Source organism: Tiliqua scincoides, chromosome 2 (genome assembly GCF_035046505.1).
Source record: "Tiliqua scincoides isolate rTilSci1 chromosome 2, rTilSci1.hap2, whole genome shotgun sequence".
NCBI lineage: Eukaryota > Metazoa > Chordata > Lepidosauria > Squamata > Scincidae > Tiliqua > Tiliqua scincoides.
Window position 1 is genome coordinate 253,362,959 of NC_089822.1, and position 142,746 is coordinate 253,505,704.

The 142,746-nt window shown below is 47.1% G+C and overlaps 4 protein-coding genes and 1 pseudogene across 5 annotated transcripts; 4 read left to right on the top strand and 1 right to left on the bottom strand.

The window, feature by feature from the left end:
• Positions 1 to 14,326: 14,326 nt before the first annotated feature.
• Positions 14,327 to 46,424, top strand: LOC136640248 (zinc finger protein 850-like). The gene is made up of 6 exons (XM_066615224.1): positions 14,327 to 14,371; positions 18,014 to 18,153; positions 18,673 to 18,899; positions 19,299 to 20,610; positions 31,940 to 32,778; positions 45,086 to 46,424. Exons 4-6 carry the CDS (start codon positions 19,786 to 19,788, stop codon positions 45,843 to 45,845), a joined length of 2,424 nt encoding a protein of 807 aa, XP_066471321.1. The 5' UTR covers positions 14,327 to 14,371; positions 18,014 to 18,153; positions 18,673 to 18,899; positions 19,299 to 19,785; the 3' UTR covers positions 45,846 to 46,424.
• On the top strand, positions 17,734 to 17,853 carry LOC136642435 (5S ribosomal RNA; annotated as a pseudogene).
• Positions 46,425 to 51,583: 5,159 nt separating the features above from the next.
• LOC136640247 (zinc finger and SCAN domain-containing protein 2-like) lies at positions 51,584 to 57,411 on the top strand. The gene is made up of 3 exons (XM_066615223.1): positions 51,584 to 51,611; positions 52,425 to 52,559; positions 55,992 to 57,411. Exon 3 carries the CDS (start codon positions 56,524 to 56,526, stop codon positions 57,409 to 57,411), a length of 888 nt encoding a protein of 295 aa, XP_066471320.1. The 5' UTR covers positions 51,584 to 51,611; positions 52,425 to 52,559; positions 55,992 to 56,523.
• Positions 57,412 to 57,747: 336 nt separating this feature from the next.
• LOC136639058 (zinc finger protein 850-like) lies at positions 57,748 to 105,547 on the top strand. Its single transcript, XM_066613085.1, has 6 exons — positions 57,748 to 57,818; positions 66,223 to 66,358; positions 69,775 to 71,211; positions 72,480 to 72,486; positions 89,471 to 90,028; positions 102,503 to 105,547. Exons 3-6 carry the CDS (start codon positions 70,308 to 70,310, stop codon positions 103,485 to 103,487), a joined length of 2,454 nt encoding a protein of 817 aa, XP_066469182.1. The 5' UTR covers positions 57,748 to 57,818; positions 66,223 to 66,358; positions 69,775 to 70,307; the 3' UTR covers positions 103,488 to 105,547.
• A 3,333-nt stretch (positions 105,548 to 108,880) lies between these two features.
• Positions 108,881 to 128,863, bottom strand: MDC1 (mediator of DNA damage checkpoint 1). 2 transcript variants are annotated; one of them, XM_066618248.1, is made up of 14 exons: positions 128,813 to 128,863; positions 128,467 to 128,606; positions 124,355 to 124,831; positions 124,012 to 124,105; positions 120,922 to 122,699; positions 120,250 to 120,345; positions 117,930 to 118,439; positions 115,759 to 115,826; positions 115,069 to 115,635; positions 113,656 to 113,790; positions 112,423 to 112,605; positions 110,801 to 110,929; positions 109,657 to 109,767; positions 108,881 to 109,205 (listed from the first exon to the last, which is right to left on the bottom strand). In XM_066618248.1, exons 2-14 carry the CDS (start codon positions 128,603 to 128,605, stop codon positions 108,954 to 108,956), a joined length of 4,539 nt encoding a protein of 1,512 aa, XP_066474345.1. In that variant the 5' UTR covers position 128,606; positions 128,813 to 128,863; the 3' UTR covers positions 108,881 to 108,953. The 2 variants fall into 2 exon arrangements, with proteins under 2 accessions (XP_066474345.1, XP_066474346.1); XM_066618249.1 differs by lacking the exons at positions 108,881 to 109,205; positions 109,657 to 109,767 and having other exon boundaries at positions 110,806 to 110,924.
• Positions 128,864 to 142,746: the final 13,883 nt, after the last annotated feature.

Sequence of the window (142,746 nt, forward strand, 5' to 3'; positions counted from 1 at the left end):
AGGAAGCACTGCATCCAAAGAAGGCCACTGGCATTGCTTGTTTCTTTATAGGGAGAGGAAATTCCCCAGTATCTTTCTTGCAACTAACCTCTCCTTTTTCAGTCCTGAGGATCCAAATTCTACTCACCACCATGCCACACTCAGGCGCTCCCCACTTCTTCTCCCAACCATCTTTTGAAAAATGACAAGCAGGACTCACCAGAGCTCCCAGAGAGCAGGATGACAAACAGAAGGAGCAAAACCTTATTCATCCTGCTGGATGTGACAGGCAAACCGAGATCACAGCTGAGGCAGACAGGAAGAGAATCACCTTCAGACCAGAAAGCTCTTCTCTGGATACCTCAGGACAGCTCTGTGCTGGTCATTTATCCTCTCCGAGTCCCTAGGAAGAGCCAAGGTGTGAAGCAAGAGGGTGCAGCCAGGCCTTCTTACTGGAAAGGGGTGCAAAGCTCATCATCATGTACCTCTACTGGAACAGGAAGACTTGGCAATAGGTTTCAGACACTGTTGATCACTCTTGTCACCCCTGGGAGGGGCTTGGCCAGAAATGCTTGGCATTCAGCTCATTTTTTAGAATCAGGTACATTGACTTGCATGGGAGTCCATATACAGGGGGCTGGTGGTGCATCATTATCCTTGGGGTACTCCTTAATTATGTGGCAAGACTGAAGAGGAAGAGAGAGATAAACATGAACAGCTTACAGACAGATCCCAATGAAATCTCCCGCCCCCCATGCAGTTGTGCCAATTGAGCTGTATCCTGCATCAGGGGGCAGCTGTTGTATGCCCAAATGGGTGTCCTCTGACCTGCACCAGCTGCTGTGCTGAGGAAGAGACTGGTGTGTGATTGTGATTGATCCTGAATGGCGGGTTTTCCAAATATCTGAGAATTTTAAAAATGCAGGAGCAGAGCTATCTGCAAAAGCTGTGATTCCTCCTGCAGATAATGGTGTTAGAGGGGGGAAGCAGGGCTCCCATTCAAGTGCAGTGGGAAGGCGCTGCAGGGGAACTGTGTTGCCTTCCCAACTGCCAGTGTTCCTGCACTGCTAGGCTGTCACCCACTCCGCCTCCCCCAATCCACAGAACTGTGAACCAATGAGAAAGACTCAGGTTCATCCCAAAGGCATGAAAGGGATGTTAACTCAACTTGTTACACAATATAAGGGACCAAGTATATGAACAGATGACCTTGAATCATTAATCCACCACTTAGATCCTTTTCAAACATGCTGCTGCCAAGTCAAGATTTTGCCACCCTGTCCTTATTCTCCTGATTTGCTGAATATGCAGAATATTATAGCTGTCTCCATGGAGCTGCATCTGATGGGTCTGAGTCCAGTGATCAAGCCTGTCTAGATCTTTCTGAATCCTCATTCAGTCTTCCAGGTCGTAAGCTGTCCCTCTCCTTCAGTTCAGTGTCACGGGCCAATTTCACAATGAATTATAATAAATAATTGTAAATAATAAAATAAAATAAATAGTTCCATCATGTGAATCTTCTCTGTAACCTGCCTGCAATAACATAAAAAAATCAATGAGATTTTCAGTCCTACCCAGGACTCCACATCTAGTGGTATATAGCATGATGGTATTATTCCTAAAAACCGCAGTTTTAGCTATTTTGTTCACTTGTGGTGTCACCTCCCTAGGCTGGTCCCTAGGGTGGACTGCCCCCCTGCCTCTTGCTAGATACGCCACTGCCCTGTGGGACTTGATTCCTCCCTCCCGGCTGACACAGAGTCATTTCATAGCGCTCATTGATATGCTTGTTCAACCAGAGTTGAGCCTGGCTGAGAGCAGTACCGTCTTGCCCACCCTGGACTCTTGGATCCACAAGGATATCACAGCAGATAGTTGCCAATGCCTTTCTGAAATCTAGCTGCAGTCTGTCAGTGGTGTTTCCACAGCCAATCAGACAAGTCACTCTGTCCATGGAGATGAGACTGGTCTGGCATGACTTGTTCCTTGCACAACCCCTGCTGGCGCCTAGAAATCCTGTCAGGACAAATGTTTCTCATTTCTGATGCAACTGAACAGGGCCCAGAACAACAACAAAGCTCTCCATTGCAAGGAAGAAATCAACAAGTCTTGCGACTGGGAGGTGTACTTGGCTTCAAGCTCTTCTCCTGACATCCTCCCTTTCCCACACACGTAGCCAGTGTGTGTTCCTGTCAACCTTTGTCCTCTGTGTCTTTTCTTTTGGGCTCCATCTATTTCTTTTTCTACTGGGCCTCTGCACTACCAGAACACGTGTTCGGGTGCAGCACTGTCACTGACGGTGGTCTCAACGCAGGACCTGCCGTACTGTGCAGCCAGGGCACTGCTGCAAGCGGTGAGCGGCTGCAGCCAAGCACCAGCTGCCTCCAGAGAAGCCCAGTGCTGGGACATTGGCACAGAGGGTGGTGGTAGGAATAAGAGCTGTGGCTCTACCAATGTCCTATTCCCCTTTCCCAGCCATCATCCATCCACCCAGGTCCACTTAGACTTCTGCTTGCAAATTAGCTGGTGAAGATCTGACTAGACCTATTGGGATAGCAGAGGCTTCCTCCAGGCCAAGGGGTCAAATGTTCCCTCAGCTCAGGAGGCCTCTGGGATGCCAAATTCCCCACAGAATGCAGCATGTGTCCCATTTGTGAGGCTTAATTGTGGGGAGAGGGAGAGACTCAAGTGGGACCAGAATGCCCGAGGTTTGAAGGGCTCCTCCTGGACCATTGACTGAGTCACACCTACTTTCTTACTGGGAATTCAGGGCACAGACAGACATGCCACAAAATGACAACCCCCTATGGCTCAGTCCCCCCACCCCATTTGGTTCTTTACAACGGATACATCAATGTTCCATGGCTGCTTCGGGCCTCTGAGCTTACTAAGCCTCTGTGGGGCTATTCTTAGGGGTTTTTTGCTTTGAGGGGGAGGGTCCTCTGCTTTTTCTTTTGCTTTGTACATGTATTCACTTCTAGTATGCACTGAGTATATGAGCATCCATAGAAGTCTATACAGTGCTGTACTCTGAGTATATGACCCTATTGAGTATACCACCCTGAGTGTATGTATGTTGAAACTGCTACATTTGCTGTAAATGGTCATTTCAGGGGACCCCAGAAGCTGCTGATGCTGACAGTCTCAATGGGACTTCAGGGAGGGAAAGCTTCACTTCCAGTCACCATTTGTACAGCACACCAAAGATCTGAAGGAGAATTTGGATAGAACCAGTCAGCTGTGTGAGAAAATCCCATGACTTTCCTACCCATGCACTGCAGGGATGTTGTCGTCCTGCACGGACAGCCCAGCTTCAGCCACTGAAGTGCATCGGGATGAGAAGATGGGGAGAAGGATGGGCCAGGGCAGCAGGAGCAGGAGGGGGAGGCACTGGAGCCAGAGGGCCTCTCGGAGGGAGACTCGTTGCCTTCAGGCCAGGAACAATCCATGAGGAGAAGCAGCCAAAAAAAATCCAGGCCTTTCCCTGCCATGTTTCCTGCCATCTTTCCTGCAAAAATTCCTTGTGAAAAAAAAACAAGGAAGATTAAAATGAGCAGCTTCATGTGGGAGTGCAGCTGAAATATCTGATGGGAATTCATTCCATGCCAAAGAGTCTGATCTGCTCCTCACTAGGGCTGCAGTACTAAAGCTGTTTACCAGGAAGTTGGTCCAATCGGATGCAGTGAAACTGACTTCTGAGCAAACTCACACAGTATAGGATTTTGCTGTCAGATATGTGTTTACTCTTTTTTTGGTGTTGTTGTTTGCTTTGTTTTCAATTGTTTTTTAAGCTACCCTATAAAGCAGGGCCCATGAGAGGGGGTAAAGGGGGTAATTTGTACCCAGGCCCAGGGTCCAAAAGGGGGCCTGTGGCTCTGCTGATGTCCTATTCCCCTTTCCCAGCCATCATCCATCCACCCAGGTCCGCTTAGACTTCTGCTTGCAAATTAGCTGGTGCAGATCTGACTAGACCTATTGGGATAGCGGAGGCTTCCTCCAGGCCAAGGGGTCAAATGTTCCCTTAGTTCAGGAGGCCTCTGGGATGCCAAATTCCCCACAGAATGCAGCATGTGACCCATTACATTTTCTGATCTCACCTGAGCAAGATTCCTGTGCAGGATGCTTTAGGCACTACTGTGGGCACACGGCAGTGACTTCTGCCACAAGCCATAGACCCAGGCCCAGGAATGCATACATTCCTTAACAGTGTCAGATCTGGGAAGAAACTGGCCTGCTAGAGTATCTCTTTGGCTTATGGCTCCACTTACTATGAGTATATAGGAACTGAAGGACACAGCTGCAGGGCTATAGCTGCTGCAGAAGTCAGTTTTGGTACACACAGGTCACTTTCCATTCTGAACACGATGGTGCGAATTTTCTGCTGTGATTTTCTGTATTTAAAAGATTTTAGAGAGACTTATGAGTGTGTTTGATTTTCCTTATTCCAGCATCTAGATGCCGATGCTGGTAGACAGGTAGACATGAGCTCCAAAGACCATTTCGGATGTTGCCATCCTTCCCCAGCCCTGTTTCACTCCCAGTCTGCCCACCCCATTGCCACCTCCCCCACTCTGTTTAGCCCCCTCCCCATTTGAGAAAAGGAACTTGGTACCCCTGATAAAATTCCTCTCAGAGGCCCTGCTATAAAGAGTTTGGTCTTTAGGTGACTTTGTCCAACACACACACACACCACCATCTCACTTGTGGTGCTTTTGGGAAGACAGTCTCCTGGAGGAATCTCAGGAAGAAGGAAGAACCTCACAGTCAAAGAACTAGTTCAGGAGAGGAGGACCAGGATCCTGCATCCAGCTTCTGTTTGTACACCTGCCAACCAAGCAGGTGCCTGGAAGCTCACACAGAAGGCAGCTTCCCCACCACCTTCAGAGTGCCCTCCAAGGAACAGTCCTCCCTTTCAGCATATTCCTTTCACCCTTCCGCACTTTGCTGGCATCCCCACTAGATGGCACTGGCAATCCCACGTTCAGGCTTCCACACACCTGTCCTAGGCCCTCCAGGAGGCCTTCCTCCAGCACTTCTCTCCCTGTCCTGGCTCATTCCTCCACTCCCTGCCTGCTCTGCCTCTCAGAGGTAGGGGAATGCAATGGGGTTGGGGCAGAGCCAGCGCTACACATGGGAGCAGCGGGGACCTGTGCTTTATGGGGCTCAGAGCAACTTTCTCCAGGGGACAACCCCTCCATCTCCCTCATCAGCTCTGTCCAGGTGGCAGCATTTGCACCAGCTGAAGTTTCCAAAACATCTTAGAAGGCAACCCCACACAGAGAGTTCTAATCCAGTTTGGGCTAATTATTTCATATAAGTACTGAAAAGGTTTTTATACCTGTTTTTACAAATGCTCACAGTGTTTGATGTACAAATGATTGCTTTTGTGTTGTACACCAAACATTTGGAGCATAAAGGTACTTATACTTATAAGTACTTATACTTATAAAGGTACAATAAAACCAATTAACTGCAACACCAGGAGCTGTTGCCATCAATACATTTATCTTGACGTCAGTGCAGGCATAACCACAGCCAGAATGTCCTTTTCCTGGTAGGGCCGGAGCTGAAGAACAGTGAAGCTGTTAAGGTAGTTCTGGGGGGCTGAGACTAGAGCTAGGAGACATTTCACATTTCCTTGTGAGCCCCTGGGATCGGCGTGAGGCTTGCAAAAAGTTTCCAACTCAAATACAAAAACAAAGACCATCTTCCCAGAATCATCATGAGCAGTGAATGGGTACAGTGAATGTGTGTTCTATACTCTTTGCTTTCCAAGCCTTTCAATGTTTCAGAAAAATCACTATCAATTGCATTTTTTACAATGTGCAAATTACTGTGTTCACCTACAATGTGTCTGTGAATTCATTAAAAGTGAATTTATTAATCTGCAAACATTATTGCATTTGGTTTCCTAATTGCAAATAATGTTTATTTTAGGACTGGGGGGGAATCCAAATCCTTGAAAATTCCTTCCCTTTGTGAGTCTGTCCTGCTTAAGCACTTTGTTCTACATGCTCATCTGGTCTTTTCAGGGCCTCTCCTCAACCCTGCTCTGTTTTGGTGCCTTCTACCGTCTCCACCCAAGACTGCCTGTTCTCAGCGATGCTTCAACCTCTCCACTGCCAGCTTCCACAGCAGTCTTGGTGCTCTGGGCAAAGTGTTCTGTCTGCTTACCAGCTGCCCCCGCATTAATTCACATGATCAGATTGGTACACAGTTCAGGTTGTTCCTGGGATGGAAGCTTTTCCCATAAGTGGCTGGGGCTTGTCAGAGGCTGCCAGACTTCTGGAGACATGTACCCTGAAGTGAGTAGTCTTCTTGTCAGGCCTTTGGCATCTCTCAGGCCTTGAATTGTTGTCAGCCAGGATGTGGCAGAGGGGCCTTGATGTCCAGGCCTGGTGAATGTAAACAAATGTAACTACAGCACTGATCAGTAATTAGATGCATCTGTGTAAGGTGGGAGCCATGTGACTCAGGGTATGTGTGAAGACTACGCAGCCCATGGAGGTGCAATGCACTGCTGGGCAGCCAATCAGAGAGGGTGACAAGACAGTCACAAGAGTATGAGGTCACCCTACTGTGATTTGCTGGCCCCAGTATATTACATTACATGTTGGCAACCTTCAGTCTCGAAAGACTATGGTATCGCGCTCTGAATGGTGGTTCTTGTTGATCAAAGAGTCAAGGGTGGGCTAGATGGTACTGCTCTCAGCTGGGTTCCAAGCTGGTTGAACAAGCATGTCAATGTGTGCTGTTAAACCCCTCTGTGTCATCCAGGAGGGAGGAATCCAATGCCACAGGACTCTGTACTGTTCAGAACTTTTCTAAACTACAGGTTGAGTCTCATTATTCATGAGGGATATGAATCAGAGATCATGTGGATGGCAAAAATAGCACCAAAACAAATCCATTTAAAAAACAATATCTTTTTGCTAGATGATAAAAAAACAGCCTTGCTGGACTTTGTGATGTAAGTAAGATAGAGTCATTGAGAAGACACTCCATCAATCAGGCTCTCTCCAGGTGCCTAGAAAGGCCCCCTCCCAGAGCAAAGTGATTACCTTTCTTTTATGTGTTCAGGGAGAAGGGAGGGGTTGCTTGCCTAAGTGCCTGGAGAGAGAATGTCTGATGGATTGTCAGCTGGCTGCCCTCTCTCTTATTAACTATTGTTAAAAGACTGTTTTCCTTTAATTTAAAGGCCCTTCTCATCACATTGAGATAGAAAAATCTGTGGAATCTGTGAATAATTAGGTTATCCCTGTAATCACTTTCATGATTGTCTCTACAATAGTAAGAAAAGCAGTTTTTTAAACTGTGATTTTAAAGGGATGCATTTTTCCCCTTCTCGAAGGATCAGCACTTTCTTCTCATTTGCAGTGGCCATTTGTGTTGAGTCAAATTAAGGAGCCAGGAGGGAAGAATCCACAGCTTTGTGGGCAAAACATCAGGTTTTGGTTTTTAATCTTTGGATTTTAGTTTTTAGCATTTTGTTTCTAGTCTTTTGAGTTTTTAGCCTTCATTTTATGTTGTTCTTAGTTTTAACCCTTAGATATTTTAGCTTCAAGTGTGGTTTTAGTTTTTAGATTTTTTTTTAAAGAGTTTTTAACTTGCTTTTAGTTTTTAGTTTTAGCTTTCTATGTAGTGTTTTAATTAATTTTTAGTTTTTAATTTTTAACTTTGTGTTTAGTGTGGTGATAGTTAGCACTCACCCCCTTCAGGATTGGTTTAGATTCATTAGGTTAAAAAATTAGACCACAGCACCCAGCCCAAAAAACTGTTTATAGTTTAATATTTCCCATTATTGGTTCTTTTGCATTTCTTCTCAAGTAGGAAAACAAAAACCATCTTCCCAAAATTTTAAGCAGTGGTACATCCATATCGAAATGTGCAGGTCATAAAGCTACTGTCTTGGCCGCTTATCTGGCAGAGATTATGAAGGACAAGATGCACCTGACCTTTGCCAAACAGTAATGCAAGACTTGAGGAGGCATCCACCAGCAGATGGCCTCCCTGACCAAGGCATGTGATGATAAACAGAATTCCAGATGGAGTTCAGGGCTTGACATGTTCACAAGGTTGTGTCCATGATTCATGTTACAGTTCAATGGCGAATGCAGAGACTCTAGGAAAAGCATCCAGAATCCAGGGCTGGTTCCTTAGGATGTTGGCAAGCAGAGATGGTTGAGCTGCTCTGCCTGACATGCGCTAATAGGCACTTGAAAATTTATCCATAGTCTATAGATGGCAAGAGTATAACAAAAATATTATAAAAGAGGTCATCATTTGTAATATGGTAGTGAAACTGAAGCAGGAGAAAGTAACCCCCTCCCATCCCTCCAGTGTGGCAGAGGGATTGGGCAGGTGGGCATGGAATGTAGCACACTCCCATCAGTTCACCACCATTTCCAGCCTACCACCTGAGGGTGAGGGACTCAAGCAGTCTTATGGAAGGGTCAGGCCAGCTTCTTGCAAACAAGCACATCCACAGCCCAAGAGCACCAACAAGCCAACTAAACTAAAAGCCGCTTCACATCACTCAAATTTGCAAGGCTGGTACATTGGCACAAGGGGTGATGGGTGGTGGGAGGAATGGAGAGGGGAGGTATAGGGCAGAGATGAATGGGAGAGAGAGGTGTCTTGAGGCTGGGAAGGGGACAGTATCAGCAGCAGCAGCTCTACTGATATCATTCCCCTTTCCCAGCCACCACCCACCTACCTGGGTCCACTCAAACTTCTGTCAGCAATTTAGCTAGTGCAGATCTGACTAGTCCCATTGGGACAGCTTTGTACCCCCTGATACAATTCCTCTCTGAGGTCCTGCTATAATGAGTTTGGTCTTTAGGCTACTCTGTACAACACATACACATCCTTACTTATCACAATCCCACTGGTGGTGCTTCTGGGACAACAGTCTCTTGGAGGAATATCAGGAAGAAGAATGAACATTATATTCAAGGAACTAGTTCAAAGAGAGCAGGGCCAAAATCCTGCATCCAGGTTCTGTTTGTACATCTGCTAACCAAGTAGATGCATAGAAGCTCACACAGAAGGCAGTTTCCCCACTACCACCTGAGCGGCCCTTAAAAGAACAGTTCTCCCTTTCAGCGTATTCCTTGTTCCTTTCACTGTTTGTGAACTTCCCCACTAGATGGCACTCAGTCCCACCTTCAGACTTCAGCGCACCTGTCAGTCTGCCCTTGGGTTGATGAAGGTGTGGGGGATGACATTTCAATAAAGGTGCAATCAGAAAGTCAGAGTCTGATTTCTATCCCATGCTTCTATCTCCCTTTTGCCAGACACTTTTGCCTAACACTCTCTTTTGCCCATGGCCTGATCCAGTGGGACTGTTCTTATGTCACATTTGAAAGGCATTGACTTTTGGATGGTATCAGAGTTGGGAGAGGAGGGCAGTAGACCAAACTGGTGATTATTTAAATAACCAAATGCAGGATACCACTGGCCCCAGGGAAGGGGGCTGAGTCTGAATCAGTATTACTGAGTCTGCTCAGTATTATTCTTTTGCGTGTTCTCTCAAGGAGGAAAACAAAAACCTCAAAATCTTGAGCAGTAGAACAAGAGCATGCTTACTTTATGAGCATGCAGGTCATAAAGCTACTTTTATGAATGAATCTCCATACCTATCCATGGATCACTAGCCAATGATTATATCCAAAGTTCACCATCAATTGCATTTTTGACAATATGCAAATTACTGTATTCCCCTATTCTCCTGAATTCATTAAAAGCAAATGTATTAATCAGCAAACATTATAATATAATAATAATAATATAATATACAGTATTTATATACCGCCTTTCTTGGTCTTTATTCAAGACTTTATTCGAGGCGGTTTACACAGGCAGGCTTATTAAATCCACGCAGGGATTTTTACAAATTGAAAGAAGGTTCTCTCTTTCAAGAACCACCACATTCAAGCTGTTACACTCCGATCTGGTTTAACATTCTGGCCTCCATCCTCCCACGCTCCGAGCAGATGGAACAGCTCAGCTGCAGCTTGCCAGCTGCTTCAAGGTCGCACGGTGCCGGTGGCCTCGAACTGACCACCTTGTGGATGTTAATCTTCAGGCAAATGGAGGCTCTACCCTCTAGACCAGACCTCCTGCCCATTGCATTGGGTTTCTCTCCTAAACCTCGCGGTTTGTTGTTGTGAATGTGTTTTTACCTTGTTTTTAATTGTGTTCTTTTTAAAATTCTTTTTAATTATTGTTGTAAGCTGCCTTGGGTCCCTTTGGGAAGAAAGGCAGGATATAAATAAATAAATATATAAACAATTGTAAATAATGTTTATTTTAGGGCAGGGGGGAATCCAAATAGGTGAAAACCCTTCCCTTTGTCTCTCCTGCTTAAGCACTTTGTTCTACATGCTCATCTGCTTCCAGTCTAAAGACTGGTCTTTTCCAGGCCTCTCCTTATCCCTGCTTCATTTTGGTGCCTTCTGCCACCTCCACCTACAACTGCCTGTTCTCAGCGATGCTTCAGCCTTTCCACTGCCAGCTTCCACAGCTGTCTTGGGGCTCTGGGCAAATCTGCTTACCGGCTGGCCCCGCATTAATTCACATGAGCACATTGGTACACTGTTCAGATTGTTCCTGGGATGGAAGCTTGCCTTTGCTTGTCTACTCAGGAGTAAGTGCCACTGTCTACAATGGGGCTTACTCTCAGGAAAGTGTGGACAGGATTGCAGCCAGGCAGTCCAATTCTATGCCTGTCTACTCAGAAGTAAGCCTATTATAGTCAATGGAGCTTACTCCCAGGAAAGTGTGGATAGGATTGCAGCCAGACAGTCCAATTCTATGCCTGTCTACTCAGAAGTAAGCCTATTATAGTCAATGGAGCTTACTCCCAGGAAAGTGTGGACAGGATTGCAGCCAGACAGTCCAATCCTATGTCTGTCTACTCAGGAGTAAGCTCTACTATAGTCAATGCAGCTTACTTCCAGGAAAGTGTGGATAGGATTGCAGCCTAAGGCTCTTAATGCAAAGAAGAGACAATCAGTCTCCAGTAGCCTGTGCTGCCACCTAGCGTCTGGCAGGGAGAAGCAGCGATGACTTGGTTGTTGGCATCCTTCAGTCTCGGAAGACTATGGTGTCACGCTCTGAATGGTGGTTCTGGAACAGAGTGTCCTCTCCAGTGCGCGAAGCCTGGGTAAAGTAGGTATGGAGGATAGGCTGTTACCCATGCAGCAAATCCCCCCTCTCCATGTCGCTGAAATGGTCCAGTGGAAAGGCAGAAGCCAATACGGTTGGTTCCAGCGGCTTCGCAGGAGTTGCCAGAACCTGACTGTGTTCAGCCACGAACTGCCTCAGGGACTCCGGCTCCGGATTTTGCCTGGAGGTTGACTCCTGAAGCCTTTTCCATAACTGGATGTAGCCACAAGGCAGTGGAGGTTTGGGATCAGAGTTTCCTTCTCTCAGATGAGCTGCCTTCCCAGGCTGACGAGTCCCATCTACCCGGTGGCTGTTTAGTCGCTTCTTACGACAAGTACAGCCAAACTGAGGCCTATTCTTATCCCCAGCCCCAGCGATGACTACAAGACCCAGAATTGCACGCGAAGCGGCATCCCGCCATCTTGCATAGAAGTTAAGCGGAGGGGGGTGACCTGCTTACAGCTACCTGTACGCAGCGGGGTTATTTGCATATGCGGAGGCAGCCAGCCAATGAATGAATACGGGGAGGACTGAGGCCTCGCCTCCCTGTGACGTCACCGCCTGAAGCCCAGTTAAGTAGCAGCCTGGAGGAGGGGGGGCGGCGGCGGTAGTGAGGGATTGTCTACGGCTGGGACTCCAGCGGACCGGGGCTTTCCGGACGGGTGGACCTGGTAGCGCGAGGGTTTCGCTGCCTGGTCGACACTGCCTATCAAAGCTGTTTCTGGGGGTTTCCCAATGACAGCCCTGGCAGCTCGAGGGCGTGGCTGTGGAGTGGAGAGCGGGATCCCACCAAGGCACGGCTGCCCTCCTATCTTTTTCCCTCCCTCCTCTGCAGGGCTGGCGGTGTCCCTGTGCATGTTAAGAGTGCAAGTTTGTGTCTCTGTGCATGTTAAGAGTACCGGTGCTGGAATGCTCTGCTGCATCGGGTGACAACCAGTTTCAAGAAAGATATGCACACAAATCACGTCCGATTCAGCTTGCAGTTCTAGCCACACTTTCCCGGGAATAAGCTCAATTGACTGTAATAAGGCTTACTACTGAGTAGACAGGCATAGAATTGGACTGTCTGGCTGCAATTCTAGCCACACTTTCCTGGGAGTAGGCTCCATTGACTATCATGGAACTTACTTCTGAGCAGACATGCAAAGGATTGGGCTCTTAGGCTGCAATCCTGTCTGCACTTTCCTGCAGAGTAAGCTCCATTTGTGGACAGTGGCACTTACTCCTGAGTAGACAAGCATAGGATTATGCTCCCAAGGAGCTGCAAAACGTCCCTCTCCTTCTGACACCCCCTCCCCAAACTTCTCCCTGCCTTCTCCTCCTCCCTTCCAGCTCCTCTTTCAGGGTTGGCCTCCTGGCTTCTCTTCCTTCCTCTGAATTAGATGCAGATTCATCCAGCCAAGGTGCCATTGATGGGGGCGGGGGTGTCCCTGTTTCTCCAGAGCAGGTCTTGACAGTCTGTCAGTCTCCAGCCAGGTTTCAGAGTGCCCACAAAGCTATGCCCCCAGCAGAAGGCTGTGGAGGGAGGAGCAACCTGGCATGCAAATGAAGGGGGGGTCACCAAGGGCAGGGAAAGAGCTAGGCTGCTGGCCCCCTCATGGTGCCCTCCCTTCCAAGCATCCCTTTCCTGCCAGGTACAGGAGTGAGTGGCTGCCAATGATTTCCACAGAGGGGTTTCAAGCCCTGCTGCTCTTGGGTTGGGAAGAGGGAGGAAGAACGAGGGGGGGGGGGTGCTGGAAAGGAAAGGCAGGTGGGGAAGTGGAAAGAGAGAAAGTGAAGCAGGTGAAGAGTGCCACTGAATTGGGGGGGTTGCCAGGAGGGGCCTTGTTGCCCCCAGTTGCTCCTCCTTCCTGCAGGGTTTCTATCCAATCGCAGCCCCACCACGTCAGATGCGTTTCAATGTAAGTAAGTGTAAAGTCATGCACATTGGGGCAAAAAATCAAAACTTTAGATATAGGCTGATGGGTTCTGAGCTGTCTGTGACAGATCAGGAGAGAGACCTTGGGGTGGTGGTAAGGCTACACCTGGAGTATTGTGTCCAGTTCTGGTTGCCGCATCTCAAAAAAGACATAGTGGAAATGGAAATGGTGCAAAAGAGAGCGACTAAGATGATTACAGGGCTGGGGCACCTTCCTTATGAGGAAAGGCGTTTGGGCCTCTTCAGCCTAGAAAAAAAGACGCCTGAGGGGGGACATGATTGAGACATACAGAATTATGCAGGGGATGGACAGAGTGGATAGGGAGATGCTCTTTACACTCTCACATAATACCAGAACCAGGGGACATCCACTAAAATTGAGTGTTGGGAGAGTTAGGACAGACAAGAGAAAATATTTCTTTACTCAGCATGTGGTTGGTCTGTGGAACTCCTTGCCACAGGATGTGGTGACGGCGACTGGCCTGGATGCCTTTAAAAGGGGATTGGACAAGTTTCTGGAGGAAAAATCCATTACGGGGTACAAGCCATGATGTGCATGTGCAACCTCCTGATTTTAGAAATGGGCTCTGTCAGAATGCCAGATGCAAGGGAGGGCACCAGGATGAGGTCTCTTGTTATCTGGTGTGCTCCCTGGGGCATTTGGTGGGCCGCTGTGAGATACAGGAAGCTGGACTAGATGGGCCTATGGCCTGATCCAGTGGGGCTGTTCTTATGTTCATCTCCCCGGACCGGAAGCTCCACTTCACTGCTTCCTCTTCCTGCCACCTCTGCCTGAACAGGCAGGTCTACTCAGGAGTAAGTCTAATGGCATTCAACGGGACCTCCTCCCAGGACAGCATGCACAGGGTGGCAGCAGCCAGAGTCTCCCACTGGTGCCAGCCCCAGCCTGGGTCCTCCTCTCGCCCTCACCCTGTTCTGATCCTGCAATTTGGTGAAGGTTCAGGTCTCCTTTTTGAGAAAGGGGCGGCCCGATCCCGTCTCTCCCGAGTCAATGATCGAGGCTGGTCCGGGGTCTCCTCTGGGAACGAGCGCTGATCCATCCCCAGGAAGGCAGGAGACTTGCCTGCATCTTGGAGGCTTCCAGGGACCTCCTGGACCCAGCCGCACAATATCATGTCCCGCCTGGGAGTTCAGCCCTTTGCAAAGAGTTCTGACTGGCGCTCTGAGGGTTAAACGGAGTGACTCCGGATTCCCAGAAGGGCGGAGGGGGGAACGAGGGGTGAAGTCACTTCCTGCTGCATCCCTGTCCTCTGCTTGTTGGACCCACTTGTGTGGGATCAGCAGGTAAGTCCAAGCTCTTTGGGGTTAAAGGGGAGTCCCAAGGCTGCCTGGGTGGAAAAGGATAGAGAGGGGTGGGTGAGAGGCCCCCAGGTGGGGCTCAAAGGCCAGCCAGGGAAGGGAAAGGGCAGGGGCGTTGAGAAGATGAACTGCGACAATCCCCCCCTTCTTAATTAGTACTTTGGCTCGCCTATTGGGCAACTGGTCTTTGATGGCTCTGTTGGGGGGGGGGGTGCGGTGATGAGGTCAGTGATAAAGCTGAAACAGAAAGGACCAAAAAGAGCCTGTTCTCAAACACCATCTTGTTCTGACATCCTGCTGTCCAAAAACTTTGGACCTTTGTTTTCTCTGTTTTCCCACATCATTGAAATCAAATGGAGAGAAAGCCAGCGGAAGGCAGTTCTTCAGGGAGTCAATCTTTAGAAGGGGGAGAGAGAAGACAGATGTTGACGGCAGTGGTGAGCAGATTCCTGTGGCAAACATTGGTCCTTGACTTTTCTGGCCCCCCAAACTGTTAACATGATAACCAGCATCTTGAATTGAGCCTGGAGACATCCTGGCAATCAGTGGAGTTGGAAGAAGTTTGGCATCCCAGGTGCTGCCCCCAGCAATGATCTGTGCGATTCCATTGTATCCCAATGTGTGAAATCTGTGCAATTCCATTGTATCCCAGCTGCAGTTTCCAGGTGCTTTGCAAGAGTCACCCCTATGCAGAGCACATTACAAAAATGCACTCTGGATATGCCTAATGACCTGACCCTCTCATGCAGGATGCAGCATCTTCTGTATCCTGTGCAGCCAAAGGGGACCAGTCGGCCTCCAGAACTAAATGAAGAAGCATTTACTCTCTGGCCAGTGCCTGGTCCCCTACAGGACGTATTAAATCTATGCCAGCTAATTTGCTGGGGTAGATCTGAAGAGTGGCAGGGGTGTGTCCCAGCCAGGGTGGGGGTATAGGGTACTGCTGCTTCTGAAATCTGATCCCATCCTGGCGCAATCCCCATCCCAGTCCCCAGCCCCACCCCCCATGCCACTGCCAGAGAAACCACACTGGCATGTGATTTGTCAGAGCTGTAGGTGGGGCCTGACCACCTGGGCTTTGCATTGGCAGAAGCACTCTGCAGACTAGCAGAGGGGCTACCCCAACAGCATCATACAGAAAGGATTGGGTCAAGAAGCAAATTGCTCTCTTGCCTCCTCCCTTTAGCTGGGCTCAGCACAGTACAGGGCTGCATGCAGACATGCCACAAGTTGGTCTCCACTGCATGGAGCATTGTTGGCACACCAGCCAAAGATTTGATCTCTTGCCATGGTTTCGAACTGAGGCCTCTGGCCTTCGATCTATCACCCAATGCTTTTGCTTCCACTCTGCCCTGCTAATTCTGCTACATGCCTACGTATGGGAGTTACAAGAGCCTGGCTTTGGGGGAGTGTGCAGTGGAACAGATGGATCTGAAATCCCCAGATGCCTTGTGGTCAAGACTTACTTTTCTCTTTTATTCCTCCCAAGAGTTTCCCAAACCTGAAGTTGGCTCCTGGCTAGACAGTCCCTTTGCTCTGGCTCCAAGGAATGGGCTGGAATAGCAGGTGGCTGCTTGGGTGTGTTGTGGATCCTGTCCTTTTGGGAACAGAATCTTTTTAAGTAAATAAATTCAGTGGAGAGTTCTCCTCTTGACATTTCTTGTGCTGTCCATTCATAATACTTCACAACATTTCTCTCCTTTAGGTCCCTCTTTTTCCCATCAGAACTGGGATGGGATGCTTCCCTCTCCCAGACTAAGCCCCTCTCCTTCTATAAATTAAGCACACACCCCACCTTTGTCAACCTTATGTGCACTCTTCTTACCAATGGAGCTGCTTTTAATGTTTGTGTAATGGGGATGTATGGGACTAGGGTTGCATCATAGATCAAGCAGGTACAATACAGTGTGACATTTAGGGCACAGTCCTAACCAGGTCTACTCAGAAGTAAGTTCCATTTTGTTCAATGGGGCTTACTCTCAGGAAAGTGGTTAGGATTGCAGCCTTAAACAAATAAAATGAAGATGTTTTACAGCTGGCAAAATGGGGAGATGTCATTCATTGGGGGGGTGGGAATGCAAACACAAGCAGGAGTTGTGAAAGCAGGTATGTGAAAGGAGGTCTCATACAATGGAGACAATACAGACAGGAGATCACACAAATTGGAATATCTTCTTCCATCCAGGGTGTGACTGGAAGGAACAGTCCAGACAGAGGAGATCAGACAAAGTTCTCCAGAAACTTAGCCTGTGGCTCAGAAAGGCTGTGTCCTGGTGTTCATTTTGTGTGTATGTGTTCTGGGTGAAGTAGTTCATCATGCTAAGCTGGCACCCATATATGTTGGCTTTTAAATGGGTGCTTGTGTTACCTGGCAGCAATCATTTATACAGGGGGGCCCTGATATCCATGAGGGTACATTTCCAGAATCCCCCCAGATATCTGAAACGTGGGACCCCTACCCCTGCACCTTTGGCCTCATCCGCCCACAGCCTCTGTAGGCCTAAGAATGGCCGCCTAGGCTGAAAAATCACTATTTCTGGTTTTACAAAAAAAGGAAGCAATATTTTTATGCCTTTAAAAGGCAATATGAGGGCCAAGGAAGACGATGGAGGCTTCCCGGCCCTCATAATGCATATTAAAGGCATAAAATTGTCACTTTTTGTAAAACCAGAAGTAGCTTTTTCTGGCCTAGACGGCCACTGTGAGGCCCTCAGAGGCCATGGGCAGATTTGTGCAGCCTCTGCAGGGCTCAGAAGAGCATCCAGAGGCAAGGGTAGCCTGGCTCCCCTCACCTCTGGAGAGTGCACAGGAGGACTGCATTAATGGGACCACAGATAAGTGAAACCACAGCGATGGGATCCACGAATATGGCCCCCCATTGGCTTTTATGAAGGCATGGCATAGGCATGAATTAAAGATGATGTTGGCAACCTTCAGTCTCGCAAGACTATGGTATCGCGCTCTGGATGGTGGTACTGGCACAGCGTCTAGTGTGGCTGAAAAGGCCGATTCGGGAATGACAATCCCTTCCACATCGGGAGCAAGTGCAGTCTGTCCCTGGTCTGTCTCCCTGGCTATTGGCCTTCCTTCTTTGCCTCTTAGCCTCAGACTGTTGGCCAAGTGTCTCTTCAAACTGGGAAAGGCCATGCTGCTCTGCCTGCCTCCAAGCAGGCCGCTCAGAGGCCAGGGTTTCCCACTTGTTGAGGTCCACTCCTAAGGCCTTCAGATCCCTCTTGCAGATGTCCTTGTATCGCAGCTGTGCTCTACCTGTAGGGCGCTTTCCTTGCACGAGTTCTCCATAGAGGAGATCCTTTGGGATCCGGCCATCATCCATTCTCACAACATGACCGAGCAGCAACTGTTACCCTGCACATGCCCAATCTCGTCTGATCTTGGAAGCTAAGCAGGGTCAGGCCTGGTTAGTACTTGGATGGGAGACCGCCTGGGAATACTGGGTGCTGTAGGCTTATACCATAGTCTTTCGAGACTGAAGGTTGCCAACCATGAATTAAAGAGCAATAATGATAAAGAGTTGATCTGTTATAACCAGTTCTCCACAAACATCACTTTTGGTTTTCTTTTTTACATTGCCAAGTGTGTTTTTCATTCCTTGCTTTTTCTGTTTAGCTGGGCTCAGTGCAGGTCAGGGCTGCATGCAGTCATGCCACCAAATAAGTCTGCTGATCTGCCCTCGGTCACTTAGGATGGAGAGATGATTAGCAAGTGATCTTCATTAGTGGCCATGAATTTTGAGGAACACCATTGAGGTGAGTGGGTTTGTGGGAGAGCAATGAGTCAACCTCTAAAGGAGATTGCATATCTGGTCTGGGAACTTGCACTTGCACACACACACTATCGCCCCTTCTATGCTTCCCATTCAAGTGACTGCAGAAAGATGGTGCCATTGACCTCTTTTCCCCCCCAGTGTTTGCCTGGTTCATGTTTGGCTGGTGATAAGACTTCAGTGCCTCAAGGGCAATTCAGTATGAGATTAAACAAAATGGGTAGTAAAATGGAGCCTGTGGAAATCCACTCCTGACCTTTCAAATGCAGCAGAGCCCAGTGCCATCTGCACTTAATTTAGGAAAAAGAAACCCCTCACAGAAAAGCCCTACAGAGTCTTATCATTTACATGAGGGTAACGTGACACTAAATCTTCTGTGTAGCCTGAGAGGATCCAGCGGGAGGCCACTCTTTTTTGACTTCTCCAAAGAAACACTGTCTCCCAGGGCGAGGGGTTGCATTGCACTGTTGCACTGCTCATGAAGATTCTCTCTCTGTTCCAGGAGGAAACAAAGACCTTGAGGATCTAAAGGAGCGATGTGCCATGTCACCAGCCTTGGTTGACGTAGAAGAAGTTATTTTTAGAGACCAGAGAAGCCTAGCACCTGCCTGGAAGACTACTAGCACAAACACTACATCCTTTCTGCCAGAAAGCACAGCAAGGCCACAAGCACATTTTTCTGTGGCTGGGCTCACTGACTGACAGAGACAACACTATCCTCTGGCTTCGGTGAGTTGACAATGAGGATGAAGAATGGCAGGAACAGGGCGGTTTTGAACAGGGATGGGGCAGGAAGGGAGGCTGAACAGGGGAGGGGTGGGTTGGGAATGGAGGCACGAGCGTGAGGCCATATTCTAGCCCCCTTCCCTATCCCTTTCCGTTGCCATTGTGCATCTTGAGCTTGCTGGCACAGGCCTGAGGAGACTTATGGTGGAAAAGGCACGTTTTTCCAGAGCAAAAGTTCCCTTACCCAGAGGAGACCTTTACAACTGCCCTTCCATCCTAGGATGCAGCATGTGCTCCATAGATGCACCTGTGTCGGCGGGAGGAGGTTGGGATTAGGTAGGATCAGATTGTTCATCTTTTGCTTTTGAGGGTTATGACCTCCATGAAATCCCAATCCAACAGGAATATTGCAAAAGGAAAAGGAGGAATACACAAGGAAACAATCTGTTGTAAATGAAACATTAATAAACGCAGGAAAATCCACATAGAGAAGAAATCATTTAAAAACTTTCCAGAAAGAGCTTCAGTACAAGCTCACAATTTACTTCTCATACAAAAATCCACAGAAAAGAGCGAATTGCACAGATCAAAGAAGCAGGAGGGAAACTAGAGAGATAAATGGAGAAATAAAACTGATGCTTGTCAGGATTTCAGTGTCATCCCAGTAAGTCCAGAAAATGAAATTCGAAAGAGGAAGCAAAAATGTCCCCACTGTGCAAAAACCTTCAACTGTAAATCAAATCTTAAAATACATCAGAGAATCCACACAGGGGAGAAATCATATGAACGTTTGGAGTGTGGAAAGCGCTTCACTGTGAGCTCATACCTAAGTGTGCATCAAATAGCTCACAAAGCGTAGAAACTGTGTAGGTTCTTGGGATGTGGAAAAATGTTCACTCAGAACTCACAGCTGACTGTGCGTCAAAGAACCTACACTGGGGAAAAACCACAGAAACCGCATAAATGCCTGGAGTGTGGAAAAACATTCAGTCGGAACGAACATTTGATTGTGCATCAAAGAAGCCACACAGGGGAGAAACCATATTCATGCTTGGAGTGTGGAAAGAACTTCAGTACAAACTCACGCTTGAGTATGCATCAAAGAACCCACACAGGGGAGAAGCCGTATAGATGCATGGACTGTGGAAAAATGTTTGCTCAGAGCTCACAGCTAACTGTGCATCAAAGAACCCACAAAGGAGAGAAACCATATAAATGCTTGGAGTGTGGAAGGTGCTTCACTGTGAGCTCACAGCTGACTCTTCATCAAAGAAACCACACAGGGGAGAAACCATATAAGTGCTTGGAGTGTGGAAAAAGCTTCAATGGGAGCTCAGAACTGACTGTGCATCAAAGAACCCACACAGGGGAGAAACCATATAAATGCTTGGAGTGTGGAAAGTGCTTCAGTGTGAACTCAAACCTTATTGTGCATCTAAGAACGCACAAAGGCGAGAAACCATATAAATGCTTGGAATGTGGAAAAACGTTCACTCAGAGCTCACAGTTGACTGTGCATCAAAGAAGCCACACAGGGGAGAAACCGCATAAATGCTTGGAGTGTGGAAAAGCATTCAGTCAGAACAAACACTTGATTGTACATCTAAGAACCCACACAGGGGAGAAACCATACAAGTGCTTGGAGTGTGGAAAAATGTTCGCTCAGAGCTCACATCTGACTGTGCATCAAAGAAGCCACACAGGAGAGAAATGCTTGGAGAGAGAAATGCTTGCCATATAAATGCATTGAGTATGGAACAACTTCAACAGGAGCTCAGAACTGACTGCATCAAAAGACCCACAGAGGGCAGAAACCGTATAAATACTTGGAACATGGAATGCATTTCAGTCAGAGTGGGAACCTGACTGAGCATCAAAGAATTCACACTGGGAAGAAGGTGAAGACATTTGGATGATCAAAGCTTAGGTTTGAAGCCTAAGGCCCAAATCCTAACCCACTTTCCAGCAATGGCATAACGGTGCCAATGGGGCATGTGCTGCATCCTGCCGTTGGGTGGCACTTATGGAGGCCTCTTCAAAGTAAAGGAATATTTGTTCCCTTACCTCAGTGCTGCACTGCCCTTATGTCGGTGCTGGAAAGTGGGTTAGGATTGCGCCCTAAGGCTGGAATCCTATATACACTTTCCTGAGAGTAAACTGCATTGAACACAATGGGACTAGACATGCATAGGATTGTACCCTAAATTAATGGTGTCACTTCTTAACATGGCATCACTTCCAGGTTAATGACATCAGTTATGGTGGGCCCTGACAGATTGTCCTTCTAAAAAGTGGGTCCCAGTGATTAAAAGTTTGAAAATCACTGGCTTGGAGTATGTCAGAAAAGCCACAGAAATAAGAAACCATACAAAGGCAGTGTTTCTCAGGTTCAGCCTTAAGTCAAATTGAAGGGTTCATTGTGGAGAGAAACCTTATCAATTCTTGCAGTGCGATAAGAGTGTCAGAGCATACAGAGCATTCACAATGTAAACAGGATTCGAGCTGAAGATCAGATCTCTCTGTAGTGCATAGAAGCTGTTTGGAAATACTTCTTTACCAAGGGCATGAATCATTAATGGAATTCTTTGCCACAAGATGTTTTGATGGCACCTGGCCTAGACTGGGCAGGTTTATGGAGAAAATATCTATCACAGGTTCCAACTCATGATGACTGTATGCAAGCCTCTGGGTTTTATAGGTTGCTCTGAATGCCAGATGGAAGGAAATAGCAACAGGATATGGGTAACTTGTTGTGTGTTTGCACCAGAGGCATCCTGTGTGCAACTGTAAGATACAGGAAGCTGGATTAGATGGGCCTTTGGCCTGATCCAGCAGGGTGCTCCTTATTTTCCTATGTGGTTTTCATACTCTCCAGGTGATAGTCAAGTAAGTAGTTAGCTTTATTGTTTTAGCTGATGTAACTTTTGACTAAAGCTGATGTTTAGCTTTTGACTGTAACTTGTAAATCCGTTCAAGTATGTCTGTGTTCTGTATAACCTAAACATTTATTCCCTCTGAATAAACTTATAAATCTATAGCTGTGTTGCCTGTAAGAAGAATTTGATTCACCTAAATCCAGTTTTGGCCAGCTAAGAGTGCAACCCCAACCAACTTTCTAGCACTGGCATTGCTGTGACAGTGGGGCATGTCTTGCATCTTGTAGTTGGGGGTGGTCAAGGAGGGCTCCTTAAGGTAAGGCAATGTTAGTTCCCTAACCTTGGAGTTGCATTGCCTTTATGTCAGTGCTGGATTGTGCCCTAAGCCATATTACTATCGTCTTATTTTACCAGGGCCTTGGGAGCAAGTACAATATAGCATGTGCTGGTCTGAACTCTAAAAGACTGGTAGAGCCTCTGGGACTTCAGCTGAACCTGGCTGGAGGGCTGGGAAGGAAAAGGTGGCTGCATCAAGGTGGCCACCCCCCCCCCCCAATTTATTGCCTTAGGTCACTGTTTCATTTAAAAACTGCATACCCTGCCATTCTCCTTTTGGATCCAAGGCCATTTACAGTAGGTATACAAAAATTGAAACATTACGAGTACATCATTGGGAACAAAGATTTGATCAGCCTATTCCCATTTTCCTCTGTGAAGTGTGGGAAGGAACATGGCACTGTGTAGGTGCTTTGAGAGGGAGACAAAGCTGGCGTAGGTAGCAGTAGCCCCATAAGCAACAGTGAGTGAGGGGAATAAGCAGAAAATTGCACTTCCTACAGCCTCCCTTTCCTGCCCACACTATATAAAGTTTCTATAAAAGATATATAATTTTATTAATATCATTAAAGGCGCAATCCTATCTGTGCCCTGGGCCGGTGCAAGCCCCTTGCCCGGGAGGGTCACAAACATGCCATAAAGCATGTTTACCACTCCTTTAGAGTAAGCTGCACTGGTGCACAAAGGTGTGCCAGCCCGCTGAGGTCAGATCCATGGTGGTGGGAGCAGGTAAGTTCACGTCGGCCGAGCTTGGCCAGCTCGGGGTTCGGGGGGGAGCATGGGGATGGTGGGGAAGAGATGGGGAGGAGGTGTTCTGGGGTGGGGAGAGGGTGGGTGATGGGCGGGCCCATGGGAGGGCGGGTGGCAGGCGGGAGGCAGGGCCAAGATCCAGCAGTTATGCCAGATCCTAGCCCCATTCCCAGGCAGCACTGAGCAGCTCCAGGCTGCTCCATTCTACTCATCAGGTGGCGCAGATCTGAACAGACCCATTGGGGCCATTGCAGCTCTCCCTGGAGTAAGGGGGAAAGTTTCCCTTTGCCTCAGTCCGAGCCTCAGCCAGCCCCAAACTTGTGCTGGATACAGTGTGGGCCTGCTGTATATGTCAGTTACCCCCCCCCCCCACACACACACACATAGGTTTTCTGCCTTGTGTTTCTGAGGACAAAGAGACTTTTTGTAACATTGTAATCTTAACAGTTGTTCAGACAACTGGATCATGCTTTATGCTACTTTATTAGGTCACAGAGGTCCCTTCTTCCCACCCTGGTGGTTTCTTACCTCAGCTGGCCTGGGGGGGGGGGGACTCTACAGGGGAGAAGGGTTGCTCTTCCCCAAGAGTCTGCAACAGTGTGATTTCTTTGCTCCAAAGAGGGGATGTTCCTTAGTGACCATGAGCCCCGTCTTCTCTCCTGCCACAATAGATGTTGGGCAGTTGCAGGCGGACAGCATGTTGACAGCCACACCAGCAGGTGCCAGTGATGTAGCAAAGGGTCTGGGGTGTGTGAGGGTGTAGCTAGCTGGGTGAGCTGCTGCAGAAGGTGCCCTGTGACATATGCCAGCCCAATTAATGGCACATGCAGCATTCTTTTGACAGGTCCTTGTGCCACAGCCTCCTAGCCAGGTATGCCTGTTTGTGGTGATGTAAGGGGTTAAATGTCAGATGACGTACTCTTTGCTTCTCTCCTCCTGTGGCTGGGTGGTTAGAGTGCAGCTCTGTGAAGTCACTGGTGCGATCCTACCATAGGTGTTCCTGGCCAGTTGTGCAAAAAGTGAGGGAAAGTCTCTTGAGTGGGCTCAAATCCATCTTGCTTGGCTCCCAGCCTGCATGTTTGTGTACGGAACTACCAACACCCTGTGTTGCCTCAGAGTTGTTGAGGCTCTGACTTGCTCCAGTGTCTTCCACCGTAAGGGCTTCTTCCAGCTGGTGGATGCCCTCACATGGATTCGAACCCTTGCTTTTGAGAGACGTGTTTCTTCCAAGGGAGCTCATTTTCTACCCTTGCTATGATGTGCTCCAGAAAAGCTATTCTTCAGATGTGTGGATAGTATGAGGAGATCCACACGCTGGACATACAGGCCTCTAACGTTCTTTCTTTGGTCTCTCCGCTGCTAATGCCACTGTAACTGCTGTAGAAGATACTGTGGTATCCTTATGTTGTATTATGTGCGTGTGTGGGAGGGGGTATCTTGGAGTAACTCCCCATGGTTGGGGTGGTGCTTGGTGCTGAGTTGCTCATTCCTACTGACTTGGGAGGGGTGGTGTCCCACCCAGCATTGGCCATTCATTGGTCCTGTTGAGTTTATCCTTGCACCACTTCTCTGGTCTGCAGTGTTGGGGATGTTGGCCAGTGTTGGCCTGCAGTGTTGGGGATGATTAGATATGGCGATTGGCTCCTTGGGCTTCTGATCAATGAGATGGGGATGTCACACGGGTGGCAGAACATAAGAAGAGCCCTGCTGGATTAGGTCAAAGGTCTATCTAGTCCAGCTTCCTGTATCTCACAGTATCTCACACTTGTTATTTTTAAAAATAAAACATCATGCTTTTATGTTTTTATCATGCTTAAAAACATCATGCTTTTAATTTTTAATTTTTTTTAAATTTTCAATTTTGTGAGGAAAAAGTACATTTAAAAACACAATGTAAATACAAGCAAAACAACTGCAAACAGAAACTAAGATATATCTGTTTTCAAGAAAATTACAAGGAGAAACTTCCCTCTTCTTAAAGGAAAAGAAACACATTATAAGGGTATTTAAACAATCAATAAGCAATTAAGTAATCAATCAATAGTATTGTGTATTTCACACACTGTATGTACATGTCTAGGAAAGGCTTCCAAATATCCACAAATATACTAGTTTGCAGTTGTCAACTGTAAGCCATTGACTCAAAAGTGGGCTTCAATCCATTCACTAGGGTGGCACTTATCCATCCAATTTTTCAATACCAATCTTTTAGCCACCCTAAGGGCACAGAGGGCCCATTTCTGCTGTTCCTCTGTTAGCTTCCATGATCCAGTAGTAGATAGTTCAACAACATCATGCTGATGATGTTGCACTAGCATCAGGATGCCACTGCGGTTGTGTCAGTGCTGCTGCCATAGAGGCTGCGGGTGTTGTTATATAATTACTGGAACAGGCTGAGTTGGTGTGGTTTGCCAGGACAGGCTGGGCATTCCTGTCTCAATTGGAGGGAATTGGAGGGTCCAGACTTCCGCCTAGTTAGCTCTCAGCCGATGGGAACACTAAGGGTTAAAAAAGTGACTTCAGATTCCTAGTGGGGCAAACTGGGAGGGGGAAATGAGTGGGGAAGTCACTTCCTGCTCTGATTGCTTCCACTGTCTCCCCTGCCATGTGTCAGCAACTGTCCCAGGTGAGTCCTAGCGCATCGGGGTGAATGGGAGTCCTAGGACTGCGGTAGGTAAAAAGAACAGTCTCAAAAGAACTGGCTCAGAGTTCAGTTCTGGAAAGCAAAAGGGGCTGAGAAAGAAAAACTGTGGCATCTCCCCCATTAGGACATCCAAGCTGGTAAACTTTGAATCTGCTTCAGGGCAGCTGCTCTTGGATTGGCTCTATTTCAGTGTTTCTCAACCAGTGGTACTTGTACCACCCAGTGGCTTAGCTAGCGAGGGGCAGGGGGGGTGGTCTTCCCCAGGTACCAGCCTTTGGGGGGGGGGTGACACCACAAATGACCCTGCATCACAGAGGTTAGGAATAACCCCATCATACTATATGCCGTTGGATGCAGAATTTCTGGCAGAATGCAATGAAAAATAACGGAGTGAAATATCTCCTTTCCATCAAAAGTTATGGCCAAAAAACTGGAAACGAAAAAAATGCATGGAGCCCTATGGAAAGCGAAACTGAGCCATATCACGCATTTCTTCTGAATAGGCTAATTTGCCTTAGTCCTTCGGAAAGGGCAGGCTGAGAGGAATCCAAGGACACAAGAATGGTTTCTATCCAATGAAAGCAGCCCCCCAAAAACACCCAAGAAGTAGGTCCCTCCCTCCAAGCTGAGGAATGTATTGAGCCCTATGGAAAGCGAAACTAAGCCACAAGGTCGCATTTACTCATGAGTAAGCAAACATGCCTTGCTTCCTGATCAAGTCATGCAAAGGGGAATGCAAGACTAGCTGCATGGTCCCCATCTGACGAAAGTGGAGCTCAACAAATGCTCCAGAAGGCAGCACCCCCCAAAGAATAAAACAGAGGCTTCAGCCGGTAAGGTGGGCACTGGGGAGGGCTGAAAATCTAAATGATTTATTTGTGTGTGTGGGGGGGGGGGGTGTTATTGCAGGCAGGCCACAGAGAAAATTCACTTGGTGAAGCAGTGCTGACTTCCCCTTATTTAATTATTTGTTTTTCTTTAATCCTAGGGAATGAGATATCCTGGGGGGGGGGGTGACACCCTAGTGACCAAAATTCTGGAAATTGTGGCTTTTAGGAATAATACCATCATGTCATATACCATTTGATGCAGAATTTCATCCTTCAGGGTTTGTGGCTGCCACCATCTTGGACTTGGTCTGTCTTAGCATCAGAAAAGGCCTTTGGAAACTGCTGGTTTGCAAGCTCTATTTAGTGGTGTTATAATATATTATTGTTGCAGATGAAATTATTCAGGATTAAAGGCCGTGGTCTAGTAAAAAGTCACATTTTGCCCACATCTTTGGAGGGAATTCTTAAAGGTTAGTGAGCACAGCAACACTCAAAAGCATCCTTGGACACTGGGGGGGCGGGAATAAAACTAGGCTGAGATTAAGTCCCTAATGGGCATGAGGTGAGTGGAGGGCTGCGGAGACAGGCATCCCTCATACCCACAGATTCTGTATCTGCAGGGCTTCAGCGAACAGATCCATTGTGGGTATGGGGGCACACCTGTATCCCAGCTACAGTTTCCAGGTGCTTTGCAAGGGTAGCCCCTTTGTAAAGCACATTGCAAAAACCCACTGTTTGTATGACAAATGGTCTGATCCTGTCTCACACTGGTGTGCAGGATGCAGCATTCACTGTATCCTGAGCATCAGCAGTGAACCAGGTCAGCCTGGAAAAATAAACATTTACTTACCTGTTCCCCTACAGGACTCTTCTGATCCACACTAGCTTCTTTGCTGGAGTAGATCTGAAGAGTGACAGGGGGCATGACTGCACCAGGATGGTATACGTTTGGCAGACACAGCTGCCACTGAGACCTGCCCCCATCCTGGTGTGATCCACGCAATCCTAACCAACTTTCCAACAGTGGCATAGCTGTGCCAGTGGGACATGTGCTGCATCCTGCAGTTGGGGGGCAGTCATGGAGGCCACCTCAAGGTAAGGCAATGTTTGTTCCCTTACCTTGGAGTTGCATTGCCCTTACCTCGGTGCTGGAAAATTGGTTAGAACAGTGCCCTTAGGGCCCAATCCTATCCAATTTTCCAGGAGAATGCCCACTAGGCAGAGCGCTGGCAAGATTGACTGGAATGGGAGCCCAGGTCTACTCAGCCAGACTTGGACCCCAGATCTACTGGCTGGGTAGACCTGGGCTCCTGATTTAACTTATGTCTCCATGGCCAAGTTTCATTGTGCGAGTAGACCTGGGCTCCCACCTGGACTTGGAGCTCAGATTTGCCAGCTGAGTAGACCTGGGCTCCCATTCCAGCCAATGACTACAAGTCCAGGTGGGAGCCCAGGTCTACCTGCCCCAGTGGCAGACCTTCCATTCACTTGATGGGGCAAATGCCCTGGGCATGGAGCCTCATGCACCCTTAGGGCCCTGGGGAAGCTTCTCTGAAGCTCCTAATGAGGTAGGAAACTGTGCTTCCGGCAAACTGGAAGCACCGTTTAAATCAGGGGTGCCCAAACCCCGACCTCCGGGGGCCATTTGCGGCCCTCGGGAACTCCCAATCCGGCCCGCGGGGAGCCCCCAGTCTCCAATGAGCCTCTGGCCCTCGGAGACTTACTGGAGCCTATGCTGGCCCCACGCAACTGCTCTCAGTGTGAGGGTGGCTGTTTGACCTCTTGTATGAGCTGCGGGCCAAAGGCTCCCTCCACTGCTTGCTGTTATATGCCTGTGATGCAGCAGCAGTAGTGAAGGAAAGAACGCCTTGCTTTGTGAAAGGCCTTTTATAGGCCTTGAGCTATTGCAAGACCTTCATTCATTCATATAAGTTCCATCTCTAATATTCTAATATTCATGTAAATGTATTCAAATTTGAAATGTAAATTAATTCTTTTTTTTTCCTGGTCCCCGACATAGTGTCAGAGAGATGATGTGGCCCTCCTGCCAAAAAGTTTGGACACCCCTGGTTTCAAGCATCGGGGAACCTTCAGGAGGCTTCCCCAACGCGTCCTTGAGTCACATGAGGCACTGTGCACTCCAGGGAAGTGGGAGGGGCGGATTTGCATGTGGGGGGGTGCCATCGCGAACCTTTGCCCCAGGACGCAGGGCTGGGGAGGTTCACTACTGATCCACCCAGCAAACCTTGGCCACGGGGGGGGGGGGGCATTAAGTTCAACCCAGAGCCTAGGTCTACCCTCCTTGTTTACCTGGGCTCTGAAGTTGATAGTGATCATGGCTCCCCTCCAAAACACAAACACTGAATCTGCCCTGCTCCAGGTTAAGTACCTCTGCCTCTAAACAATAAGCACTATCCCCACCTCCTTTGCCAGCCTAATGTGGCCCCAGGCCTTCTCCACCAATGCCACTTTGGCTCCCCTTCCCGCCTCTCTTCCAGCAACTTCTCACAAAAGCACTGCTTTTTCCACTGACAGGCTTGTCCCTCATTCCTTCTTCATTCCCTACCTCTTCCCTGTAGCTGGGCTCAGTGCAGTACAGGGCTGTGCCCAGACTTGCCGCAGAATAAGTTTGCTGTTCTTCCCAAAGTAGGGAGGGAGGCTGGGGCAGCTGGCAAGCAAACCTCATTAGTGGCCATGAATGGGGAGCAACTCTGCAGTGAGATGGGAGAGCAGCAGGTCAACCTCAAACGAAATGGCAAATCTGGTCTGTGGATTTGTGCTTGCCTACACGCACTATCGCCCCAGCTATGCTTCCCATTCAAGGGGCTGCAGAAAGATGGTGGCACAGATCTCTGCTGTTTTTGCAGGGCTCAGATGTGGTTGGTGATAAGTAGAGGTTTCCTTGGGGTCTGAACCCAGGAAATCACTCAGGTCCTGTGCACAGGAGGGAATGTGACAAACGCTGTGGTGAATAGTCTGTAGCAAGTAACAAGTAGCAGCTGTTCCTGATTGCTGACTCTGTGCAGCTGATTGTGGGTGTGCCTTGTGCATAAAACAAGGCTGCAGACAAATGCCCAACGGTGAGTGTGTAGGGTGTTAGGATGCATAGGAATCAGGATGCCGTATATGTGTGTTGCTGTATGCTGGACCATGTTATGGTAAATATCCTTGTAAATAATATATCTTGGTGATGGAACCTAACTTTTTTGTCAAGTGCTTCTTTGCCTTCTGACAGATTGCCTTGGACATCAGCCTCGAGTTTCTGTTGCGCTGCTGTTTGTTTTTCGCTCTGCTGGAGACTCCTACACACACCCTACCACAACAGTTTTTATTTTGGGGCAAGTTTTCTTTTAACCAAAAGAAACGTGCAGAAAGTGGTGTTATCACTCCAAAATGTCATTTGTATACATTGTAATCACTTTAAAAGTGTACTAGAGAGGTTTTATAGTGGTTATATAAAAGTGTCAGCAGATGTAGCCACATGCATTTTCCACCCTCATCCCCAGAATAATGACATGACACAGAAGCTTGCTTTTACTGGGCCACTATTTAAATGTAAAGGTTCAGGCAGCGGGCTCAGCAGTACTACCTCAGGCCAAGCCATGAAGTTGCAATGCTTGCTGAAGAAATAATAGTGCTTGCTGTCAGAGGCAATACTCTGCAGCTCTGCCTGCACAAGTAAGGTGATGCTTTGGTGTTTTGGAACACTGGGCAGTGCAGTTACCTGGAGTGTAAAACGAAGATCAGGGATCAGCTTGAACGCTGTTCTAAATCAAGCAGGAAAGTGGATTAAAGAGGCACCTTTAAAATAGGGGTAGCTGCTTTATCTTGTGAGTCTAGGGAAGCAGATGGAGGTCTCCTCGAGTTAAGGGAACAATTATTCCCTTACCATATTTCGAGCCCCAAAAGCTTCAATGGGTCTACTCAGATCTGGACCAGCTCAGTGGCTGGCACAGAACCAAGTACACCCGTGTAGGGCTTGCAGGCGCAGGAGGGGAAATAGGATCTAGCAGCAGCCTCCTTTGCTGTCCCCTCTCCCCTTCTGGGCCTGAACTGCCCTCCCCCCCATGCCCAGTTGCGACCCTGTGCAATCTTCCATTCTCATTCCCCCCACCCTAGAATGCCTCTCTGTCACTTGGCGAGGAACTTACAGCTGATTGCTCCTGACAGTCCTCTGACCGGTGCAGAGGCCCAGTGCCCACCTAGTGGTCCCAGCAAGTAGCCGGTCATAAAACTGCTCTTTAAACAAACAGGCTCTGTATTACAGACAGGCATTGCAGCCTGGACATACAACTGCAAAGTGCTTGTTGGCATCCTTCAGTCTTGGAAGACTATGGTATCGTGCTCTGAATGGTGGTTCTGGAACAGTGTCCTCTCCAGTGCACGAAGCCTGGGTAAAGTAGATATGGAGGATAGACTGTTTCCCATGCAGCAAATCCCCCCTCTCCACGTCGCTGAAATGGTCCAATGGAAAGGCAGAAGCCAATACGGTTGGTTCCAGTGGCGTCGCAGGAGTTGCCAGAACGTGACTATGTTCAGCCACGAACTGCCTCAGGGACTCCGGCTCCGGATTTTGCCTGGAGGTTGACTCCTGAAGCCTTTTCCATAACTGGATGTAGCCACAAGGCAGTGGAGGTTTGGGATCAGAGTTTTCCTTCAACTGCAAAGTAGGTTCTGTGAAAAAGCTTTGAAGCAGATTGCATGCTATATGCAGCATAGACTCAACTCAGCATAGAAGAAGACACAAAAAACTGCGTACAACGGAACACTGTGCGATGATTAGAACCTTCTGGGTTGTGTCTCCACCGGAAGTTCTCCCCAGAAAGCCCACAACACTGCAGGTTACTGCGCATTGCAGGGTCTGCCCTTAGGGGAGTAACAAACCACTTTGTAACAAACACAGAGGAACATCAAGGAGGCAGTGTAGTTAATGGTAAAAATTGGAGTTCTTTCATGATTAGCAGGAAAATTGCTATATTTCATGGAATGTGACTGATATCTCATTAAATCTCAATATTTTGCATTTGCCCAAAAAACAAACAGATGAGGCTTCAACCCCACAAGGACAATTCAATATGAGATCAAGCACAATGAATGGTAAAATGGAACGTAGGGAAATTCATTCCAGCAGCTTCTGCAGCTGAGTCCAGTGCCATCTGCATGCTGTTTAAAAAAGAATGAAACCACTCGCAAAAAAGCCCCACAGACATTTTAGCATTTTAAGATTGTAATGTGACATTAAGGTTTCTGTGCAGCCTGAGAGGATCCAGAGGGAGACCCCCTCTTTTGACTTCTCCAAAGGAAGATTGTCCATCCGGGCTGGAGGTTCCATTTCATGATTGCACTGCTAATAAAGATTCTCTTTTTGTTCTAGGAAGAAGCTGAGAAGACCATGAGGACTGCATGGAGCCACCTGCATTGTCACTAGAAGCAACTGCAGTTGACCAAGAGGAAGTGACATTTGGAGACCAGGACTTATCAGGGAGGCAGGAGTGAAGCCTGCCTACCTGTTGGGCTACCAGCAGACAAAGTGTGACTTTTCTGCCAGTAACTGCAGTGAGGCTGCCAGAGAACGATATGGCTTGTCCTGACACAGAGGATAAGCCATATCAATGCTTGGAGTGTGGAAAAACATTCCATTTCAGCTCAAGGCTGACCTCACATCAAAGAATCCACACAGGTGTGAAACCATATGAATGCTTGGAGTGTGCAAAGAGCTTCAGGGCAAGGTCAGAACTGACTGTGCATCAAAGAACCCACACAGGGGAGAAACCCTATAAATGCTTGGAGTGTGGAAAGAGCTTCAGTCAGAGCTCACAATTGCCTGTGCATCAAAGAACCCACACAGGGGAGAAACCATATAAATGCTTGGAGTGTGGTAGGAACTTCAGAGATAGGTCAAGCCTGATTAAACATGAAAGAACCCACACAGGGGAGAAACCATATAAATGCTTGGAGTGTGGAAAGAGCTTCAGTCAGAGCACAAACCTGACTTGGCACCATAGAACCCACACAGGGGAGAAACCCTATAAATGCTTGGAGTGTGGAAAGAGCTTCAGCCAGAGCTCACAACTGTCTGTGCATGAAAGAACCCACACAGGGGAGAAACCATATAAATGCTTGGAGTGTGGAAAGAGCTTCAATCACAGAGGAAACCTGACTGCCCATCAAAGAACGCACACAGGAGAGAAACCACATAAATGTGTGGTGTGTGGAAAGAGCTTCATTCAAATGACAAAGCTGACTTTGCATCAAAGAACTCACACAGGAGAGAAACCATATGAATGCTTGGAGTGTGCAAAGAGCTTCAGGGGAAGGTCAGAACTGACTTTGCATCAAAGAACCCACACAGGGGAGAAACCATATGAATGTTTTGAGTGTGGAATGAGTTTCACGCAGGGTGGACAGCTGACTGTACATCACAGAACCCACACAAGGGAGAAATTCTTGCAGAAAGAAATGCTTCCCTTATAAATGATTGGAGTGAGGAATGAGCTTCAGTGTTATCTCATACTTCAAAGTGCATTAAAGAACGTGCACAGGGGATAAAGCATATAAATGCTTGGAACGTGGAATGCATTTCAGTCAGAGCCTGAATTTGACTGAGCATGAAAGAACCCACACAGGGGAGACACCCTACAGAGGCTTGCAGTTTCAACTGTAGTCAGACCTGAAGACCCATCAAAAAATTCCATTTGGGGGAGAAATCACATCAGTGCTTGAAAAGTGGAAAAATTTTCAAGGTACAATAATTGCTTAGAGCGGTTGTTTCCCAACTCCTTCTAGCGAGTTGGGGACCATCTAAGTGCTTGCAGGGGCGGGACTATGGCAGTGACTTGATCCTGAGTCATTTGAAATCACTTTGTTTCTTTTAATTTCAGTGTTAGGGGACATATCCTATGATGGTGATGCCTCTAGAACAGTGATTTTCAACCTTTTTCATCTCATGGCACACTGACAAAAAATTGTCAAGGCACACCATCAGTTTTTTGACAATTGACAAGACACACCACACTGATAGCAGGGGCTCACATCCCCCAGTGGCCCTACTAACAAATGATCCTCCCCCAAATTCCCGTGGCACCTGCAGACCATCCACAGCACAGTGGTTGAAAATGGCTGCTTTAGGACAGTGCTTCTCAAACTATTTGACACTGGGACCCACTTTTAAAAATGACAATCACATGTGATCTATGGCACCCCAATTACTAAAAAATAAAAACATTTGACATGTTAATTGGGGGTATGAAGATTACCGTATACTACAGGTAACATTCCAGCTAAAGATTTTCTACTGCAAGCTGGACAAGGGTGCTTGCCAAGTTTTTGTTTTGTTTTTAATCTTTCAAGAACTTTTCATGACCCACCAAAAATCAGATAAGGACCCACTGGTGGGTACCAACCCACAGTTTGGGAAACACTGCTTAGAAACATTGCAAGTGCCACCACAAATCTGGAACCTGAAGTGGGTTATAGGACAAAAGGAAATATTTCCATGTGCTGTGCTTAACTAGTCTGTGGAACTCCTTGCCACAGAATGTTGTGGTGGCATCTGGTCTGGATGCCTTGAAAACAGGATTAGATAGATTTATGGAGGAAAACTCCATTGCAGGTTACAAGTCATGCTGACAGTATGTGTCACGGGGTGGGGCAAGTGCCTTTCCCTTTAAGATGGATTAAGTCGGGTGTTTGTTACCCAGGTGTAGTGCATCAGTAATTTAGAGAATAAAACCTGGGTGTGGGTGCCTGAAAAGACAGACAGCAGGAGGAAGGGAGCTGGGGGTTAATAGCTTTTATACTGGAAGAAATGCTGAGAGACCTGTAAGATGGTAATTTTAGCCTCTTTTTAGATAAGATCTTTTCTTGTTTTTAAGCTACTGTAATTCATGTAGATATGTTCTTGGAGCAATTGAAGCTCCCTTAAAGCTATAATAAAAATCTTTTACATGAAAACTGAGTGCAATAATTAACCAAGGACATGTATGTTAATAGGACCTGGGACTTGGAGTAAGCTAAATAAAAAAACATTGCTCTTGGGGGCTTGTGGAAGATGGTGTAGGTTGAGGAGGGTTAAATCCTGGCTGACTTGGGAATCTCCCTTGGTCCTTCCCTACCCCAAGGGTGATGTTTGTGACAGTATGCAACCTCTGGGTTTTAGAGGCAGCCTATCTCTGAATGCCGATCACAGGCATTTTGTTGTCTGTTTGCTCCCTGAGGCATCTGCTGGGCCACTGTGAGATACAGGAAGCTGGACTAGATGGGCCCTTGGCCTGATCCAGCGGGACTCTTATATCTTATAATCTGCAGGTGATAGTAAAGTGAGACTTAATAGCTTTTGTAGTTTTAGTAGCTGCACTGCTTTTGACTGTAATGTGTATGGGATGTACAGCTCCAATATGGTTTCTAGGATCTTTCCCACTCAGGTTTGGCTCAGTGCACAAAGGAAAAAGAAAACTGTACAGTTTTTCAAAAATATTATTGTTTTGCTTCTGTGAACAAAAGGATATCAAGCACATACAAAAATCAAGACTTGTGCACTGTATGCCACTTGTTTACTGGTTGTAGGCTCTTCTAAGCACCCTTGAAGTTACAACGGGTAGTTGAATAATTTCACACTTACAGTAACAATTTTTTAGCTCTTCAACTGCTTATCAGTTTCATTTTTCTTTAGTCCCTCTTGTTCTATGAATTACTCCTATGGTTACTTCAGTCAGTCCTGTGTGAGCCAGGTTGCCTCTTTCTAAGGTCCCCATTCAGCACTTTCACTTGTCTTCAAGCTTCTAAAACCATTAAAACCATAAAACAATTTAAACAAAACAATAATAAAATAGCAGGAAATAAATAATATATAGCAGCATAAAATTTTTAAAATGTTTTAAAAGTTAAGGGGTCCCTAAGGTGTACCTCCCTCCCCAAAGGCCAGGAGAAACAGATAGGTCTTTAAACCCCTCCGGAAACCATGTACTGAAGAAGCTGCTCTCAGATCTTCTGGTAGCTGGTTTCAGAGGCATGGGGCCACAACTGAAAAGGCTATACACCTTGCTGCCATCCCCCTGGCTTCAGATGGCGGCAGGCAGTATCCTGAGAAGGGCCCTCTCTGATGACTGCAGGGGATGCGCAGGAATGTACTGGGGAAGGCTGTCCCTGAGGTATCCTGATCATATGCCGAATAGGGCTTTAAAGGTCATCACCTTGAATTGGGCTCAGAAAGGATTGGGCAGCCAGTGTAGCCGCTGGAGCAACAGCATAGTAGATTCTGCATGCCCAGTGACCAACCAAGCTGCCACATTCTGCATTAACTACAACTTCCAAACTGTTTTCAGGGGTTGATGGAAAGATTCTGGGATTCTTTCTCTGATGCAATGCTAAACAGGCACAGACCCTTTTAAAAGCGTTTAAGAGGCTTTATTTACAGCTATTTACAGATTAATTGGGTTCAGTTTGGATACAGAAGTTTAACCCCCTGCTTCTTTCTGGGTTTCTCAGAGAACCACACCCAGACCTTCTTACTTATACCTTGAAACAAACAAATCATTCATGTGATACCCATGTGATACTGTATGTCACTTCCACTTCCTTATAGGGCATACTGACAGTTTGGTGCATGGCTCCAGCACTAATTAGGAAGTCACTTTGCCCTGCATCACTAAGATTCCTGGCCCACAACTCTGGTTACACAAGAGTCTGGAATTTTCCTTTTGGGAAAGCTATGACGTTCATGTTCTCTTTGTGCAGGTCACTTTAACATAAAGACATAAACACTAGTCTTTTCTTGGCTCCTATTTTCAGTTATTTTCCTCATCTGAAGAGAAGTTAGGTTAACCCTCTAAAATTTCTATCAGGGTAGCCCCACATAGAGTGCATTACAGTAGTCTAACTGAAATGTCACTAGGGCATGGGCCACTGTTGCCAGATCCGACTCGCACAGGTACAGCTGCAGCCAGCGCAGCAGCCAAAGCTGAGCAGAAGCCCCCTTGGTCAAAAATTCCACCTGAGCATCCAGGGACAGCTGTGGATTCCAGGCTGCAAACCTGCTCCTTCAGAGGAGCTTCCAAGCCCCAATCTAGTCAGCCAGTCCAGAAGGATACCATGGTCAATGGTGTCGAAGGCCGCTGAGAGGTCCAGCATGACCAATAGGGACACACTCCCCTGTCCAGTCCCCGGCGCAGGTCATCAGCCAGACCATACTAGTAGGTCCTTACAAAGGTTAGGTGCCACACTAAGTCTACAGTTTACTAGGTAATGATCTGGTAGACCACAGCTGTGATACAAGGACATCTGCAAGAGGGATCTGAAGGCCTTAGGAGTGGACCTCAACAGGTGAGAAACCCTGGCCTCTGAACGTCCTGCTTGGAGGCAGGCTGTGCAGCATGGCCTCTCCCAGTTTGAAGAGACACTTGGCCAACAGACTGAGGCAGAGAGGCAAAGAAGAAAGGCCCGTAGGCAGGGAGACAGACCAGGACAGACTGCACTTACTCCCAGTGTGGAAGGGATTGTCACTCCCCAATTGGCCTCTTCAGCCACACTAGACGCTGTTCCAGAACCACTTTTCAGAGTGCGATACCATAGACTTTCGAGACTGAAGGATTCCAATGAATGATCTGTCCAAGACAGGGGCGAAACCCTAATCTCCTCCACCACTGGGTCATCTTCCCTCTGCCCAGGAATGAAAATGAGGTCCGATGTATACCCCACCATGTGTGTTGGGGTCTCTGCTAATTGGAACATGCCCATTGCTGAGATAGTGGCCAGGAAGTCCTGAGCGGGACCTGCCCTTGGGATCTCAGCATGGATGCTGAATTCCCACAGTCATCTGGGGGAATTCCAGCACCAAAGCTGAGACAACCCCGGCCAGCTCAGACAAAGAATCAGTTACACAGCTAGGAGATTGATATACTAGCAGGATCTCCGTCCTCTCCAGCCCCCTTAGCACCACACTCAGGCACTCAACAGCCACACACTGTGCCATCCATCCATCCGTCCCCCCACAGGGGTATAGATTGTTCTGCTAATGAATTTGGGTCTCTTCTTGTTTTCTTTGACTCCACATCACATATCTGTTTAACCTAAACAGTTTTTGTTTAATAAACTTATGAAATCTACAGCTGTGTTGTCTGTGAGAAGAAATTGTTTCACCTCAATCAAGGTTCGGCCATTGAAGGTCCCAATCCTATCCCCACCACCAGCACCAGTGGTACAGCCTCGCCCACCCAATGACACACAGTGCATCTGATAGTGGTGGAGGGGTGAAGACAGTGTGCAGGAGGTTAATAAAATTATTTTGTACTTGCCTCCTTGGAAACATGCTGCCTGTTTTGGTGGTGTCTGTCTGAGGAAACTGATGGGGAGGTTTAAAAGGGGAGGGGGAATAAAGATCAGCATGTGCCTTTACAGCAGGGTCCATCCATTCTCTCCTCCTTGCCCAGTTTCTCCCTCCTCCATGCCCAAAACTGCTCCCAGTCCTCCAATTTCCTCCCCCTCCGTGTCCATGGCTTGCTTCTGCCAGTGATTTACCCATGCCAGGGACTTCAAATACCAGCACAGCCCAATCATGTGCTATATAGAGTCATGTTTTGCAATGCTGTAAATTGGGCTGCACTGCTGGAACATGAATTTGGGCAGTGCAGCCCAATGAGAGGATTGAGGGGTAAGCCACATTACTATCTTTTGAGTGTTTTCCCAGGGCCTTTGGGGCAAGGAGCATTAAAACTTGTGTTGCCTCTGAACTCTTAAGGACTGGAAGGGCCTCTGGGACTTCTGCTTCCTCTGGGTGGAGAGCTGGAAAGGGAAAAGGGGTGGTGGCAGTCTGCCATTGCAGGTAGGCATTCGTCCAAGCAAGTGCAAGACCAGGACTGGCTGTACCCCTGAGCCCAGGGTCAGTGGGTGTCAGCCCTGTGTTTGTGTGACAGTTGGGCGGCTTTAAAAGGGGTTTCGCAAGCAGGGCCCTGACAGGCTATGGGATTGTAGATGGCAAACAGCAGGACTGACAGCACTGGACAATGATGTCATTTCTGGGCCTCGCCAACTCTGCTGGGTTGGACATTGCCATGACTGTGCTAGGCGGTCAGCTGAGATGAGGGTGGGGGCACTGGTATGAAACCAGACTATTGGTGGAGATAGGAGGAGGAGGAAAGGGAGGCAGAAGAGCAGAGAGAGACTGAACAGAGAGTGAGCATTGAAAGGAAGTGTGAGAGAGAAGCAGGAAGAGGAAGCCTAGCCATGATGTGCATGCGCAACCTCCTGATTTTAGAAATGGGCTATGTCAGAAGGCCAGATGTAAGGGAGGGCACCAGGATGAGGTCTCTTGTTATCTGGTGTGCTCCCTGGGGCATTTGGTGGGCCGCTGTGAGATACAGGAAGCTGGACTAGATGGGCCTATGGCCTGATCCAGTGGAGCTGTTCTTATGTTCAGAGCCTACTTCTAAAACCTGGAGGCTGCGCTTACCCATCACAGCTTGTAACCTGTGATGGACTTTTCTTGTAGAAATCTGTCCAGTTCCCTTTTAAAGGCAGATAGGCCAGGTGCCATCACCACATCCTGTGGCATGGAGTTCCACAGGCCAAACACATGGTGTGTAAACAAATGCAGCAGCCCTGTGTGTGTGTCCCCTTTGGGCTGCTTGCAAGATCTCCTACAAAGAGTCTTTTATCTTGGCTGACTGGCAATCTGAGGGTTAAAAGAAGCTACTCTGGATTCCTAGACAGGCAAAGAGGGAGGGGGATGAGGTGTGAAGTCATTTCCTGCAGCATCCCCTTTCTCCGCCTGTTGGAGCCATGTGTGTGGGGTGGGCAGGTGAGTCCAAGATCTTGGGAGGAGGTTCCAGGGTTGCCTGGGTGAAAGTGGGGAAGGGAAGCCCCAGGCAAGCAGGGACTCCCAGGCTCAGAGGCCAGCCAGGGAGGGGTGGAGAAGAGGAACTGCCACAATATCCCCACCCCACCCTGCTTAGCAAACTCTGGATGTGCTTTGGGGCAGCCGCTCTTGGGGGGGCTCTGATTGGGGGGGGAATTGATGGGGACCCTGAAACAGCTGGAGGGGCCAGAAGGAGCCTGAGCATCCCTGAGACCCCAGGTACAGCAGAGACCCTGGAGGAGAGTGTCTTGGACTTGGACCTGGCACAGCTGCTGAGACCAAAGGGCTGCTGGGTGGGTGTGGCATTCACAGGTCATGTTATGCTTTCAGCACTTCCTGTTATTGCTTTAGCCCTTGCAACCCTCTCTGTTCTTGCCTTCAACAAGGGTAGCTGGGATATAAGCCCCAAGAAGGAGAGCTGGGCTTGCAGTTGAAAAGGATCCTGCCAGCATCTGTGCCAAAAAAAGAGCTTGGCAGAGACTCACTCTCTTTAAAAGGAGGAACCTGGGAGGCAAAGCAAGGTGAGCTTCTCAGCAAGGCAGCTGGGAAGATGCAGCCCCCAAACATGTGTCCTGCAGGAGCAGCCTCCTTACATCACCTGTGTCAAAGTAGCTGCATCTTTCAAGGTGTCTGTCACAGCAGGGGTCTTTTTCCACCACCTTCCGCCTAGGACTGAATGATCTATTCTGGGCAACCACACTGTCAGGTGGCCTCCAGTAATTATGACCCTCCTTCGCTCACTGCATCTCCAAATCTGGCTTTTGCCCACCATCACCTTTCAGGGTCCTACTGACAGGACAAATCTGGAATTGAGACAGCACCTACTAAACTTCAGTTTTAGGGAACGGGCTTTGTAATAGAATAGCAGTGGGGGGGCACTGAACTGAAGCAGAAGATACAGCAGGAAAGATGGGTTGTGATGGGCCTGGAAAGAAGCAAGCTTTGTAAGGAAATTTCATGGAGGGGAGGGAGGTGGCTAGTTAGAGAGACGGGAAGAAACAGGGACAAGTGACAGAAGAAAGAAGTGGAGGAAAGTGAACTAAGATGTGTGGGGCTCTCCTGACTCGGGTATTTCTGGATCAGATGGCTATGGGACAAATAGGAAGATGATGTCGGGTGGCACAAGGAGATTAAGTTCAAGAAGGGTCTGAAGGGTACAAGCTTTCCCATCACCTTTGTCTCCCTTGCAGAAAGTGGGACTGCATCAGTGCCGCGTTCCAGACCATCGTCTCTTTGGAGTGAAGCAGAATGAGCAGCTTACTGAGGTAAGGGCCAGGTCACCATGTCAGCATGCAAGCAACTGCTTGGGTGGGTGGGAGAAATGAATAGTAGTTCACTAAAGACAACACTGAGATGAGTAAGAGTGACAAGGTCTCTTGGTAGTGCACGATCTGAGCTTCTGAATTGCTCTGGAGGGTCTGAACTGGAATTTGGAAACCTCTTAACATTTTAAGTGTTTCCCTAAAAGCAAGATAGACAGGTGAAGCTCATTGCAACAAGCCCAGAATAACTTGTCGTATCAAGCACAAAAAGCTCCAGCAATGTCAACGCTTCTAAATCAGGGTTACAATTGCAGGACAGTTCAGAAGTGAAAGGAGCAGGCAACTCTGAGTACACTTGGGTGATGCAAAGCCCAGGAGGAGGTGACTTCTCCAGATAGTGCTTGTGGGGTTTTGTGAATCATAAATTCCAACGTTAGTTATAACTGTCTTGTCTGCAAGCTGAGCCTGCTGTTCACCAAGAAGGACAAAGATTATGCTGCATCATATTTAAAAAACACATTGATTAATACTGATATAACACTGAAGGTCTCCTTGTCTATGAGCCTTGAACTCTCTGTTAGGTGCCTCTGTCTTTCTTACAGGCCTTCAAAGAGCATCTTTGCTCTTTGAAGGCCCATCACTCCCGAATTGGCCTTTTCAGCCACACTAGACGCTGTCCCAGAACCACCTTTCAGAGCGTGATACCATAGTCTTTTGAGACTGAAGGTTGCCAACAACAGTCAAAGAGCATTGTTGTTTTTCCACTGGTGCTGCAAGATAGCCAAAGCTTACCCCTCACAACAATGTGTGTGAACTCCACAGAACACCAAGGGTTGGGATCAGTTGACCAAACTGTTTTAATTTGTCCCTTGTTGTTTAAATGTCTTCACAAATTGAAGTTTGTTTATTACAGAATTTATATGCCACCTTTCCAGTCTTGCAACTCAGGTTGGTTTTCATAGGCTGACCATAAAATTGTTTTCAAATGAGGATTTACAAGTGTTATTCTAGGTTGAGATATAATTTTTCTCTCCGAGAGGCACTTTCTCATGACATGAAGGGACCCACTGATTGCACTGTGTAGAGTGAGGATAGGCAGAAGGCCTTTTCTCCACAGCCTTCCAAGAGTTAGTGTTAAACTCAACACTGATCTTAGCTTGCTTTGACACAGTCATTTTTTTGGCTTTTATTTTTGAACAGATACTAGAAGGATGTAGAGGGTGTGTGTGTGTGTGTGTGTGTGTGTGTGTGTGTGTGTTTCTGTGAGTGAGCTGAGATGCCTTTAAGAGGGGAGAGGTCTAATTTGGGAGGAAAACTCCATTGCAGGTTATAAGTCATGCTGACTGTATGCAACCTTCAGGTCTTGCCTATTTTTGAGCACCTGATGCAAGAGACTGGCAACAGGATACAGGTATCTTGTTACCTGTGTGCTCCCTGAGGCAACTGGTGGGCCACTGTGATGTACAGGAAGCTAGACTAGATCCAATAGGGCTCTTCATATGTACTCTAAGCCAAACAGAGGAATCGGCAACTTTAGTCACCCTTCTCTTGGTTTTCTGTGGTAATTAGACCTTGATAGTCTCCCTTGTGAAAAACCCCTTTGTTCACTAAGAGATTGTCAACTCAGTTTCGCCAAAGGGAAGACAGAAGGTGTCTTTGCTTTTAAAGCTAGTCAAAAAAGCAGGTACAAAAAGGTGATGGGATCATTAATTCCCCAGAGAATTCACATTCTCCATCATAACTTCTGCCCATTTCCCCTTGTTGAATGCTCAGCCGTCTCCTGAAAGGACACGTGACCCTGAATGAAGAAAAAGTCACAAACCATCCTCACCTCTCTGTCACACTCAGGTTTCTGCCCAGAGTCAGTGGAGTAGAGAAGTGAAGCACAAGTTGGGAATCCATTTGTGGAGGTGAAACTAACCATATTTCTTCACCCTCCTCTCAGCACCGGGAAGGGAAGCTTCAACCAGTAGGCCGGTTGTCCCTTTCCTCCTTCTAAGGGTCTTCTCTCCCAGCAAAGAGACTAGGAATTTAGGTAAGAAGTGGAAGGATGTGGCCTTCTCCTGTCTTTTCATCCCCTGAGCAGGATTCTCAGGAGCACCACACCAGAGAGGAGCAGCAATAGCTCAGTGGGAAAGTTCCTGCTTTGCATGCAAGAGTTCCAGTGATCCACCTGTTACCCCAAGCCCAGGTAGTGCTGGGAAATGTCCCTGCAGTAGTGTGCTATATGGGCCAGGTGTCTGATTCAGGAGAAGGGAGCTTCATCTATCTCTGAGCTCTGCTTCCCCAAACGAGTTCCATTTGGAAGGCAGAGCTGCTTCAAGAGCTAAGACAACCACAAGGTTGACATTCACATCCACATACATGCGTGTGCCCTCCGTGCGCCTAGTCTCTGATAGATGCTAGCTTGCTACTGACACAGTGAAGCAGGAGCCTTGTCTGTTGTGCTTCAAGACCTTGTGGTGGGAGTTTCCACTTGACTTTGGTTCCCATCGGTTTCCTCTTCTCTGAGATTTCTCCTCCCTCTGTCAACATTAACACAGATGCAATAAGTGCTTAGTCAAAATCGAGACTTGGCTGAGTGCATCCTGATGCCAGCACGAGCACCATCCAGACTGGGTTTCTGCAGACATGCTGTGACTGACAGTCAGCCTGTAATGCAGTGTTCCTCAGCGCTTATTTGTGTTTCAATACTGGTGCTCATTTAGTATTTATTGCTCTTGCACGTGTGATCAGTTAGACTTCACGCATGCTCTCTTTCCCATGGTTTGATACAGCAAAGCAAGGGACACACATCAGTAAGAGTTCCTCAGGGTGTTGCTTCGGATCTTGTACAGAAAGGAGAAGGCAGATTGGGTGATGGAATACAGTCAAGAAAACAGGATTACCAAACAGTGGTACCAAACAGTTTGCAATACAAAAAGGTGCAGAAGGGAGCAACCAGTATGATTTGTGAGCTTGTCACCTCCCTTACAAGCACAGGCTACAGAGTTTGGCACTACTCAGTCTACAAGGAAAGCACCTGAGGTGGGACATGATTTTGAGACCTAAAAAATTATGCTTAGACTATCCAGAGTGGATAAAAGGAAGTTCTTTTCCCTCTCACACAATACCAGAACCAGAGGGGTATCCACTAAAATGGACTGGCGGGAGAGTTAGGTCAGGCACAAGGAAATATTCCTAAATGGCAGTGAGTAAATACAGTATGTGGAACTTCTTTCCACCAGACGTGGTGATGGCACCTTGCCTAGATACCATTCAAAGTGAATTGGACAGATTTAGGAAGGAAATCACGATGACTGTGTGCAATCTATCGGTTTTAGAAGTTGCCTCTGTCTAAATACCATGTTGAAGGGAGTGGCAACAGGATACAGGTATCTTGTTGTCCGTCTTGTCCCAGAGGTGGGACACTGTGAAATATAGGAGTTGGACTAGATGGGCACTTGGCCTGATCTAGCAAGGCTCTGCATATGCCCTGGAGTGAGCTGATGTGAGATAAAGAAGCTGCTGTTTCCTCAGTTGTACTCCTGCATGTAGTTGTACTGTTTTGGTTTTCAAAGACCTTGTACATATTTCTTGGGTTTAAGGAAGTTTGTCTATACTCGATTTTGACTTTACTCCCTGACCTTGGACCATAACCCTATTATAAGAAGCAGGCTGGCTGTAGTTGTGTTTCCCTGGTGGAGATAGGTTTACCTACCTCAATGGCTGATGTCACTGGATCCTGATTGGTGTATAGCCTCGTGGCTGTGGAGTTCTGGCTTGGCTAGCATGTGGGGGGAAGCTTATGTTTAAAAATTGGCAGGGCCAGACTTGGAGGAACAGTTTTGCCTTTGCCGGCCTAGCACCCACTTGGATATATTGCAGCTGTGGTAGGCCATGTTTCTAATGCCTTCTTCAACTTGTTCTAGCATGGTTTGTGTTTGGTTGATGACAAGACTCCACTGTCCCAAGGGCTGTACAGACACAAGATATTACACAAGATGGTGATAAAATAGAGCCTGTGGAACGCCATTCCTGATCTTTCCAGTGTGGCGGAGCTCGGTACCATCTACACGCCATTTAAGAAAGAATGAATCCACTGACAGAAAAGCATATCGCATATATAAGGAAATAAGGTGACATTAAAGCTTCTGTGCAGCCTGGGAGAATCCAGAGGGAAGCCCACCTCTTGTGACTTCTCCAGAGAAACCTTGTGGACCAGGGCAAACAAAGCTGCCCCTGTGCCCTGACCAGGACAGGTTGCAACAGGGCCCAGCAGCCACAATTATCCACTTCCCCACAACCGCTAATTGAGATTCAGTCACTGAGCATGGTGCAATCTTATGCATACTTTCCTGGAAGTCAGTGCCACTGATTCCGTCACAGCTTCTGAGCCTGCATACCTAGGATTGCGCTCTAAAGGTTTGATTTCTCTGTGGCAATGCTAATCAATATTCTCTCTCTGTTCCAGGAAGCAGTGGACAAGACAGTGAAGATCCCAGGGAGCTGTGTGGGGTGCTCATCAAAGTGGGGATTCATATCATGTCAGTCAATCCAGGAAGAGAAACTGGAAGGATGAAGGAAAAAAGCAAAGTGTATAGACTTTAAGCTGTGAATCATCACTTGGAATACACCAAAGATGCAAGGTAGGGAGAAGCCATATAAATGTTTGGAGTGTGGAAAGAGCTTCTCATCTCGATCAAGCCTGACTGTGCATCAAAGAACTCACACAGGGGAGAAACCATATGAATGTGAGGAGTGTGGGAAGTGCTTCACAACCACCTCAAACCTAGCGGTACATCAAAGAACCCACACAGGGGAGAAACCGCATAAATGCTTGGTGTGTGGAAAGAGCTTTATTTGCAGGGGAAACCTGATACGGCATCAAAGTATCCACCCAGGGGAGAAACCATATAAATGCTTGCACTGTGAAAAGAGCTTCAGTGCTAGGTCAAGCCTGACTTTGCATGAAAGAACCCATACAGGGGAGAAACCGTATGAATGCTTAGAGTGTGGAAAGAGCTTCAGTCAGAGCTCACTTCTGTCTGTGCATGAAAGAACCCACACAGGGGAGAAACCATATAAATGCTTGGAGTGTGGAATGAGCTTCAGTGCTCGGGCAAACCTGTCTTTGCATGAAAGAACCCACACAGGGGAGAAACCATTTAAATGCTTGGAGTGTGGAAAGAGCTTCAGCCAGAGCTCACAACTGTCTGTGCATGAAAGAACCCACACAGGGGAGAAACCATACAAATGCCTGGAGTGTGGAAAGAGCTTCAGCCAGAGCTCACAACTGTCTGTGCATGAAAGAATCCACACAGGGGAAAAGCCGTATAAATGCTTGGACTGTGAAAAGAGTTTCAGTCGATGGCAACAACTGACAGTGCATCTAAGGGCTCACAATGAGGAAGCCATATAAATACTTGAAGTGTGGAAAGAGCTTCAGTCAGAGTTCACAACTGTGCATGAAAGAACCCACACAGTGAGAAACCATATAAATGCTTGGAGTGTGGAAAGGGCTTTAGTACAACCTGAAACCTGAGTTTGCATGATCCCAGGGGTCATGCCACTGCCAGTTACAAAGGGAGGGTTTTTCTCCTTACCTGGCAGCACTGGAATCATGTCACTGCCTTCCCTGCAGAGCATGCCCTGTATGGGGGGGGGGATGCCCTGCTTCCAGTTCCCCTTGTGGGTTGCGAGCCACCAATTTGGGAACCCCTGGCTTAGTGTATGTCAATGAATCCACAGAGACAACCAACCATATAAATGTTCTATAAGTATAGTAAATATACAGTAAATGCTCACCAAAGGGTAAGCCTGAGCCATCTTGCAGTTTCAATTTTAGTCAGAGCTGAAGAGCCAGCCAAAAAATCCATATGGGGTAGAAATCACATAAGTGCTTGAAATTTTCAAAGTACAGTAATTGCATAGACTCACTGGAGTATGTCAGCGAATCCACAGAGATGACAAACCTTATGAATGTTTCTATAGTGTGGAAAAGTCTCAATTTAAGCCTTAAGAAATATTGAAGAGTTCATAGTAGAAAGAAACCCTGTCAGTGCTTGCAGTGTGGAAAGACCTTCTATCACGGCACGCACCATTCAGAACATAAAAGTACGCACTCAACAAATGAATGTTTGGTGTGTTGTGAAAGTCTCCACCAAAGGGTAAGCATTAGCCATTTCTAACCAAGAGGAGAGATCATTTGAAATCTCTTAAGAAATATCTAAGTATATTTGTGTTCTGTATAATCTAAACAATTTATGTTAATAAACTTATAAAATCTACAGATATGTTGTCTGAGAGAAGAAATTGATTCACTTAAATCCAGGTTTGGCCATCTTATTCCCACCACCACCACCGCCAGTGATGCGGCCTCATGTAATGACATAAAGTACATTCTATAATGGGGGTGGGGGAGACGGAACAGTGTGCAGGAGGTAAGTAAACTTATTTTCTACTTACCTCCTCAGACACATGCTGCCTATTTTGGTGGTGTCTGTCTGAGGAGAGGAAACTGGTGGGGAAATTTAAAACGGGAGGAGATAAGAGACCAGCATGTGCCGTTACATTCCCTCCCCCTTCCTGCCCATGGCTGTCTTTCTTTACAGAGGCTGCCGCTGCATGACTAGCGCCACTTGCTATACAGTGGCCCAATCATGAGTTACATTTTGCAATGCCATAAGTCAGGCTGCACAGAACATGAATTTGGACAGTGCAGCCCAAAGATAGGATTGAGGTGCAAGCCTCATTACATTCTTTTGAGTATTTTCCCAGGGCCTTGGGGGCAAGGAGCATTCTAGCCTGTGCTGGTCTGAACTCTTAAGGACTGGGGGGGGGGCCCTCTGGGACTTCCACGTCCCTTGGCTGGAGGGCTGGAAAGGAAAAAGGGGTGGTGCCATTGCAGGTAGGTGTTTCTCTGGGAGCAAAACAAGCATGTGCAGGCCCAAGACTGGCTGAGTCCCAGAGCCTGTGGTCAGTGGCTGAGTCCCAGTGGCCCTGTGGTAGCATGACAGTTGGATGGCTTTAGGTGTCTCCTGCAGATCCCCAGCAGGCTGTGGCATTGTATAGTGGAGGCGATGGCAAACAGCAGGGCTGACAGCACTTGGCAATGATGTCATTCTTGGGCTTTGCCGACTGCTGGCTTGGACGTTGCTATGACTGTGCGAGGCAGTACAGCCGACAGCTGGGATGAGGGTGGGAGCACTGAATGAAACCGTGGGAAGGACAGGTGGAGATAGAAAGGGAGGAGGAAGAGCAGAGAGAGACAACAGAGAGAAGAGTACAGAAAGGAGATGAGAGAGAAGCAGGAGGAGGAAGCCTGGTGGAGAAGTGGGTGACTGCAGATGTGAGCAAAGAAGCAGGTGTATATTCTTGAGGGGAGAAGGGGGGTGGAATGGGAGGGAGACCTGGTTGGAGTAAGAGTGAGTGAAAGGAGAGAATCATGCAAAATAAAGAGAAACAGTCCAGCCAAGGATGGATTGGGTGGTAAGGAAGAACCTGGGCAAAGTCCCAAGGGGTAGTTGAGGGGCACTCAAGGCCAAGTCACTAGTTCCCAGGAAGATACAGACCCTCCAGGCTCCAGCCAGCACTCAGGCGAGTCCCCATGATGACTCTTCCCTGCAACTGGGAGGATCCTGCAGGCCAGGGTCCCAGTCTGGTCCTGCAGTGACAGGTGGTCTGGGCCCTGAGACGCCCTGGCTGTCCATTAGCAGAGACTGGAACACGAATCCCCACATAAAGGACCAGAGTACATACTACCACAGCCATTAAGGATGATGTATCCTGGAGGGGTGACTTTGCCAGAACCTTCCCATGATTTTGCTTAGACTGTTGTAATACCCATGATGAGGTTCTCTTCTCCCCCCCCCCCACCCACTGCTCTTCTTGCTTTGCCTCTGCTAGACTTGGGCGAAATGCACCCTGCACTGAAGAGCATCTCTCTCCCATCTCTCATTTGTGATCATGGCCTACGCAGATCCTTTTGAAGCTGAGCTTGGTTGGAGGAAGAGGTGAACAGAAGAGGGCAGGCAATGCTGGAGGAGATGAGGATGCCAGGGTGCTGGCAGACCCACGGCAGGATGACCAGAAGTCATAACTGCAAAAGAGGAGAAGGCACCCCAAAATGTAGGACATCCCAGAAAAATGTAGGACAAGACAAAATAAAAGCTTAAAAAATCCTTGTATGTTGATTTCATGTGTTTAAGTGCTATTTTACTTATTATTAAATTGAAAACGATATTACATGTAATTTATTACATATAATTCATTAATCACAAGAAGGCTGTGTGCTGCTTGAAGGGCCAGGCTCACAGGGAAAAGAAGGACATTTCAATCCTTTTCCAAGACATGAGGCTAAAAGAGTGGATGTGTCATGGAGAAAGGCTCTCTGGTCACCCTGACCCACGAGGAAGAACCTCCTCCTGCCATGCCATGAAGGATTCCAGGTGGGGTCACCCCCCTCCTTCTTCCAATGGACACAGTGCTTTTCTGGGGATAGGAAAGGCACAGAATCAGAACCCAGGGTAACCAGGCTCATATCCAGGGATGGTCACTATGGAATCCATCTGGGCCAGCTGTAGAGGACTAATATGTAAGTAGTGCTAACCCCTGCTAACTGGGTAAGAGGCACTTTTTAAGTGAGTTCTTTTATTTAGCAGGGGGAGAGTAACTGGCCCTCCTCACCTCATCAGTGTCTTTTCTAGTGGCTATCTGCTGGTATTCTTTTGCATCTTTTTAGATTGTGAGCTCTTTCGGGACAGGGAGCCATTAGTTGTTTGTTAAGCTCGTTTTCAATATACAATCAATCCTCACACCTCGTGGGTTTGTGACTTGCAGATTGCAACTTATCTTGCTATATTTATGGGGTGTTCTCAGCCACCTGCAGCACTATGAAGGTCTCGGCTGGATTCAGAATGCCTGCAGAGACCTGCGGAAGCTTTTTACAGCCATTTTAAAGCTGCCTGCGCTATTCACAGGCACCATTTTGAAGGTCTCTGCTGCGTTCTGAGGATCTCCTCTGCCATCCTGAGGGTTTCCTGCTGGTAAGATAGTTGGCAGCAGGTCACATGCTGGCACCTCTCCCTAACCCCATTGATCCCATAGGTGTGCACCTATGGTATCCACTGGGGATTACAGGAACCAAATCCTGCACCAGAATGTAGGAATCTTGCTGTCTTGCAGGGTTCCTGAGGAATCTGGTGGGCTACTGTGAGATACAGGAAGCAGGACTTGTTGTGCCTTTGGCTGATCCAACTGGGCTTATTTTATGCATAAGAACACACAAAGCATGGGTCTGTGGAACTCCTTGCCTAGGGAGATCAGATTCAGGGTTGACTGGCACTGTCAAATTGGGACCCCTCAATTGCTCCTTCAGACCCTTACGGTGAAATTTGGACTAGAGATTTTCACTAGACAAAAAGGGACTTTCACTTCAGTCCAATGTTAGGCCTGGTGTCAGAAGTTTGGCTTGTTAGGCTCCAAAGCGTTGCTAGACCTCAATAGGTCCAAAAAGTTTGTAAGTCTCAATAGAGGGAATAAAATTAAATTCCTCTTGTGGGTAAGCGACTCAAAGTCCCACACGGCTGAGAAAAGTGAGATAAGGAGTAAAACAACAGGAGCTATCTTGCAATGCGTGGACATCCTGAGAAAAAGTTACAAAACAGCTGATAAGATGGCTGGGAGGAAGGTTCACGCGTCTCCTATGTGACCAGCTCATGCTGAGAGCATGATAGAAAATTGCTAAGCGAAGTGTTGCTTTTGGGTAGTAGTAGTAATAATAATAATAATAATAACTAGGTATTTATATACCGCCTTTCTGGACTTTATTCAAGGCGGTTTACATAGGCAGGTGTTTCTAAATCCTTCAAGAGGATTTTTACAATCTTAGAGGTTCTTTCTTTCAAGAACCAACAACATTTCAGAATGGTTCTTCCTGGTTTGGTCTCACTTGTTGCTAATGGGGTGTTATTGTGATTTTGCATATTATGTAGTGCTACTTTGTGCAAACAGTATAAAACAGTGGTTCCCACACATTTAGCACCAGGACCCACTTTTTAGAATGAGAATTTCTCAGGACCCACCGGTAGTGATGTAATGACCAGAAGTGACATCATCAAGCAGGAAAATTTTTCACAATCCTAGGCTGCAATCCTACCCACACTTACCCAGGAGTAAGTCTCATTGACTGTCATTGTTAAAAGAATATACGTAGTAGCTTTTTAAAACTACAGGTCTGTAACATTTCCTCAATGCAATCACGTATCATGGTAGTATCAAGCCTAATATATTAAAAATAAAACATTGAAACGAATGGGGACCCACCCAAAATTGGCTTGCAACCCACCTAGTGGGTCCCAACCCACAGTTTGAGAAACACTGGTATAAAATGTCTACTACCCCAGGTGTCGGGGCTCCTGTCTGATTGGAGACTTTTGTCTCTGGGGAGTCATACATTTTCCACTTCCGTGTCTGTTCTGCACCGGGTAGCCAAACCACTGTGAGGCCTCTGCAGGCAACACTAGAAAACAGCTGGGGGGCCATGATTGAGACATACAAAATTGTGCAGGGGATGGATGGAAAGGTGTTCTTTTCCCTCTCATGCAACGCCAGAACCAGGGAACATCCACTAAAACTGAGTGTTGGGAGAGTTTTGTCTGTGAACAGACAAAAGAAAATATTTCTTAACTCAGTGTGTAATTAGTTTGTGGGACTCATTTCCACATGATGCAGTGATGGTACCTAGCCTAATTGCCTTTAAGGGAGCACACAAGACAACAAGAGACCTGCATCCTGGTGCCACTCTCTTGCACCTGGTCTTCTGAGAGCCTGTTGCTAAAAGGCTGCACATACCCATCTTGGCTTGCAACCTGTGATAGGCTTGTCTTCTAGAAATCCACCTTTAAAATCCCTTTTTAAAGGCATCTAGGCCAGACGCCATCACCTCATTCTGTGGCAAGGAATACCACAGGCTAACCACACACTGCGTAATGAAATATTCCAGCTGGTGTGCATTCCCCCTTTAGGCTGCTTGCAAGATCTTCTGCAGAGTCTTTATCATGACACACTGAGGGTTAAAATAAGTGACTCTGGATTCTCAGAGGGGTGAACAGGAAGGGGAGGTGAGGTCACTTCCTCCAGCATTCCCTTTCTCTGCTTGTTGGAGCCATGTATGTGGGGTGAGCAGGTGAGTCCAAGTCCTTTAGGAGGTCCAGGGGCTGCCTGGGTGAAAGTGGAGGGTAGCCCCCAGGAGACCCTGAAACATCTGCCCGGGCAGAAGGAGCCTGAGCATCCCTGAGACCCCTGCAGAAAACAGCTGGGTATGGCAGAGACCCTGGAGGACAAGATCTTGGACAGGGCACAGCTCCTGAGACCAAAGGGCTGCTGGGAGCTTTGAAACTGTAATTAGTTCCTGTATATTTCTGGTGTCACATATTGTTGTTTAAGCCCATTGTGTTCAGTAAGACACTCAACACAATCCTAACCTGCACTGGAATAGGCTGGCCAACAGGCAGGTTAGGAGGTGGAAGGAGCACTACTCAGAGTAAGGGGACATTTCTCCCTGCCCCAAGTAATGCCCCAGGCACCACAATGGGGAGACTCAAATACAGTATGTGCCAGCGAAATACTGCATAATGCCAGGCTGCTCAGGAGGGGAATTAGAATCCAGACTAAGTGCTGGAAGCTGGTCCCATCCCTCTCCCATCAGCCCGCCTGCTACTCTCCCTCCCCTGCCCTCCCAAACCCCTGTACCAGCCGACCTCTGCCTGCACAACCTTACCAGGTCCAGGTGGTGCAGAGGCTGGATGTGCCCTCTGTGGGCCGGCAGGCATCCTTGCACCAGCCCAGCCAGCTCTCCCAAAGGGCCAGCGCAAGGGGCTTTTGTCGGAGATTCAGATTGCACTCTTAGGCTGTAATGCTGTCTTACTAACCAGGAAAAGAATGCGCCTCACGTTCTGGTTTCAGCTCTTGTAGTCTTCTGTGTTCTTGTTTTTAACAGAGGCAGATGGGGTATAAAACATATGAATGAGAGCTGGGTTTGCAGCAGAAAAGGATCCCTCCAGCACCTGTGCCTGTTAAAGAGAGAGGCAGAGACTCATCTCTTCAGAAGGAGGAGCCAGGCAGGCAAAGCAAGGTGAGCTCCTCAGCAACATGGCTGGGAAGGTGCATCTCCCAATGAGTGTCCTGCAGAGAGCAGCTTCTGTAATCTGTGAAAAATATGTCTGCATCTTTCAAGTTGTGTGTCTCAGTGGGGTGTGTGTGTGTGTGGGTCCTTCCAGCTCCAAAGATAACTGGGCTTCCACCTAGGACCGAAGTGTTTATTTTGGGCAACTATGCGGCCAGGTGACCCCTGATAAATATGAACTTCCTCCATCCTCTTCGTCCCCAAATCTGTTTTTCCCCACCATTTTTTCCCCAACCAGGTCCTAGTTACCAGACCTGGAATCAATACAGAATCGCTTTGTATGCCACTAGATTTCAGTCTTAGAAAAGCAGTGGGAGGACTGAACTGAGGCAGAAAATACAGCAGGAAAGGTGGGTCGTGGTGTGCTTAGAAAGAAGCAAGTTGTGCAAGGAGCTTTCAAGGAGGGATGTGACTAGTTAGGGAGACAGGGGAAGAATTGGGGACCAAGTGGCACAAGGAAGAAGTCAAGGCAAATGTACCAGGATGTGTGCAGGTCACCCAACTCGGGCATTTCTGGATCAGAACTGGAGCCTATGGAACTAATAGGAAGGTGGTGTCAGACAGCATAAGGAAGGATGGAAAGGGTCTGACGAGTAAAAGCTTTCCCATCACCTTTGTGTCCTTTGCAGGTAGTGGAATGGCATCAGTGCCACATTCTAATGTAGACTGTGTCCTCGTTGGCATGAATGAGCAACTGGACAGCCTGGTTAGGTCGGGGCAAGATCACTGGGAATGCCAGAAATTCCTTGGGTGCTGCCTCCTTGGTTACATGTCTTGAAAGACCTTTTTTTCTGGTGTTGAAAGTCAATCAAATTTTACTGCTTACAGCAGGTTGTGGGAATGGCACACCAAGAGTTAGAAGCTGATCATTTGACCGGTTATTATTTAAGGTCACAATCCTATTCTGCGCTGCAACAGGCAAGTGAAGAGGCTTGCGCTGTACACAGCACAGGATAGTGGCCAGAAGTGGCTTAGCCAGAGGCAAGGGGAAACTTTTCCCCTTACCCCTGCATAAGGGCCGCTGGCCCCTATGGGTCTTCTCGAACTTGCATTACCTCTGGAGGTGGCACAAGTCTGAGGAGAGCGAAGTGGCTTGAAGCCGCTCTGTTTTCCCTGGGAATGGGGATTAGGATCCCAGCTCCGCCCCCCCCGCCCTTGGTGTCACCCACTGCCCGCCCTCCCCTGCCCAGAAACACCTCCCACCTCCTCCCCACCTCCCCCCTGCCTACCTTTGCCTTTTGCGTTGGCCCAGGCCGGCACTTCTTGGAGGGCCAGCCTGGCTTCCTCTCAGGGAGGTGCAAATGGGGCCCTATGGCACGTTTCCGACCCTCCTGGGCCGGTGCAAGGGACTTATGCCAAATCAATTCTAGGATTGCACCCTTAAGTATCCCTATTATTTTAGTCTTGGCTGTTTATGTTGGCTGTTTGCTTTGACACAATCAGTTTTGGGTTTTGATTTTTGAATAGATCAAAAGAAGGAACAATCAATTTGTGCTTTTGAGTCTTAAATAGATGCTGAATAGGCCCTAGAGGGTGCATGGCCATGTGTGTGAGTGAGCAGGAGAAGATATCTGAAGACAGGCTAATGCTCTGAGTTGATATTTTTATCCTCACTTTTAGATTAGTTATTTTAATAAAATATGTATCGTTGTCAATTGGTATTCTACATATTTTGAATAGGCACTGCAATATTTTCCTAGTAAGCTGCTATGCGTTACCCACCAGGTTAAGAAATGCAGGGTATAAATACTCCATGTAAATAAATCACTGAACTTGGAGCAATATCAGGCTTTAAAGTATGTAGACTGCCCTGCAGTTCCAGGTAGGCCCTCACTTTGTGAGCACCTGAGCAGGAGCAAGTAGATGGATGCAAAACGCAAGCTGCAATCCTATACGCACTTAGCTGGGAGTTGGCAGTGGCTGAGGGGAGGTGATCCTAGAGAGGGAAAGGGCCAAAGAAACAGGATGAGAAAGGTCTGTAGCACAGCATCCTGTTGGAGATTCTGGTCCAAGATAGAGCAAATGTATGCATTCCAGAACTCTGGCCCCAAAGGCCATTCCAGCTATTTTCCTTCAGGATTAAATGCTTCATAGAAGGCTGGCATCTGTCATGACAAAAAAGAAAAAATGCAGGCAACCCATTGATTTCAAATATACTCCAAGAAAATACCCAGTTGCTCCTGCCTTGATTTCTCTGCTGGATCCAGACCAAAAGGCTCTGTACAGGGAAGCCAAGCTGGAGAATTATGGAACTGCGGCTTCCCTGGGTGAGGATACACTTTTTTCCTGGTGGTTTAGAACAGCAGTTTTCAACCGCTGTGACGCAGAACACTGGTGTGCCGTGAGGCTGCCTCAGGTGTGCCGCGGGTCCAAGGAGTTAGGCGGCGGAGGCGGCAGCTGCGCGCGGGGGAGGACTGGCGGCTTGGAGCCTCACACGGCAGCAGGAGAGAAAGGGGCAGCCTTGCAGGGGCTTGAACGCTCCTGCTGTTGCTGGTGATTGGGCAGCCAGCCAGGCAGCTAGAGAAGCCTGGAAGAGCTCCCAGCGGGCGGAACATGGAAGGCATGAGGGCAAGCAGTGAGAGGAAGGAGGGAGTGAAGTGAGAGCGAGCCTGAAGGTGGAAGCAGGTAGGAGCCAGAAGCAGCTGGCTGGCAAGGATCCTGGAGAGACCCTTTTCCTTGTCTGCAGTGCCCCAAAGTGACCCTGCCTGCATTGCCTCCCCTGGCAAGGCTTTGGCAGGAAGGGCACTGGGCCACAAACCTATCCACACTTACCTAGGAGTAAGCCTCATTGACTATAATGGGGCTTACTTCTGAGTAGACATACAGAGGCTTGGTTGCATTCTTTCTTGAATAAATGAGTAGGCAAGTGATGCTTTTCTTCCCCCGAACCCCACCTCCTCCCCTCCTGCACACACATCCCCCATCATACTTGCAGTTAACCCCTCTCTTTCTGCCCCTCCCCTCCCTCTTTACCACCTTCCAAAGTTCAGAAGGTGCCTCCCATTCCCTTTCTCTCTCTCTCCCTCTCTCCCCCCACATGCCATTTAAGAATGGATGAATCTATGCTTTTAAGAAAAGCATATAGCATATATAAGAAAATAAGGTGACATTACAGCTTCCGTGCAGCCTGGCAGAATCCAGAGTGACTTCTCCAAAGAAACTTTGCGCACCAGGGTGAACAAAGCTGCCCTGTGCCATGACCAGAACAGGTTGCAACAGGGCCCAGCGGCCTCAATTGTGCTACTTCCCCACAACAGCTCACTGAGAGTCGGTCACTGAGCTTGGCTGCAGTCCTACACATACTTTCTTGGGAGTTTGTTTCTCTGAGGCGCTTATAATTTCTCTGCGGCACTGCTAATCAATATTCTCTCTCTGTTCTAGGAAGCACTGGACGAATCAGTGAAGATCCCCGGGAGCTGCATGGGGTGGTGTCACTGGAAACTACCATGCTTGATGTAGAGTCCAGAACTGATCGTGGAAACAGGAAGGGAGCATCTGCACAGAGGACTCAGTCTTTTGTTTCTGAGGGTTGTCTCCTCCATGAAATCCAGCCATCAGCAACATCACAAAGGGAACAGAAGGAACAAGCACCTTTGTCCACAGAAACAATCTGCAGTAAATCCAACATTAATAAAGACAGAGAAAACCCACCCAGGAAGAAATATTTTACTTGCTCTGAGTAAAGAAAAGGCTTCAGCTCATCATACTTCTTGTCTGCATAAAAGCATCCACAGAGGGGATCAAGCTGTGCATGAAAACAGGTCAAAGGAGCAGGGAATTGGGAAATAAACCTGATGCTCATCAAGGTGGACATTTCAAGTCAGTCAGTTTAGGAAGAGAAACTGGAAGGCTGAAGGAGAAAAGCAAAGGGCATAGGCTTAAGCTGTGAATCAACACTTGGAATATACCAAAGATGGAAGACAAGGAGAAACCATATAAATGCTTAGAGTGTGGAAGAAGCTTCTCTGTGAGATCAAACCTGACTGCGCATCAAAGAACTCACACAGGAGAGAAACGATATAAATGCGTGGAGTGTGGAAGGAGCTTCTCATCAGGAGCAAGCCTGACTGTGCATCAAAGAACTCACACAGGGGAGAAACCATATGAATGCTTGGAGTGTGGGAAGAGCTTTATACACCCCTCAAACCTGATTGTACATCAAAGAACCCACACAGGGGAGAAACCATATAAATGCTTGGACTGTGGAAAGAGCTTCAGTAGTAGCTCACAACTGGCTGTGCATCAAAGAATCCACACAGGGGAGAAACCATATAAATGCCTGGTGTGTGGAATGAGCTTTAATTTCAGAGGAAACCTGACAAGGCATCAAAGTAGCCACCCAGAGGAGAAGCCATATAAATGTGTGCAGTGTGGAAAGAGCTTCAGTATCAGCTCACAACTGCTTGTGCATCAAAGAACACACACAGGGGAGAAACCATATAAATGCTTGGTGTGTGGAAAGAGCTTTATTGGTGGGGGAAACATGGCAAGGCATCAAACAACCCACACAGGCGAGAAACCACATAAATGCTTGGAGTGTGGAAAGAGCTTCAGTACTAGGTCAAGCCTGGCCTTGCATGAAAGAACCCACACAGGCGAGAAACCATATAAGTGCTTGGAGTGTGGAAAGGGCTTTAGAACAACCTCAAGCCTGTCTTTGCATGAAAGGACCCACACAGGCGAGAAACCTCATAAATGTTTTGAGTGCGGAATGAGTTTCAGGCAGATTGGGCACCTGACTGCACATCAAAGAACCCACACAAGTGAGAAATGCTTGGAGAAAGAAGTGCTTCCCTTATAAATGATTGGAGTGAGGAATGAGCTTCAGTGGGATCTCATGCCTGAATGTGCATCAAAGAACGTACATGGGGATAAAGCATATAAATGCTTGGATCGTGAAATGCATTTCAGTTACGCCTGAGAGCTGAAGCTCCAGCCAAAAAATCCATATGGGGAAAAAATCACATAAGTGCTGAAATTTTCAAAGTACAATAATTGCATAGACTAGAGTAAGCACATCAACAAACCTTATGAATGTTTTTATAGTGTGGAAGCCTTAAGACATATTGAAGAGTTCATAGTAGAAAGAAACGCTGTCAGTGCTTGCAGTGTGGAAAGACCTTCTATCAGGGCACACACCATTCAGAACATAAAAGTACACACTCAACAAATGAATGTTTGGTGTGTTGTGAAAGTTTCCACCAAAGGGTAAGCCTTAGCCATCTCTAACCAGGGGGAGAGATCATTTGAAATTTCTTTGTTTCTTTTAATTTCAGTGCTAGGGGACATATCGTGCGATAGTGATTGCTCTGGAACAGTGCTTCCCAAATGTTTTAGCACTGGGACCCACTCTTAAAACTGACAGTGTGACCCAATAAACAAAAACAGAACTTAATACTTTTAAAATATTAATTATTAATTGACTTCCTGCATTCCCGAGGCTGCTAGAGACCTTACATATAGTATGTGTGTGTAGACATTTGCTAGACTCTCCCTAGAAAGGGACTGTTCCCCTTCCCAAACCGTTACAGTCATTGCAGATACCCAGAAGGCTGAACTGGAGAGTAAGGTGTGCAGTTAGGAACTTCCTCAAAGTGGGTTCATGTGTTAACTATGGCACACCAATAACTAAAAAAATAAAGAAAACTTGACATGTTAATTTGGGGGTATGACGATTACCACATACCACAGGGTAGTATTCCAGCTCACGATTTTCATCTGCAAACCAGACAAGAATGTTTACAAAGTTTTTTGTTTTAAATGTTTCAAGAACTTTTCATGAGCCACCAAAAATCCAATCCAACCCACTGGTGGGTCCTAATCCTGCTCTAGAAACATCCTAAGTGCCCTCTGGAACCTAATGTTGCATTGACACACCTTTGAGAGATAAGATAGAAGCCTGACATTAGGGGTGCCTAAAGCTGTGTGGCTGCAGCATTATCATAAGCTGGAAGGGGCCTAATAGGTCACTAGTCCAACCCCTTGCCTTAGGCAGGAAAGAGCATCTCCAACAGGTGCTTGTCAAGCCTCCACTTGAAGGTCTCCAATGAGGGAGAGTCCAGCACCTCTCACTTGACAAGCACCTGTTGGAGATGCTCTTTCCTGCCTAAGGCAATCTGTTCCACTGCTGAGCCGCCCAGAAGGTCAGGAATTTCTTCCTGATGTCTAATCAAAATCTCCTCTCTTGCTGTTTGTATCCATTGGTTTTAGTTCTACTTTCAGAGACAGCTGAGAATAAATTATTCCCTTCTTCCATATGACAGGCCTTTAGGTATTTGAAGAGAGCTGACATATCTGCTCTCAGCCTTCTCAATTCCCTCAACCTTTCCTCATAGGACTTGTCCTCCAGTCCCCTGATCATTCTCATTGCTCTCCTCTGAACTTGCTCTACTTTGGCTGCATCTTTCTTAAAGTGCGGTACCCAGAATTGGACACAATACTCCAGGTGAGATCTAACCAGTGCAGAGTAAAGTGGAACCTCAACTTCTCCTGATTTGGAAGCTATGGTTTTGTTACTGCAGGCTCAAATTGCATTCACCATTATCTTCAACAGGTGATTAGAGATCTTTACCTGGCTCTGAAAAGCTTCAAAGAGCCTGATTCACAAAGCCTAGTCCCTTACCTTAAACAAAGGTGAGGGAACCACAACTTCTCCTGACTTGGAAGCTATGATTCTGTTAGTGCAGGCTCAAATTGCATTCACCATTATCTTCAACAGGTAATTAGAGATCTTTACCTGGCTCTGAAAAGCATCAAAGAGCCTGACTCAAGCCTAGTACCTTGCCTTAAACAGAGGTGGCAGTTCCAGGTGATATTTCCTGGGGCTGCAAGTTATGAATGTTCCAGAGCCTCAGTAAAACACTGCAGGTGGAGCCTTTTTATGCACGTGAGATTCACTCCTTGACTCTCTAAAATTAGGATAAAACACATTGTGCTAAATCAGTCCCAGAAATGACATTTTACACAAATTGCATAGAGTTACAAAAATACGCTACAGCCTGACACTTGGGGATGGAAGGAAACTAAGGTGGTTCTCAATCACCTGCCGCTCCTTACTCAGGCCTCCCTGTTGCCAGAAGTCCCCACTTCTTTCACAGGTGGGGTGCTGAGCTTTTCAGAGTCCAGTCCTATGCCTGCCTACTCAGAAGTAAGTCCCTTTCTAGTCAATGGGGCTTACTCCCAAGAAAGTGTGGAGAAGATTGTAGCTTCAGCCCAGTCCTATGCCTGCTTACTCAGAAGTAAGTCCCATTCTAGTCAATGGGGCTTACTCCCAGGAAAGTGTGGATCAGATTGTAGCCTAAATCTCCTGCTTTGGCTTGCTGGGAAGACTTGCTTGCTGGGCTGTTTTATTTCCATATGGCTGCATCTTTCTTAAAGTGTGGTGCCCAGAATTGGACACAATACTCTGCACTGGTTAGATCTCACCTGGTGTAAAGTGGAACCACAACTTCTCCTGACTTGGAAGCTATAGTTCTGTTACTATAGGCTCAAATTGCTTTCACCATTATCTTCAACAGGTGATTAGAGATCTTTACCTGGCTCTGAAAAGCTTCAAAGAGCCTGACTCACAACGCCTAGTCCCTTGCCTTAAACAGAGGTGGCAGTTCCAGGTGATATTTCCTGGGGCTGGGGGGTTATGAATGTGCCAGAGCCTCAGTAAAACACTAATTTCTGCTTTTTTTATATGATTGCCTGGCAATACAATTATAACAATATACCTAATTGGTAACATTGTTTAATTCAGTGTTGTGCAATTGCAACTACACTGAAAAGTGGGTTACTCCATTTTCTCCTCCCTCTCTCAGAACAATATAACTAGGGTCCTTCAATGAAACTGATTTGCTGGAGGTTTGGAATGGACTCAGAGGTACTTCTTCTTAGCATGTGGAATTCATTGCCACATTACTTGGGGATGGCCACTAGGTTGGTTTACAGAAATCCACCTTTGTTCTGAACTCCATGCTGGTTTTCCTCTTAAGGGCTGAAGAAGCTGTGCTCATTAGGAATTGCCCACAGCTGAATTTTTTGGGTTGGCAGGGGAATTGTGAGGTTGTATAAGCCAGTGACATCAGACTGGGTAACTTAGGGCACAATCTTTTTCCACCCAAATAACACTGGAACCAGGGGACATGGACTAAAATTGACTGGAGAGAGTTATAACAGACAAAAGGAAGTATTTCTTTACCCAGTGCATAACTAGTCTGTGGAACTCCTTGCCACAGAATGTTGTGGTGACACCTGGTCTAGATGTCATGAGAATGGGATGAAATAGATTTATGGAGGAAAACTCCATTGCAGGTTACAAGTTATGCTGACTGTATGCAACCTCTGGGTTTTAGAGGCAGCCTATCTGAATGCTGGTCTCAAGGGAGTGGCAACTGGATACAGGCATCTTGTCTGTTTGCTCCCCAAGGCCTCTCTGGTGGGCAACTATAACATACAGGAAGCTGAACTAGATGGGCCTTTGCCTGATCCAGCAGGGCTCTTCTTTTGTTCTTCTAATCTGCAGGTGGTAGTAAAGTAAGACTTAATAGTTTCATTGTTTTAGCAGCTGCAGTGCTGTTGACTGCAACTTGTATATCTGTTTAAGAATTGTTGTGTTCTGTATAACATAAACCTAAATTTATGTGAATAAAGTTATAAAGCCTACTGCTGAACTGTCTGTGAGAAGAAATAGATTCACCTAAATCCAGGTTTGGCTGTCTTATCTCCCACCACCATCAGTGTTGCAGCTGCACCTGAAGACTTACAGTGCATCCTATGATAGGAGTTAGGGGAGATGAAACAGTGTGCTGGAAGTGAGTAAAATTATTTTGTACTTACCACCTCGGACACCTGCTGCCTGTTTTAGTGGTGTCTGTCTGAGGACAGGAAACTGGCAGGGAGGTTTATAATGGAGGGGATAAAGACCAGCATGTGCTGTCACATCAGGGTCCACCATTCCTTCCCCCTCCCTACCCATGGCCTGCTTTTACCATTGCCTAGTGCTGTGGGCTTCACAGAGCCCAGCCAAATAATATGATTGAGATGTAAGCCTCATTGCTATCTTTTGAGTATTTTCCCAGGGCCTTTGGGGCAAGGAGCATTATAGCTTGTGCTGGTCTGAACTCTTAAGGACTGGGGAGTCTCTGGAACTTCTCCTTTCCCTAGCCAGAGGGCTGGAAAGGAAAAAGGAGTGGTGGCGGTCTGTCATTGCAGGTAGATGTTTGTCCCGGAACCAGGCCCTCTGAGAGGAATTTTATCATAAGAACAGCCCCACTGGATCAGTCATAGGCCCATCTAGTCCAACTTCCTGTATCTCATAATGGCCCACCAAATGCCCCAAGGAGCACACCAGATAACAAGAGATCTGCATCCTGGTGCCCTCCCTTGCATCTGACATAGCCCATTTCTAAAATCAGGAGGTTGCACATACACATCATGGCTTGTAATCTGTAATGAATTTTTCCTCCAGAAACTTGTCCAATCCCCTTTTAATGGCATCCAGGCCAGATGCTGTCACCACATCCTGTGGCAAAGAGTTCCACAGACCACCACACGCTGAGTAAAGAAATATTTTCTTTTGTCTGTCCTAACTCTCCCAACACTCAATTTTAGCAGATGTCCCCTGGTTCTGGTGTTGTGTGAGAGGGAAAAGAGCATCTCTCTATCCTCACTGTCCACCCCCTGCCTAATTTTGTATGTCTCAATCATGTCCCCCCTCAGGCATCTTTTTTCTAGGCTGAAGAGGCCCAAAGTTTGGGCCCAAAGAGGCCCAAAGCAAGGGGTACAAAGTTTCTTTTGGACCCTTTTGTGAAGGATATGGGGTGAAACGGTGGGGAGGAGGGTGGTGATGGGTAAGCAGAATGGGGGCAGGGAGGGGCGAAACAGGGTGGGGAGGAGGGTGGAGACAGCTAGAAAGTCTTTGAAGCCCAGCTCTACCCACCCATGTGGCATTGGCAGCTAGATTCAGTAATATGAAAAAAATCAAAAGTACTCCTCTCTTTAAAATCTTTTAAACCAAAGCTTGCTTCTGCAGCAGCTGTAGTCTGGATAATCTTGTAGTCTGGCAGCTGCATCCCTGAGCTCCTTTACACTCCTTCATGGTAAGCAGATCCACAAACCAAGAAGTTATTATAGCAGTCCAGTTTCCACCCAGATTTGATACTGTGCTAAGGAGTGTCAGGTATGCATTCCTCAGCCCAGTTTATATGGCTTGCCAGTGGCTGTGGTACCTGCAGCCACATACTTGTGGTCGTGTCCCTAGCATTCCAGGTGGGCAACTGAGTAGATAGAAAAATGTCAGATCCCAGGAAATTTCTGGGGCCCCTCCTTTGGCTCCTGGGCCCCCTTTCTGATCCTGGGCCCAGGTACAAATTACCCCCTTTACCACCCTCTCCTAGGCCCTGCCCAGAACACACGAAGCCTGTGCAGGACCAGGACCAGGACAGGCTGAGCCCTAGAGCCTGTACTCAGTGGGTGTTATTCCTGTGGTAACTGGACAGTTGGATGGCTTTAGAACAAGTGCCTCCTGCAGATCCCCAGCAGACTGTGGCATTATATAGGTGAGGTGATGGCAAACAGCAGGGCTGAAGGCACTTGGCAATGATGTCATTCCTGGGCCTTGCCTACTCTGCTGGCTTGGACATTGCCATGAGTGTGCGAGGCGGTACTGCCAACAGTGGTCAGCTGGGTTGAGGGAGATGGCACTGGTATGAAGCAGTGGGAAGGACTGGCGGAGATGTGAGAGAGGAAGGAGAGGAGGAAGAGCAGAGAGAGACCACAGAGGAGAGAAATGTAAAGAAAGCAAGTGAGAGAGAAGCAGGAGGGATCCTAGCGGAGAAGGGTTGACTGCAGATGTGAGGGAAGAAGCAAGGGTGCATTCTTGGGCGGTGAAGGGGGTAGAATGGGAGGGGGACCTGGTAGGGGCAAAACTGGGGGCCTTCACTTGCTCCTTCAGAACCTTAGGATGAAATTTTCACTAGAGAAAAAGTGACGTACATGTCAGTGGTGTTTGAGGGGGACACAACTAAGACATTCAAAATTATGCAGGAAATAGATAGAGCGGATCGGGCAATGATCTTTTCCCTCTCACAGAACACCAGAACCAGGGGATATCCACTAAAATTGGATGTTGGGAGAGTTAGGAGAGCAAAAAAAATATTTCTTTACCCAATGTGTAATTAGCCTGTGGAACTCCTTGCCACAGGATGCGGTGATGGCATATGGCTTAAAAGCCTTTAAAGGGAGTGCACAAGTCAACAGACCTGCATGCTAGTGCCCTCCCTTGCATCTGACATCCTGATGCTGGAGTTTTCTTCTAGAAATCTGCCCAATCCCCTTTTAAAGGCATCTAGAACAGATGCCGTCACCATATCCTGTGGCAAGGAGTTCCACATGCTCATTATACTCTGGGTAAAGAAATACACCAGCCTGTGTGTGTGTGTCCCCTTTGGGCTGCTTGCAAGACCTCCTGCAAGGAGTGTTTTATCTCGCTTCAATGGCACTGTAAAGGTTAAAAGAAGCGACTGTGGATTCCTAGAGTGGTGAAGAGGAAGAAGTGTGAGGTTTCTTCCTCCAGCATCCCCCTTCTCTGCCTCTTGCAGCTGTGTGTGGGGGGTGGGCAGGTGAGTCCAAGCCTGTTGTGGAGGGAGAGGGGGGTCAAGTCCCAGGGCTGCCTGGGTGAAAGTGGGAGGGGGGAGAAAGGAAGCCCCCAGGTGGGCTGGAACTCCCAGGCTCAGAGGCCAGCCAGGGAGAGGATGAGAAGAGGAACTCTTCTCTGGCAGACTTGGGGTCTGCTTTGGGGCAGCTGCTCTTGGGGGGCTCTGATGGGGGGGGCATTGATGGGGACTCTGAAACAGCTGGAGGGACCAGAAGGAGCCTGAGCATCCCTGAGACCCCAAGTACAGCAGAGACCCTGGAGGGACAGCGTCTTGGGTCTGGCACAGCTGCTGAGACCAAAGGGCTGCTGGGTGGGTGTTGCTTTCATGGGTAGTGTTATGCTCTTTAGTGCTTTAGTTCTTGCAAGCTCCTCTGTTCTTGGCTTCAACAGAGGCAGGTGGTATATAACCCCTAAGAAGGAGAGCTGGATTTTGCAGCAGAAAAACATCCCTCCAGCATCTGGGAAGATGCTGCCCCCAAACGTGTGCCTGCAGGAGCAGCCTCCTTATACAGCATGTGTCAAAATATCACAACAGCAGAACATCAAAACATCACAACACAAGGCCAGAACCAGGAAACATCCACTAAAATTGAGTGTTGGGACAGAAAAAAGAAAATATATCTTTATTCAGTGTGCAATTAGTCTGTGGGACTCCTTTCCACAAGATGTGGTGATGTCACCTGGCCTAGTTGCCTTTAAAGGAGCACATAAGACAAGAAGACACCTCCATCCTGGTGCCACAGGCTAACCACACACTGGGTAATGAAATATTCCAGCTGGTGTGTGTTCCCCCTTTGGGCTGCTTGCAAGATCTTCTGCAAAGAGTCTTTATCATGGCTGAACAGCACTCTGAGGGTTAAAAGTAGTGACTCTGGATTCTCAGAGGGGTGAACAGGAAAGGGGGTGTGTGAGGTCACTTCCTCCAGCATTCCTTTTCTCTGCCTGTTGCAGCCATGCCTCTGGGATGGGCAGGTGAGTCCAAGCCCAGGGGTGGTTCCAGGGCTACCTGGGTGAAAGTGGGGGAAGGAAGGGGAGCCCCAGGCCCGCAGGGACTCCCAGGCTCAGAGGCCAGCTGAGAAGGCACTTTGCCATAGCCTCCTGCCCTGCTTGGCAGACTCTGGGTCTGCTTTGGCATAGCTGCTCCTGGCAGTGGGCTCCATTTCTGGGGGTGGACGGACAGCTTTGATGGAGACCCTGAAAAAGCTGGAGGGGCAGAAGGAGCCTGAGCATCCCTGAGACCCCTGCAGAAAACAGCAGAGACCCTGGAGGACAATATCTTGGACCTGGCACAGCTCCTGAGACCAAAGGGCTGCTGGGAGCTTTGAAACTGTAATTAGTTCCTGTATATTTCTGCTGTCACATGTTGTTGTTAGAGGTATTTGCAAACAGTGTTTGTTTTTCACAGAATTAAGCCCATTGTGTTCAGCAAGACACACAGCACAATCCTAACCTGCACTGGAATAGGCAGGCCAACAGGCAGGTTGGGAGGTGGAAGGAGCCCAACTCAGAGTAAGGGGACATTTCTCCCTGCCCCTAGTAATGCCCCAGTCACCACAATGGGGCGACTCATGTATGTGCCAGCGAAATACTGTATAATGCCAGGCTGCTCAGGAGGGGAATAAGAATCCAGACTAAGAGCTGGAAGCTGGTCCCATCTCCTCACCCATCAGCCCACCTGCTACCCTCCCTCCCCTGCCCTCCCAAACCCCTGTACCGGCTGACCTCTGCCTGCGCAACCTTACCAGGTCCAGGTGGTGCAGAGGCTGGATGTGCCCTCCGTGGGCCGGCAGGCATTCTTGCACCAGCCCAGCCAACTCTCCCAAAGGCACAAGTGTGCCTTAAGGGCCAGCGCAAGGGGCTTGCATCAGAGATTGCACTTTGGCTGTAATCCTGTCTTACTAACCAGGAAAAGAATGCGCCTCACGTTCTGGTTTCAGCTCTTGTAGTCTTCTGTGTTCTTGTTTTTAACAGAGGCAGATGGGGTATAAAACATATGAATGAGAGCTGGGTTTGCAGCAGAAAAGGATCCCTCCAGCGCCTGTGCCTGTTAAAAGAGAGAGGCAGAGACTCATCTCTTCAGAAGGAGGAGCCAGGCAGGCAAAGCAAGGTGAGCTCCTCAGCAACATGGCTGGGAAGGTGCATCTCCCAATGAGTGTCCTGCAGAGAGCAGCTTCTGTAATCTGTGAAAAATATGTCTGCATCTTTCAAGTTGTGTGTCTCAGCGGATGTGTGTGTTGTGTGTGTCCTTCCAGCTCCAGAGATAACTGGGCTTTCACCTAGGACCGAAGTGTTTATTTTGGGCTACTATGCGGCCAGGTGGCCCCTGATAAATATGAATTTCCTCCACCCTCTGCATCCCCAAATCTGTTTTTCCCCACCATCAGCTTTTATTGTCCTAGTTACAAGAACTGGAATCGATACAGAACCTGCCTTGCATGCTACTAAATTTCATTCTTAGACACTGTGCTTTGTGATAGAATGGCAGTGCGAGGACTGAACTGAGGCAGAAAATACATCAGGAAAGGTGGGTTATGGTGTGCTTAGAAAGAAGCAAGTTGTGCAAGGAGATTTCAAGGAGGGATGTGGCTAGTTGGGGAGACAGGGGAAGAAATGGGGACCAAGTGGCAGAAGGAAGAAGTGAAGCAAAGTGTGCCAAGATGTGTGCAGATCACCCAACTCAGGCATTTCTGGATCAGAACTGGAGCTATAGAACTAATAGTAAGGTGGTGTCACACAGCATAAGGAAGGACGGAAAGGGTCTGAAGGGTAAAAGCTTTCCCATCACCTTTGTGTCCTTTGCAGGTAGTGGAATGGCATCAGTGCCACATTCTAATGTAGACTGTGTCCTCTTTGGCATGAAGGAGCAACTGGACAACCAGGTTAGGTGGGGGCAGGATCACTGGGAATGCCAGAAATTCCTTGGGTGCTGCCTCCTTGGCTACATGTCTTTAAAAACCTTTTTTTTTTTTCTGGTGCTGGAGGTCAAACAAATCTTACTATTTACGGCAGGTTGTTGGGAAACCACACCAAGAGTTATAAACAGATCATTTGACCAGTTATTATTTAAGTGTCCCTATTATTTTAGGGCCCAATCCTATCCAATTTTCCAGTGCTGGTGCAGCCGTGTCAGTGGGGCATGTACTGCATCTTGTGGTGGGGCAGCAGTCAGAGAGGGCTCCTTAAAGTATGCGAACATTTGTTCCTTTACCTTGGGCTGCATTGCGACTGCACCGGTGCTGGAAAATTGGATAGTCTCCTCACATGTAGTTGAAAGTTCCTTGAGAAATTCTCTCTCTGCATCGCACTCTCCCATTTTCATGGCATGAGGGGATCCTCTGATAACCCTGGCTGGAGAGGCAGGAAGCCTTTTCTCAGCAGCCTTCCAGGAGTCCAAGGTACACACAGTGCTGCCCTTAGGAAAAGTATTATTTGTCCTGCATCTCTCTTCAGGAAGTTCCTCCCTCTCCTCTAACAACTGAGCAGTGGCCTAGCCGCTCCTGTTGGCTGTTTGCTTTGACACAATCAGGTTTGGGTTTTGATTTTTGGATAGATCAAAAGAGGGCTCTTCTATTTGACACAATCAATTTTTGCTTTTGATTCTTAAATAGATGCTGAATAGGCCCTAGACTGAGGGTGCATGGCCATGTGTGTGAATGAGCAGGAGAAGATATCTGAAGACAGGCTAATGCTCTGATATTTTTATCCTCACTTTTAGATTAATTATTTTAATAAAATATGTAGTCAAATTGGTATTCTACATATTTTTAATAGGCTCTGCAATATTTTCCTAGTAAGCTGCTATGCGTTACCCACTAGGTTAAGAAATGCAGGGTATAAATACTCCATATAAATAAATCACTGGACTTGCAGGAAGATTAGACCTTAAAATATGTAGACTGCCCTGCAGTTCCAGGTAGGCCCTCACTTTGCTGCCCGAGGCGATTGTCTCAGGTGACCTCATGGATGGGCCAAGGCCTTTGACTCTGCTGCCTGCAATGCAGCTCTCTAAAGCACAGGATCCCCATCTGCACTACAACCACATCCTGAGATTCCTGTAGGGTTAAACATAGGAGGCTGCCTGATTCACACGCTTCATTCATCTAGCAGAGAACTGATTGCATTTGTTCGCATGGGTTTCTGAGGGGCCTTTCCCAGCCCCACCTGGCACTATTGCCAGAGATAGAACCTGGGACCTTCTTCTTGGAAAGCACCTGTTCTGCCACTGGACCATGACCTGTTCCTTTGAGCTTCCTCACTTAGAAAATTGGCTACCTCTCAAAAGGGATTGTACAGGTTAAAAATGACATTACTTTGGCCCGTCTTGGGTCTGTAAGAGGGAGGGAAAGCAGACATTTGCTACCTGTTCCCCTGTGGAATCATTACAGTGATAAATGCTAACAGCAATTCATACCTTTTAGCATTCATGGAAAAAATGCAAAGCGACCCTTCCCCTGAGGAATCTCAACTTCCTTATTTTTCATCATAGCTTCCGCTTACAGTGCCTTTTGGCTTGGAACCGGCCAAGCCCAGCCTTCAACAGTGGGGAGCAACTCTGCTGCAATGAGCAGGCTTGTGGGAGAGCAGTGAGTCAGTCTCAAAAGGAGATTGAAGCTCTCATTTGCAAACATACATTAGCCAACTGACACTCTCATCCCTGCTTGCCCACCAACCAAAAGGCTACAGAAAGAGGGCAGCATTGATCTCTTTTTTCCCCCCTGGTTTGGGTTTGGTTGAAGACAAGGCTCCACTGCCCCAAGGGCTGTACAGTTTAATATTATACAGGTTGGTGATAAAGTGGAGCCTGTGGAAATCCGTTCCTGATCTTTCCAGTGTGCCTGAGCTCAGTGCCATTTAAGAAAGAATGAATCCACTGATAGAAAAGCCCCACAACAACATAACAGATTTTTACATATATAAGAAAACTAGGTGACATTAAAGCTTCTGTGCAACCTGGGAGAATCCAGAAGGAGGCCCACCTCTTTGGACTTCTCCCAAGAAACCTTGTCCATCAGGGCAAACAAAGCTGCCTCCATGCCATGACCAGGACAGGGTGGAACAGGGCCCAGGAGCCACAATTGTGCTACTTCTAGTTGTGAACTTCTAGTTGAAAAGCGGTATATAAATACTGTTAATAATAATAATAATACTTCTCTACAACAGCTCATTGAGGTCATTGTGAATGGCTGAAATCCTATGCATACTTTCCTGGGAGTCAGTGCCACTGACTCCATTATGGCTTACTTCTGAGCAAGCATAACTAGGAGCATAGGCGTTGCTGGGGGGGGCGGTGCACTAAGTTTTGCAGAGAGCCTCCCTGCAGCATGAAAGCTGGTCCTTCCCCTCCCCTCTGGAGCCATTCCTCTCTGTTTCCCCCACCCCTGCCCACATGGCTCCAGAGGGAAGGGGACGAGCTGCTTGCACGCTGCAGGGAAGCTCTCTGCAAAACTTAGTGCACTGTCTAGCTCTAGCTACAGGTTTAATTTCTCTGCGGCACTGCTAATCAATATTCTCTCTCTGTTCTAGGAAGCAATGGACAAGACAGTGAAGTTCACAGGGAATTGCATGGGGTGGTGTCACTGGAAACTACCATGCTTGATGTAGAGTCCAGCACTGATCATAGAGACAGGAAGGGAGCATTGCACTGAGGACTCAGTCTTTTGTTTCTGAGGGTTGTCTCCTCCATGAAATCCCAGTCAACAGCAACATCACAAAGGGAACAGAAGGAACAAGCATCTTTGTCCACAGAAACAATCTTTATTAATCCAACATTAATAAAGACAGGGAAAACCCACCCGGGGAAGAAATCTTTTATTTGCTCCAAGTAAAGAAAAGGCATCAGCTCATCATACTTCTTGTTTGCATAAAAGCATCCACAGAGGGGATCAAGCTGTGCATGAAAACAGGTGAAAGGAACAGGAAATTGGGAAATAAACCTGTTGCGCATCAAGGTGGAGATTTCAGGATAGACAATCTAGGAAGGGAAACTGGAAGGCTGAAGGAGAAAAGCAAAGGGCGTAGGCTTTCAAATGTGAATCAACACTAGGAATACACCAAAGATGGAAGGCAAGGAGAAACCATATGAATGCTTGGAGTGTGGAAAGAGCTTCTGCCTGAGATCAAGCTTGACTGTGCATCAAAGAAGTCACACAGGGGAGAAACCATATAAATGCTTGGAGTGTGGAAAGAGCTTCTCAGCAGGAGCAAGCCTGACTGTGCATCGAAGAACTCACACAGGGGAGAAACCATATGAATGTGAGGAGTGTGGGAAGTGCTTCATGAACTCCTCAAACCTGATTGTACATCAAAGAACCCACACAGGGGAGAAACCTTACAAATGCTTGGACTGTGGAAAGAGCTTCAGTACTAGTTCACAACTGGCCGTGCATGAAAGGACCCACACAGGGGAGAAACCATATAAATGCCTGGTGTGTGGAATGAGCTTTAAGTTCAGGGGAAACTTGACAAGGCATCAAGATACCCACCCAGGGGATAAACCATATAAATGCTTGAACTGTGGAAAGAGCTTCAGTATCAGCTCACAACTATCTTTGCATCAAAGAACACACACCCACACAAGGGAGAAGCCATATAAATGCTTGGAATGTGGAAAGAGCTTCAGTAACAGCTCACAACTGCTTGTGCATCAAAGAACACACACAGGGGAGAAACCTTATAAATGCTTGGTGTGTGGAAAGAGCTTTATCGGAGGGGGAAACATGGCACGGCACCAAACAACCCACACTGGGCAGAAACCATATAAATGCTCGGAGTGTGGAAAGGGCTTCAGTACTAGGTCAGGCCTGGCCTTGCACGAGAGAACCCACACAGAGGAGAAACCATATAAATGCCTGGAGTGTGGAAAGGGCTTTAGGACAACCTCAAGCCTGTCTTTGCATGAAAGGACCCACACAGGCGAGAAACCCTATAAATGTTTGGAGTGTGGAATGAGTTTCAGGCTGAGTGCACCCCTGACTCTACATCAAAGAAAACACACAAGGGAGAAATGCTTGGAGAAAGAAATGCTTCCCTTATAAATGACTGGAGTGAGGAATGAGCTTCAGTGGGATCTCACGCCTGAATGTGCATCAAAGAACGTACATGGGGATAAAGCATATAAATGCTTGGAATGTGAAATGCATTTCAGTTACGCCTGAGAGCTGAAGCTCCAGCTAAAAAATCCATATGGGGAAGAAATCACATAAGTGCTGAAATTTTCAAAGTACAATAATTTCGTAGACTAGAGTAAGTCAGCACATCAACAAACCTTATGAATGTTTTTATAGTGTGGAAACATCTTTCTCAATTTAAGCCTTAAGACATATTGAAGAGTTCACAGTAGAAAGAAACTCTGTCAGTGCTTGCAGTGTGGAAAGACCTTCTATCACGGCACGCACCATTCAAAACATAAAAGTACGCACTCAGTAAATGAATGTTTGGTGTGTTGTGAAAGTTTCCACTAAAGGGTAAGCCTTTGCCATCTCTAACCAGGGGGAGAGATCATTTGAAATTTCTTTGTTTCTTTTAATTTCAGTGCTAGGGGACATATCGTGCGATAGTGATTGCTCTAGAACAGTGCTTCCCAAATGTTTTAGCACTGGGACCCACTCTTAAAACTGACAATGTAACCCAATAAACAAAAACAGAACTTAATACTTTTAAAATATTAATTATTAATTGACTTCCTGCATTCCCGAGGCTGCTAGAGACCTTACATATAGTATGTGTGTGTAGACATTTGCTAGACTCTCCCTAGAAAGGGACTGTTCCCCTTCCCAAACCGTTACAGTCATTGCAGATACCCAGAAGGCTGAACTGGAGAGCAAGGTGTGCAGTTAGGAACTTCCTCAAAGTGGGTTCACGTGTTAACTATGGCACACTAATAACTAAAAAAATAAAGAAAACTTGACATGTTAATTTGGGGGTATGACGATTACCACCTACCACAGGGTAGCATTCCAGCTCTCGATTTTCATCTGCAAACCAGACAAGAATGTTTACAAAGTTTTTTGTTTTAAATGTTTCAAGAACTTTTCATGAGCCACCAAAAATCCAATCCAACCCACTGGTGGGTCCTAACCCTGCTCTAGAAACATCCTAAGTGCCCTCTGGAACCTAATGTTGCATTGACACACCTTTGAGAGATAAGATAGAAGCCTGACATTGGGGGTGCCTAAAGCTGTGTGGCAGCAGCATTAGCATAGAATCATAAGCTGGAAGGGGGCTAATAGGTCACTAGTCCAACCCCTTGCCTTAGGCAGGAAAGAGCATCTCCAACAGGTGCTTGTCAAGCCTCCACTTGAAGGTCTCCAGTGAGGAAGAGTCCAGCACCTCTCACTTGACAAGCACCTGTTGGAGATGCTCTTTCCTGCCTAAGGCAGTCTGTTCCACTGCTGAGCCGCCCAGAAGGTCAGGAATTTCTTCCTGATGTCTAATCAAAATCTCCTCTCTTGCGGTTTGTATCCATTGGTTTTAGTTCTACTTTCAGAGAGAGCTGAGAATAAATTATTCCCTTCTTCCATATGACAGGCCTTTAGGTATTTGAAGAGAGCTGACATATCTGCTCTCAGCCTTCTCAATTCCCTCAACCTTTCCTCATAGGACTTGTCCTCCAGTCCCCTGATCATTCTCATTGCTCTCCTCTGAACTTGCTCTACTTTGGCTGCATCTTTCTTAAAGTGCGGTGCCCAGAATTGGACACAATACTCCAGGTGAGATCTAACCAGTGCAGAGTAAAGTGGAACCACAACTTCTCCTGACTTGGAAGCTATGGTTCTGTTACTACAGGCTCAAACTGCATTTGCCATTATCTTCAACAGGTGATTAGAGATCTTTACCTGGCTCTGAAAAGCTTAAAAGAGCCTGACTCACAAAGCCTAGTCCCTTGCCTTAAACAGAGGTGGCAGTTCCAGGTGATATTTCCTGGGGCTGGGGGGGTTATGAATGTGCCAGAGCCTCAGTAAAACACTAATTTCTGCTTTTTTTTATATGATTGCATGGCAATACAATTATAACAATATACCTAATTGGTAACATTGTTTAATTCAGTGTTGTGCAATTGCAACTACACTGAAAAGTGGGTTACTCCATTTTCTCCTCCCTCTCTCAGAACAATATAACTAGGGTCCTTCAATTAAACCGATTTGCTGGAGGTTTGGAATGGACTCAGTGGGTACTTCTTCTTAGCATGTGGAATTCATTGCCACATTACTTGGGGATGGCCACTAGGTTGGTTTACAGAAATCCACCTTTGTTCTGAACTCCATGCTGGTTTTCCTCTTAAGGGCTGAAGAAGCTGTGCTCATTAGGAATTGCCCACAGCTGAATTTTTTGGGTTGGCAGGGGAATTGTGAGGTTGTATAAGCCAGTGACATCAGACTGGGTAACTTAGGGCACAATCTTTTCCCACCCAAATAACACTGGAACCAGGGGACATGGACTAAAATTGACTGGAAAGAGTTATAGCAGACAAAAGGATGTATTTCTTTACCCAGTGCATAACTAGTCTGTGGAACTCCTTGCCACAGAATGTTGTGGTGACACCTGGTGTAATGAAAATGGGATGAAATAGATTTATGGAGGAAAACTCCATTGCAGGTTACAAGTTATGCTGACTGTATGCAACCTCTGGGTTTTAGAGGCAGCCTATCTGAATGCTGGTCTCAAGGGAGTGGCAACTGGATACAGGCATCTTGTCTGTTGATCCCCAAGGTCTCTGGTGGGCGACTATGACATACAGGAAGCTGAACTAGATGGGCCTTTGCCTGATCCAGCAGGGCTCTTCTTTTGTTCTTCTAATCTGCAGGTGGTAGTAAAGTAAGACTTAATAGTTTCATTGTTTTAGCAGCTGCAGTGCTATTGACTGCAAGTTGCATAGCAGTTTAAGAATTTTTGTGTTCTGTATAACATAAACCTAAATTTATGTGAATAAAGTTATAAAGCCTACTGCTGAACTGTCTGTGAGAAGAAATAGATTTACCTAAATCCAGGTTTGGCTGTCTTATCTCCCACCACCATCAGTGTTGCAGCTGCACATGAAGACTTACAGTGCATCCTATGATAGGGGGTGGGGGAGATGGAACAGTGTGCGGGAAGCGAGTAAAATTATTTTGTACTTACCACCTCGGACACCTGCTGCCTATTTTAGTGGTGTCTGTCTGAGGACAGGAAACTGGCAGGGAGGTTTATAATAGAGGGGATAAAGACCAGCATGTGCTGTCACATCAGGGTCCACCATTCCTTCCCCCTCCCTACCCATGGCCTGCTTCTACCATTGCCTAGTGCTGTGGGCTTCACAATGCACAGCCCAATAACACAGGCCAACACACATTTTGCTTCCTTACCCGTTACACCAATTCCTGGGTATATTTGGGGTACTGATTCCAAAAGTGCCCTATCATGTCTAGTTTTGGAGACACTGCATAGCCTCTTTAGTGAATGGTTCAAGCAGGTTCCTCATGAGGAAGCCTACACCATGGCTTCCTCATGAGGAAGCTGCTTGAACCATTCACTAATGAGGCTATACTATATCTCCAAAACTAGTGATAGGGCAAAATGGATGCAATTTTTGGAATTGGCACATCAAATTCATATCAAACCAGTATAAAGTTTGGGAAAAACCTTTCTGACCCTCAATTTTAGAACAGGTGCCTCCTGCAGATCCCCAGCAGACTGTGGCAATATATAGGTGAGGTGACGGCAAACACCTCACCTATATAGGAAGGAAGGCCCATAGCCAGGGAGACAGACCAGGGACAGACTGCACTTGCTCCCGGTGTGGAAGGGATTGTCACTCCCGGATTGGCCTTTTCAGCCACACTAGACGCTGTGCCAGAACCACCTTTCAGAGCGCGATACCATAGTCTTTCGAGACTGAAGGTTGCCAATATATATAAATGGCAAACAGCAGGGCTGACAGCACTTGGCAATGATGTCATTCCTGGGCCTTGCCTACTCTGCTGGCTTGGACATTGCCATGACTGTGCGAGGCGGTACTGCCAACAGTGGTCAGCTGGGTTGAGGGAGATGGCACTGGTATGAAGCAGTGGGAAGGACTGGCGGAGATGTGAGAGAGGAAGGAGAGGAGGAAGAGCAGAGAGAGACCACAGAGGAGAGAAATGTAGAGAAAGCAAGTGAGAGAGAAACAGGAGGAGGGATCCTAGTGGAGAAGGGTTGACTGCAGATGTGAGGGAAGAAGCAGGGATACATTCTTGGGCGGTGAAGGGGGGGTGGAGTGGGAGGGGGACCTGGTAAGGGCAAAAGCAAGTGAAAAGAGAGTCAAGCAAAATAAGGTTGAAACAGACCCGCCAAGGAGAAAAGAGGGACTGGATGATAAGGAAGAACCTGGGTAGAGTCCCAAGGGGTAGTTGAGGGGAACCTTGAGTGGGTGCCGTTGCCAGTTCCCAGGAGTTTACACAACCTCCAAGCTCCAGCCAGCTCTCAGGCAACTCCCCATGCTGAATCTTTTCCCACAACTGGGTCAAACCTGCAGCCCAGGGGTCCAGTCTGCTCCTTTAGCGACAGATCGGCTGGTTCTTGTGATGCCCTGGCTGTCCACTCCTAGAAGCTGGAAGACGAGCCCCTACATCAAAGACAAGAGTTTGGACTACTGGAGTCAGCATTTGCAATGTGTGCTAGAGCGGTGGCTTTGCTAGTGCCCTCCCATGATTTTGCTTAGACTGTTATAACACCTTTGACGAAGTCCGTTCCTGCTCCTCTTGCATTGCTTCTGCTGGAGTTGGGCAAAATGCTCCCTGCACTGAAGAGCATCCCTCTCCCATCTGTCATCTCTGAGTATGGCCTACCTCAATTCTATTGATTCTGAGTTGTCTCCTTGGTTGGATGGAGAGGGGGGCAGAAGAAGCAGGCAATAGTGCAGATAGCTTTGAAATGGCCATGGGAACCTGGATAATGGTGCAGATAGCTTTAGAAGCCAGCAGAGACCTTCAGAAGCTTCCCATAGCCATTTTAAAGCTACCTGTGCTCTTCGCAGGCAACACTTTGAAGGTCTCTGCTGTGTTCTGAGAATCTTCTCTGCCATCCAGAGAGTCTCCTGCAGGCAGGTAAGTTGGCAGCAGGTCTGCTGGCACCTCTCCCTAACCCCATTGATCTCATAGGTGTGCACCTATGGTATCCACTGGGGATTGCAGGAACCTAATTCTACACCAGGATGCAGGTATCTTGATGTCTTTTGGGTTTCTTGAGGGATCAGGTGGATCTGGCCACTGAGAGATACAGAAAGCTGGACGAGATGGGCTTTTCGCCTGATCCAACTGGGCTGTTCTTATTTAATGTATAAGGTGCTGTGGAACTCCTTGTCTTGGGATATAGATTTAGAGTTGACTAGGGTAATTGGCAACCTTCAGTCTCAGAAGACTATGGTATCGCGCTCTGAATGGTGGTTCTGGAACAGCGTCTAGTGTGGCTGAAAAGGCCGATTCGGGAGTGACAATCCCTTTCACACTGGGAGCAAGTGCAGTCTGTCTGCGACACTGACCACTCCCTGGTGTGCAGCAGAGTGAAACTGCAAACAAAGCGACTGTATCACACGAAAAAGGAAGGAAGACCTCGCATTGACACCAGCAAGACCCGGGATCAGAGAAAAGTGGAGGAATTTGCATGAGTGCTTGAGGAATCTCTTCCAGGCCCGGCCGATGCAAACATCCAACAGATGGGAACATTTCAAGAATGCCGTTTACAACACCGTTGGTCAAGAAGACCAACAAGGTGGCAGACTGGTTTGAAGCCCACTCTGAGGAGTTGACACCAGTCATTGAGGAAAAGAGGAGAGCTCAAGCAGCATACAAGGCCTGTCCCAGTGAGCGCAACCTGCAGGTCCTCTGAGCTGCTCGCAGCAAAGTCCAGCAGACTGCCAGGAGATGTGCTAACGACTACTGGCTCCAGCTCTGTTCCCAGATACAGATAGCAGCTGACACGGGCAACATCAAGGGGATGTATGATGGTATCAAGCAGGCCCTAGGTCCAACACAGAAGAAAATTGCCCCTCTGAAGTCTGCCGCAAGCAAGGTCATCCAGGATCGGACGCAGCAGATGGAACGCTGGGTGCAGCACTACTCTGAGCTATATTCCCGAGAAAATGTAGTCACTGAAGAAGCGCTGAACAACATTGAGTGCCTGCCTGTGCTGGAGGAGCTTGACAGTGAACCAACCCTAGAAGAACTTCAAGTGGCCCTGGACTCCCTTGCCTTTGGCAAGGCACCTGCTGAAGTCCTAAAGTGCTGCACAGAGATCATCGTCACTGAGCTGCATGAAATCCTCTGTCTCTGCTGGAGAGAAGGTGGAGTACCTCAAGACATGAGGGATGCAAACATCATCACGCTGTACAAGAACAAAGGCGACAGGGGTGACTGCAACAACTACCGAGGCATCTCTCTCCTTAGCATTGTAGGAAAGCTGTTTGCCCGAGTTGCACTAAAGAGGCTCCAGGTACTTGCAGAGAGCGTCTATCCAGAACACTCTTTCTCTCGATACCGAGCTAAACAAGCGCATAGGTAAAGCAGCTACCACGTTTTCCAGACTCACAAAGAGAGTCTGGTCCAACAAGAAGCTGACGGAACATACCAAGATCCAGGTCTACAGAGCTTGCGTCCTGAGTACACTTCTGTACTGCAGCGAGTCATGGACTCTTCGCTCACAACAGGAGAGGAAACTGAGTGCTTTCCACATGCACTGCCTCCGACACATCCTCGGCATCACCTGGCAGGACAAAGTTCCAAACAACACAGTCCTGGAACGTGCTGGAATCCCTAGCATGTATTCACTGCTGAAACAGAGACGCCTGCGTTGGCTCGGTCATGTCGTGAGAATGGATGATGGCCGGATCCCAAAGGATCTCCTCTATGGAGAACTCGTGCAAGGAAAGCGCCCTACAGGTAGACCACAGCTGCGATACAAGGACATCTGCAAGAGGGATCTGAAGGCCTTAGGGATGGACCTCAACAAGTGGGAAACCCTGGCCTCTGAGCGGCCCGCTTGGAGGCAGGCTGTGCAACATGGCCTTTCCCAGTTTGAAGAGACACTTTGCCCACAGTCTGAGGCTAAGAGGCAAAGAAGGAAGGCCCATAGCCAGGGAGACAGACCAGGGACAGACTGCACTTGCTCCCGGTGTGGAAGGGATTGTCACTCCCGGATTGGCCTTTTCAGCCACACTAGACGCTGTGCCAGAACCACCTTTCAGAGCGCGATACCATAGTCTTTCGAGACTGAAGGTTGCCAATACTATCCAGAATCACAGTGCGGTTTCCGAGCCAACAGGTTTCCGAGCCATACCACTGCTATGGTATTCTCCCTTAGACAACTGCAGGAGAAATGCAGGGAACAACGACAGCCACTCTTTATAGCCTTCATAGATCTCACGAAGGCTTTCGACCTGGATATAGATTTAGAGTTGACTGGGACTGATAAATTGGGGGCCTTCACTTGCTCCTTCAGAACCTTAGGAGGAAATTTTCACTAGAGATTTTTACTAGAGAAAAAGTGACTTTCATGATAGTCTAGAAAATGGTGCTTGAGGGGGGACACGACTGAGACATTCAAAACTATGAATGAGGGGGACCTGGTAGGGGCAAAACTGGGGGCCTTCACTTGCTCCTTCAGAACCTTAGGATGAAATTTTCACTAGAGAAAAAGTGACGTACATGTCAGTGGTGTTTGAGGGGGACACAACTAAGACATTCAAAATTATGCAGGAAATAGATAGAGCGGATCGGGCAATGATCTTTTCCCTCTCACAGAACACCAGAACCAGGGGATATCCACTAAAATTGGATGTTGGGAGAGTTAGGAGAGCAAAAAAAATATTTCTTTACCCAACGTGTAATTAGCCTGTGGAACTCCTTGCCACAGGATGCGGTGATGGCATATGGCTTAAAAGCCTTTAAAGGGAGTGCACAAGTCAACAGACCTGCATGCTAGTGCCCTCCCTTGAATCTGGCATTCTGAGGTAACCTATTTCTAAAGCCAGTAGCGCATGCCCAAACCAGTTGCACATACCCATCACGGTTTGTAAACTGTGCTGGAGTTTTCTTCTAGAAATCTGCCCAATCCCCTTTTAAAGGCATCTAGAACAGATGCCGTCACCATATCCTGTGGCAAGGAGTTCCACATGCTCATTATACTCTGGGTAAAGAAATACACCAGCCTGTGTGTGTGTGTCCCCTTTGGGCTGCTTGCAAGACCTCCTGCAAGGAGTGTTTTATCTCACTGATAAAACACTCCAGCAGTGTTTTATCTTCAATGGCACTGTAAAGGTTAAAAGAAGCGACTGTGGATTCCTAGAGTGGTGAAGAGGAAGAAGTGTGAGGTTTCTTCCTCCAGCATCCCCCTTCTCTGCCTCTTGGAGCTGTGTGTGGGGGGTGGGCAGGTGAGTCCAAGCCTGTTGTGGAGGGGGAGGGGGGTCAAGTCCCAGGGCTGCCTGGGTGAAAGTGGGAGGGGGGAGAAAGGAAGCCCCCAGGTGGGCTGGAACTCCCAGGCTCAGAGGCCAGCCAGGGAGAGGATGAGAAGAGGAACTCTTCTCTGGCAGACTCGGGGTCTGCTTTGGGGCAGCTGCTCTTGGGGGGCTCTGGTTGGTTGGTTGGCATCCTTCAGTCTCGAAAGACTATGGTACAAGCCTACAGCACCTGGTATTCCCAGGCGGTCTCCCATCCAAGTACTAACCAGGCCTGACACTGCTTAGCTTCTGAGATCAGACGAGATCCACGAACACAGCTGCATTGGCGGGGGGGGGGGCTCTGATGGGGGGGCATTGATGGGGACTCTGAAACAGCTGGAGGGACCAGAAGGAGCCTGAGCATCCCTGAGACCCCAAGTGCAGCAGAGACCCTGGAGGGACAGCGTCTTGGGTCTGGCACAGCTGCTGAGACCAAAGGGCTGCTGGGTGGGTGTTGCTTTCATGGGTAGTGTTATGCTCTTTAGTGCTTTAGCTCTTGCAAGCTCCGCTGTTCTTGGCTTCAACAGAGGCAGGTGGTAGATAATCCTTAAGAAGGAGAGCTGGATTTTGCAGCAGAAAAGCATCCCTCCAGCATCTGGGAAGATGCTGCCCCCCAAATGTGCGCCCTGCAGGAGCAGCCTCCTTACACAACATGTGTCAAAATATCACAACAGCAGAACATCAAAACATCACGACACAAGGCCAGAACCAAGAAACATCCTCTAAAATTGAGTGTTGGGAGAGTTGGGACAGAAAAAAGAAAATATATCTTTATTCAGTGTGCAATTAGTCTGTGGGACTCCTTTCCACAAGATGTGGTGATGTCATCTGGCCTAGTTGCCTTTAAAGGAGCACATAAAACAAGAAGAAACCTCCATCCTGGTGCCACAGGCTAACCACACACTGGGTAATGAAATATTCCAGCTGGTGTGTGTTCCCCCTTTGGGCTGCTTGCAAGATCTTCTGCAAAGTGTCTTTATCACGGCTGACCAGCACTCTGAGGGTTAAAAGTAGTGACTCTGGATTCTCAGAGGGGTGAACAGGAAGGGATGTGTGTGAGGTCACTTCCTCCAGCATTCCCTTTCTCTGCCTGTTGCAGCCATGCCTGTGGGGTGGGCAGGTGAGTCCAAGCCCAGGGGTGGGTCCCAGGGCTACCTGGGCAAAAGTGGGGAAGGGACTCCCAGGCTCAGAGGCCAGCTGAGAAGGCACATTGCCATAGCCTCCTGCCCTGCTTGGCAGACTCTGGGTCTGCTTTGGCGTAGCTGCTCCTGGCAGTGGTCTCCATTTCTGGGGGTGGGCAGGCAGCTTTGATGGAGACCCTGAAAAAGCTGGAGGGGCAGAAGGAGCCTGAGCATCCCTGAGACCCCTGCAGAAAACAGCAGAGACCCTGGAGGACAAGATCTTGGACTGGGCACAGCTCCTGAGACCAAAGGGCTGCTGGAACTAACTGTAATTAGTTCCTGTATATTTCTGGTGTCTCCTCTATGAGAGGATCTCCTCTATGGAGGAGGAGCCAGGGAGACAGACCAGGGACAGACTGCACTTGCTCCCGGTGTGGAAGGGATTGTCATTCCCAGATTGGCCTTTTCAGCCACACTAGACGCTGTGCCAGAACCACCTTTCAGAGCGCGATACCATAGTCTTTCGAGACTGAAGGTTGCCAATACTATTTCTGCTGTCACATGTTGTTGTTAGAGGTATTTGCAAACAGTTTGTTTTTCACAGAATTAAGCCCATTGTGTTCAGCAAGACACACAGCACAATCCTAACCTGCACTGGAATAGGCAGGCCAACAGGCAGGTTGGGAGGTGGAAGGAGCCTAACTCAGAGTAAGGGGACATTTCTCCCTGCCCCTAGTAATGCCCCAGTCACCACAATGGGGCGACTCATGTATGTGCCAGCGAAATACCATGTAATGCCAGGCTGCTCAGGAGGGGAATTAGAATCCAGACTAAGTGCTGGAAGCTGGTCCCATCCCTCTCCCAGGCCCTGTTCACCCATCAGTCCGCCTGCTACCATCCCTCCCCTGCCCTCCCAAACCCCTATACCAGCCCACCTCTGCCTGCGCAACCTTACCAGGTGGTGCAGAGGCTGGATGTGCCCTCTGTGGGCCAGCAGGCATCCTTGCACCAGCCCAGCCAGCTCTCCCAAAGGGCCAGCGCAAGGGGCTTTCATTGGAGATTTGGATTGCACTCTTAGGCTGTAATCCTGTCTTACTAACCAGGAAAAGAAAATGCCTCATGTTCTGGTTTCAGCTCTTGTAGTCTTCTGTGTTCTTGGGGTATAAACCGTATGAAAGAGAGCTGGGTTTGCAGCAGAAAAGGATCCCTCCAGCACCTGTGCCTGTTAAAGAGAGAGGCAGAGACTCATCTCTTCAGAAGGAGGAGCCAGGCAGGCAAAGCAAGGTGAGCTCCTCAGCAACATGGCTGGGAAGGTGCATCTCCCAATGAGTGTCCTGCAGAGAGCAGCTTCTGTAATCTGTGAAAAATATGTCTGCATCTTTCAAGTTGTGTCTCAGCGGGGTGTGTGTGTGTGTGTGTGTGTGTGTGTGTCTTTCCAACTCCAAAGATAACAGGGCTTCCACCTAGGACTGAAGTGTTTATTTTGGGCAACCACGAAGCCAGGTGGCCCCTGATAATATGATTTCCCTCCACCCCCTGCATTCCCAAATCTGTTTTCCCCCACCATTGTCCTAGTTACCAGACCTGGAAGCGATACAGAATCTGCTTTGCATGCCACTAAATTTCAGTCTTAGAAAAGCAGTGGGAGGACTGAACCGAGGCAGAAAATACAGCAGGAAAGGTGTTCTTGGAAAGAAGCAAGTTGTGCAAGGAGATTTCAAGGAGGGATATGGCTAGTTAGGGAGACGGGAAGAATTGGGGACCAAGTGGCAGAAGGAAGAAGTGAAGCAAAGTGTACCATGGTATGCGCAGGTCACCCAACTCAGGCATTTCTGGATCAGAACTGGAGCTATGGAACTAATAGGAAGGTGGTGTCAGACAGCATAAGGAAGGACGGAAAGGGTCTGAAGGGTAAAAACTTTCCCATCACCTCTGTGTCCTTTGCAGGTAGTGGAATGGCATCAGTGCCATGTTCTAATCTAGACTGTGTCTTCATTGGCATGAATGAGCAACTGGACAGCCTGGTTAGGTCAGGGCAAGATCACTGGGAATGCCACAAATTCCTTGGCTCCTGCCTCCTTGGTTACATGTCTTGAAAGACCTTTTTTTCTGGTGCTGAAAGTCAATCAAATTTTACTGCTTACAGCAGGTTGTGGGAATGGCACACCAAGAGTTAGAAGCTGATCATTTGACCGGTTATTCTGCGCAATCCTATTCTGTGCTGGAACAGGCAAGTGAAGAGGCTTGCACTGTATGCAGCACAGGATAGTGGCCAGAAGTGGCTTAGCCAGAGGCAAGGGAAAATGTGCCAAACTTGGAATGGCATCAGTACCACGTTTTAATCTAGACTGTGTCCTCTTTGGCATGAAGGAGCAACTGGACAACCAGGTTAGGTGGGGCAGAATCACTGGGAATGCCACAAATTCCTTGGGTGCTGCCTCCTTGGTTGCATGTCTTAAAAAACATTTTTTTTTTTCTGGTGCTGAAGGTCAAACAAATTTTACTACTTACGGCCGGTTGTTGGGAAACCACACCAAGAGTTATCAACAGATCATTTGACCAGTTATTATTTAAGTGTCCCTATTATTTTATGGCCCAATCCTATCCAATTTTCCAATGCCCGTGCAACCGTGTCAGTGGGGCAAGTACTGCATCTTGTGGTGGGGCAGCAGTCAGAGAGGCCTCCTTAAAGTATGGGAACATTTGTTCGTTTACCTTGGACTGCATTGCAACTGCACCGGTGCTGAATAATTGGATAGTCTCCTCACATGTAGTTGGAAGTTCCTTGAGAAATTCTCTGCATCACACTCCCATTTTCACAGCATGAGGGGATCCTCTAATAACCCTGGCTGGAGAGGCAAGAAGCTTTTTCTCAGCAGCCTTCCAGGAGTCCAAGGTACACACAGCGCTGCCCTTAGAAAAAGTATTATTTGTCCTGCATCTCTCTTCAGGAAGTTCCTCCCTCTCCTCTAACAACTGAGCAGTGGCCTAGCCGCTCCTGTTGGCTGTTTGCTTTGACACAATCAGTTTTGGGTTATGATTTTTGGATAGATCAAAAGAGGGCTCTCCTCTTTGACACAATCCATTTTTGCTTTTGATTCTTAAATAGATGCTGAATAGGCCCTAGAGGGTGCATGGCCATGTGTGTGAGTGAGCAGGAGAAGATATCTGAAGACAGGCTAATGCTCTGAGTTGATATTTTTATCCTCTTAGATTAGTTATTTTAATAAAATATGTATCGTTGTCAATTGGTATTCTACATATTTTGAATAGGCACTGCAATATTTTCCTAGTAAGCTGCTATGCGTTACCCACCAGGTTAAGAAATGCAGGGTATAAATACTCCATGTAAATAAATCACTGAACTTGGAGCAATATCAGGCTTTAAAGTATGTAGACTGCCCTGCAGTTCCAGGTAGGCCCTCACTTTGTGAGCACCTGAGCAGGAGCAAGTAGATGGATGCAAAACGCAAGCTGCAATCCTATACGCACTTAGCTGGGAGTTGGCAGTGGCTGAGGGGAGGTGATCCTAGAGAGGGAAAGGGCCAAAGAAACAGGATGAGAAAGGTCTGTAGCACAGCATCCTGTTGGAGATTCTGGTCCAAGATAGAGCAAATGTATGCATTCCAGAACTCTGGCCCCAAAGGCCATTCCAGCTATTTTCCTTCAGGATTAAATGCTTCATAGAAGGCTGGCATCTGTCATGACAAAAAAGAAAAAATGCAGGCAACCCATTGATTTCAAATATACTCCAAGAAAATACCCAGTTGCTCCTGCCTTGATTTCTCTGCTGGATCCAGACCAAAAGGCTCTGTACAGGGAAGCCAAGCTGGAGAATTATGGAACTGCGGCTTCCCTGGGTGAGGATACACTTTTTTCCTGGTGGTTTAGAACAGCAGTTTTCAACCGCTGTGACGCAGAACACTGGTGTGCCGTGAGGCTGCCTCAGGTGTGCCGCGGGTCCAAGGAGTTAGGCGGCGGAGGCGGCAGCTGCGCGCGGGGGAGGACCGGCGGCTTGGAGCCTCACACGGCAGCAGGAGAGAAAGGGGCAGCCTTGCAGGGGCTTGAACGCTCCTGCTGTTGCTGGTGATTGGGCAGCCAGCCGGGCAGCTAGAGAAGCTCGGAAGAGCTCCCAGCGGGCGGAACATGGAAGGCATGAGGGCAAGCAGTGAGAGGAAGGAGGGAGTGAAGTGAGAGCGAGCCTGAAGGTGGAAGCAGGTAGGAGCCAGAAGCAGCTGACTGGCAAGGATCCTGGAGAGACCCTTTTCCTTGTCTGCAGTGCCCCAAAGTGACCCTGCCTGCACTGCCTCCCCTGGCAAGGCTTTGGCAGGAAGGGCACTGGGCCACAAACCTATCCACACTTACCTAGGAGTAAGCCTCATTGACTATAATGGGGCTTACTTCTGAGTAGACATACAGAGGCTTGGTTGCATTCTTTCTTGAATAAATGAGTAGGCAAGTGATGCTTTTCTTCCCCCGAACCTCACCTCCTCCCCTCCTGCACACACATCCCCCATCATACTTGCAGTTAACCCCTCTCTTTCTGCCCCTCCCCTCCCTCTTTACCACCTTCCAAAGTTCAGAAGGTGCCTCCCATTCCCTTTCTCTCTCTCCCCCCCACCCCAGTGAATCCTGCACTTGTTTCAGCCACATCTCACAGCACATTTCTATTTCTCCAGTGTGTTCAGTCTCATCTCTCTTTGCCACTTCCTGGCATATCAGAGCACATCAATTGATAACAGTTTGAACAGACCTGCTTCAAAACCTTTCCAGAAACCACATACACCTCCCTGTCCAAGCTTCTGGAGAATTTCTTTCATTGTCATGTAATGATCTAAGGCTGCCACCCTAACCACACTTTCTTGAGAGTAAGCCCCATTGAACAAAATAGGACTTACTTCTTAGTAGACCTGGTTAGGCTTGTGCCCTTAGTTATATTAATTAAATTAATTGTAACATAATAATGTAATTAAAAAGTAGTAGTGTGCCTTGACAACTTTAGTGCCTTGTCAGTGTGCTGTGAGCTGAAAAAGGTTGAAAATGGCTGGTTTAGAAGGAAAGGCTTCAATTGCCCATCTTTTTGTGTGGGCGTCAGGATTGCAGGAGAGAAATGGGCTATATGTGGGTGAGAGTTGTGCCCTGGACAAGCTTGTGAGCAGAGCTTGTCATGACTGATACTTAGAGGTGATTATTTTTGTTAATGCATAAAAATGCAAAACAACACATGTTGGTGTTTAAAGATTCGAATAAAAACACAAAGCATTTTGATGTTTTAGATGTTTTCCAGAGATTAAAATAGATAACTTTTCCAGGTATCTGGTCTGTCCTGGCATCAACAAAAGCCTTTGGCGTCTGCTGGTTTGCCAGTCCTATTTGGTCATTGGGTAGCCAAGTCCCAATTAAATCCCCAGCACCACTGGTGGAAAGCTGCACCAGAGCTCACACTGCATCCTGCAGCTGTTCAGCCACTGAGCCCAACACCTTCCCTGAGCTTTGTCATTTTGATAACTGCCCATCTGTCAAGAGGGATTTTATAGGTTAGAAATGGCGTTACTTAGGCCCATCCTGGGTGTGTAAGAGGGAAGGCAAAGCAGGTATTTGCTATCCATTCCCGTGCAGAATCATTACTATCTAAATGCTAGGCCAATGCTTGCCAGATGCAAGAGAGGGCACCAGGACGCAGATCTCTTGTTGTCTTGTGTGCTTCCTGGGGCATTTGATGGGCCGCTGTAAGATACAGGAAGCTGGACAAGATGGGTGTTTGGGCTCATCCAGTGGGGCTTTTCTTATGCTAGCTGCCTTAGAAGCCTTACTTCCCCCAGGAAATCTCGTATTTCTTATTCTCTAGCATAACTTCTGCTTACAGTGCCTTTTGGCTTGGATCAGCTCAGCCTTTATTAGCTGAGGGTTCTCTTCCATGCACTGAGAAGAGGATGAAAGGAATCCAGTTCACTTCCACAACTGGATTCCCAACAAGTGATTCAGTCCAGGTTTTATACGCAGTGAGCTGATACTCCCGTAAACCATGTGGGTGCTTTGGGATCCATCCAGCTGTTTCTGCTGCCTTTTCATATGTGTGAATTCAAAGAGCTTCCCACTCTCTGCTCTTTTGGGGGTGGAGGGGCAGGCTTTGATTTGTAAAGCCTTGGAATGTTGTAGTTATAAGTAACTCATCTCTTTGTTTCCTTCTTAGAAGTTTTTCCCATTCCTACCTTCATTTCCCAGCTGGAAGAAGGGAGTGCGTATTTTTCCAGGCTCTCAAAGAAGAAGAGGAATTGGCAGGTAACCTGCGTATGCATTTTATTGCTTAACACAGCAGTTGCTTCAGTGTGCTGGATGAATGGGACCACGAGGTGCTGTGGTTAATGGGAACCCTTCACCACAATATGAACTGCCTCTGTTTCTGGGGTCACATAATGTTGGTCAGGATGAGTCAGTGTAGTACATTGTACCTGACTGCTGCTCTGATCTCTTTACGCATGATAGCAGCTTGGTTGAGCTGTAGATTGAAAGTGCCATTGTGATCCAAGTGACTGAGGCTCTGGCCCACCTCTTTCCTCCACATTTGTTCTTCTGCTCAGTCCCCATTTCTTTCATGAGCTGTGGTGTGGGAGGAAGCACTGTGGAAGTGAGTGGGTGGTTGGAAGAGGCTCCCAGCCCATTTGCTGCCAGAGGCGACTGTCTCAGCTGACCTCATGGATGGGCCAAGGCCTGTTACTCTGCTGCCTGCAGTGCAGTTTTCTAAAGCACAGGATCCCCATCTGCACTACAGCCACATCCTGAGATTCCTGTAGGGTTAAACATAGGAGGCTGCCTGATTCACACGCTTCATTCATCTAGCAGAGAACTGACTGCATTTGTTCGCATGGGTTTCTGAGGGGCCTTTCCCAGCCCCACCTGGTACTATTGCCAGAGATAGAACCTGGGACCACCTTCTTGGAAAGCAGCTGTTCTGCCACTGGACCATGACCCTTTCCTTTGAGCTTCCTCACTTAGGAAATTGGCTACCTCTCAAAAGGGATTGTACAGGTTAAAAATGACATTACTTAGGTCCATCTTGGGTCTGTAAGAGGGAGGGAAAGCAGACATTCCCCTGCAAAATCATTACAGTGATAAATGCTAACAGCAATTCATACCTTTTAGCGTTCAGGTAAAAAGGGCAAAGGATTACCTTCCTTCCCCTGAGAAATCTCATTTTCCGTACTTTCCATCATAGCTTCCGCATACAGTGACTTTTGCCTTGGATAGGGCCAAGCCCAGCCTTCATCAGTGGGGAGCAACTTTGCTGTGATTAGCAGGCTTGTGGGAGAGTCAGTCTGAAAAGGAGATTGAAGCTCTCATCTGCAACCTTGCATTTGCCAACCCACGCTCCTGTCCCTGCTCGCCCAACAACCAAAAGGTTGCAGAAAGAAGGCAGCATTGATCACTTTTTTTCCCCTGGTGTTTTTCCCTGGTTTGGGTTTGGTTGAAGACAAGGATCCACTGCCCCAAGGGCTGTACAGTATAATATTATACAAAATGGTGGTAAATCGAGCCCTATGGAAATCTATTCCTGATCTTTCCAGTGTGACTGAGCTCCTGCCATCTAAATGGCATTTAAGAATGAATGAAGCCACCGACAGAAAAGCATATAGCATATATAAGAAAATAAGGTGACATTAAAGCTTCTGTGCAACCTGGGAGAATCCAGAAGGAGGCCCACCTCTTTGGACTTCTCCGAAGAAACTTTGTCCACCAGGGCAAACAAAGCTGCCTCCATGCCATGACCAGGACAGGGTGGAACAGGGCCCAGGAGCCACAATTGTGCTACTTCTCTACGACAGCTCATTGAGAGTCGGTCATTGTGCATGGCTGCAATCCCATGCCTACTTTCGTGGAAGTCTGTGTCACTGACTCCATTATGGGTTACTTCTTAGCATGCATACCTAGGAGTGTGTTTTAAAGGTTTAATTTCTCTGCGGCACTGCTAATCAATATTCTCTCTCTGTTCTAGGAAGCAATGGACAAGACAGTGAAGATCACAGGGAATTGCATGGGGTGGTATCACTGGAAACTACCATGCTTGATGTAGAGTCCAGAACTGATCTTGAAGACAGGAAGGGAGCATTGCACTGAGGACTCAGTCTTTTGTTTCTGAGAGTTGTCTCCTCCATGAAATCCAGTCAACAGCAACATCACAAAGGGAACAGAGGTAACAAGCATCTTTGTCCACAGAAACAATCTTTATTAATCCAACATTAATAAAGACAGGGAAAACCCACCTGGGAAGAAATCTTTTACTTGCTCCGAGTAAAGAAATACTTTCAGCTCATCATACTTCTTGTTTGCATAAAAGCATCCACAGAGGGGAGCAAGCTTTGCATGAAAACAGGTCAAAGGTGCAAGAAATTGGGAAATAAACCTGATGCTCATCAAGGTGGACATTTCAAGTCAGTCAGTCTAGGAAGAGAAACGGGAAGGGCATAGGCCTTAAGCTGTGAATCAGCACTAGGAATACACCAAAGATGGAAGGCAAGGAGAAGCCTTTTAAATGCTTGGAGTGTGGAAGGAGCTTCTCTGTGAAATCAAACCTGACTGCGCATCAAAGAACTCACACAGGGGAGAAACGATATAAATGCTTGGAGTGTGGAAGGAGCTTTTCATCAGGAGCAAGCCTGACTGTGCATCAAAGAACTCACACAGGGGAGAAACCATATGAATGCTTGGAGTGTGGGAAGAGCTTCATACACCCCTCAAACCTGATTGTACATCAAAGAACCCACACAGGGGAGAAACCATACAAATGCTTGGACTGTGGAAAGAGCTTCAGTAGTAGCTCACAACTGGCTGTGCATCAACGAATCCACACAGGGGAGAAACCGTATAAATGCCTGGTGTGTGGAATGAGCTTTAATTTCAGGGGAAATCTGACAAGGCATCAAAATACCCACCCAGAGGAGAAACCATATAAATGTTTGCAGTGTGGGAAGAGCTTCAGTATCAGCTCACAACTGCTTGTGCATCAAAGAACCCACACAGAGGAGAAACCATATAAATGCTTGGTGTGTGGAAAGAGGTTTAGGACAACCACAAGCCTGTCTTTGCATGAAAGAACCCACACAGGCGAGAAACCCTATAAATGTTTGGAGTGTGGAATGAGTTTCAGGCAGCGTGGACACCTGACTATACATCAAAGAACCCACACAAAAGAGAAGTGCTTGGAGAAAGAAATGCTTCCCTTATAAATGATTGGAGGGAGGAATGAGCTTCAGTGGGATCTCACGCCTGAATGTGCATCAAAGAACGTACATGGGGATAAAGCATATAAATGCTTGGAATGTGAAATTCATTTCAGTTACACCTGGAAGACCTGAAGACCCAGCCAAAAAATCCATATAGGGTAGAAATCACATAAGTGCTGAAATTTTCAAAGTACAATAATTGCATAGACTCACTGGAGCATGTCAGCAAATCCACAGAGGCAACAAACCTTATGAATGTTTTTACAGTGTGGAAACATCTTTCTCAATTTAAGCCTTAAGACATATTGAAGAGTTCATAGTAGAAAGAAACCCTGTCAGTGCTTGCAGTGTGGAAAGACCTTCTATTGGAGCACACATCATTCAGAACGTAAAAGTACGCACTCAGCAAATGAATGTTTGGTGTGTTGTGAAAGTTTCCACCAAAGGGTAAGCCTTTGCCATCTCTAACCAGGGGGAGAGATCATTTGAAATTTCTTTGTTTCTTTTAATTTCAGTGCTAGGGGACATATCATATGACAGTGATTCCTCTAGGCTTCCCAAATGTTTTAGCACTGGGACCCACTCTTAAAACTGATGATCTGTTGTGACCCAATAAACAAAAACAGAACTTAATACTTTTAAAATATTAATTATTAATTGACTTCCTGCGTTCTCGAGGCTGCTAGAGACCTTACATATAGTATGTGAGTGTAGACATTTGCTAGACTCTCCCTAGCAAGGGACTGTTCCCCTTCCTAAATTGTTACACTCATTCCAGATACCCAGAAGGCTGAACTGGAGAGCAAGGTGTGCAGTTAGGAACTTCCTCAAACTGGGTTCACATGTTAACTACAGCACACCAATAACTAAAAAAATAAAGAAAACTTGACATGTTAATTTGGGGGTATGACGATTACCACATACCACAGGGTAGCATTCCAGCTCACGATTTTCATCTGCAAACCGGACAAGAATGCTTACAAAGTTTTTTGTTTTAAATGTTTCAAGAATTTTTCATGACCCACCAAAAATCCGATCCGACCCAATGGTGGGTCCCAACCCTGCTCTAGAAACATCCTAAGTGCCCTCTGGAACCCAATGTTGCATTGACACACCTTTGAGAGATAAGATAGAAGCCTGACATTGGGGTGCCTAAAGCTGTGTGGCTGCAGCATTATCTTCAAGAGCCTGACTCACAAAGCCTAGTCCCTTGCCTTAAACAGAGGTGGCAGTTCCAGGTGATATTTCTTAGGGCTGGAGGTTATGATTTTGCCAGAGGGTCTGAAAAACACTAATTTCTGCTTTCTTTATATGATTGCATGGCAATACAATTATAACAAACAATATTTTTTGAAAGTTCCATCTTTGAACTTTTAACATTAAAAAAATCAGACTACAAAATTCATCCTAACTGGTAACATTGTTTAATTTAGGCCCAAATCCTAACCAGCTTTCCAGCACTGGCATAGCTGTGCCAATGGGATGTGTACTGCATCCTGCAGTTGGGTGGCACATACCACCTACCACAGGGTAGCATGTGCGGCTGGGTGATAGGGAGGGCTCATCAACATCTCCAACATCTAATGCTTCCTTCTCCGTGCTAGCTAGCCCTCTACTCATTGAAGGTTGCTGGTCCAACAAGCTCTCAAGTGTTCAACAGTGAAGGGGGGTTGCTTCACCCCTCCTCCTCCACCATCTGTCTATTGGCTCACCCCAGCCCCAGAGCAACTCTCAGGAAGCCTTCCAGAAACCTCTCATTATCAGCCTAGATGCCTTTAAAAGGGGATTGGATCAATTGGAGGAAAAATCCATCACTCCTTACAACCTCCTGATTTTAGAAATGGGCTATGTCAGAATGCCAGATGCAAGGGAGGGCACCAGGATGCAGGTCTCTTGTTCTCTGGTGTGCTCCCTGAGGCATTTGGTGGGCCACTGTGAGACGCAAGAAACTGGACTAGATGGGCCTTTGGCCTGATCCAGCAGTGCTGTTCTTATGGCACTCGCAGAGGCCTTCTCAAAGTAAGGGAATGTTTGTTACCTTCCCTCGGAGCTGCATTGCCCTTATGTCAGTGCTGGAAAGTAGGTTAGAGTTAGGCCCACAGTGCTGTGCAATTGCAACTACAAGAAGTGGGTTACTCCATTTTCTCCTCCCTCTCTCAGAACAATATAACTAGGGTCATTTAATGAAACGGATTTGCTGGAGGTTTAGAATGGACTCAGAGGTACTTCTTAGCATGTGGAATTCATTGCCACATTACATGGGGTTGGCCACTAGGTTGGTTTACAGAAATCCACCTTTGTTCTGAACTCCATGCTGGTTTTCCTCGTAAGGGCTGAAGAAGCTGAGTACTCATTAAGAATTGCCCACAGCTGAGTTTTTTGGGTTGGCAGGGGAATAGTGAGGTTGTATCAGCCAGTGACATCGGACTGGCTATCTTAGGGCACAATCCTAACCCCCGTTAGAAGTCACTTGCGCAGACCTGGGGCTGTTGCAAACATGACATAAGAGGGTGTCGCAAACATATGTCAGCCTAAGAGTTGGGGAGGCCAGCGCAAAGATGCTTCCTTTTATAGAGAGGCTTCCTTTTGTAAATGGAAGTTGTAAATGGAAGTTCCTAATGAAGAGAATAACAAAGGATGCAAACTCTGCCTACTCTAGAAATGTAAAAAGAGGCCAGGGTAGGTAAGCCAGCCTGGAAGGTGAAAGGAGGTGAGGAAGGACAGGAAGAGGATGTAATGTGATGGGTGGATGGTGACGATGCGGCTGCGGGCTTATCGAACCTGGGAGAGGTGCAGGATCGGTGGTAGTGATGCACACCATATCCTGTACCCCTTCCTGCGCGTGATCTGCTAACATGGGACAACGTGAACTCATGCCAGCAATTTAGCAGGCACAGGTTTGAGTTGCCCCATTGCAGCTGCTGGGCTTTCCCCAGAATGAGGGTTTGAATGTCCCCTTACCTTGAATAGACCCCCAGCTTGCAACACTCCCCCACAGGATGCAGCATTGCCTGCACTAGCAGCACAGGGGGCTTTGATTAGTACTGGGCAGCGCACCATCTAGTACTGTTCCCCACATCTCAAATAGGTGATAGTGGAACTGGAAAGAGTGCAAAAGAGAGGAAGCAAAATGATTAATGGGTGGGGCACCTCCCATAGAAAGAAAGGCTACAGAGTCGGGGGCTCTTCCATCTAGAAAGAAGGCTCCTGAAGGATTACATAATTAATGGCACAATCCAATCCAGTGCCCTTGGGCTGACGCAAGTCTCTTGCGCCAGTCTAGGAGGGCTGCAAACATGCCATAAGGCACATTCGTGCCTCCTTGAGAGGAAGCCGGGCCGGCGCTCCCAGAAGCACCGGCCTGTGAAGACTAACACTAGCCTCTGCACCAGCTTGCTCTCTGACTTGTGTCGACCCAGCTGGGCCGGGTGGTGGGGGGGGGGAAGCAGGGAAGAGGCAGGAGGGAGGCGTTCCTGGGCAGGGGGAGGGTGGGCGGGCAGGGAGCAGGAGGCAGGGTAGGATCCGGCAGTTATGCTGGATCCCAACCCCCATTCCCAGGGAGAACGTAGCGGCTTCAAGCCACTCGGCTCTCCTTGAACTTGCACTGCCTCAGGAGGTGGCGCAAGTCCTAGGAGACCCATAGGGGCCAGCGGCCCTGATCCAGGGGTAAGGAGAAAAGTTTCCCCTTGCCTCTGGCTGAGCCACTTCTGGCCCCTATCCTGCACTGGATACAGCGCAAGCCTCTTGGCTTGCCTGTTCCAGCGCAGGATAGGATAGGATTGTGCCCTAAGACATGATAAAGCTATGCATGAGGTGGATAGAGAGAAGTTCTTTTCCCACTCAACACTGGAACCAGGGGACATACACTAAAATTGACCGGAGAGAGAGTTATAACAGACAAAAGGAAGTATTTCTTTACCCAGTGCATAACTAGTCTGTGGAACTCCTTGCCACAGAATGTTGTGGTGACACCTGGTCTAGATGTCATGAGAATGGGATGAAATAGATTTATGGAGGAAAACTCCATTGCAGGTTACAAGTCACGATGACTGTATGCAACCTCTGGGTTTTAGAGGAAGCCTTATATCTGAATACTGGTCTCAAGGGAGTGGCAACTGGATACAGGCATCTTGTCTGTTGCTCCCCAAGGCCTCTGGTGGGCCACTGTGACATGCAGGAAGCTGGGCTAGATGGGCCTTTGCCTGATCCAGCAGGGCTCTTCTTTTGTTCTTCTAATCTGCAGGTGGTAGTAAAGGAAGACTTAATAGTTTCATTGTTTTAGCAGCTGCAGTGCTATTGACTGCAACTTGTATATCAGTTTAAGAATTTTTGTGTTCTGTATAATGTAAACCTAAATTTATGTGAATAAAGTTATAAAACCTACTGCTGTACTGTCTGTGAGAAGAAATAGATTCACCTAAATCCAGGTTTGGCTGTCCCACCACCATCAGTGTTGCAGCTGCACCTGAAGACTTACAGTGCATCCTATGATAGGGGGTGGGGGAGATGGAACAGTGTGTGGGAAGTGAGTAAAATTATTTTGTACTTACCACCTCGAACACCTGCTGCCTGTTTTAGTGGTGTCTGTCTGAGGACAGGAAACTGGCAGGGAGGTTTATAATGGAGGGATAAAGACCAGCATGTGCTGTCACAGCATGACCAGCACACCATTCCCTCCCCCTCCTTTCCCTTGGCCTGCTTCCACCTAGTGCTGGGGGCTTCACAGAGCGCAGCCCAATAACAGGGTTGGGGTGTAAGCCTCATTGCTATCTTTTGAGTGTTTTCCCAGGGCCTTTGGGGCAAGGAGCATTATAGCTTGTGCTGGTCTGTACGCTTAAGGACTGGGACAGCCTCTGAAGAACCTGGGCAGAGTCCCAAAGGGTAGTTGAGGGGCACCTTGAGTGGGGGCCAAATTGCCAGTTCCCAGGGGTTTACAAACCCTCCAAGCTCCAGTCAGCACTCAGGCGTGTCCCCATGCTGAATCTTTTCCCACAACTGGGACAAATCTGCTGCCCAGGGGTCCGTCTGCTCCTGCAGCAACAGGTGAGCTGGTGCTCGTGATGCCCTGGCTGTGGACACCCAGAAGCTGGAAGACGAGCCCCTACATCAAGGACAAGAGTTTGGACTACTGGATTCAGCAAAGGCGATGTGTCCTAGAGCGGTGGCTTTGCTAGTGCCCTCTCATGATTTTGCTTAGACTGTTATAACACCTTTGAGGAGGATCCCCCTGGCGCCTCTTGCATTGCCTCTGCTGGACTTGAGCAAAATGCTCCCTGCACTGAAGACCACCCCTCTCCCATCTATCATCTGTGAGCATGGACTACACAAATGCTACTGAAGCTGAGTTGTCTCCTTGGTTGGAGGAAGAGGGGGGCAGAAGAGACAGGCAATAATGAACATTGCTTTGAAATGGCCATGGGAACCTGGAAAATGGTGCAGATAGCTTTAGAAGCCAGCAGAGACCTTCAGAAGCTTCCCATAGCCATTTTAAAGCTACCTGCACTCTTTGCAGGCAACACTTTGAAGGTCTCTGCTGTGTTCTGAGACTCTTCTCTGCCATCCAGAGAGTCTCCTGCAGGCAGGTTAGTTGGCCTCCCTAACCCCATTGATCTCATAGGTGTGCACTGGAGATTGCAGGAACCTAATTCTGCACCAGGATCTTGATGTCTTTTGGGTTTCTTGAGGGATCAGGTGGATCTGGTGGGCCACTGAGAGATACAGAAAACTGTATGAGATGGGCTGTTCGCCTGATCCAAGTGGGCTGTTCTTAAGTCTTATGGTTAAGGTGCTGTGGAACTCCTTGTCTTGGGATATCAGCTTTAGAGTTGACTGGGACCGACAAATTGGGGGCCTTCACTTGCTCCTTCAGAACCGTAGGATGAAATTTTCACTAGAGACTTTCACTAGAGAAAATATGACTTTCACATCAGTCTAGAAAATGGTACTTGAGGAGGGACACAACTGAGACATTCAAAAACTATGCGGAGGATTGATAGAGAAGATAGGGGGATGCTCTTTTTCCTCTCACACAACATCAGAACCAGGGAACATCCACTAAAATTGGGTGTTGGGAGAGTTGGGACAGACAACAGAAAATATTTGTTTACCCAGCGTGTAGTTAGCCTGTAGAACCCCTTGCCACAGGATGTGGTGATGACATCTAGCCTAGATGCCTTTAAAGGGAGCACACAAGACAACAGACCTGCATGCTAGTGCCCTCCCTTGCATTGGAAATTCTGAGGTAACCTATTTCTAAAACCAGTAGCGCATACCCAAAACAGTTGCACATACCCATCACGGTTTGTAAACCGTGATGGAGTTTTCGTCTAGAAATCTGCCCAATCCCCTTTTAAAGGCATCTAGAACAGATGCCATCACCATGTCCTGTGTCAAGGAGTTCCACATGCTCATTATACTCTGGGTAAAGTAATATACCAGCCTGTGTGTGTTTCTCCTTTGGATTGCTTGCAATATGTCCATCATCACCACATCTTGTGGCAAGGAGTTGCACAGGCTCATTGCATGCTGAGTAAAGAAATACACCAGCCTGTGTGTGTGTCCCCTTTGGGCTGCTTGCAAGACCTCCTGCAAGGAGTGTTTTATCTCGCTTCAATGGCACTGTAAAGGTTAAAAGAAGCGACTGTGGATTCCTAGAGTGGTGAAGAGGAAGAAGTGTGAGGTTTCTTCCTCCAGCATCCCCCTTCTCTGCCTCTTGGAGCTGTGTGTGGGGGGTGGGCAGGTGAGTCCAAGCCTGTTGTGGAGGGAGAGGGGGGTCAAGTCCCAGGGCTGCCTGGGTGAAAGTGGGAGGGGGGAGAAGGGAAGCCCCCAGGCGGGCTGGAACTCCCAGGCTCAGAGGCCAGCCAGGGAGAGGATGAGAAGAGGAACTCTTCTCTGGTCTGCTTTGGGGCAGCTGCTCTTGGGGGGCTCTGATGGAGGGGGGGCATTGATGGGGACTCTGAAACAGCTGGGGGGACCAGAAGGAGCCTGAGCATCCCTGAGACCCCAAGTGCAGCAGAGACCCTGGAGGACAGCGTCTTGGGCCTGGCACAGCTGCTGAGACCAAAGGGCTGCTGGGTGGGTGTTGCTTTCATGGGTAGTGTTATGCTCTTTAGTGCTTTAGCTCTTGCAAGCTCCGCTGTTCTTGGCTTCAACAGAGGCAGGTGGTAGATAATCCCTAAGAAGGAGAGCTGGATTTTGCAGCAGAAAAGCATCCCTCCAGCATCTGGGAAGATGCTGCCCCCCAAATGTGCGCCCTGCAGGAGCAGCCTCCTTACACAGCATGTGTCAAAATATCACAACAGCAGAACATCAAAACATCACGACACAAGGCCAGAACCAGGGAACATCCTCTAAAATTGAGTGTTGGGAGAGCTGGGACAGAAAAAAGAAAATATATCTTTATTCAGTGTGCAGTTAGTCTTTGGGACTCCTTTCCACAAGATGTGGTGATGTCATCTGGCCTAGTTGCCTTTAAAGGAGCACATAAGACAAGAAGACACCTCCATCCTGGTGCCACTAAAACCCTGAGGCTGCACATGTCCATCACAGCTTTAGCTTGTGATGGGCTTGTCTTCTAGAAATCCGCCTTTAAAATCCCCTTTTAAAGTCATCTAGGCCAGATGCCATCACCTCATCCAAGGGCAAGGAGTACCACAGGCCAACCACACAGTGGGTAAAGAAATATCCCAGCCTGTGTGTGTGTGTCCCCCTTTGGGCTGCTTGCAAGATCTTTTGCAAAGAATCTTTTATCATGGCTTTTATCATGGCACTCTGAGGGTTAAAATTAGTGACTCTGGATTCTCAGAGGGGTAAATAGGAAGGGGGATGAGGTGTGAGGTCACTTCCTCCAGCATCCCCTTTCTCTGCCTGTTGAAGCCATGCCTGTGGGGTGGGCAGGTGAATCCAAGCCCTTGGGGGGGGGGGGTCCCTGAGGGCTGCCTGGGTGAAAGTGGGGAAGGGGAGGACTCCCCAGGAGGGCAGGGACTCCCAGGCTCAGAGGCCAGCTGAGAAGGCACATTGCCATAGCCTCCTGCCCTGCTTGGCAGACTCTGGATCTGCTTCAGTGTAGCTGCTCCTGGTGGTGGGCTCCATTTCTGGGGGTGGGTGGGCGGGCAGCTTTGATGGAGACCCTGAAAAAGCTGGAGGGGCAGAAGGAGGCTGAGCATCCCTGAGACCCCTGCAGAAAACAGCCGGGTATGGCAGAGACCCTAGAGGGCAATATCTTGGACCTGGCACAGCTCCTGAGACCAAAGGGCTGCTGGGAGCTTTGAAACTGTAATTAGTTCCTGTATATTTCTGCTGTCACATGTTGTTGTTAGAGGTATTTGCAAACAGTTTGTTTTTCACAGAATTAAGCCCATTGTGTTCAGCAAGACACACAGCACAATCCTAACCTGCACTGGAATAGGCAGGCCAACAGGCAGGTTAGGAGCACTACTCAGAGTAAGGGGACTTATTTCTCCCTGCCCCAAGTAATGCCCCAGTCACCACAATGGGGCGACTCAAGTATGTGCCAGCGAAATACTGTATAATGCCAGACTGCTCAGGAGGGGAATTAGAATCCAGACTAAGACTAAGTGCTGGAAGCTGGTCCCATCCCTCTCCCAGGCCCCGTTCACCCACCAGGAGGGCCTGCTGCCCTCCCTTCCCCTGCCCTCCTAAATCCCTGCACCAGAATTCTTCTGCCTGCACAACCTTACCAGGTCCAAGCGGTACAGAGGCTGGATGTGCCCTCCTTGGGTCAGAAGGCATCTTCACACCAACCCAGCCAACTCTCCCGGAGGCCCAACTGTGCCATAAGGGCCGGCGCAAGGCACTTGCATCGGTCAAAAATTTGGATTGCACTCTTAGGCTGTAATCCTGTCTTACTAACCAGAAAAAAGCACCTCACGTTATGATTTTAGCTCTTGTAATCTTCTGTGTTCTTGTTTTTAACAGAGGCAGATGGGGTATAAACCTTATGAAAGAGAGCTGGGTTTGCCGCAGAAAAGGATCCCTCCAGCATCTGTTCCTGTTAAAGAGAGAGGCAGAGACAGGAGAGACTCATCTCTTCAGAAGGAAGAACCAGGCAGGCAAAGCAAGGTGAGCTTCTCAGCAACGTAGCTAGGAAGGTACATCTCAGTGTCCTGCAGAGAGCAGCCTCTGCAATCTGTGAAAAATACGTCTGCATCTTTCAAGTTGTATGTCTCAGCGGGGTGTGTGTGTCCTTCCAGCTCCAAAGTTAACTGGGCTTCCACCTAGGACTGAAGTGTTTATTTTGGGCAACCACGCAGCCAGGTGGCCCCTGATAAATGTGATTTTCCTCCAGCCTCTGCATCCCCAAATCTGTTTTTCCCCACCATCAGCTTTCATTGTCCTAGTGACCAGACCTGGAATCAATACAGAACCTGCCTTTGACTGAACTGAGGCAGAAAATACAGCAGGAAAGGTGGTTCGTGGTTTGCTTGGAAAGAAGCAAGTTTTGCAAGGAGCTTTCAAGGAGGGATGTGGCTAGTTAGGGAGACGGGAAGAAATGGGGATTAAGTGGCACAAGGAAGAAGTGAAGGAAAGTGTATCAGGATGTGTACAGGTCACCCAATTCAGGCATTTCTGGATCAGAACTAGATCCAGAAACTGTATGGAACTAATAGGTAGGTGGTGTCAGACAGCATAAGGAAGGGCGGAAAGGGTCTGAAGGGTAAAAGCTTTCCCATCACCTTTGTGTCCTTTGCAGGTAGTAGAATGGCATCAGTGCCATGTTCTAATCTAGACTGTGTCCTCTTTGGCATGAAGGAGCAACTGAACAGCCTGGTTAGACAGGGGCAGGATCACTGGGAATGCCAGAAATTCCTTGGGTGCTGCCTCCTTGGTTACATGTCTTAAAAAACCTTTTTTCTGATGCTGAAATCAAATTTTACTGCTTACAGCAGGTTGTTGGGAAACCACACCAAGAGTTAGAAGCTGATCATTTGACCAGTTATTTAAATGTCCCTATTATTTTAGGGCCCAATCCTATCCAATTTTCCAGTGCCTGTGCAGCTGTGCCAGTGGGGCATATACTGCTTCTTGTGGTGGGGCAGCAGTCAGAGAGGCCTCCTTAAGGAATGGGAGCATTTCTTCCTTTACCTTGGGGCTGCATTGCGACTGCACTGGTGCTGGAAAATTGGATAGAATTTTACTCTCCTCACATGTAGTTGGAAGTTCCTTGAGAAAATGTCTCTCTGCATCACACTCTCCCATTTTCACAGCATGAGGGGATCCTCTGATAACCCTGGCTGGAGAGGCAGGAAGCCTTTTCTCAGCAGCCTTCCAGGAGTCCAAGGTACACACAGTGCTGCCCTTAGGAAAAGTATTTTTGCTTCCAGCATAAGGAAGGACGGATTTCTCAGATTTCCCCTAAGAAATCTCAGCTTCCTTACTTTCCATCATCGCTTCCGCTTACAGTGCCTTTTGGCTTGGATAGGGCCAAGCCCAGCCTTCATCAGTGGGGAGCAACTCTGCTGCGATGAGCAGGCTTGTGGGAGAGTCAGTCTCAAAAGGAGATTGAAGCTCTCACCTGCAAACTTTCATTTGCCAACCCACACTCCTGTCCACCAACCAAAAGGCTGCAGAAAGAAGGCAGCATTGATCTCTCTTTTTTTTCCCCTGGTTTGGGTTTGGTTGAAGACAAGGCTCCACTGTCCCAAGGGCTGTACAATTTAATATGATACAAGATGGTGATAAAATGGAGCCTGTGCAAATCCGTTCCTGATCTTTCAGTGAGTGGGTGAGCTCAGTGCTATTTAAGAAAGAATGAATCCACTGACAGAAAAGCCCCACAACAAAATAACAGTAGTTTTTGCATATATAAGAAAATAAGGTGACATTCAAGCATCTGTGCAGCCTGGGAGAATTCAGAAGGAGACCCACCTCTTCTGATTTCTCCAAAGAAACCTTGTGCACCAGGGAGTACAAAGCTGCCTCTGTGCCATGACCAGGACAGGGTGCAGCAAGGCCCAGCAGCCACAATTTTGCTACTTCCCTTCAACAGCTCATTGAGAGTTGGTCACTGTGCACGGCTGCAATCCTATGCATACTTTCGTGGGAGTCAGTGCCACTGACTCCATTGCATCTTACTTCTGAGCATGCATACCTAGGAGTGTGTTTTAAAGGTTTCATTTCTCTGCGGCACTGCTAATCCATGCTTGGGATCCATGCTTTAATTTTATGCTTGAGATCATTAGAAAAGGCATTGAGAATAAGGCGGCTAATATTGTAATGCCGCTGTACAAATCGATGGTAAGGCCCCACCTAGAGTACTGCGTCCAGTTATGGTCACCACATCTCCAAAAGGATACCGTGGGAATGGAAAAGATGAAAAAGAGAGCAACCAATATGATTATTGGGCTGGGGCACCTTCCCTGTGAGGAAAGGCTACATTGTTTGGGCCTCTTCAGTCTAGAAAAGAGGCGCCTGAGGAAGGACATGATTGAGACATACAAAATCATGCAGAGGATGCACATAGTGGATAGAGAGACAGTCTTTTCCCTCTCACATAACACCAGTTCCAGGGGACATCTGCTAAAGTTGAGTGTTGGGAGAGTTAGGGTGGACAGAAGAAAATATCTCTTTATCCAGCATGTAATTAGTCTGTGGAAGTCTTTGCCACAAGACGTAGTGGTGGCATCTTGCCTGGATTCCTTTAAGAGGGGATTGGACAAATTTCTGTAGAAAAAGTGCATTACAGGTTACACGTCATGGTAGGTATGTGCAAGCTCCTGATCTTAGCAGTAGGCTACCTCAGAATGCCAGTTGCAGGGGAGGGCACCAGGATGCAGGTTGTGTCTGATGTCTTGTTTGCTCCCTCAAGCGTTTGGTGGGACACTGTGAGATGCAGAAAGCTGGACTAGAAAGCTGGGCCTTTGGCATGATGCAGCGGGGCTCTTCTTATGTTCTTATGTAATCAATATTCTCTCTCTGTTCTAGGAAGCAATGGACAAGACAGTGAAGATCCCCGGGAGGTGCATGGGGTGGTGTCACTGGAAACTACCATGCTTGATGTAAAGTCCAGAACTGATTGTGGAGACAGCAAGGAAGCACCTGCACTGAGGACTCAGTCTTTTGTTTCTGAGGGTTGTCTCCTCCATGAAATCCCAGTCAACAGCAACATCACAAAGGGAACAGAAGTAACAAGCATCTTTGTCCACAGAAACAATCTGTAGTAAATCCAACAATAATAAAGACAGGGAAAACCCACCCGGGAAGAAATCTTTTACTTGCTCCAAGTAAAGAAAAGGTTTCAGCTCATCATACTTCTTGTTTGCATAAAAGCATCCACAGAGGGAATCAAGCTGTGCATGAAAACAGGTGAAAGGAACAGGAAATTGGGAAATAAACCTGATGCTCATCAAGGTGGAGATTTCAAGTCAATCAATCTAGGAAAAGAAACTGGAAGGCTGAAGGAGAAAAGCAAAGGACAAAGTCTTTAAGCTGTGAATCAACACTAGGAATACACCAAAGATGGAAGGCAAGGAGAAACCATATGAATGCTTGGAGTGTGGAAAGAGCTTCTGTGTGAGATCAAGCTTGACTGTGCATCAAAGAACTCACACAGGGGAGAAACCATATAAATGCTTGGAGTGTGGAAAGAGCTTCTCAGCAGGAGCAAGCCTGACTGTGCATCGAAGAACTCACACAGGGGAGAAACCATATGAATGTGAGGAGTGTGGGAAGTGCTTCATGGACTCCTCAACCCTGATTGTACATCAAAGAACCCACACAGGGGAGAAACCACATAAATGCTTGGACTGTGGAAAGAGCTTCATTACTAGGTCACAACTGGCTGTGCATGAAAGGACCCACACAGGGGAGAAACCATATAAATGCCTGGTGTGTGGAATGAGCTTTAAGTTCAGGGGAAACTTGACAAGGCATCAAGATACCCACCCAGGGGATAAACCATATAAATGCTTGGACTGTGGAAAGAACTTCAGTATCAGCTCACAACTATCTGTACATCAAAGAACACACACAAGGGAGAAGCTGTATAAATGCTTGGAATGTGAAAAGAGCTTTAGTAACAGCTCACAACTGCTTGTGCATCAAAGAACACACACAGGGGAGAAACCTTATAAATGCTTGGTGTGTGGAAAGAGATTTATTGGAGGGGGAAACATGGCACGGCACCAAACAACCCACACTGGGCAGAAACCATATAAATGCTCGGAGTGTGGAAAGGGCTTCAGTACTAGGTCAGGCCTGGCCTTGCACGAGAGAACCCACACAGAGGAGAAACCATATAAATGCCTGGAGTGTGGAAAGGGCTTTAGGACAACCTCAAGCCTGACTTTGCACGAAAGGACCCACACAGGCGAGAAACCCTATAAATGTTTAGAGTGTGGAATGAGTTTCAGGCAGAGTGCACACTTGACTCTACATCAAAGAAAACACACAAGGGAGAAATGCTTGGAGAAAGAAATGCTTCCCTTATAAATGACTGGAGTGAGGAATGAGCTTCAGTGGGATCCCATGCCTGAATGTGCATCAAAGAACGTACACGGGGATAAAGCATATAAATGCTTGGATCCTGAAATCCATTTCAGTTACACCTGAGAGCTGAAGATCCAGCCAAAAAATCCATATCGGGTAGAAATCAAATAAGTGCTGAAATTTTCAAAGTACAGTGGTTCCTCGCATAACGAATGCCTCGCGCACCGAAAAACTCACATAACGAAAGCGTTTTGCGATTTTTGGTGACTCGCACAACGAATTTTTATTTTTGGTGACTCGCACAACGAATTTCCTACCCAGCTTAGAGCACAATCCTGTGCGTGTCTCCTCAGAAGTAAGTCCCATTGTGCTTACTCCCAGGAAAGTGTGCACAGGATTACAGCCTTCAAGCTCCCCACTCAGCATCCCCCCCCCCCGTTTTTGAAATCCTTGTACAGTATGTATGCCTTTAAAGAGCACTTAATAAACACTTTGTAAACTAAATTTGACTTTGTTCTGACTTTTCTTGCCCATAGGAACGCATTAATTAAATTTCAATGCATTCCTATGGGAAAACGCGCTTCGCAAAACGAAAAACTCACATAACGAAGGAACTCACGGAACGGATTAATTTCGTTATGTGAGGCACCACTGTATACAATAATTGTGTAGACTAGAGTATGTCAACAAATCCACAGAGGCAATAAACCTTATGAATGTTTTTATTATTTATTTATTAGATTTATATTCTGTTTTTATCCACGAAGGGCACTCATTTATAGTGTGGAAAGGTCTTTCTCAATTAAGCCTTAAGACATATTGAATAGTACATAGTAGATAGAAACCTATCAATTCTTGCAGTGTGGAAAGAGCTTCTATCGGTGCACACATCATTCAGAACATAAAAGTACGCACTCAACAAATGAATGTTTGGTGTGTTGTGAAAGTTTCCACCAAAGGGTAAGCCTTAGCCATCTCTGACCAGGGGGAGAGATTATTTGAAATTCCTTGTTTCTTTTAATGTTGGTGTTAGGGGACATATTGTACAGTAACGGTGCCTCTAGAACAGTGCTTCACGAATTTTCGTATCAAACCCAAAAAGAACAGAATGGAGAAAACGAAAAAAGAAAAGAGATGGATCAAGAAATACAAGAAAGTCAAGAAGAAGAAGAAGGAGCAGTAGGAGGAACAAGAAGGAAAAGACAAACAAGACAGAGAACAAAGGAAGTACTAAGACAGACTAAAAAAATATATTCAAGTGGAAATGGCTGAACAACTAGTGGAAATTCTTTCTGTAGATATCAATGGACTGGAATATTCCATCAATTATATCAAATCAAAGCAGATGTAACTGGAAACAAATTTGGAATATAAATATTAAGATATTAAAAAGGTATCTTTTAAAGACAATTTATATAAAATGTTTTATAGATGGTATTTAACTCCAGAGAAAATAGAAAAAATGTATTCTGGGTCATCAAACAAGTGTTGGAAATGTAAAGAGATTGAGGGAACTTTTTATCATATCTGGTGGACATGCGAAAAAGTAAAGAAATACTGGAAAATGATACATAAATTGTTACAAGAGATAGTGAATTGTGTATTACCATTCAAGTCGGATATGTTCCTCCTAAATGTAACATCAGAGATTAAAGATCAATATAAGAAATACCTTATTGTACATATCAGTGCAGTGGCAAGAATATTGTATGCGCAAAAGTGGAAATCTACAGATGTTCTAACTAGAGAAAAATTAATAGATAAAACTTATGAAATAGCAGAAATGGAGATTTTAACGAAAAAAATGAGAGAGATTTAGGTAGAGTAAGAAGATATTGGAAGCCTTTTTATGACTGGATAGATAACTTTAGTTAAATAATACTGACTGTTTAGATAAATCATTAATTATTATGACAAATATGATAACTTTTGTATTGATGAGTATATTTCTTTTCAGTCAATGATTTCTTTTTTTGGAATATTCATGTTGTAATCTATGGCCAATACCTTCATGTGTAACCTGTGTAATCCCAGCCCTATGTCTAACCCATTTCCTTACCTGTATCTGTAACAAATAAATAAACTTTGTTAAAAAAAAAAATAGAACAGTGCTTCACAAACGTTGTAGTGTTTTAAAAATGGCAGTCTATTGCGACTCACTAAACAAAAAGAGAATCTAATATTTTATAATAATTATTAATTGGTTCCTGTGTTCTCAAAGCTGCTAGAGACCTTACATATATATATATAGAGAGAGAGAGAGTGTGTGTGTGTGTGTGTGTGTGTGTGTGTGTGTGTAGACATTTGCTAGACTGTTCCTAGAAAGAACTGTCTTACGCTGTATGAATGTGCCAGTGATTCCATAAAGCAGTAATTTCTGCCTTTTGTCTATGACAAAACAGAATTATAAAAAACTCTATGTTGGGTGACTTCAGTTAGGATTGGGCTGCCCGCCATGGTACAAATTAATGGTCAAGGCCACATTTAGAGTACTGAATCTTGTGCTTGTCCCCTCATCTTAAATAGGATATAGTAGAACTGGAAAACGTGCAGAAGAGGATGAACAAAATGATTAGTGGGTAGGGCATCTCCCATAGGAAGAAAGGCTACAGAATTGGGGGCTCTTCATCCTAGAAATAAGGCTCCTGAGAGGTTACATAATTAAGACATATAAAGCTATGCATGAGGTGGATAGAGAGAAGTTCTTTTCTCACTCAAATAATACTGGAACCTGGGGACATGAAATGGATTGGATAGAGTTACAATAGACAAAAGGAATGCATACCTAGCCTGTGGAACTACTTGCCACAGAATGTTGTGGTGGCACCTGGTCTAGATGTCATGAAAATGGAATTAAATAGATTTATGGAGGAAAACTCCATTGCAGGTTACAAGTCATGCTGACTGTATGCAACCTCTGGGTTTTAGAGGCAGCCTATCTCTGAATGTCAGTCAGAAGGGAGTGGTCAGGGAGTGAAGTCCCAAGGCGTAGTTGAGGGGCACTCAGAGTGGGGCCAAGTTGCCAGTTCCCAGGAGTTCACAAATCCTCCAAGCTCCAACCAGCACTCAGTTGAGCCCCCCATACTAACTCTTTTCCTGCAACTGGGACAATGCTGCAGCCCATGGTCCCAGTCTGGTCCTCCAGTGGCAGGTGGGCTGGGCCTTGAGACACCCTGGCTGTCCACCACAGAGGCTGAAAGACGAGTCCGCACATAAAGGATCAGAATCTGAATTACTGCAACCAGCAAGAGTGATGTATTGTAGAGGGGGTGCCTTCGAAACTGAGTTTTTAAAGTAGGGGACCAAAAAAAAATAGCAAAAAAGCCTGCCCACTGTCTGAAATACAATAACCTAATCTTTGCTACCTCATTTTGCTGCACGTGCATGCAATATGTAGCTAAGGGTTGTTTTTTTTTTGCAGGGGTGGCAACTGCACCGGGCAACAAGCTTTAGGGGGGCAACAAGGGGCCAAAATTGTGAAAACCTTGGTATATAATAATACCATCATGTTATATATCATTGGAAAGATAATTTAATACAGAATGCAGTGAAACAAACCATGTTGGAATATCTGTATTCTAACAAAGGTTATGGCCAATTAACCAGAAAATGAAAACACAACTGCCTTATAGAATAAAAAGTGGATTTTCTTAACTCAAAACTGACCAATGAGACTGATTGTTCCAATAGTCAATCAGATATTGTTATGATACAGTATGGAACCAATAAGTTGTTAATGAGTTAATATCCCTCATTTACATATATCATAATACATTTACCCCTGCTAACTAGGTAAAGAGGCACTTTTTCAAAAGGTGCTCCTATTAGTAGGGCGAGAATAACTGTCCCTCTTCACCCCAGCACAGTGTCTCTAACCAATATGGGGCACGCTTTTTATTTACTGAATTAAATTTGATTGTTGGGGAGGGGGGTCAAAGAAGATTTTGCAGTCCCCCCCCACGGTAGCTGATGCCTTAGCTATGCTACTATGTGCATGCGTACAGACAAACCAAGCATCCTCAGCCTTTGCTACTTCTGTCAAGAAGAGTGTTCATTCTCACAAGCGTAGCCACAAGAGGCAACACACAGGATAGGTGACACACTTCCTGAATCATGTCTAGAATTGCAAATGCTAAGATTCTCCTTGTTATGCTGTATTCTCCTATATTCACCCCAACATAGCCTCCCTGCCAGTGGCCATTACTGATGTCTTCTCTGCAAACTTTGAGCCATTTTGGGACAGTGAACCATTTATGGAAGTCTTCTGTTATGTAAACTTGTTGTTGAAAAGCTGCGTACTGTATAGATCAGTGTTTCTCAATCTGTGGGTCATGAGCCAATTTCAGGTGGGTCCCCATTCACGTCAATATTTTATTTTTGATGCTATATAACTACATTTGGGGAAATGTTATAGATCTATACTTTTAACAAGCAACTATGTATATGCTTTTAACAATGACAGTAAACGGGACTTACTCTTGAGTAAGTGTGGGTAGGATTGTAGCCGAGGATTGTTAAAAATTTTCCTGCTTGATGACATCACTTCCAGTGGGTCCTGACAGATTTTCATTTGAAAAAGTGGGGCCTGGTGCTAAAAGTGTGAGAACCACTGGTATAGATAATTTCTGGTCCCAAGAACCTACATTTTCCATGACACAAACTCTCCTACATGCAGAGTGTTGGAGTTCTTGAAGTGCTCCCTTTTTATGAAGCATTTTCTCAGTTGCTGTTACCACTTTTGGACACTGGTTGGTGCTCTTTGTCCAGAAGCTTGAATGTGTATTTTGTCTGACATGTACATTTCTAAGTCTCCTCAACCTGTAGATTGAAGCAGATTCTCTCCTCAACCTGTAGATTGAAGTAGATTCTTCAAAGTAGATTCTTGTTTAAGAATCGTTTTGTTTTAGGGGATAGCTTAAGGGATTTTAGTTGCACATGATCACCATAGTGAAATTGGCATTGGAAAGAAGTCTTAAATATGCATACCTCAGAGTACAACAGAGAAGATGTGCTGGGAGATATCTCCTTTTCCTCACATCCTATGCCTATTAGAGCAAGAGTGAATGCAGTTTGGATAGGGAAAATGGCCTGAGGGGAAGGCATAACAGCAGGCACAAATTGCTGTTTCAATTTGAAACATGCACAATTTGAACAGCATGCACAAATTGCTGTTCAATTTGGGGGGGGGGGAGGTTTGTACCTCCCCCCCAACTCTGACAATTGCATTACACTTAGAAAAACAAACAAAAGAAGCTGTGTTGAGACTGATCATATTTCCCTGTGCCTTTCTAGTTTGACCCTTATTTGAATGCAGAAACAAGGGTGTTGATAGACTGCATAGATCCCTCCTTTCCCAATACCCTGTTCACAAGGAAGCAATTGTTTTCATACACAGAGTTTATTGACAGTCAATAAAAAGGTATTTACAATTTAAGGCAGTGTCTCCATGATAGCGGCCATGTTTCAGCATCAGCGCCGTCTCTTTGCTGTGCTGGGAGGGGCTGGAGCTGGGGGCACAGTGGCCCTCCTCTTGCTGGTCCTGGTGGCAGAAGAAGCAGGACTGGCAACGGAAGGTGAGTCCAGGAGATGGGCATCCATGTCTACCTTCTGCTGCAATATGCCCGTCAAGATGAACTCTGAATTGGCAATGGGGAGCTGGGCATTCTGGGCTGCTCTGCAGCGGGGCAGGTCCTCAGGACAAGAGATGACAATGCGTTTGTCCTAAAAGGGTTCAATGTATAGTCAGATCACACCTCAGCATTCAGGCATGCTTCCTTCCAGGGCCTTTAGAACATAAGAAGAGCCCTGCTGGATCAGGCCAAAGGTCCATCTAAGCTTCCTGTATCTCACAGAGGCCCACCAGATGCCTCAGGGAGCACACAAGACAGGGAACACAAAGGACCTGCATCCTGGTGCCACTCCCTTGCATCTGGCATTCTGAGGTAGCCTACTTCTAGAACCAGGAGGCTGCATTTACCCATCATGACATGTACACTGTGATGGACTTTTCTTCTAGAAATCTGTCCAATCTCCTTTTTTAAAGGCATGCAGGCCAGGTGTCATCACCACATCCTGTGGCAAGGAGTTCCACGCACTAATTACATTATGTCATTAATTATAGAGTGGGGCTGTGGGCACAGGGTTCCTGCAAAACATTGCACCTCCTGCTTACCTTGTACGCTCGAGGCATTCGGGGTAAGAAGGTCCCCCCGCTGCATTTTACAATATCCCTCATGTGCTCAGGCTCTGGCTTGACATTTGGGGTCACATGGATCTCATAGCCCTAGAAGACAGAGACATGTACGTGGTATGACTGAGCAGAAAGGAGGGGGAAGAGACAGGAAGCCAAATCTGAACATGAACGTATCTCACAAGGATGGACTACTGGTGGACCATGTCCAGATCTGCACCTCCAGCACATACATCACGAAGTGCAATGCACCACTACATAGAGGACAGCAGTGTGTGCATGTGAAGTCCTATCACATTATGAACCACACCACTGCTGTTGCCATAGTATTTGCTTAACCATGAAATATTGCCCGACACAGGTCTCTCTCAGCTCAGTGTCCATTTTCACACCCTATCTGATGTGCTGGCCCTCCATGAAGCCCTAAATAGTCTGGGACAAGAATACTGAAAGACTATTTGCTCTCAACCACGCAAGTCTTTGACAGAGGCCCTGCATGCATCTCCCACGAGGAGCAGAAGTGCAACTCTTGGGAAATAGTGCAGGGCCTTCTCAGCTGTAGTGCCCAAACTGCATTCAGAAGGCTCATTCAGCTCCCCTCTCTGTTTGCATGCAGAAACCTGGGCCAAACCATTTAGTTCTACACTCTATCTTGGGCATAAACAGCAAATGAAATGTGCCCCCCTCATTCTTTTGTTGGCTTTTTTTAGTTGGCCATCACCTTTTTGTGTGTGTTAGTGTTAGTTTTAATTTTATATTGTTCTGTATTTTCAATTGATGTTTGTTAGTTGCCTTGGGGTCCAACAGGTGAGACTGAAGACAGGGAGATAAATGTTCTAATACTTTAACAATATCAGCAATTTCAGCAGGAGGAAACACACAAAACCAAAGACCTCACAGCAGAGACTTTCTATTATAAGCATGCAGGCTAGGGTTGCCAATTGTGTTTCCAGCAGGGTTCCTATGCCTTTAAACAGCCATGTGACATTCAATAGGTGCAGCTTTTCCCCATCACCACAGCTGTAGTGTTGATGAAGTGGCCTACGTGAATTTCTCCTGACACATACACCTGGCTCAGGAGATCCATGGGAACCAGGTGTAAGGAAATGCTAGTTTACAGCCTCACCTGGAGCAGGCCTCCTGTTTGTCTTGCTCTCTGCAGTGACTCTGTGAGGCTGAACTGGAAGTTCTTCTCCTGCTCAGGGTCACAAATGAGGAAGTTGTTTGGTGCCAGGAAGAAGGAGTTGCGCCTACTCTGTGGAGAGAGTGGGGGGACGACAACAGGAAAGAGCTTAGCAAAGAGGCAGTAAAATGCTGTGATAAGACCACCCCCCTCCCATTAATCTAAGCTCCCAAATAAGAGACACAAAGGAGTGGCCTTAACAATGAGTCAGATCCCTGGTCCATCCATCTCAGCATTGCCTGCTCTGACTGGCAGTGGTCCCCCAAAGGAAAGCTCTTGTTGAAGAGATTCCTTAAAAGGAATTTCCATGACTGACCTGGTACATGCAAAATCTATACTCCCCTACCAGACTATAGGCCCTTCTCTGTCCAATAGTATCTCCCTTCTGAGCTTCTAGACCTATTGCCTCTAAAACGTGTGACTTCACAACCTCGCTGCTCCCTTAGTTACCCACAAAGATGCATAGGTGCACATATGTGTGTGTATGTATGTATGTGTCCAAATGGATGCTCTTCTCATCCTCAGGTTCTACATGCCTCGCACTAGAAATGGGACCAACTCAAACTCTGTGGGCCATTTCTAGTGCTCATCTGGCTCTGAGAAATTTTAATCAATGTGTGGCATATATTTTGCCTCATCTTCCCTTGTGAAGAAAAAAAATGGTTTTCAAAAATTGCGAGAGAGCCACGTTTTAAATAAGTACTTAGTGGACAGTATCAGGGACGCGCAGTGCAGAGGTGGCACACCAAGCAGAACAGACACATTGGTGTCCTCCAAAAATCACTGCAGCCAGTCTAACCTGATGATCACGCACATGTCTGGCCCACTTGCACCCATGTAAGCGGGCAGAACACAGGCACAATCACCGGGTTAGGTTGTGGCTATTTTCGGAGGATGCCAGTGGGGTGGTTCTGTTTCACCTGTCGTCCCCTCACCACACATCCCTGGATAGCAGAACCCATACTTGTGGGTGGTGCCAGCACTGCTACACAGCTGCATTTCCAAAGCTACTGGTTGTTTTATCTGCACTACAAATTAGATGCACACATCACACTTGTAACCCAACAGGAAAGAACCACACGCCTTATGGAGGAGCCCATCCTCTGGGTTTCTCAAAGAATCAACATTTGAAATGCGATTCACAACTGGAAGGAGGCAGTGAACAGACGCAGCAGGCAGCCTCTTCCAAAAAGGCAGGTAAATTCAGTTTTGGGAACAATTCCATTGCACCCAATGCGCAGGTGTGACAAAATTCCTTGCTCCCGGCATAAGCTGAAGAAGAAGAGGTTAGGCCAGAGGACTGACACCTATAGAGAGATATCTAGCAGTTCTGGGAATGGATATTAGGGATTCACAGACACCTTAATGCATCCAATTATCACACTGGTGTGGGCATTACTGCCACAGGGGCCAACCAGCCATGGAAGGGTCGGATTCAGTAGTTATACTTACTTCAGTCTCCTGTACTGCTGTTTGGGAAACAGAAACCCTCCCCAATGAAGAAGGTAGACAGAGGCCAGTTCTGCCAAAGAGCATCATGGGAGACAGCAGGGAAAGTTGCTCACCTTCTCCAGCCAGTCAAGGGTAACAATGGGGATGCCCCGAGCCAGGGCACACAAGAACTTGACAGTGCGCCGTACACGGTCCGTCACCAAGTGGGTGCAGTCGAAGACAGATTCTGCCAAGGAACCTCCTAACTCAGTTATCACATGTTCCCCCTCCTCGTCAATCACCCCTGTGAACAGCACCTAGGAGGGGAGGGGGAAAGGAAGTAATTTAGGAAATACATCAGACCTTCAGGACACAGCCATTGGCTATCAGTTTTAAGCCAGAGAATCTCAAATGTTACGAATCGCACATGCACACATGTCTGGCAGTGTTCCCTGTAGTTTTCAGAGAGATTGCACAGAGGCATGGGAGCAGCTCCAGAGCACTCCATGTTGATGTCACTGTCTTCAGTGAGCTCCAGAGTCCTCTGATGGAAGCTGTGTGGGGCTCCAGGTCCACACATGTGGCTGTGCAGCTTAGAGGGAAAGTTTATGTTCGGACTGCCTTAACACGTGTCCTTCTTCCACAACACAGGAGAGTTTACACAGCCTTTCATGTAGAGTTGTAAAAAGCCTCCTGCAGCACATGAAGCTCTGTGAATTGAGGTCCTAGTCAAACACTGACATTAGAGGAGAACACAAAATATTTTGAACCTCCCCTGAAAATGACATGCAGGATGCTATAACTGAGCAACACATCAGTGCTTCGGACCATGCTTCTCCCATCAGATTGAAACATGGAGGCAGCGAGGATGCCATCACCCCAATGCATCCAGTGTGCATCAAGGAGGGCCCTTTGCCGGGGGCGGGGGGGGTTCAATGCACTCAGGCTGTGACTGGTGAGAGAAGGAAGATTCCACCTCCTTCAAAATCCTTCCCTTCATTGAGGCTTCACACACATACGCACATAAGCTTAAGGTGTCCTCACCCTCCCTAAGGGGGCAGGCTGACCCACAGTTTGAGAACCACCTTCCTGAACCCCTTCCTGCACATTGCCAACATGGTCTCAGCGGAACTGACAAGTTCAAGCCTAGCTCCACAGGCCGTCAAGGCTGGACATCTGCTGGGGCCCCAAGACAGACAAGGGGCCACTCACCTTAAAAGCACCACCATCCTCAAAGGCAATGCAAGAGAATTCCATTTCTACACTTGACATCTTCCCCACTGAAAGTGTCTTGCACTTGATTTTAAAGTCACTGCCACTAGTATTTTACTGCTACTTTGTCATTTTGCACCAAACAGGCACAGTACCTTTGCCACAGGAGTGCTGGAGGCTGATGAAATCCTGGAGCGGTTCCGGGGCTGGGCTCTTGTCTCCACTGGTTTGCTTTCTGTGCTCTGACGCCGTGACCTCCTTCTTGAGGATGAAGTTGGCTCTGCTGGTTCCTGGGGGAAAGGGTGACAATGAAAAGATGCACTCAGTGGCATCAAGGTCTGAAAGACTCCCAGCAAGACACTCACCTTCTGACTGCCAAGACCCTCCCTCAAATCAGACAACAATTTTGGGTCTAATTCTGGGTCTCACTTTCCTGCCTATAGACAGCTAATGCCTGGCTCCAAACCCCTGCCCAAAGTTTTACCTACACACTGCAAAGCTCTACACCAGCAACTTTCAAAGTTTTTCTTCTCATGGCACACTATGGTTTTCTCTATGGTCTTTGCCTCCTCTGATGTCACTTCACAGAGTCCTGAAGACTCTTCTGGGTTCTGCAGCTCTGTATTTAGGGCAACCATCTGTAGTAAATTGTCTGTCCCTCTTCCTTGGTGGAGGAAGAAACAGAGCCGCAGCCCTAGAAACAGAGCAGCAGAACCCTAAAGAGCTTTTCAGACATTTCCAATGCTGCGCTCCAAACTCCCATGACACACCTGCAAACCTGCCATGGCACACCAGTTGAAAATTGCTAATCTACACCAAGCCAGCAGGCTCCACAAGAGTGAGTGCAAGAGTGCAAGAGCAGTGCCCTTTTTGTCAAACTGGATGGGCTGGGACTTCAACAGGAGAGCAATTTTCATGTAATAAGGTATTGCTCAGATTCTGAGCCCCATTCAGTCGACAGCTCTTTCCTTCAAACAATGATTGAGAAGGGGCAAGACAGCGTCCCTATGAAATTCAGCCATGAAATAAGCTGCCTAAAGAGACTGTGCAACTGCCACCTTGCAGGTCCTCAAGCAACAGTTTACCCAACACTTCTTTGCTAAGTGCTCAAAAGACCAGTCCTTGCAACAGGCCCATAACATTACAGGTCAGCAACGTTACCCTCGCATACACATAGGTCACTGAAGCCAACAGATCTTGGCTTGCTCAAGGTCACCCTGTTCTGGGCTCTCAGCTGGAACAGCACCACCACCGACCACATCAGACAGTAGTGCCTGGGACCAGTGAACCAGGAGCAGCACTATCCCATCTGACAATTAACGATTTTCTTACTCGGTGTATCACAGTTCCTCATACTCATTCAAGTCTTCGCTACTGCAGCGATTCTCAAATGGTGGGTCCGGGATCCCTAGTGGGCCTTGATCCAATTTTGGATGGTTAGTGAACTGACAGGGGAGATTAGGCTAAGTGTATCAAGGGTTAAACAAGTTGCTACTTGGGAGCAGGAGCACTGCTGCCTGCAGGGCCACTAAAATGTTTGCGAACCTATGCACTACTGGGTTACCTACCCGCCTGGGCTTTGCAGCTTCCCCAGAATCCTTTCGGCTTGGTGTTGTTGCTGAGGAGCCGCCTGACCGCCTGCTGGCCCGGGTCCGAGGGAGTTCTGGTTGTTTTTCCACAAGCTCAGCTGCTGTCCTCCGTTGCCCCCGCCTCGTTGGCCCCCTGGTCCCTGGGCTGTCTACAGCCACCTCCGTTTCTTCCTTAGGTCCACTGTCAGCACTGGATTCTGGCTGCAAACCCCTGGCTCGACTCCGACACGCAACAACTGTCAGTTCCCCATTCCGAGGCTTCTTGTTGGGGCTCAGGTCCTCCCCCTCAGGCTGCTCCATCTTCTTCTCTGGCTCCCCCATGTACTGTGTTGGATCGCCGAGCTGTCGCAGCCCCCTGCGTCTAGTGAGATGTGCAACTGCCTTACGGGACACGTCTGTGTTGGCACCTTCCACGTGGCCACGGCGGCTGCTTCGTCTTTCTGGAACAGCTGGGGAAACAGCAGCAGAAGAGGACCGGAGACTGCGCCGCCGTGCAGGGACAGAGGCCACAGGTTCAGAGGGCTCTTCTGTGGAATGCTCTGGTGGCTGTGAACACAAGAGCAATAGGCTTACTGGGCTGGCACAAGGAAGACTCATATGTTCCCACCAGAAGCAGAGGGTGACAGCAACCTCTATTCATGAAGGGCAAAAGGCCAATCCCACACTGACCTGCTCTGCATTCCCTGCACCTCCTGCAGGCGTTGAGCTCCTTTCTTTAGATCCACTATCGATGTCACCTAAAAGAAGGAAACAGTGAATGCAGATCTGATTTCAGCCACTAGGACGCAATGCAGAACTGTGGGACACAAGTGCTCCTTCCCCATAAAGGAGCTTAGTTCTAGAACTCCATATATACTATTGCACAGAACTAGCCAGAGAAATTCTAGTGGACTCTCAGTATCCATGGGGATTCATTCCAGGACCCCCTGTGGATACCAAAATCTTCGGATAATTAAATCCATGGGGGAGGAGGGACTGGCACAGTGCTGCAATAACTTACTTGGGGGCTGTGCCTGGCCCTCTAGAGGTCATGAGCAGCCTCCCTGCACCTCAGAACACCTCCTGGACACATCCAGAAGCCACTTCCGGTCCTGTCCAGGAGGTCCTCCAAGGGCCTCCAGCCACAGGCTCGGCATCCACAGATACTGAAATCTGCAGATAAGGAAGGCCCACTGTATTAGTTACATTTCGGTCCTGCCTTTCTTCCAAGAAGGTCAGGGCAGAATACAGCTCTGCCCGTTCCCCATTTTATTCTCACAACTCTTTGAGACAGATCATTTCAACAGACAACAACTGGTCCCGAGTACCCAGTGAGCTTTGTGGTTGAATGAAGGTCTGGACTTGTGCCACTCCATTCCTAGTCAAACAATTGCACCGTGTTAGCTCTCAAAGAGCAAAAACAGCCATGACAGGCCATCCTGGCACACTTCCTCCCTGCCTGCCTCTTGAAAGAAACTTTCGGAGGTGCCATGTGTGTGTGTGCGCATCAGCTGACTTTTGCCTCATGTTTACTCCTCAGTTTGGGATTTCCCTTCTTGACTTCTGTTGCTTATTCTCAGTGCACCACTGTCTCTCAGTGAAGTACTTTATTCTGAAAGGCTTACAGTTTCATTCTGGGTCCTCAATGACCCTGAGGATCTACAGAGATGGGACAATTTAGCCCTTGAACCACATCCTCTTATCTTCGATCCACAGACATTTAAAAAAAAAAATCACTGAAAACCAACCCTGTCTTATCTCTATAGCTCAACCAATTCATCTACATAGCCCCCCTCTAGGCTCCATTTCTTGGTCATACTAGAGGGGGGCTGAACCTTGGAGACTGTGATTGAAATTAAGGTTAGCAAAATGGCTGTCCATTTGACAGATGGTATATGAGAGGAAAAAGCCTGTAAGCTGCAAGGACCCAGGGTAGCATGTACAACATGCTGCAGGAATCCCTATATGTATGTTTATTTTGCTTATTTTCACCTTTTCATAGCACCCTTCCTCCAGTGAGCTCAGGGTGGTGTATATGGTTCTTTCCCTTCCTTTGTCCTTGCAACAACCCTGTGAAGTAGGTTAGGAGAGAGAGAGTTAACAGCCCAAGGTCACCTAGGAAGCTTCATGGCTGACTGGATTTGAACCTGAATCCTTCAGGTTTAAGTTCAACACCATAACCACTACTGCACCCTGGCTGTCACGTGCATGTACTTTGAGGGGTAGAGGTCAGGTTTTGTTTTGTCCCCAACTGTACCCCCAAGAGCAATGTGTCATCTTTTCCCACTGGAGTTAAATAGCAACCATTTCTTTATATGGGGAAAAAGGAAAGGGTGCATTCAGGGACACCACTGGGGTGCAAGCTAAACCTGGTCCCCACCACTGGCGACACTAGCCAATGAGAATGAAGAGAAATCCTATTTCCACAACTGCATCCTAGAAATTGTTTCCCAAACATGCTAGAATTTGGGAGGGTGGGATGCGATATTGGCTGCTGGCTTTTAGATTACAGCACTTTCAGCTGGAGCCAGATGGCAGCATCCTGAGTCTGCACTGGTTATGCAGCGGAAGAGTCAGGAAGCTGCCAGCTGGCTCCAGGAAGCAGGAAAACCCAGATCTCCAGGAAAACAATATGGTCTGCAATTGAGCAGATTGTACACACAGATCCCACCATAATCTGCAGTTGGAGCGTGCCAGCCCTGCATGCTGTGCATGAAGTGAAGGGGAGCAGACAGGTTTCCTAGGTGGGTGAGCATATTATGCCCCTCTCCATGCATCTCAAGGCCACAAACCTACACACACATGGCAGTTCCTGTTCTACAAGAAAGCATTCCACAGCCCCAAGAAATCCTCCTGCTCACCGGCCCTTCTCTGTGCCTGAGAATGCTCTGCAGGGCTTCCAGCATCAGAGGCTGCCACACACAACTGTTCCTGGCTCCTGACGACCTCCTCCGCCTCTTGCAGCACTGAGGGATGGTTGCCATCTGCAGAAGGAACTGGCAGCGAACCAACAGGCTGTATTTCTTCTTTCTCCTCGGACTTCTCTGCAGCAGTACCACCCGCTGGCTGTGAGACAGACTTGGAAGAACAGGGCAAGCCTATGGAGTAGAGCTGAGTGCTGCTTTCAGAAAGGCAGTCTGCCTGCCGCGCCCTAGAGGCCAAGACAGGAAATGCAGCTTGGGTTGGCTGCTCAGAGAGCTCGCCCCCTTCAGGCGGATGCTGGAAGAACAGTTCTGTCTCTTCCTCCTCAGCGACAAAGGCTTGCGTGGGCTCTTCCGAGAGCAGCCCAGGCCCCTTACAGAATGCCTGAGTTGCTTCTAGCATGTAGTCATCTGGATCTGAGTCGTCATCTTTCAAGGGAGAGCTGCAGGCTGTGTTGAGAGAAGACAGAGGGTGAATCCCAGCAGGAATGGCTCACTTTTGCCCCCAGCTTGGGAAAAGCAACTGGATCTTACTCTTTTTAACAACACATGAAGGTTTGATTATCTGTTGTTGGAATCCCATTTTAACCACATTTCTGTCCAGCCTGCAGGTGTACACATTTGATCTCTGTTGCATATATGCAACTTTGGGCAGAAATGGCTTAATCTATGCTGTAAGATGGCCATTTTTATTGTATGATTTACACTGACATTGGAAAGCAAGGATATTTCTCCCCTGCTTACTAAAATGCTTTTGCAATTCACATAAAATGCTTAAAAGGACTGGACAAAACCTGTCAGTCAAGTACTAGCTTTCCCATACACCCTTTTCCCAGGGCTGTTTTGCAGTAAGGAGGCCCAGTGATAGTCCGGGGACAGAGGGAAACAAAAGCAGAGCCACCAGATCATCAATACAGAGAGTATATCTAAATATTATTCAAATGTATTGGACAATGTTTTATCCAAAGTATTTATGTACTACCCTTCAAATCAACAATTTCCTGGGCAGAATAGAACAAAACATTGCATTCACAATGCCTGGTGCCCATCAGCCATCAACTCAAGAAAGATGTGACCCAGTGTGCCAACACTGGTGATGACATTGGGCCTCCAGGTCCACTACAGTGGGCCCTCCTTATCCAAGGGCTTGGTATCTGCAGATTTCAGTATCCGTGGAAGCTGAGCCCACAGCTGGAGGGCCTCAGAAGATCTCTTGGAAGTGACCAGAGGTCACTTCTGTTTCATGCCAGCAATTTCAAGTCACATCAGGGAATCCTTTGAGGCCCTCCAGCCGTAGATTTCATTATTTGTGGAATTTGGTATCCACGGGGGCTCCTTGAATGGATCCTCTGCAGATACAAAGGGCCCAATGTACATTGCCAACCACCATACAAATCAATAAACTCTGTCTGCTTGATACACTGAGGGGCTTTCAGAATCCATTTGGGCAAACACCCCAAATAATTCACTCTTTGAAACCCCAGGGGTCCTGGTAACCCAACCAAACATCCTCCCTTCCTTCTATTGACTAACTCTCATTCGGAAAGATCAAGGGCCTCAACTGAAAAACTTTTCCATGCCAGGCAATAGTGACAACACAGAGGCGGCAAGAGAGAGGCAGGGGGTGACAGAGGACCTAAGCCCCAAGCCCCACCTTTCAAAATACTCATGTTTCACCTGCTCATACGCATACTCCCCAATTCAAATGACACCACAAGCACACCTTTGCTATTGTGGGAAGCAGCAAAAAATGAGCAGTCATGCCAACAGAATGTGCCCAGATAGATTCCATGCAAGGGAAGAGAGATTCAAGAAGATCCCAAACCCACAGAGACTGCGCTGATTCCAGCTAATTCAAGAGCAGACCAGGGAATAACAGAATCTGCACAAGCAGGACAGTGAAAAAGACCGAGTTGTGCCCAACTCACTCTCAGCTGGTAACCCTCCCCACCCCCCAGTCTTAGCACTGCTTAATTTTTTCTTTCAGGACTATGCACAGCTGCTCCCTGGTATGGGAGTGCACATTGATCACAGCCCTATTGTTCCTCAGCAAGGCCACCCCCACCCACCTCCATCCATGACACTGGGACAGTTATAGTGCTACATAAGCAAAACTCCATTTTGTGAAGGTCCTAAAAGCTTCCCAGTGTGATGTGCACAAATCCACTCTTTTCCTAGAAACCCCAAAATCATGCTGGCTTTACCCCTCTGAATTATGCTCCTGTTGTATGGGACCCAGCAACCCTGCACAATTCCTTACCTAGTCCTGTGATCTCTCTAGCCTTTCCAGGCTTAGGAGAGGAAGTGATCGCAGGCAGGTAACACTGTGTTGCCTGAAAAACCAGGTCAGGATCATCTAAGGAAAGAAGACAGAGAACAAAAGTGAAACGAAGGCGAAATACAGAATCCACAAATCTTTAAATAAAACTGTTAATTCTAATTTTTCTTCTTTTTTCTTTCAGGGTATACAAGTCGACTTTGTGCATGAAATATTGGAATAATAATCTTCCCCAATATGTCTTGGTCAACCAAGGAAAAGTTTCTTGAAAGTTACTGGACCTTTGTAGGATTTAATAAAATTTTTATGGGTTCTGGTTTTTTGGGGTCACCCTGTAATATTTCCCAGCAAAGATTGCTTCCACATGACTGGTGAAGCATCTTAAGGGCACCTGGCTTTGGAAAGCCTTTGCATGATTCATCATGGTTGCACACATGCAGTTCCACTGTGGTTGCAGACTCATGCAACACCCCAGGTATTTTCCCACAGCAAGACAGATGACTCTAGAACCTGGTCTTATCCACATCTTGCTTGCCAAACCAGAGCCGGGGCTTGGGCTAAAGTGCCCATTTTAATAAAAGAACTCTCAGTGTGGGGTACAGAGAGAGCCAGCAAGAGATACACAGTCTGCCTCACTTTCCCTTTTACTCTCACCAGCAGCGTTGCTGTCGTCTCCTGCATGGGACCCATGTCCATCTGCATCTATATCTTCCTCTTCTTCGCAGGGTTCATGTTCTGCTGCTGAGCTTGCTGATTTCTTTCCATCTACCCAGGATCCCACAGGAACTAACTGAGTGTCTTGCTCTTCTATAGCTTTGCCTGGCAAAGGTGCAATCACTTCTTCCACATCTGTATAACTGTCTTGAGTCACAGTTGCCCTTTGGGTTGGTGAAATCACTTCCACATCTGTATCACTGCCCCCATCTCCACCAGGTCCAGGTGGCCCGTGGGTTGGAGAAACCACCTCCACATCTGTATCACTCCCTTCATCTCCACCAGGTTCAGGTGGTCTGTGGGTTGGAGAAACCACCTCCACATCTGTATCACTGCCCCCATCTCCACCAGGTCCAGGTAGCTTGTGGGTTGGAGAAACCACTTCCACATCTATATCACTGCTCTGATCTTGACCAGGTCCAGAGCTCTTCTGGGGTCCAGCATCTGGATCTTCAAGGGGGCTCTCTACATCTCTTTCTCTGGGCCCATTGCCTGCAATTCTGTGGCTTTCCTTCACCTCTGGGCTCTCCGAAGCCTCCTCCACATCTGTATCACTGTCAACAGAGAGCATGGGCAGGTATTGCTTTGGAGGTAGGGAGGCTGGATTCTCCACCACCGCAGGGTTTTCCAGGGGTTCCTTCACATCTAAACTGCTGGACTGTTCACTGGAGACTCCTTGACTGCTCTGGGCTTCAGTGCTGACATTCTTCATCTCTTGTGTACCACTGTCACCCCCTGAACCTGCAGCTAGGTTGTCATCACCCTGCAGCACAACCCCGTGGGGGGAGATCTCTTCACCATCCATACTACCATCTCTACAGCTTGTAGGACAGGAGCTGCAAGGACCATCACCACCTGGAGCCTCTAGCTCTGCATCCACCACTTCAACATCTGTGTCATCACTGCTATCTCTAGTAGCCTCATGGGCCTCCCGAGCACTCTCCAATTTGATTGATGCCTCTTCCACATCTGTGTCGCTGTCCTCATTTTCAGCAGACTGCTGGGACCACAAATGCCTACCTGGATTATTAACTGCCTCTTCTGCACTTGCGCTGCTGTCCCTTTTCTCATCAGGCTGATGACCTTTAGCATTGCCCCGCGTTTCTTCCGCACCTTTGTCACTGCCTTCATTTGGGGGACCCACCCCACAGCTTTCAGGAGATGCCGTGCCCAGATCCTCCCCTGCCCCCTCTACATCCATGTCATCTTCATTTTGGGCGGGCTGTTGGGGCTTCAGGCCTGCAACACTTGAACTCTCTGCTGCCTCCTCTACATCTGTGTCACTGCCAACATCAATTACAATTTGGTGGTCCTTCTTACAAGCAATATCTGGATTTGCCACCACAGGTTCTTCAGAGTCAGTGTCGCTGCCCACCTCCAGGGAAAGGCCATCTTTTGCTAGGTTCCTGGACCCTGGCATTTCAGAAGAACTAACCGTTCCCTTCTCATCCTCCACATCTGTATCGCTGTCTAGGTGGAAGTCTATGAGGGAAGGATGTGTTGGAGTTTCCTCCTCTTTAGCTGCTGGTTCTTCAGAGTGTGGAGTGGCTTTTGGTTCAGTCTTCATAGTTTTGGGTTGTGCAGGATGACCATCTTGGTTTGAAGGAGTAACCGCACCATTCTCCAAATGGCCCCGATCAGCAATGTGGCTCTCAAACGACAGGCGCAGGGAAGGGTCAGATGGGGAACTGCCTGAGGGCTCCCCACTTTCCTCATCGCTGTGGAAGATAAACCACAATGTTTAAGCCTTCACCAAATCACTAGCTCTCTCTACCCTAGCAGCCAGGGCTGTCAGTTAAAGAAACCCCAGTTATCTAAATGAGTTTAATCAACTCAATCTGCATAATCTTCCATATGACTAACAAAAATTTTTGCAGGAAAAACACATTTTTGTTTGTATATGTCACAGCAGACTATACACAGAAAGACTATAACATAGTATAGCAGCAGACTATACACATAGTATAGCACAGCAGACTATACACAGAAAGACTATACCATAGTCTTTCGAGACTGAAGGTTGCCAACTAACATGTCACAGCAGGCACCATTGTCAAAGGATTCATTCCAGTTTAAGGGTGAAGGAGGAATGCCTCTAATTACAGTAACTAAGAATGTACATGTAACAGAATCAGGGCCCAACCCTATCCAATTTTCCTGTGTCCATGCAGCCACAATGCAGCCCCATGGTAGGCAAAGAAGGGTTCCCTTACCTTGAGGAGGCCTCTGACTGCTCCCTCCAGCACAGAATACAGCACATGCCACATTTGCACAGCTGCATCAGTGCTAGAAAGCTGGAAAGGATTGGGCTCTTAAATGCTTATGCTTCCCATATTTACTCCTGCCTCCTTCTTTTTCTCCTTTCTGTTGTCTCCATTGTGTCAATATGTAAATTGTAAGCTCCCTGGGGCAAGAACCTAACTTTTCACTCTGCATAAACAATCACACATATTGACTGTACTATATTAATTTAAAAAAAACTGCAAGTGGCAGGCATGAAGCTCTTCTACTAAAAATAATTAACACCTTTAAAAAAACATGTTACCCAATTAACTGAAGCTGCTTCTTGTGGATAAGAAAATTTTTAAATGGGTGATTTTAAGAAATGAATTGACTAGTAATCTCTAGAGCAGCCATTTTCAACCACTGTGCCATGGCCCCCAGGTGTGGTCCCCAGGGAATTTGGGAGAAGGTCATTTATCAATAGGACCATTGGGGGATGTGAGCCCCCATTGACAGCACAGTGTGCCTTGTCAATTGTCAAAAAGCTGATGGTGTGCCTTGACCAGTGCCTTGCCAGTGTGCCACAAGATGAAAAAGGTTGACAATCACTGCTCTAGAGGCACAACGTTATTGCAAGTTGCAAAGGTAGCTGACATGCTCTCCTACACCCCATCACATGAAGACCATCCATGCAATTAGAATGCCTGAACAGAGCTATACACATTCCTTTTTGTGCCCCCAGAAAAAGATGTAGTCCAAGTTTTTAACCCGTGTACCTATACAAGTAGCTGGGGGGGGGGAACGTACCTTTCTGGCACCACTGTAGCAGAGGGAGAAAAGAACTTGGAGGCAGCCGAATTGGAGTCTCCTCTGGTGCTATCCTTGATGGAGGAATCTGATCCTATTGGTAAAGACAGGTTTAAGAAGGAGGCAGACATGTGGAGTCTCCACCACCAGCCAGTATCTTATTCATTGCACGGGGCCATTGCCCTTTGGCAGGGTATGAGCTTTATGTCTGTAAATTCTTGGGTTGAAGCCACAGCACCTCTGGTTAAAGAATCCCTGGAAGTTGAGTGTCAGCCCAAGAGCCAGGCATGTAAGAGCAAGAGGCCCAAATATGAACAGCAATTATTTTACAACCCCCACTTACCATCAGGCCCAGAGAGATGTAGGATCCTGCTTGCCCCATTTACCGGTTCCTCCTCTTCCTCCTCCTTGTCAGAATCCTGCACCAAGATCCCTCCAAAGCCCATCCTCCTCCTCCCTGGTGCAGGTGTCTCCTCAATCGCCAAGGTGCTGGCCTCCTCTTTTGCCTGGGTTGGCGGTACCTCCATGGAATCATTGGGGGACTCAGAGTCACCTCCTGGGACCAGCATGAAGTACTGGCAGCCCACATCCCCAAAGAGCAAGGCATCTCCATCCTGAAGGCTATATCGAACTTGCGGGATCAACACCGCACGTTGGCGCCGCGTACGGTTCAGGCTGCCCTGATCATACAGAAGATGAGGCCCATCCGGGGAAGGGACTTCAATCACAGCATGAACTTTAGAAACAGAAGCCATGGGCAAACAGATCTGGCAGCTTTCCAAGCGACCAATGACATTCTCCCCAGGGTAAATCCAGAAATCTGGAGGGAAGGAAGAAATTATGAGAAATCCCTTCTTTCCAAACTTCCATGAAGATCAGGCCTATTTACACAAATAAACATAATTAATCCAAGATAAGCACACCTGATTTGTTTACATAACCAAGGATGACTCAGAGGCTCAAGTGTGCTGAAAGCAAGCTGACAGCCCCTGGCAAGAACAGGAGTGCTCAAGTCTCCTGTGTTTTATGCCAAGACAAGTGATCTTGTAAGTCAGGGATGGTCAAACCTGTGTTTGTCTGTGATAGTCTGTGGAGTATCTCTGATCCCAAAAGCAAGTTAGCTTGACCCCACAGAATTTCCATCAAGATATGGAAGAAGATTTTACAGCCAGCTGCATACATAAAGAAAAATATTGCCAAGACAAGTACATGAAGCTGCTTATAAGGAGTCAATCTCGCTTCGTATTGTCCACACTGACTGTCAGTGGGGACAGTCAGGGGTCTTTTCCCAGGCCTGCCTTGAGTTGCTGTCAGGAATTTACACTGGGACCTTCAGCATGTAAAGCATGTGCTTGACATCTGAGCTACAGCTCTCCACATGATAAGAAACAGAAACATTAACAGAGATTTTAGTGTTACCTGTTTTGACCTTTGTGAACAACATGCATATGCCCCTTTTGTACATAGCATTAACAGTGAAACCAGTACTGTTAAATGGTGTTGGCTCCATCATGCAGCCTGACAACTTGTTGAGAAATCTATTTCTACACCACACTTCCAGTACCCAGATCACTGTCCGGAGAATAAAGTACTCCTCTCCCCACAATGCCAAAGTTGGTCATCCTTTTTCAAGCCACAAAAAAATTATCATTTCTGGTGGATCATGGATGATTCACACCAGAGGTTCCCAAACTTTTTAACCCTGGAGCCACTTTTATAAATGACACTCTATCAGGGCCCACCTAGATTTACCAGACTTTTAAAAAAGGAGATCTAGAAAGAAATATTTATTTACTTAAGTAATAATAACCCAAAAAAGACCCTTAAACATTTACCTCCCTATAGCTACACATGCTTGCAAAATGCAGGAGCTGAGCTCTTTGCAGGGTGATTAGCAGCTATAGTATCTGATTTTTTAATAGCCTCAGGGCTTCAGGCAATTAGTTATCTGATCTTTCCATCACCCAGCAAAAATCAAGTCCCAACCCACAGTTTGGGAACCACAAATTAAGAGCCCAATCCTAAACATGTCTACTCAGAAGTAAGTCCCACTGCAGTCAATGGGGCTTACTCCCAGGAAAGTGTGGATAGGATTGGGCTGTTACACAGCTCCATAAGGAGACACAGCAAGCTGGAAATAGCCCAAAGAAGACAGCAAAGGCTAAGCAACTTATGCAAAAAAGTCATGTAGTCTAATCCAACATCTTATGCAGGTTCTCAACAATCAGTCCTACAGAGTGCAATGAGACTTACTCCCAGGTTAAATGAGCACAGGGTTTTCAGTCTTCATAATCTGAACTTGTTCATCTTATAAAGGGCCCCTTTCCTCCAGTCTCTCACTAGCTAATGTCTGATCTAACTTGACAGCAGTTTTAACACAGCTGCTTTTAATACCCGTTTTGCTAAGCACATTTATCCATATTGTGTCTGCGTTTTACACTGTTTAACCTTATAAGCTTAATTGCGCTACTAATATTTTATTATGAATGTTATTATTTCATATATTATGAGGTGCCATGGCACCACGCACAGGGCACTTCACAACAGGTTTGAGGACCAGTTTATGTCCAAACAGCTCACAATTTTAAGAATTGCGAATATGTTGGCATATTTAATGCTATGTTTTCCTTAAAAAGACTAACATTGTTGCCCACCTGGCATCTACAATTAGAATATGTTGTGTTTCACCAGGTATTTAATGCAGGGTACAGGTTTCCTCCATCTCCCTTTCAAGGGTCTGTAACCTTTGCTGTGTTTTTTGGTTTGTAGATCAGTTATTTTTACTATTGTTTATTTATCCACTGCAGTTAATATTTTTGTTGCCCAATCTGACTCTTGCATTTTAAACTGACCTGTTTTAAATCAGTGCCACCACCTTGAGGGGTCCCATTACAGTTGAAAGATGGGGCACAAACAGCTAGATAAATTACTGTATATATAGGTTGGCCCTCAGTATTAGTGGGGGATCCATTCCAGATCCCCCCAGACCAAACCCGCCAATATTGAGATCCGTGAGAGGGAGCACACAAAACACCTACAGATGCGCCTGGAAGTGTAATCGTACCTCGAGGTGCAGTGAGGAGGCCGTGCACAGCCTTCATGCACCTCAGAATCCCTCCCAGAGGCTTCTGAGAAGCACTTCCAGTTTTTCATCAAACTGAAAGTGTCTCTCAGGAGCCTCTGGGAGGCCTTCTGGGGAGGTTGCACAGGGCCTCCTCATGCCTCAGCGAACCTCCCAGGCGTGATCAGAGGGCTAAGGCCCTCCAGATGCGGGTCGGGACCCACAGTATGTCAAATCTGCGGGTCCCAAACTTGCAGATAAGGAGGGCCAACCTGTACTCATTTATTACTCACAGATCTATTACTCATATTACTCATGTACTCATAGATCAGGGGTGGGCAAACTTTCAACTTTAGGAATCCTGTACCTTTAAAAATTGTATAGAAGAAGGAATTTCAGCAGGTGCAGCTTTTCCTCGCACAGATGACAAGCTGCACCTGCTGAAATTCTCTCTCCTACGCAATTTTTAAAGGTCCAGGATCTCTAAAGTTGAAAGTTTGCCCACCCCTATCATAGACAAGTCAAGAGCTAGTTTTGAGCCAAAAATAACAAAATTTGTTATGTTCCATGGATATGAAGAGTGTAAAACTTCATGGAACTCTTTGAATTAGATCACTTTGTCCGATTTTACCTGACTGTCATCGCAGCCCAAAAGGAGCCTACCCTCCCACCCTCCCATTGCCCTTCCGTTCCCATCCGTCACCTGCCCTATAGCTGGCTCAAGGGGGAGTTCCCCTGTACTGCAGCTGGCCCCATGGCACGCAAAAGGCACTTGCCTCTGGCCCACTGAGCACCAAATGCTGCAGAAAACCTCCATGGCTAGCCACTTGGCTGACAGAAGCCTCCGTGGCAGTGCCCTGGCATGCTTTGTGCCATGCTGACTGATGCCAGCCCATCCATCTGCTGCTGTCAGGTCATTGTGGCTGGATCTGCTCCTGAGCCGTGAATGGGGGTCTTGAAGCATCCTTCTGGGAGGTCACATGGATAAGTCAACCCATGTTTTCAGGGTAAACTTTAAGACCAAAATTTCTAGGGTATATACACAGCTATACAGTAAATACCAGGGACGTACTGTGGGTGGGGTGGCAGGTGAGGCAGAGCCTCCCCACTGAAGTCCTTTGAAAAGCACCACCACCTGTAAGGTGCAGGGTGGGGAGGCAGGTGAGGCAGAGCCTCCCCACCAGAGTCCTTTGAAAAGCACCACCACCATGGAAAGTGCAGAAGCACTCAAGCGCAAGGGTTGTGAGTACTTGCGCACCTCCCAGGGCTGTGGCGCTTTTTGAAGGCCTCCATGGGGAGGCTCTGCCTCACCTGCCTCCCCACCCGTACCTGGTAAATACAATGAAGACAGGACCATCCAGGATAGGCGCTGTGAGGCACAAGGGCAGCCTTACCTTTCTCAGGGCCGTACTTGCTGCTTAGAAGGTGCAGGCGCCCCACAGGCTTGGTGGGCTCCCAGGCACCCCCAGCTCCATCAGAGGGGTCATCAGGGTCAGCCTCCCCATCCCAGTCCAGCAGCTGAGTCTGCTCCATCCTGAAACCACAAGAAACACAGTCATGGGCATGGCAGGAGGACCCCCCCCCAGCAGCTGCACCCCCCACCCACACTGTGACCCCACACTCTCCCCTCCAGCCCACTTTTGGGGGGCCTGGCCCTTTAAATCTCAATGTGCTTTCCCCCCCCCCCCTGCCCTAAACATACTTCCAGCACCTTAAACTCCAACTGGCGGGGACACTCACCTCCTTTCTGCTCCCGCCCCCCAGGAGCAGGCTCTGAGCAACCTCGCCTCAGTGCCCCGCCCCCTCAGGGGAGCCACTGTCATTGGTCGGTCCGGCTGCCAGCAAAGAGACTTTCTTTCCCCCATTGGGCGCTGGCCTTGCTCGCCGCTCTAGGAAAAGGAGCGGGACCATAGAGTAGAGAGGCGGGTGGCCATGTCTATGGTTTCGCGCTCTCTTTCCCCATAGAGCTAGGAAAGGGCAAGAGTTCGGTTGTCCTGCAAGGCAACCTGTCCTGGCTTCTGCCTTTTGTGGAGGGGCGTGGCTGGAAACTGGCTGCTGCTGCCGCCCAGTTGCTCCAGTCTTAACTCAGGCTCTCTATGTAAGTGTGTGTATAGGCATATATATCACATATATATGTGTGAGAGAGAATATACACACACACACACATACATACATAGAATACATCTATGTGTGTGTGTGTTTTCTCTCTCTCTCTCTCTCTCTCACACACACACACACACACACACACACATGTGTGTGTATTCTTTCTCTCTCTCTCTATATATATATATAAGGCTGTGTGTGTATACACACTCTTATATAGAAATATGAGAGAATACACACACACACACTCAGAGTATATATAAAACCTACCTTGGCAACCTTCAGTCTCGAAAGACTATGGTATCGCGCTCTGAAAGGTGGTTCTGGCACAGCGTCTAGTGTGGCTGAAAAGGCCAATCCGAGAGTGACAATCCCTTCCACACCGGGAGCAAGTGCAGTCTGTCCCTGGTCAGTCTCCCTGGCTATGGGCCTTCCTTCTTTGCCTCTTAGCCTCAGACTGTTGGCAAAGTGTCTCTTCAAACTGGGACAGGCCATGCTGCACAGCCTGCCTCCAAGCGGGCCGCTCAGAGGCCAGGGTTTCCCACTTGTTGAGGTCCATCCCTAAGGCCTTCAGATCCCTCTTGCAGATGTCCTTGTATCGCAGCTGTGGTCTACCTGTAGGGCGCTTTCCTTGCACGAGTTCTCCATAGAGGAGATCCTTTGGGATCCGGCCATCATCCATTCTCACGACATGACCAAGCCAACGCAGGCGTCTCTGTTTCAGCAGTGAATACATGCTAGGGATTCCAGCACGTTCCAGGACTGTGTTGTTTGGAACTTTGTCCTGCCAGGTGATGCCGAGGATGCGTCGGAGGCAGCGCATGTGGAAAGTATGTATATATAGTATACATAGTATACTATATATACTATATACTATATAGTATACTATATATATATATATATATATATATATATATATATAGTATAGTATAGTATAGTATATATACTATATACTATATACTCAGAGTATATATAGAGAGCGAGAATATATATATATATACACACACACACACACACAGGTCTGTGAGAGAGAATATATATATATATATATATATATATATATATATATATATATATATATATATATATATATACACACACATACCAGTGTGTGTATCTATATCTATGTGTATATGTGTGTGTGTGTGTGTAAGAGAGAGAGAGAGAGAATACACACACACACACATCATGTCAGCCTTGAACTTTAGAGGTGGGACTAATTTGGATTTTCAGTAAAAAAAAAAAAAAAAAAAAAAAAGCCAAGTAGCTAAGAGCCCAAGCCTGTGCATGTCTACTCAGAACTAAGTCCCAGTATAGCCAATGGGGCTTACTCCCTGGTAAGTGTGGCTAGGATTGCAGCCCAAGAAACGCCATCCCTGGCCTGTACCAGCCAGTGCTCAAGCTGCAGCCAGTGTTGGTCTGATCAGCCTCCAGAGCCTCAGCTTTGTGTCTGCCAAGGCTTCCCACCTGCAAAGCTGCCTTCTCTGCACAGGCTAGAATCAGGGCACGTGCCTTCTTTGCTGGGGACTGGGCTAAAATCCTGGGTTTATCTATGGGCTGCCCCCCACTTCCATCCTGGATGAGCTGGGAGGGACCACCACAAAATGGTGTCTAAAGAAACCCTAAGGTGGACCCTTTGTGAATCTGCTGATCTAGAGTCTAGGGGCCATCCTAGACATGCTTACCCTTAGTAAGCCCCATTGAACACAATGGGATTGACTTCCCAGCCAACATATAGATATGTAGGTTGCTATCCCTAAGTAAGGGCCAATCCTGTCAATCAACTTCAGACCTCACTGACGACTAAGGGCCCAATCCTATCCAACTTTCCAGTGCCAACACACCAGCAATGCAGCCCTCAGACAAGGGAACAAATGTTTCCTTCCCTTGGGCAGGCCTCCGTGACTGCCTCTGCATCACAGGATAGGACCCACGTGAGAATCCATTGAGAGTTTGTGCTTTGACAATGGGCTGTCACTGGCAACTAGGAAAATCTCTTCCTATAAAAGGCTGCATAATGAGCACTGCATTGCATGATGAGAGGCTATATCTGTTGAGTTTCACCTTGCTGTACAGCCTTCAAGAGCCTGGGTGCACTTCTGGCCCATTAATGAGGCCAACTGAAGCAACCGTCTCAGGCAGCAAATTGATTGAGGGCACCCATCTCTGTCCTCTTCTTGCTTCCATTACTACTCCTTCTTCTTCCATTCACTGGACTGGAAAAGGGGTAGAGAAGAAGGGGAAATGTGGAAAGGAGGGGAGTGTTAAGATAGAAAATTGGAGAATGGGAAGTGCAGAGGCTAGCACATCATCAGGTAAGGGGGACAGTATTTGGCATGTTGCCTCAGGGCCTAGTCCTATCCAATTTTCCAATGCCGGTTCAACCGTGCCAATGGGATGTGCATTGCATCCTGTGATGAGGAAGCAGTCACAGAGGGAACATTTGTTCCCATACCTTGTGGCTGCATTGCAGCTGCACTGGTGCTGGAAAGTTGGATAGGATTGGGCCCTCAGACATCAGGAGGTCCTGAGCTGGTCTTGCCTGGGAGTAATACCTCCTTCCTGCCACTAGCTTTTAAATCCTCTTAAAATTTGGAACATCAAGTCTGTACTTTTCCGATCAACATTTCGGAACTTTAAGTCTGCACTTAAAGTTGAAACATTATTTATTGTGGCATAAACAAAATTGTGAACAATTTTGTGTAGTACTTTTAAAAACTATAGAAATATTTTTTTCTATCAATAAATTACTATCCATAAAATAATCATGCACTCTCTTGTGAATGTACACTCTGTGGTCACCCTTCTTTTTTTGTTGCTTAATGTGCAAAATGAGCCTTAGAGCAGCTTAGATGGGGGTTGCATTTGTATTAATTGTATTGTATTAATTGTAACACTCGCATTTTACAGGAAGTTAGAATTTGAATTTGTATTAGCTGGAGAGGTAGGCAAGTACCATACTATTAAGTACAGTACTGGCTCTCCTTTACCCACAGGTTTTGCATCTCTAAAAGGCAGCATCTCTCTCTTTCTGTCTACAAAATCAGTGCTATCACACCTGCATGAAAATGTCAGCATGGACAGACACCACCTGCTTGAAAGTGTCATGTGGCTGTCCATAAACTGGGACATCCGTAAATTGGATGATCTTTAAGACATGGACCATAGCAGGAGTCCCCAACTTTCAGCTGCTAGGGCTACATCGATTTCTTTTGCTCTTAATAGTGGGCTAGAGCATTTTGGTTGTTGAACATAATATTTTGAACATTTTGAATGCATCTCTAAGGATTTTCACAACAGCAGAAAAATATGTGTAGCTGCTCTCTGTCTCTTGCTTTCTGCTGAGCTCTGGGTGAGCTTCATCCAGCAGGAGGAAGGACATGTGTGGTCCTTAGAAGAGGAGGGGTTGAGGGGGCTGAACATAACTACAATGCCACTGGGCTTAGCAAGCCAATCAACATGTGTTTGTGGACCAGCTGCAGCCCACAGGTTGTACTTAAGGATCCCTACCATGTATAAAAACAATGTACATTATTTTTCTAATCATTGCAACTTTATCCATTGAATTGCTACTTGTTTTGAGGCTTTGAAAAGCACAAGAGCTATTGGGGGGGGGGGGAAGAATTGTAATCCTTAGCTTCTTTCAGTAGGGCATAATTAAAAGTCCCACTAGAGAACCATTAAGCTTGGAGCTCATTGCTGCTGTATAATCTGCCTCAATATGGTTGCTTATCTCTCACCCTCCATGGAGTTAGCACAGAGCCTCTGCTGCTCCCAGGGTACAGGCTTCTAATGATTTCCTGGCCTGTTCCTATGCTTTCAACAGCAGCTTGATCTGCAGTATACTGTCTACAACCTACTATGTAAAACTTCTTGCCAATCCCTGCAGCCAATTAAGCTGCTGCTTAAGGCACCAGTGATGTGCAGTGTGGTCAGTGGCTGGGGAGGAACTTGCTGTGGCACCACAAGGCATTCTGGGGCATTACCTAGAAGCTGCAAGGCATTCTGGGACGCTATCAGGCTGCAATCAAAGGGAAGGCTGAGCTTGTCACTGCCACACCTCTCGTCTCTCCCTGTATAGTAGCAGGCAGAATGCCTGTTATACAGGGAGAGATGATATATCAGCCTCCCCTCTGTGCAACCCTTCAGAAATGGGTGGAGCATAGGCAGTAAACACATACCAAAGGCTAGTTTCATTGGAGTATGACAGGGGAGGCTCTGCCTCCCCAGCATCCCTTAACCACACATCCCTGAAAGGCACAGCCTAAAAAGTTGGTGGTCCTCAGGACTACTTTTACCAGCATCAATCAAAAGCTGGGCGTGGGGGTGTGTCTTCCTGCCTCCTATCTCTGTATCATTTTTTAAAATGAGCTTCAGAGTGAAAAGGGCAGGGTCATTTTTCCTGCCTGGACCTTTCCATGTTTACTGGGATTATTGATGGAATAACTCTCTCAGCCAAGGGAATCATTCTGTTGCCACCTCCATAGAAGTTATGGGCACAGGGGCAGGGATCAGTTTTTGTCCCCCACCTGAGGATGCCTGCCTCTGGTTCCAGCTCCAAATAATGACCATCTAATGCCACTGATTGTAATATAAGTTCTACATAAAATAGTGGAGGACTTACTTTCATCTAAGGCTGGCTCTGCTAATGCTCCCACAAGTGTAATCTGAAACATGTTGATGATAGTTTCTGCTTACACACCTAAAAATAACATGCCATTAAAAACCAGGGTTGTTTTTTTTTCCAGTGGGATGTTATCTTAAAAGGTGTAACTGGAAATAGCCTGAATGTTTGTAATAAAGAGTACTTTTGTGGTGAAAATTCCTGATTTTTCCTCTTCTTCTTCTTTTGCATTTTTGAATCTTCGATGTTCTGTCACCTCAGAGGCTTCTGTGATGCCTCAGCATCCTGAAAGGGCTGCAGAGTCATTCAAAACCAGTAGCCCTATTTGCCCGGATGGTAGTGTTTATGGTTTGAGTATCTTCTTCACCAACTGACTGGTAAACAGAGGAACTGACTCTGAACCAGCTCATTAACCTGTGAAGCCCACCTGATTTCAAGGAGCAGCAGATTCAGGGGGCTCAGGTGACCCCATATATCTAATCCTCCAGGTAAAGTAGGGTTAACACTTGCATGTTTTAAAAAACAGGATTATGCACAGGACAGCGTTTGCTGTTAAGTGCCACATGGCCCCTTTAATTTCCTTGACAACCTTTGCTGCCCCTGTTTTCTGGTTAGTTTATCCATGTGCTCCTTTCTATCCTTGACTTTTTCTCCTACATCTTGATAACTTTACAGTCATTTAATAAATTTCTTGTATTTTTACTGTTTTACTGTATCTCAGCTCAAGAGTGAGTTGCCCTATCTCCCAGGCTGCCCACGTTCCACTACAATTTGAATTTAAGGAGATCCTTTCCAATTTTGGAGCAACCTGTTAACTTGGAATGGAGGTCTTGCCAAAGTGGCCTTTGATCTGGGCTTTCTAGGTTGGGTGATGGCAGCAAAAATGACCTTTCTCCCAGTATATTCCCTGCTTACTCAATAAAAAGAATAAAGCCGGGAGCGGGGAAGTGGATGCTGGCCACTGATTACTAGATATTGCATCCATCTTGCCCTCTGTCTTCCTTTACAACTATGCATACAAAAGAACATAGTCTCTGGCATAAAAATACGTGAGCAAAACCATCCTCAGTTAATTCACAGTGCACATGCACAGTGTTACCAGACTTCATGATTTTCTGAAAATGCAATATGTAAAAATGAACCACTCTTCATAATTATAGTTTTGGGGTTTGTTAATGTTCAGATTGGTTTCAGTAGTCAGAGATCCTACCATTTTGATTTGCTTACACAACTGGGAGGGAAGATACTAATCAGAGGTGGATGCATGATGAAAGCAAGAAAAAAGCCCCAGATAATTAGAGGGCTTTTGTTCTATTTTCTTTTCATCTTATCCAAAGGGACCAAGGTCATGATCCAGCCACAACATTCCATTATTTCAATGAGCGAATGATATGCTAAGCTCTTATACTGAAATCTCTGGGTGTGTGGATTTATTTTGGAGTGCCACACACCCAGCAGTTGTTGTCAGGATTAAAATTCTCAATCAAGAGTGGCATACCTGATTGCATTTGTTTGGTTGTGGTTGGTGGGCACAATGCAAGGGCAGGAAGGAAGTTGGGCTTTTGAAATTCACTGATATTCAACTACAGTGCCCAGTTGAATCCAAAGCTGTAGTCATGCATTGACTCATTCTTTCCCATACACTGAGTACAGTATTTGGCCTCTGCAAGCAGCCAGTGATTCAGGATTTTCGATTTCCTTCTTCCTCCTTCATTAACATCTGAGAAGCAGAAGTTTCAGATTCTTCAGGGGAGAAAAATCAGGTGTGGAGCTGATGAGAGCAGAGGGAGCTAGAAATTATGTGACAGAGGATTGGAAGCCAAGATTCCAGAGTTCTCTTATAAAAAATGAGAACCTCTTATTTGTGGCCTGTCTCCCCCCCCCCCCCCCCCCCGCAAAGGCATTTCAATGTCTGTCCTTTCAGTTTCTGTCATGGAGAATGGACAGTGACTCCACTGAGCAGAGTTGGCTCCCTTTTGGTGGATTTTGTCTAATTCTTCATCTTTTAGGAAACTCAGTTCAATGCTCATCCAGCCTTAAAGTGAAAACAACTTTAAATGTGAGATGATGGCACTTTTAAGATATCTTAAAAATCTTCTCTAACTTAGGGCACAATCTTAACCCATGTTCCAGCACTGACCTAAGGGTAATGCAGCTCCTAGGTAAGGAAATAAACATTCCCTTGCTTTGAGGTGACCTCCATGAGTGTCCCCCAACTGCAAGATGCAGCACACGTCCCATTGGCACAGCTATGCCAGTGCTGGAAAATGGGTTAGGATTTGGGCCTTAATTATATTATTTTGTGTGCTGGGGTGGGGAGTTGGGGGCGTGTATGGTCCAGGATGATTCCAATTTTTGCCTCAGTAGTCCATGAGCTCCTAATGGTTGGAAACCACTCGTGTAGACCAAACTGAGCCACATGGATCAATGGTCTGACTCCACAGAAGGCAGCTATATGTATTCATACAGGGGAAACATCTGTTTTCAATTCTGTCCTGCCTTTCTGTTAAGGGCCATGTAACTGGAGCGTCCAAGCAGTCTCCTCTCTAATACTAGAGCAGAAAAGGCCTCAAATGGAAGTGTTTGAGAAAACCACATAGTCATTTGGATCCGACTCAAACCGGGAGGTGGAGACATCACAGGCTTTTGGGTGCACAAGAGCATGCCTGATGCAATGTGAAAAGCTGCTGCAGTTCTGCTCAGAGCAACCGTGCCTGGGCCCCTTCGTGGCACCTTGCCCATGGATTTCTGGCATCCTGCTGCACAAGGGGAAGGCCACCAGGGCCAGGCTAATGTTCTCAGCTCTGCAACTTTGCCTGTCAGTACTGAGTGATGGGTGGGGTGAGGAGAGGCTGCGGCCAGCTGTGACAGCGCAATCCAGCATACTCTCCAACATTTCACCTATGAAAATAGAAGATCCCACCCCTGTGTTCGTATTGAGGATCCTGTCCTGCGTGCCCCTCTCCCTTTTCATGTTGGCGAGGATTCTGCTACACTGTTGTATGTTGCATTGTGATTCTTTATTCAGTATTAGTCTGTCCTTTACCATTTAAAGAACCAAGACATTGTTCGTCCTTGAAAATGAACTAGAAAAATCAAGCATTTCATCCTAGTTTCATCCTCCCTGCGCCTGCTCTGAGTGTCACAAACGTGCCTTATGGCATGTGTGTACTGACTGGAGAGCAGGCAGCGCAGGCACAATTATGTGTGCTGGCCTGCCAGTGCCAGACCCAGTCCCCATGTCAGCTGGAATAGTGTGCACTGGGTTGCACAGGAAGTAGGCACTGGCAGCACTAAGTGTGTACAGGGCAGAACAGGAGATGGGAAAGGGTGGTGGGAAGGCATTTTGGAGTAGGGAGGGGCATTCCTGGGCAGGGGGGGCAGAGTAGGGGGAAGATTTTATTTTATTTATTTATTTGATTTGTATTCCACCTTTCTCCGGGAAGGGCTAACCCAATGGGCTAACAATCAAGTTAAAAAATACAGATAAACATTAAAAATACAAAACATTTAAAAACAATTAAGATCTGGCCAATTAAAAAAGATCTGGCCAGGGAGGGGGATAGGATTGAAGGTGGCATTTTCTAAACCTAACTCTCAGGCCACAGAGCCCTACATGGACTTCTCAGAAGTGCACCAGATATTTAACAAACTACAACGGTATTTGTCTTTGAATTTAAACAAAAAACAAACCAGAATTACTGAATTATGGGGATACAGATCCAAGTAGCCCTATACAGCATGCTGGGGTTCAACATGGGGTAACAGGAATAATATCCCTTTACCCCAAGGTGACCTCTGGCCCACTGCAACCCTGTGTTGGATACAGCGCAGGCCATTCGGCAAAGTTGGGATTGTTAAACATTTATATCTCACTTTTCTATCCTATTCAAGGGATTATCAAGGTCATTAATAACATACAGAAAAAGCAATTATACCCATAAAACAACAGTTAAAAGGAAGGAAAATAGGATTAAAAATAAGAAAGTAAATACATTTTAAAACGTTAGCTCCATAAAACAGCATGGGGGGGGGGGCAAAGCAGCAAATAAATAAATAAAAACTAAGTAGAAAAGTGCATTTTTTACAGCCTGTTTAAAAGTTGGCAGTGACAGAGTTGTTCATACCTCTTTGGGGAGAGTTCCACAGTGTAGGCACCACTACAAGAGAAGCAGTGTTTCTTCCTAGAGTGCACAAAGCCCTACAGGTATGGTGTAGGGGCAACTGTCGCCATCTGGAGTGCTTGGTGATTACATCATTGTCGTCGTCATCATCGTCATCATTATCATTGGGCTTTGGAGTACCAAGGGGGGAAGTTGCACAGGGCTGCAATTATAGCTGTGCAACCATGCGGCCGCAGAGCTTACAGAGAAGGCTGTGTCCCACATTTCACCAACTGGACCTCACAGGTAATGGGATGCAGAGCATCTGATGTGACTTCAGTGTGTAAGGAGGTTCATGAGGGAGAAGGCAGACCTTCAGGTATCCCGGTCTCAAGCCATTTAAGACTGCATAGGTCAATACCAGCACTTTAAAGTGTGCCCACAAATAAAGAAGTCAGTGAAGACCAGAGGGATGCACTCTGACCAGTGAGCCACAGATAGCTAGATTGATCCACAGATTGGATAGAGATAGAGAAACGGGTGCTGAGTTGACACCAGCACTGAGCCAGCACTGATTTGCAACATTCAGCGCCCATGTGCAGAGCTCAGGATTGGGCTCTGAGGGCCCAATCATATCCAGCTTTCCAGCACCAGTGCAACCGCAATGCAGCCCTGTGATAAGGGAGCAAATGTTCCCATACCTTGCCAAGGCCTCTAAGACTGCCTCCCCACTACAGGATGAAGTGCACTCCCCACTGGCACGGCTGCACTGGCACTGGAAAACTGGAGAGGATTGGGCCTTCAGTCAGTTCCAGCTTTTAAATGGCTAGCAAAAACAATTTTTTTTCCAAATGGCTTTTTATTTATTTTGAAAAGTTCCCCCTCCCCAATTTTCTTTCAGATCTGATTATGATTGTGTTTTTCTCTTTGCTATTCTTTGTCCTTTTATGCTTTTAAAATTAAAAAAAAATTATTATTTTTTAAATAGAGTCCCATATGTGGTTTTCTATTAGTTGTTGTCATAATAATAGATTTTCCTTGAGAGATTTTCCAAAGGGGATGGGAAGATGGGGAATAAACATTTACAAGTAAATAGTGCAATTTGGAGGGGCATTGGTAAGCATCATAACAACTGCTTGATCAAACCCTTCAAAATAAATAAAAAGCATTTGGAAAAAAAAAATTGTATTTGCTAGCTGTTTAAAAGCTGTCTGTTTACATGTATATACTGTATATAAGTATGCATGTATATTTGTAGAAGCATCTCAGTTAAATGAATCTTGGCAAGTTGTTGCAGTCCAAGGAGACAATACTGGGTTGAATGATCTGACTCAGCATCAAGGAAGCATCCTACTTTCTGCCTTTGAGGGATGTTTTCCACTTGAACTAATTTGTTGAGGAACTGTTATATGGGCAAGAGGACAGGAATTACCATTTGAGGGATGAAAGGAGCAAAGTCAGGCAGCAGTGGAGGCTCTAGGAAGAGATGGTAGGGTAACGGCTCTCAAACTGTGGGTCCAGGTTCCACCAGTGGGTCATGACACAACTTTTGGTGGTTTGTGAAATTGACAGGGCAGATTAGGTTATGTACATCAAGGATTAAACAAGCTGCTACTTGAGGGAGGGAGACCACTGCTGCCCAATTACCATTATAACCACACTCCCTGGCATTTATAAACCAGGCAGCAGCCTCTAGCGCAGTGATTCTCAAACTCTCAGGGAGAGTTTGAGCCACTGTAAGTCTTGATGGAGGGTGTGGGGGAAGACAGTGACACAATTCCCAGGATAGCGCTGCTGCAGGTCCAGAGGGGGCTTTCCCTAGCAAGCCTTACCAGCTGCCTGGGTCTGGGGGGTCTGGGGAGCCCTGCAGGGAGCAGCTTGGAAATAGTGAAAAAACGTGATCGTGACCCACTTCCAGTTTCGTGTTAGCAACATGGAAGTGGGTCACAATTGCATTTTTCAATGTGTACAAGCTGCAGGGAGCCCTGTAGAGCCCCTACGGGGCTCCCCAGACCCCCCCAGACCCTGGTAGCAGGTATGGCTTGCTAGGGAAAGCCTTCTGTGCCCACAGCAGCAGGATCCTGAGGATCATGTTGCTGCCTTCCCCCCGCCCCTGCCCCTTAAGGATTCAGGGCCCAGGGCTCTCAGGCTGTGGCATTGGAATGCCCCAGTTTGAAAACCACTGCTCTAGGGTCTCTCAAAAGTTTCAGAACCACTGGGGTAGGGTGTTGTGTTGCAGGGAAAGCTTCTGCAAAAGAACATGGGTTTTGGAGGTACGTGGGGCGGCAGCAAGAAACAGGGCCTTCTCAGTAGTGGCACCAACATTATGGAACTCCCTTTCCCTTGACTTGAGAATGGCTCCCTCTCTTGAGACTTTTCGGTGAGGCCTGAAGACCCTGCTGTTTAAACAAGCCTTCTGACTTCATGGCCTTTTTAACATCTTTTATACATCTTTTAGTTGTTTTTTTTACAGGCCTGATTCCTCTATGAACTGCTATTTTATGCTCTTTTTATTCTGACTTTTATCTGACTACTGTTTTTTTGGTTTCTGTTAATGTGTTTTATAATATGTTTTTATCTGTTTGTTAAATTATGTTTTAATTTGTTTTTAATATGTTGTAAGCCGCCCTGGGTCCCTTTAGGGAGAAGGGCGGGATAGAAATAAAGTTTTTTTATTTATTATTATTATTATTATTATTATTATTATTATTTTGGAGGAAACCTTAAATGAAAAGAAGGAAGCAACTATACAAACGGGGTGAGGGTTTTCCTGGGATCAACATGGCAAAAGTTCCTGGAATGTGGGGGAAGGAGCAGATATAATTAGGGGACAAAGGCAAAGTGCTTTCATAAGTGAGGAATAGAATCTTGATGTTAAAACAAAGCATGAATGACAGCCAGCATAAAGGCCTAACAAGACAGATATGATCAAAGTGACAGAACACAAAGTGGATTTAGCAAAACCTTGTTTGTTAGTTTATTTTGAGGATCTTTTTTGTTTTTAACTTACTCAATTTTCAGACCACTTTTATGAGAGATCAAAGCAGTTTTCCTAGTAATGCGTATTGGTGGCAGGATATAGTTGATCGTGATACTTTTCAATTCTGCTGTGTGCCAAGCATACAGCTGCCATTACACAACTGAGGACCAGTAGTCAATATTAATGGCCTTCTCCATGATTTTTAGCCCCTCATGCACTGAATTGGTTGTAAGAATATAGACTGAAGAGATGAGGAGGAAGGAAAGGCCAGAAAGGAGAAAGTGACTCCAGTGGACCTTTATAATTAGACCATTAGTTATTTGATTTTTTTCCTGCAAACCGCTTTGTGAACTTTTGTTGATAAGCGGTATATAAATACTGTTAATAATCATCATCATCACCATCTGTTCTGGAAACACCATTGTATTGTGAAAAAATATTGTAATGTGAACCCTTTACACATTAGGTTCTTTTGGGGGGGGGGGTGATTCTTTCCAAGTCCATGGAAGTTGATACTTCTGCCACAGAACTGTGGGCCCAATCCTATCCAACTTTCCAGCACCGGTGCAGTCACAATGCAGCCCTGAGGTAAGGGACAAATGTTCCCATACCTTGAGAAGGGCCTCTGTGAATGCCTCCCCACCACAGGATGCAGTGTATATCCCATTGGCATAGCTGCACTGGCACTGGAAAATTGGATATGATAGGGCCGTAAGCCATTTCCCTCTCTAAAAGGCGATTTTAAAAATGCCTACTGCACTCTTTAGGGGCCATAGTTATATTAGTTTACACAATGTTGCAAATATATAACACAAATTGCAAGGCTGTATCCTTTCCTCAACATGCACTGCCACAATGTTAAAAATGCTGCTTCCAGCTGAGATGCTACCTAGGAGGAGTTGCGTTTGCATCAGGTATGCATCAGCTGTCCTTCCCTCCACACACACACAGCTATGGTGTTAAAAATGCTGCTATTTGGCTGAGATGCTACCAGAAACATTTGCATTGCTGATTGGCTCACTTAACTCACTTCCAGTTTTCACCCAAGAACCAGAAGTGGGGTTTAAAGGCCTTCTGGAGGCCTCAGAAGGTCTTCCGAGGGCTGGGGAGGCCACCTCTGGAAGCCCCCGAATGGTAGGAGGTGTCACTCTTTGAGGGGGCAGCACCCTGCAGTCCTAGCCCCGGGCAGCATAGGGGCTAGGATCAATATTGACAGGGATCATAGGACCCTGGGTAGCATTCTTTCAGGGGGAGAAAATAATGTGCCTGCTGTGGCCGCTGGTGTCCTGTCCCCTTGCTTGCCCCCATGTCCCCTCTGAACGTGACCAGTGTTGCGTTCCAGTCATGTCCAGAGGGTATTCTGAGGCCTTAAGACATCATTTCTGATTTTGCTGAAATACTGGAAGTGGCATTCTAAAGCCTTGCACATGTGACCTTCTCAGGCCTCAGAACACCCTCCGGACATGACCAAAGTACAGCTCCTGACATGTTTGGAGGGAGCAAGGGGGTGGCCCAGGTCAGGGGATGACTGACTACACTGCTAACAGGCAGTCCATTGTAAAGGTGGTTTGATTGTAAGGTGAACCCACTGTAAAGTGAGGGTTCACTGTAATGGATTTCAAAAGCAACCATGGTAGGAAAAAGGAGGCTGCAGTCCCGAGGCTGCAATTCTAAATACAATTATGTGAGAGTAACAGCATAAAAACACATCTGGCAGCATATGAAGAAGCTGGCCACCCACAGGAGCAGGTAAGCCAGCAGGGGAGGCAGGGGGGAGGGTGGCAAAACTGGGTGGAGAGGGGGCAGAACAGAGGACAAGGAGGCTGCAGTAGGGGTAGATCTGACAGTCTGAAGGCAACTATCA

Bases quoted from the DNA above. Each gene is read 5' to 3' on its own strand.
- LOC136640248 (XM_066615224.1), top strand. From the start codon at position 19,786: ATGTTCACTCAGAACTCACAGCTGACTGTGCGTCAAAGAACCTACACT. The intron at 20,611-31,939 runs TTGGAGAGAGAA...GAGGATAAGCCA, and splicing joins GCCACACAGGAGAGAAATGC to TATCAATGCTTGGAGTGTGG. The intron at 32,779-45,085 runs CTTGCAGAAAGA...TAGGGAGAAGCC, and splicing joins ACCCACACAAGGGAGAAATT to ATATAAATGTTTGGAGTGTG.
- LOC136640247 (XM_066615223.1), top strand. From the start codon at position 56,524: ATGGAAGACAAGGAGAAACCATATAAATGCTTAGAGTGTGGAAGAAGC.
- LOC136639058 (XM_066613085.1), top strand. From the start codon at position 70,308: ATGGAAGGCAAGGAGAAACCATATGAATGCTTGGAGTGTGGAAAGAGC. The intron at 90,029-102,502 runs GCTTCCCTTATA...AATCAACACTAG, and splicing joins AAGTGCTTGGAGAAAGAAAT to GAATACACCAAAGATGGAAG.
- MDC1 (XM_066618248.1), bottom strand. From the start codon at position 128,605: ATGGAGCAGACTCAGCTGCTGGACTGGGATGGGGAGGCTGACCCTGAT. The intron at 120,346-120,921 runs GTGAGAGTAAAA...TTCTTTCCTTAG, and splicing joins AGACGACAGCAACGCTGCTG to ATGATCCTGACCTGGTTTTT. The intron at 109,768-110,800 runs GTGAGGCTGTAA...TCTGTCTTCTAG, and splicing joins AAACAGGAGGCCTGCTCCAG to GGCTATGAGATCCATGTGAC.